We start from the raw sequence: 112137 nt of genomic DNA on the forward strand, positions 1-112137 counted from the left end.
CTACTATTATTTTTGCCTGAATTTCAATGTAATTCTATATAGCTTACTTCATGCCTTAATTATGTCTTGTGTGGGCTCCTATACTTGGTTTTGACAAATTTTCTAAATGAATATGAAAGGAAGCTTTAAAATGTGTTTTTATAGCAATCTAGTTTGAAGAAATTATTCCTTTGGGAAATGGGAGGCTTTTAAACACGCCTAAGATAAGATTCTAGTTCTTTAAATACTAAAGTTAAAATCAGCAGTTTTTAGGCCTCCAATAAGTATAATGTTTTATATAGTCATATTGAAAACACAACAATATTAGGATCCATGCAGTCTTTATTTTAAAGATTAAACAAATAAAGGGAAGATTGAAGTTATCTATCAAAACTGTTATCAAGAATTGGAAAGGTATGTAGAAAACTTATTCACATTCAATTCAAATTATGTACAAACCAGTGCTCATAAAAAAAAAAAGAGAAAAAAATAGCAACTGCTTGAGTGTAAAATAATCCAATTCTAGTTCATATTCTAGCATTCGCAATGACCAAACTTATGCTATAAACCAAGATATTACCACCATGCAGACATATTCCACAATCTTCATTATACTGGTCTCAACAGCATTGGTGTCAAAACAGCCCCTCCCCTTTTTAAAAAACAATTTTGAGAAGCTTCCTAAAACTGCATCATCTGCTCTGAAATTCTACTCAAATACATTCCAGGATAATTCTCCCTCACTATGATAAGGGCAGCACAACTGCCATGTATGGTACCAGGTCCAAACAAATGCATGGTCTGCTTTTTACTGCAAGAAAGTTAGCCATTTTCAGCAAAGTGCAGCCCTTGAGTATTTGGCTTACAAATTAGGATTTGCTCCCAGGACAGTTTGAACATGGTGCTCTATGCAAGCGCCTACACCTTCAAACTCATCCCACACATTGACTGCATTCAAATGCAGATGCACCGCTGTCAGAAGGAGCTTCCAGTTACTTAGGGTAGCAGCATTCAATATAGCCATGAAAGTAATTCCATATTTACAAAAACCTGTTATAAGTATCTGCTCTGGACTAAATACACATATGAAGAAGAAAACATATGACATAAATCCAAGCAGACATTTTGAAGCACTCCTACAACTCAATGATATTTTTATGTATGAAATTTTGCAGATGGGTAGCCATTAAAAAAGACTAATTACTTATCAAATTTTGAAAGCTCTCTAAGCTTCAAAGGGACGCTATCAAAGATGACAGAAATGTACTCTTGAAGCCACAGCAATCACTGGTTAATCAAATGTGATAGACATGTTTGGAACACTGACTAGAAAGATCCACACCTACTGAGATATCAATAAAAGCTAAGAGCTTCTGCAGTCTAATGGTGTTATCAATAGTGTTTTAATTTAGAAATCAATAATCCTCTCAATAAGCAATAACATACCAGAAATCTCTGATTATACCAAGTAGACCAGATTGAAAGAATCCATTATCATAAATGAGATTGGTATTCTGCCAGAAGGTTAGCAGAGAAATCATGACAGAACTCAACTTCATGCTTGTGCATTAAACTCCCGAGTCCCAGGAAATGCAGAATGAACACTTCTCTGATTTAACCCTTCCAGACCAAGTACTGAAGTGGTCTACCATCAAAAGGGATTATATTCTGCACAGGTACTACCATACTTCAGTGCAAAAGAGCAAATCCAGAAAAGAGTTTCAGTCTTACTTTTGCATCTGGCTAGCTTCATCAAGTGTACTCGAGGCTCAATCTTATTATAATGGTGTATATCTCCACCACACCCTTCTGTAACAAAACTAGAAATTAAAAATCCAGGAAGGGAGAATGTTAGGCAGTGGAAGACTGGCAATTTAAATGTTCTGAAGATTTTAAGTTGTTCTTCAAGGGCAACATCCAACACCCAATGAAACAAATGGAAAGGCTTATATTTTCTTCAATAGGTCCTATGTATATTAGTCCATTAGAAAGTCAGAGTTCCAGCAATGACTACTTCAAACAAAGGTGACCTCTACATTTTACTAATAACTCTTAACTGAGACTTTGCACAGATGTACAAACAGAGGACAAGTGGTACCAACCTTTGGCAATCTTTTTTATATAAAGAACAAACAATAGTTAGAATGCCCAACAAATCACACAATTGAATTTCTCAGAGATTAATGCTCATGAAAGGATCAAGTAGTAACAGGTAAGACCACTCAAACAGGAGAAAACTTTGTATTAAAAGTCCCATTTTAAATGACGTTTCATTCTAGTAATATCTGGGACAGAGAACTAGTCTTTACAATTACACAGGCAGTTCTGACCTAAACAGTCAGAATGAAGTACCAAGATATGGTTGTTTTATTAACACTATCCATAATGAATCCATCACCAGCCACTACCTAGGATGCAAATATTTTCAGATTAGTAGAATGGGTGTACCTTATTTGATGTAAGTGTCCTGATTTCCACATGGCAACATTCTGTTGCTATTAAGTTGCACTGGACAATACACAGCAGTTCCCAAAGATGCTCAAGATGAGTCACAGTAAAATAAAGGAAAGCCTTCTTGATATGCAACAAACGCAAACATCCCACAATACTCAGACAACCACTTGAGAATGTGGATGAAGTCTCAGTCCTATTACCATTCCATGTTTACTGAAGTAGAGCTCCTTCTAGAGGGGAAAAGTTTTCTTTAGGACTCTGTTTACACCAGTTTTATCCATTAGAAGCCATGTTAAATATTAAGGTTATGTAAGCTGCAATACCATCAACAGTCAAACCTTTCTACCTACTCTATACTCCAATGAAAAGCAGCACCAAAACCAGGCTCATTGCTTTCATAGAACATCCTCCTCAAAATGTCCCAATCTAAAAAATGTTCAAACACCCAAATAATTGTAGATTTAATAAACAACAACAAAACAAATTAAGGTGGGGTTATTAAGTTTAGTTTCAATTTTTCACTCACATCAGCTATTCTGGAACTCTCTTCTCCAGGTTCTCCTATCTCCTATTCCTCATATTTCACAACACCTCACTGTAACTGGGGAAAAAAAAGGACATACTTTTTATTCCCAAGCATCACTAAATGATCTCTCACTTGGCTAATGAATATTCATTTACCCAGACAAACATAAATTGCTCAGCCTTAGGCGTTAACCTGAAATAAGCTTGAGCAGTTGATACTAATGCTCAACATGGAACACAGAAGCTAACTGAACGTTTCTTAGGAAAAACATTGCCCTTCATTTTCATGTGTTATAATTCACAGCCTTTCAACGACATGTTTGTGGAGAGAAAGGTTTGAACTGCAAATTGCTACTAAAAGTATCCCTCCATTTCTCTACACCTGGCAATCTAAGGTTAAATTACACATTACACATGCCCAAAGATCTAGTGTGGGAGAACAGAAATTTAGAGCAGTGCAGTCCTGTGTGGCGCTTGGTAGCTGAAGGTGAGGTTTGAAGTCATGTTATTCTAATCAAGATTAAACCAGATGGCAAAAATAAATCCAGAAATGGTCATGTAATTTTAATGAAGAACATTTTAGAGTATTAGTCCTCCAGTCTCTTACAAGGATCCATGTTAGGCCCTCATGACTGACTTGTTCCAAGCTATTCAGTCCACACCTTGGTAGCTACATAAGAAATTGACAGGAGCAGTACATTGTGCACTCTCTGTGCTTGAGAATGCAGAGTTAATCGATTTGAGAACAGGCTCTTGTTCCAGTGTGAAAGTAAGCTTTTAGACTTATCAAAATGAAGCACACTTAGGCACAGAGGCTAATAAGGGGCGGCACTCTCTTCAGGAGAGACTAGTCTTTCTCCTTCGGTCCACTGCTGCAACATCTGGCCCTTTCCTAAGGATCCAAAGTGGGATCAGGACTCAACATTGCTTTAAAGATTTATAATGGCTCGATTCTCTTCAAATGGTTTACATGTCAAATCAGACAGAACTTTGTTAACTTTCTTTGTTTAACCTCATGGCAGTCCCGAGTGCCTTCAGAGTTGGGAAAACCTCAACCTGTACCCAGGGCTCACAATGTTGATAGAAGCATTAGCAACTTTTGCTCAAGTGGTCCTCATTACACGTTTATCATTTAGAAATTGCTTATGACATCATGGCATTCAAGTTAGTCCATCCGTTGAGAAAAAACCCTTTTTACATAGAAGAATCATATGGTGCCCAGGACAGAACTCTCAGGAAAAGAAGGGAGGAAACTGCAATGATTCAGGCCAGAAATCTTGAGCATCAAACTTCACTGTCATATGAGGACCAAGGAAAAATCTGTTTTTTCCTCCCAGATGTTCTAGTGTCCATAGAGTATCAACTTCAAGTGCGCTAAATATAAAACTGATGAAATGCTAGCTGGTCCATAAAGGGCTGCACCAAGTTATCTGTGGCAAAGTAGAAAACAAGTCCAAAGGTTATGGAGATTGGAAGAGCTGGTAAAGCCTTCTTAAAGATGGCAAGAAGCAGTAGAGTAAGGCACAGACCCTGGAAAGAAGGACAGGGAAATGTTACAAGGTTAAACTCAAGCCAGTAAAAATATCTATTACACAACACAGCAAGCTTAAGGGCTGACAAAAGGGTTGATAAATTACATTTTTTGCTTTTCCAAACTGGGTACTATTAGTATCAGGATTAATATTTGCTACACAAAGTAACTCACTAACGAGCACTGAATTGTATATTTAAAATCCCACTGAAATCAATGGGACATAAAAATGCACTTAAATACTGTACTGACTTGAAGCTTAAGTGATTGATCCTGCTCCCACTGAAATCCACAGCAAAATTATTAGTTTTAAGTGGCTGATGGCAAGATCAGGCACTCAATAGCCAGTGTGCAACATCCCAAAGGAAAATGCACAACCCGCACCCCCCTTTGTCACTGAGGAATACCCTGAAATACCACCACCACATTATGTTATACTCACAATTAGTATGGCTACAAAACAGGCTAAAGTTGTGTTCCAGTCTCCACTTGCTGTGGCTGAGGCCTTGCCAACCAGAACACTGTAGAAAATGAAATCTCCTAAACCAAGCTTTACTCCCCCTGCAATGGTAAAAATATGGAAGGATTACATGCAGGTCCAAAACAGCTCCTACCAACTCCCACAGCAAATGACCTCTGTTGCATGCATCTGACAGAATAATCCAAGGAACCAGTAAGACACCCAAAAAGCAATTAGCAATTCTTCTTGACCCTCTGAATGACATGTTGCCATTTGCTAGTACATCCTATTCTACCAAGTTATAAACAGATTAAATGTCACAAATCAAATGTTGGAGAATTTATTTTTACAAACAGACAGACAGACAGATTTAAGTTAGTAAGGAATCAAAATAGGAGGCTGCGAATCAATGAGAAGCAGAATTTTTACAGAAGCTGTTTTAAAGCAACAAGAGGAGAGGCACTTGTCTGCATGACTTTATCAGAATACTCAAAAAGTGAATGTTGAAATACAATCCATAGAATTCTACAACATAGCACGTATCTGATTTAATCTTTCATACACAGGTGTGGCTAGCAAAAATTGCAGGTCCCAACAGCATACTCTGTTTTGAGGCAAACAGTGGTTGTGGCTAATATTTCTGGAGCAGAAAGGAAGACTTGCTATTTGCTCCAATATATGCAAATTAGATGAGGTATTCAGTCTCATAATAAATTGCCAGTGTGACTTGGAACTGAGCAAGTTTGGAAGTTCCTGTTAAGTTTATTATAGATCTAAGCCACTTTTAACTGCCTTACTTTATAGCAACATTTTGCCAAAAAACTATTCCAACTGTGTGTTGCTTGTCATTTTGCAGTTTCTACTTACACATCTTCCAGTGCACAAACCAACATCCAGGAACACTCCACTGACCTCTGGTGTCTCCTGCAGAATCCTTATTATGATAACTTTGAAAGGCTCTTTGTGTAATTATGGTGCATCTTTCACATTAAATGAGTGTTTGTGGTTTTGCAGTATGTGAAACCTTCAAAACTGCATGAGCCAATGAATTTAATTTTATGGCAATTACCACCTTGGCTGGGCCTACTTCTCGAGCATAACATCCAATTAACAGCACTTCTGTAAACAGAAGTACAGATGATTTCCTGTATTTTTGTTCCACTAAATAAGTCTCAAATACTGCCATAAATTTTTCAAAGCCTCTAATTCAGTGGTGGTGGTTGGCAACCTGTGGCCCGCATACTGGTCCAACTGCAGCCCGCATACTGGTCCAACTGCAGCCCTCTCTCTCCGTCTCTGGCCCTTTCCCCATATACCTCTCATGCACTGGAGCCCTGCACTTACTTTCTCACTCTCCCACACCCAGCCCCCAGCATTTTTAGAGAGTCATGAATTGACCAATTTCGACCCCGGCCCCATACCCCTCCTTTCCAGCTTGAACGCTGCAAATAGAGCCAATTCGCAGTGCTCTGAAAGGGAGGGGGAGGCAGGGCAGAAGCAGGAATGACAAGCTCCTCCCCCTCCCTCCCAGCACTTTCTGAGCTACCTGATTTGCACCCTGTCCCCGCCCCGTCCCCTCCCTCCCAGAGGCTGAATGCTGTGAATCAGCTAACTTGCGGCATTCAGGCTCTGAGAGGAAGGGAGGGAGAGGAGTGAAGACTGAGCACAAATCAGCTGATCTGTGGGGCTCTAAAAGTGCTGGGAGGGAGGTGGTGGTGAAGGTAGGTGGGGGCTCTAGTGCCCCATTATGCAAGAAGCATGAAGGAAGAGGGCAGAGAGGAGGGTGTGCGGGCTGCAGGTAGAACTCCAATGGGCCGCATGCAGCCCACAGGTTGCCCAACACTGGATTTCGATCCTGTGGCCCACTGAGATGAAGAAGGGCCACTCATGCAGTCTACTCACTACTCTTGGTTGCTTGTTGCTGCTCTAAGTCAAGGCTGTGAAACACCTGATTGGTGGGCCAGATCAAGCCCCTTTGGTACTTGCATTTGGCCTGCAGCTCCTTTTGTCACACCAGTTCAATCCAGCTCTGAGTTTGCCCTGCAGCACTCTAGCGAGAGCTGGAGACCAAGTGGAAACCTGCTAAAGAGGAAGAGCTAAGGAGCAAGCTTATGCCCAATTGGCCATATGCAAGGAAGTCCCAGCCCCCTCCGCCTTCCCATTCCTCCTCCTGCTATGGCAACTGCCTCTCCAACTTCTGCCATAAGCCCCAATGCTTCTGAGCTCCCATTGCCCCTCAAATTGTTCTATTCATCCTGGACTAAGGGGAAGGGCCGCAGAGCTCTGCTACTTCGGGTGAGAAACAGGCTGTATTCTGCACTGAGGAGGGAAATCTAGGGTACTCCTTTGCCCCAGCAGCTGCTTTCTCCTCTCTTCTCCCACTTTTTGTCCATTTCTTCCCTCTCTCTGTCCTTCCCCATCAAGCTCCACAACACCAGATTTATGGGAGGGGTCCCTCCTCTTCCCACCATGGTTTCCTTGCCACTGCTCCCTCCGCTGACCGACCCAGCCTTCTGATACTTTTCAGACAAGGGGGCAGGAAAAATTAACTTTGCTAAACCAACACACTCAACAGTCACAGGAGACTGAAAAATATACTTCTTAGTGGTGAGTATTGTTTCTCTAACCTGTTGACCCCAAGTCAAAGTATACTTTGGCCTTAACCTCAGAATTAGTTTCACATTCCCACTCCAAGTTATAATTATTGGGTTATCTTTGAGAGATCCTCAGTGGTTCCCTTCTGAACTCAGAGGAGTCCCCGGACCTTAACCATTCCCCACAATTATATTTCAGCCCAGGTCTACACTTAATGATTCGATCAACCCAGCTAAATTGCTTAGGGTTGTGAAAGATTCTGCACTCTATCCAATGCAATTAGGTCCACCTACCCTCCCGCCCCTCATATGCAGACATGGCTAGGTCAAACTAGCTACCCCCAGAAGGACTGTCTGATGGATTATCTACACCAGTGATGGGCACCCAAAGCTAGTGAGTGGGCCACATGAGTGGCCCTCCTTCCTCTCAGTGGGATGCAAGGTTTAAATTGAGCATGTGCATTAACCATGTCCCCAAAATAAGATGAAATACATTGCACTTGAGTCTCCTCCTTTATCATGTCTTTTCAACACAAAGTGATTCATTAGTAGGGCCAAATTAAATTACTGGTGAAAGTAACAAAGAAGCAGAGGGAGTGCCAGGCTCCTGCAATGTTGTGTGCAGTCAGCAAACACCCCACTCATACCTTTGGCTTAAACGCATGTCACTTCTCATTCGTCCAGGGGCTGCTTGTCCAGACCCCACCCCCACACCACCCCTTCACAGACCCACCCCCCAACTGACCCCTTTCTTGCGTCCTCCAATTGACTGACTTGCACCTCATCCCCTATCCTTCTCCAACCTCCCAGAGTTTGAATGCCACTAATCTGCTGACTGCCCACCTCTGGTCTACACATCACTAGAAAACCACCTTCCATCAAGACAGGAAGGATCTACAATAGAATAGCACAGCTGCATCGCCATACCTGCGCTGCTGTATTGCAGACATACTTTGCTGCCATACTGCGCTGCTGTACTGCAGACATATGTTGCTGTGGCCATTAATTGGACAAAACTTTCTGCATCCCACCAGCACTGATCTTTGATGATGGCAAGGCAGCCCCCTGTTTTGCAGAGACTCAGCACGCATGCCCCAGAGCTTCTGCTCAGTTAGAAACAAGGTGTCACCATATACCTCTTAAACTTATTTCCTGTCCTGGGTCACTAGAAATTTCCTGTGAATCTGGGAAGACTGCAGCTCAGGCTGTTAACATTGTAGGAAAAAAAACCCTGGTCTGCCTTTAGGCAGTCCCACGAAAGACAGACTCCAGAAACCCCTTTCAAAAACAAAAACAACAACAACAAAAACCCTCTCTCAAAGGTCTAGGGTGGTTTCAGCTCTTTCAAGCTGAGAGAGCCTCAAAACCACAAGGTTAAAAGTAAATCAAGATTACTGGCAGACGGAGGGAAGAAGAGAATGTTCAAAACAAAAGAAATAGCATAAAATAGTTAGTCTTAAACCAGGCAAGAGCCAATTTACATCAATATAGGAAATCAGCTGTATTTTATGCCTCTCATCTCCCTGCAGTCCCTCAGCACCACCTCTCAGGTTACTCTGACCTGTTCACTGTTATCTCTCCCACAACTTAACCATTATGTGTTTCCTAAATTCATTCAGGATCACTGTTCAATGCTTTAAAGCAACTCTCTTTGTTCCTGTCTAGCCTGTGAGAACTTTGGAGCCTTTAGAATGTGTACACACACAATAGTGTCTCCCAGTCCCACTCCAACATCTCAGTTACAATTACCATTTCCCATTCTCCTAAAAGCCATCTTGATTGTCTTTACTGGAGGTGCTAATCTAAACCTAACTCTGTCTGCCTTTAGACAGGTTTTATTTTTATAAGTCACCCATCACTTTACTCTACTCTAGTAGATATGAATCACTGTCAAATTAACACAGATCTGCCACAGAAGATACCAAGCTGGATGCCAAGTGAAACACTGCATGGCAAGCACATTCCAATGCTACTAAGTTACTAGGCTGCAAGAGTATTAACAACATTTATTTTAACTCCTGGTGGCAAGGTTCATCGTTAAAACTAAAAAGTCATTTTGGAACCTCATCTCCAAATTTCTAAAATATCCAGAATTGCAGCTACTATTCAAAATTTAATTTCTCATCAGATTGCGAATGTCTGATTTAAAAGAAAACAAGGTATTTGAAAATGAAAAGCTTTATGCAGAGAGTTAGAATAAGCTGTTGTTCTGATCTCAGTTCTAAAGGGCTTTCAGGAAACAGGAAATGGATATCTTACAGTTACTTAGCATTGACTACAGTGATTAATAACCCAAGCTCCAGAGACAAACGTTAAACTATAAGGGAAAAAAATCAGTGGGAACTTAACTGGATGCATCCAGTACACAATTAGTTCACTTACCTGTATTAGCCAAGTGACATTACAAAATACTTGCATCGTCCCTACTCACTCTTAAAACACAAAACTAATAGTTTGCAGTAAAAGCTGTCACTGATTGCTCTGCAGAGATACCACTGGATGCTAGAACAGTTCCTCCTCAAGTTGCATGCAACTTTTGAAAAATAACATGATGAAATGGGGAAGTATTACTAAAAGACTAAAATACAAGCCACCGCACTCCCAAAATCCCTGTGCTTCTAAGTATCCTTTCCAAATCTCTAGAAAAAACAGAGGATTTGCATAGTAACAGAGAGGGAGCCGTGCTAGTCTATATATTATCAAAACAAAAAAGCAGTCAAGTAGCACTTTAAAGACGAGCAAAATAATTTATTAGGTGAGCTTTCGTGGGACAGACCCACTTCTTCAGACCATGTCAGAGATTTGGATTATTTGAGAAAAATAGGCAGTATACGCCCAAGATGAGACATTTTTATGAAATGCACCTTCTAGCACCCTACCACTTTTTTAAGCAATTGCCTTCACTGATTACAGCTATGGCAGAAACACATGGGGAGAGAGAGAGTCTGCCAGAGAGGCAGGTCTGAAAACGCATATGTGTTCTACAGGTCCAACACAACTCATAGATTCCACATGGATACGGAAAGCCTGTTTGTGCAGATCCCTGACTAGTGATGTTATGCGCTCACAGCGAGACACTGCACTGAATAAGCAGTGTGGTGGGTGGAGGGGACACGACAAACCAAACATGCAAGCTACAACATCCTGCATTAAATTTCCATTTTTCATTAGACTTAACATGTTGCTTTGTGTGGAGAGCACTGCAATATTCTAATTTTGAGGTGAAAAGGGCACTGTCTACAATCACAAGGTCTGCACACATGAGTGACAATCTCTGACCATAAGCAGGTAGAAAAAAGCCACTCAGGTCACTGCTGCTACATGATGGTTTTAACAGTTTGGGAACTAACATGGCTCCCAAATTGTGAGCTGTGTGATCAACAGCAACAGAAGAACAATTTTCTCAATATTCCCTTTCTGCAGCATCTGAAATGAAAATGAATATACACTTAAATGGAGCTCTATCCAGGCCTGTGAAGGTCTTCAGGTGTGTCAATATATCCTACTCACTGCGGATGTGCAGCCCGTCTTCGCAGGACAGTGTCCTTTGTAAGTAACATATGAATGAATAGGCATATTTGCTGACTGAAAATCTCATTCAGCTGTGGAAAGATACTTACTCTCTTCAGGGTCCTCACTGTCTTGGGAGTTACTAGGGAGCGCCTGAACAGCAGCCCGGGATTCAGGAGTTGATTCAAGCGGCCCTATTCTATTATCCCTTTGTTGTTCCCATTCCTGATTGAAACCTCCATCATCTGCATCAGCATCTTCATTATGAGTCTGATTTGCTGCAGCTCAAGGGAAGAAAACAATAATATAAACCCATTTCAAAGGTGCTTCTCACACATATCTAGGACAACCATATATTTCCCTATGCTATGAGATGCCTGGTAAAATTATTCATATTCAAGCGAGTTCAATGGCAATCCGAACTAAGCAGTACAAACGTCCAAATTAACATCAAGTTGGCTGAGCTCCTGTTAAAAAGAAAACCTGTGTAGCTGGAGTCTTTATTTACCTTCTTATCTTTAAGCTTTGTGCAGGGAAAGATGACACACACATTGCTGTACACCTCTCACATGGGGATGGAGGTGACAGGCCAACCTGACCTAAACCTCCCCACCCTGTGCTCCCCACCCTACATGCCTGGCTGGGCCCCCAGGATGGACCCATCTCTCCTAGTCCCTGGCATCATGTCTTTTGAAAGCAACGGGGCTAGGGGGGAGAAGCAGACTCACAGACACCCCTCCCCCCAGATTTGTCATGATTCACACCAGCATGTGGCAAGCAGGGAGGAAGAGATGGGAGCTGCTTCCAGCTGAAGGGAGGTGGCAGTGGAAGGATGACCTGGCCCATGTATGTCCAGAGATCATCTGTCTCCCACCACTCCCTTATGGCTAGAAGCAGCTTGTCCCTTCCTGACACAGGAGGGAAAAGTACCCCAAATGTTACCAAAAGTTACTTGAGTAAAAGTGCACTTTTACTCAAGGAGCTTTCCAGAGGGACACTGGCTGCCTGTACTTAAGTACAGCCCCACCAAAGCAGCAGCACTTTTACTCAAGCAACTTTTGTTTTTTTTTTTTCCCCATATCTGCTTCCTACCCACAAAGTGTAGAAAGGCAGATAACGCTTCCAAGCTGCTTCTGGCCACCAATATAATCCTGTTCCCTGGCCAATCACGGACCTGATCACAGTCTTCAAACAAATTAAGAACAGGGGTCACTTGTTCCCCATGTCCACTGAAGGCAAGTAGTAATTAATTTAATATGCATCAAGGGAGATTTTAGGTTAAGTTCTGGAATAGGCTGTTGTAGGACTCCTATCACTGGAGGATATTAGACCCATTTTTAAAGAACACCTGTCAGGGATGGTCTAGGTTTACCTGGTCCTTCCACAGAACAGGGGCCTTGATTTGATGACTTTTCAAGGTCCTTTCCAGACCTTTGCTAACAGAAGAACACAAGAACGGCTATAGTGGGACAGACCAATGTTTACTGACAGAGGACAGGTGTTCTAGAGGAAATGAACAGAATGGGCAATTTATCAAGTGATCCAGTTCCATCTTCTGCACAGAGCATTGATTGCATCCCTGACAATCTTGGCTAAAGGCCATAAATAGACCTATCCTTCATGAACTTGCTTTATTCTTTACTGTGCCCAGTTCTACTTCTAGTCTTCATAACATCCTCTAGCAACAAGTTTCAGAGGTTGACAGTATCTGATGTGATGAATACTTCCTTTTGTTAGTTTTAGAAGTGTTTCCTATTAATTTCATTGACTGGCCCCTGGCTCTTGTCCTATGCAAAGGAGTAAATAACACTCTCATTCACTTCACACCATTCATGATTTTACAGACCTCTATCATATCCATATCATATCTCTTTTCTAAATTGAAAAGTCCCAGTCTTTTTAATTTGTCCTAATATGGAAGCTAATAATTGTTGTTGCCCTTCTCTGTATTATTTCCAGTTTAATATATATACATTTTTTAAGATGGAGCGACCTGAATGACAGGCAGTATTCAATGTGTGCACATCCCATGGATTTATATAGTGGGATTATTATATTTTCTGTCTTATTAGCTATGCATATTCCGATGGTTGTAAACTTTTTATTTGCTTTTTTGACAGCTGCCACACATTGAGCTGATATTTTTAGAGAACTAGCCACAATGACTCCAATATTCATTTCCTGAGTGGTAATATTTATTTTGACTCATTTTGTACATATCGATGTTACTGCCTTCTCCAACGTGCCTTATTCTACACTTAGCAACAGCAAATTTCATCTGCTATTTTTGTTTCCCAGTCACCCAGTTTTGTGATCCCTTTGTAACTCTTCTCGGTAAGTTCTGAACTTAATATTAACTGCAAACATAGCCACCTTACAGGTTACCCCCTTTTCCAGATCACTGATGTATGTTAACAAAACTGGTCTAAGCCCAAATCCTTGGGGGACCCCTCTATGTAGTGTGAAAACTGATAGTTTATTTCTACCCTTTGTTTCCTATCTTTTAACCAATTTCAGTGAGTTGTATTGATGCAATGTGATGTTACAGTAAAAGGTCATCACATCGTATCATGATCTGACATGAGAACATGAGGAATTTTGTCAGCAGAATATCTTTAAATCTCTCTCATGAGCCAACAGCTCCACACCCCATGCTTGCTGGCTAGGAGCCCTAAGGGAAGGGAAGAAAGCAGAACTACTCAGTATCGTAGAGAAATCTCTGAACGGACTATCAGGAAATCTGATCAAATCCTGCCGCTTCAACATAGCCTTATTCTTTAAAACCTCATTTTATTAAATTTCCCTTTCCCTGCACATGTATTTTGCCTTTCTACAGCTATCCCTTGCAATAAACTGAGTTCAGTCAATAATTCTTGCTGAGACAAGTCTCTTAAATAGAAATCTGAGTTCCAGAATAATACATAGCTACAATAATATTAACTGCAAATTAAATGAACATGTCCTGCTGTCAAGACAGATTATTTCTAGTGATTCTTTCACTCTGAATGAGTGAAGGCCCATTTGCTGCCCTGTCCACACTACAATTATGCTTAAATAGCTCCATCTGAATGTAGAGACACAGTTCTTCATGAAGACTTTCTTCAAAATAAGATAATATGCATGTAAAAGAAACTCTCACCTTTTTTATCATAAGTGGAGCTTTTGGAAGCTTTCCGTTGGGCTTCTGGGTCTTCTTCAGCCATATTCACTAGCCATATCATTGTTGCTGTACAAGAAAACATGTTGGTCAACATGTGTCAGAGGAAGAAGTGTGATAATATTTGGTACCAGCAGTGGGCTATCCTTTCTCTGCTACTTTTTGCTGTGATTATCTTCTGTTATAGGCAGTTCTATTTCCTCTTCCAATAATTAAAGGCACAATAATGTTGGGATGAAATCCATTTCAGCTACAACATATTTTCTAGATCTGACTAGATAAAGACAGGTCATGATAAATGGTGCAAAAATGGTAAGTCAAGTTGCAGCTGCCTTAGAAAGAGTTTACCATTAAGAGTGCACACTGAAAAACTGACGCTTATTCTTCTGCTCTCCTTTACAGACGCAACCATATTTTCATTTGGCAGTATAATGACCAATTAGACTGGCATACAAGTGATGTCAGTTTACACAGGCAGATCTGATATCTGTATCTACAGAAGTTATTTTTTCTTTTTAAAAGACTGGTCAATTCTCCTAGTCTCTTACATGTCAATTTTATTCAATTTAAGTTTTTATTTTTAGTTCAGGTTTGCTATTTGCCTGCCCTACCTTCAACTCCTTGGACACAGAAGATAAGGCCTGAGAGCACTCTGGGTGGATGTTACCAGCACACGACAGCTAAGCTAGTGACAGGTAACCAATCCCCTATCCCCTAGTCCCTTTCTCCTAAGCAGCTAAATTAGGTTTACAACATAAGTCATTTCCACTGTGCTTGACATTTTAATACGTTTTCTGAATCAGCATGACATTTGCTAGATTTGCAGGACATCACAGTATCCCAAAGCTAGTACAAAAGGAAAATGTCAATAGTAGATATACCCTACCAAGTCAGAGCTCCAGATAACATGTCTGATGAGTTGCACATCAGCCCATTTGTCCCACACTTCTATATTTGGGACGAAAACATCCATGTAATAAAATGCATTTATCATGAACTTCTACCCAGCTTTTAAAACACTGATCTTTATAATGTTCATTTTTTAATTTTGGATACAAAACACTGCAGTTCCCCCTTAACAACCAGAGTCCTCCATTCAAGTGTCCAAGTGAATTCTGGATGTTTTATAGCTTGCCTTCTATTGATCTTTTCAGATGATCTCCAAACACTTTTCTCCAAAACGAAGCTCTCAAAACCCCTGCAAGGCAGGTATTAGCCCCATTTTATATGAGACAACTGAGGCAAAGAGAGGTTAAATACCCGTCCAAGAGCACATAGGAAGTTAATTTCAGAAGTACAAAAAGACAACTCCTGACTCCCCGTCACCCCACAAGACTACAGTTCTCTTCTCTAATATTTAGGAGTCTTAGGCATTTCAGCACAACAAGAAAGCCAACTGAGTTTGAATAGCAGTTCTGAACCTAACAAGTATGACTGAACAGTGCTTAAAAAGCTCTGTACGCTCCCTGACCTAAAGATCAATAGGCAAGATATTCCCCACTAGTGAGCTCCATGTGTGATTTCCTGGCAGAAAGTCCAGCCCCAACTGGTGGCAAAGGAAAGGAAGCTGCTATTACCACAGTGGACACCAACAGGGAATTCAAATTTGCTTTTTTTAAATTAGCTTCTTATATCTGATTAGTCTAAAATATGGTTGCTGGAAGGGAGAAATAACTCCCTTCCCATTCTCGCAGAAACTCTATGCTGTTGCAGGTGGAAGGGTGTCTCAGTACTTAACCTTCACCAAGCATTTTAGTTACAGTCCTCCTCCTCCTCTTTCAAACCAGAGTTTTCCTGAGCAGCAGCGAAGTAAAATTTGCTAATTCTTGGCAATTTCACTGCCACTCGTAGGATTCTGAACAGCAACAGTGAAAATGACCAGATATGTGCAAGTTTCACATTGCTGCTGCTTAGTAGACCTGGGCAAATAAGTGATTCTTTCGGTTCTACTAGAGGCAAATCTAAAAATTTGGAAAAAATGTTGTATTTCCAACCCCAAAAATTTTTTTCCAGGCATTTTTAAATGCCAGATATATGAAACTGCCAGAGGTGGCTGTGGTCCTAACCCTGTAATTTTAAGCTCAGTGGTTAGGACCAATGTTACCTTTATGGTGAGCAATTGGGCATCCACCCACAAGAGATTCAGGTGACTCTCAGCTTATTAGCAGAGCACCCACAGACAGTGACAGCATGTGTTTCTGTTGGTGATGAACACCCACACATGCTGGAGCGCATAACAAAATTTAATCTGCTCAGGGATCAAAAAATTAGAGGGAACACTGGTTAGGACACTCACCCCATCTGTGGGGGACCTCAATTCCCGGATTTATCTGATATGGAGCAAGGATTTGCTTTGACTCTCCTCATACTCCCAGTAAAGTGCCTGGATTATAGCATATCCTGGGACAAGCTTATCTCCTGTTGAAGCTTTGTACAAAATACCTGAATGGCTATTACAACAAAGTAAAGTGAGAATTGCAGGACATGAGAAATCCAAGTTCAAATTAGTGCGCCAATGCGTAATTAGTTATACATGTTGGAATAGTTTCAACAGCTGAGACTGAGAAAGACTATATGTCATAATATCCCAAAATGTATCAGCATGATGGTTAGATGGGGGAGGAGGACAGACCCGAGTTCGAATCCCCTTTCCCTATCAGCTGGGGGAGAGACTGAATCCAGGTCTTCCATGTACTGGGTAAGTGCTCTAAGCTCTGAGTTAAAAATTACAAGGTGGGCAGATGCTCTGTCCCCTGCCCCCACTTTGTGAATCTCACATAAAGAGGTTTTTTGGTTAAAATGAGTCTGATAAAGTGTGTCAAAATCATAAATAAATTCAGGCCAACAAACTGAGCAGCACCAGTAGCCAAGCACATTTAATAGGTTGTTCCTTGCAACCATAAGCTAGAAATGTACTTTTTAAAAAATGTCTCATGAAAAAATCTCTTTCTTGCAAGAGTTCATGGCATAAGGTCCCCACACTCACCAGCACGAGCTTCCCCATCCCCTGTGGTGAGTCAAGCCCTGCAAATGGACAAATATTTGTAAAAATACCCTATCCTAAACATGGTAGAGTCGCATTCTACAGACCAAGATCCTTTATCAGTTTTTCCCATTTTCATTTAAAAAAAAAAGTGTGCTGTTTTTATTTTGGAGTATCTGATAAAGAACATGTTCTAGGGTTCTGAGTCAACACCATGCCAAGAACTGAGGCCCAAGGAAGTGAACAGTGATCTCCAGCTGCACATGCAACAGAACATATTAAAGGAAAGGAAGCCCATGGGATGATTACATCTCCTTTAATCAAAGTCAGGCAGGAGATTACAAACCTAAAAGTCTTAGTGAAAAATACTTACAGGAGTAAACAAGTGCAGGGAAGAGTGTTTCATTTCTCTCTTGAGCTGTTTCAACCAACATACGAAGAGGACCTTTAGGACACAGGACAGCAACCAGATCTGCAAGAGAGAGCACACAGAAAAGATCCTGCACTGCAGTATTACATAGACTTGACTTTTAAAAAGAGATTTTATGTGAGAGTGGCTGCAGGGTTTGGTAACAGGATACCCTCCAGGGGACTGCCTGAAATCTAAACCTGGTTAATGAGTTTGCCCCACTCCAGTTCTCAGTGTTAAAATATATGTCCTGCGGATGTAGAGAGCAGATGCAAATATAGCTGATAATTTATTACATCTAAATTATGTGGCAGGGAGCCACTCCTCTTCAAGCCTTCTCCTCCCCTCCACAATATCCCTCAAGTCTACTGCCACTTTCAGTACTTGAAGACCAGGTATACAGAGTTGCCCGGGCAGAAGATGCAAGAGAGAGAAAGTGGTCAGAAGTCTGGGCCTTTGGCCTTTAACTTCTATAGTGTGTGAATGCCTTGTTCTCTTTGGTCCTTCTATGTTCCCTAGGGTCTGTTGCTCTCTATTCCTTTTAGGCATTTACATAACCCCATCACAGAAATGAGTAAGTGCTTTTAAATATGTTTTCCCCACAACACCCCTATGAAGCAGGGCAGGACAATTATCCCTGTCTCACAAACTAAGAGCTTAGAAACACAGATACTGAACAACATGCCTATGCTCTGTGGTCAAGCAGGGAACTGAACCCAGGTGGCCTGAGTACCAGAACAGTATCATAACCACTGGGCCATCCCTGTCGGCGCTAGTCATCAGGGCACATCTCTGAGGTCCACAGGGAGAAGAACCCTATTCCCACCTAAAGGATTTTTGTGTAAGGACATTTGTATCCTGTAGGAAGCTAGACAAATTCTGCAACAAGGCTCACTGGTGTGGCTAATTCAGATAAATTCAAATACTGGGGATTTCAATAAATTAAGAAAGAATGGCAGTACACTAATATGTATCTGGAGCTATTCTGATATTACTTTTAATGTTGCTCATGATGTCTCCACACTGTTGTTTTTCAGCACTCTGTATACTTTTAAACTGAGCCCCTCTAGTTTCATTTACATAGGGGGTTTTGATGACTGGGTAGTAAACAGTGCAGCATCTAACATCTGGGAAGACATTAAGAGGTGATTTTGGCAACAGGGAGGCAGCTGCAGCTTTGTGTAATGGGGAGAGCGTGAATTCCTCTTCTCTTGTAGGCAGGGATGTGTATAACTTCAAATTTGAAACAGGTTTTCATTCCAAGTTCCTCCTTTCACACCCTTACTGCCCCTTGGCATTCCCTCACAATACCGATGCACTGACCACCTCAGCACAGGGAGATAAGCACTCAGCCTTTAGGTTTTTGCTAAAATTATAATAAACTGACAACTCTGAAGCCTAATCATAACACTGTTGATGTTACATTATTAATAGTCCATTGCACACATATTCTAAAACATCTGGTAGATCAAAGGAAGTTTGGTTACTTTATGATAATTAGAGTTCTTTGAGATGCATGTTCCCTCTGGCTATTCACTGCTCCCTCAATCAGAAGTTCTTCAATAGTAGTCTCTGTCATCCCTGCTAATGCAAGGCGTCTGATGAAGGGTGCCAGACTGGGATACCTGGTGTTACCCCCCTGTTCTGTGATTCTAGATCTGGAAATAGGTGCAGGTGAGTTTACAGATATGAGACCACTTGTAGGGCCATGGTGTATCAGAACAGCTGTGGCTGGTCTTTTGGAGGACACACGGTAGGAAGAGAGTGGGAGGGAAGTTGTTAACATCTGCAGGTCTGACTAGTTCACTAGGAATGCATCCTCTCTGGAGCAACCCTCTAGGGCATACCAAGAGCAATAAGTAGGGCACCTTCTGTTGTCCTAAATTGCAAAGTTTGAAGATGGCGGTCGCCCCGGTCAAAAGATCAGGAGACAGATGGGTGGAGCATCCACTTGTGAAAATGCTGCTACGGCTATCTGCAACCAAATGCATTATCCCAAGCAGATGAAAAGCAGAGAGGATGTTGTGGCACTGGATGCACCTCTGCAGAGTGATGCAAACCTTGATCCCCTCTGCTTGTTTATGTACTAAGCACTGGTCACACTGTCTGACTGTATCTGGACTGAGTGAAGGAGAAGTGTTTTTTGCATGTTCCATGTTCAGATGGCTGAAGTTTCAAGCAGTCATGATGACTGCACCTTTAAGAAGTCCAGAAACCATGAGCTATATGGTCACCCAGGTGTGCCACCCCAGCCCCAGTGCTAAACATGTTTCACGAGCATCTGCACAGATGGGGCAGAAGCAAAGGGAACCCCCACTGCACACACTAACATGCTCTCTTTTCCCATCAGTTGAGAGATGTCCAGACACTGGGAGGAAGTGCAACTCTTTAGTCCCAGGAATCTCTTTGGGACAGACCTTGCTCAGCTCAGCTTCCTGTTCCCTATTCCTTACTGTTTGTTGCCATCACCTGCCATGTCTACAGTTACAAGTTCTTTGGGACATGGAAGATGCACATATTATTGTTTTTTAAAAATTACACTTCTCTATAAAATGGCTGCCTACAAAAATTAGTTAAGAATCTGCCTTGGTTCTGTTTAGTTCTCTTCTGAGTGGCCGCACAAATGTACAGCTTACGGAGAACGCTGTGGAAGATTATTATTATTAGATAACTGCCTTTTTTATCTTGAGCAGGAAATACTGCCATTTGTTATTGTTATGGAGTGTATTCTACATGGATGGAACAGTCCTGTCTACACAACTTATGTTGTTTAAAGTGAAATAAATAAACTCTTGTGGCTAGTAGAACTTGGGTTCATGCCACCTGTGATAAGAGGACTTAATAAGCAGTTGACCTCTGAAGGCCAAAGAAGACTCTTCCTTTCTTATTCATAAACTGGATCAACCAGCTAACTTTGTGTATGTAAGAGTGTTTTCACCTTCCTCTGAGGCATAAGGTACCAAAGGACTGGTCTAACAAGGACAAAGGGCTGATCAACTCCAATTAATCCTGCATTTCTACAAATATGGAGGAAAAATACAGACCTTCAGAAAAAATCCCACTGATTCCATTATTAGGAAATTTCAGATTATAAATCCATCTGCAGTTAAAATTCACTTCTGCATTTCTAAATTAATTCAAATTCTTTATGAATAACTTCATATTGAGCCTATTCTTTGGTGTAAGAAATGTCAATTACATGCTATAAACAATGGGTGAGAGTCTCCTGATCACTTACATATGCTTATGCTATTGCTTGTCTTGCTAGTGTGTGTACAAAGAACAGTTTGCATGGCTAGAGGAGGTATGGGTGTGACAGGCTAAGTACAAATCCACCTGAAACCCTGTTTTTTTTTTCTTTTTGTTTTGACAGTCTTTAATGTGCTACTTGACTGCTTTTTGTTTTGATAGTGTATAGACTAGCACGGCTTTCTCTCTGTTACTGAAACCCTGGGTTATACACACTTGAGGGAGTGGGAAACACAATAGTTATCTTCAAAGAAACCAGAAAGAAGACAACAATATGAGCCTTACATCTATCCTCTCCGCCCTGGTACTACCCCAGTTCTGCTACCATTTACGCTTCCTGAAGACTCCCAGAGTCCTCCATAAGTTCAATAGTATGAGGAACAAGACAGCACTGCAAAGACAATCAGCTACAACAGCCATTTGAGGGGATTTACCCATGGGTTAAAAGATATAAAGGAACCCATTCTGGTCCCTGGAATTTGAATAAGACATTGCAGTAAAACTCCTGTCCTAATTCTGTTTGGACCTTGGGTTTTATTTCTGACCGCCTGGATAAAAGAAGCAAAAGCAAGAACAGGGAGTACCATCATCACTGCTACTATCATGCTTTTTTCATGGTCTTACCATACACTGAAATCACCGCAAGGATAAGCCATGCAGTCCATTCAGGAAGGTATTTAATGAACACCAGGGCCATGAGAGCACTGATCATAATGAGGTATGCTTGCTGGAGCCGGAGTGGGCCTTTCCAGTGAATGCAGATCATTCCCACCACGCCGAAGTTCCAGATCATGAGCGCAAGGGTAATGTAGTCCATGGCAACGTTATAAGTTTTAAAAACCTCACTAAAACACACAAGAAAAAGAGATTAGATTAAGAAAACAAGCATCTGTTTCTCTAAAGCAATGGCAAAAAAAGGAAGCAAACTTTAGAGGCAGATTTTACAACTCTATGCTCCATGTGTTGTGACAAACAAAGCTGCTTTTTTAATAGATCTCAATTAGATCTGACTATTACCCCAAGAAACATTTTGCTTTTTGAGGAAGAGCTACTTTTACATGGGGTTGTTTCTGTCAAACTATTTGTGATTTACAAGTCAGTTTTCTGCAGTACAGTCTTTTACAGACTGTCTTGTTTCCTTCTGAGTCACAGATCAAAAAGCTGCCAAGCCCCTGGCATGCATGTGAAGTAAACATCTTGATTAACCTTTGTCATCTATTTAGCAAGTAAAATTACACACACACACACACACACACACACACACACACACACACACACACACAAAAGTGGCTTTGTGGGCTACCTGGAATTTCAACTAGGCACATAGCGCTGCTGTGTCAAGCAGGCAAAGGAAACATGCTGTAGTGTGCATGATTCAGCTGATCAGAAGTAATGAACTGGGTTTTGTTTTTTTTTTAAATTATGAGAACAAAATATTCTGTGAAATAATTGTATGTAGGAAATGTAAACTTACGATGGCTCTCCAGGAATATAAGTCTGGGGTGCTTGTTTCATCTTTGTGCTATTGGATGATACCATAGTCCTATGTAAAGCATGGTGACTGAGATAGTGTTTGGAGTTTGTATCAGTGTTATTGCTGCCCACCATTTACCAAAAAGTAAAAATCTCCTTTTGAGAATGGAGCCATGTTCTTCAATCAGATATGAGAGACTGCTGAATACGATGATTATCAAAAAAAAACCACCTTGCAGGGAACAAGAACCCTGCCCCCAAGTCAATGGGAACTTTCACTGTGAAAAACCAGTGCTTGAGCTTGCTGATGGCACAGAATGAAACTAAATGGCTGTTCCTCATGAAATAAAACAGCAGTCACATAGCACTTTAAAGACTAACAAAATAATTTATTAGGTGATGAGCTTTCGTGGGACAGACCCACTTCTTTGGATCTGGAGATAGTGCAGTACTGGAAATAGTCCTGATAAGGCCCTGATGTGCCGCTTCAGGATTAGGCTTATAGGATAACCATGAAGATTTGAAACATGGACCTATTCTGCTGTACATGCAAGTATATCATTTCCATTAGATATAACAGAAATGTGTCTTGTTGGCAGAGCAGAATCTTTTCAGTGGCTTAAGTTTTTAGATTGTTCCCAGATTAACACCCTTTGCATGGCTGACCTGTACCAATTACCATAATGGCACAAGGGCAATTGTTTACATATGTTTATGGTGAAGAGACAAGACTAGCTACAAGGCAAATTTTGAAACTGAAACTCTTGTAGACTTACCCCAAGTAGATGAATGAGAAAAAGAAAAGCAGCAATAGAGAAGAAATTATAAGCCACCCATGGATAACCTGAAAGAGAAAGATACATCAATAAAGATCTCCATTTCAAACTGCACATTTTAAAATTAATTAGAGATTTATCACAAATACTTCTTTAAAAAAAAAGGAAAAAAGTTTCAGTTTCATAGGCAGAAGATATAGCAATATCTGAGCCATTTTCAGATACCACTTACATCCCCTTGCCTCCTCCAAGCAGCAAATATTAATGCTGGTAGTTAGAGCAGCAGAATGAGATTCAGAAGGTTTTGGCTCCACACCTTACTCTGTATTGATACACTGATTTTTGGCTAGTCCCGTGACCTCTGTTCCTGAATTTACCCATTTTTAAAATGGACACACTATATTTTCACTCACTGTAAATTGCTTTGGAATCTTTGACTAAAAGGTGCTGTAGAAGTGCAAATTATTTGGTGTCTTTTATTCCATATGAAGGACAAATAATAAAGTTGTTTTCATTCCAGTCATTTGTTACTTATTTACATGATGCCAAATGCTAATTCTAGTTTATTTTAATATGCTACAGTTCAGAAATAAAACTCTTTAAAATGCTTTAAAACACTGCACTTCATCCATAAGGTATCTCTCAGATTCTGCTTATTATTTGGAATCTGGCCTGTTCATTTCTTTAAGTAACAGAAAAATCATTAGACTTTTCAGTGTATGCTACAATGCAGGATGTTTTTGCTTTGACACCAAATAGAAGTACAGTGATTTAGTCACATCACACAATTTGATAACAAAATAGGTCAACACGTATATCAATAAGAAAACAATGTTTTGAGACTGAAGTCTAGGCAAGGTATACCTGATTTTTTTTAAAAGTTACATTAGAAAAAAATAATCAAATAATCAAAGTTTGTTTTAAGGAGTGAACATACTCCAGGACGACTCCTTCACATTGATGCCCCAGATTAGAAACGAAGATTGAAGAGAATTTGGAGAGCCATACACCTATGATCACCTCTGAGCTGACAGGCAGCAAAAAATGTTTGATTACCTAAGGACCCGCTTACAAAAAAATAAAGCTCTGAAATGCCAAATAGAACAGGTAGGAAATCATCCAAAACGTAGGGGGAAATAAAGAAAAAGAAGAGATCTTTTAAAAATAATAAAGGAGGGGTACGTACAGTCTCTTGAGAAAATGATATTCCTAGAACTATAAAAACACCTAAAACTTCAATGTGTTAAAGACTCTGGGCAAGTTTTGCCTCAAGGGAACCTCTCAGATGCAATGGAATATGAAATAAGTAAAATACAAAGAAATATTTTCTTCTCTAGACAAGGAGCCTCACACACAACCTAAGACATGACCCCACATGTCGTTTAAAAAGTTTCGTAGATAAAGAAGTCAGAAGAAGTAATTTAGTACTTGTTTGAACTGGATAAACTGGCACAGGGAATCCTACCTGTGTGATTCAGAGAAGACTTTACTGCTAAAAACATCTATACATCAATCTTTCTGATCTGAAACTTTGGTTTTCTTTTTTTTTTTTTTTTTCTTTTGGGGGGCGGGGGTGGCTTTTTTTTGTATTTATCTCCTTGGGCTTGTCTACACTACCACCCTCCTTCGAAGGAAGGATGGTTATTAGGGTGTTGGGAGTTTAGTAGTAGTAGCATCTTTCAGTCTACGTAGACTATGGATCGCGCCCTTCGTAGTTCCATTTGGGATCATTTGCAGCGTCAACTGTGACTGTGAAGACCCACACGAGAGTGACAGTCCTTGCTGCATCTGTTGCATGTGTAATGGGTGTCTGGCAGGTCCTTACTGTGCTTTCTGTGCGCTCACTTCTCCTCTGCTAGCTGTTTGATCCTCATCTCACCCTTCTGAAGGCCCTTGTGTAGTTCCTGCCTCCATCTGCTGCGATCATCTGCCAGCTCCTCCCAGCAGTCCAGCTCGATGTCTACCTCCCTGAGGTCCCTCTTGCAAACATCTTTGTAGCGCTACTGGGGATGTCTGGGAGGTCTTTCGCCAGAGGCTAGCTCACCACACAGGATGCCTTTTGGGATCCTTCCATCATTCATCCTATGGACATGGCCAAGACAGTGGAGCCGCCGCTGCCTGAGGAGGGTGTGTATGGCTGGGATTCCAGCTTGCTCAAGGATAGCTGTGTTGGGTACTCTGTCCGTCCATGATATTCCAAGGATACGCCTGAGGCAGTGCAAGTGGAAGATGTTCAGCCTCTTTTCCTGGTGGGCGTACAGATTCCAAGACTCGCTGCCGTAAAGGAGGGTGCCGAGGATGCAGGCTCTGTAGACTTGCATTTTGGTGTGGGTGTACAACTTGATGTTATTCCACACTCTCTCGCTGAGTCTGGACAGAGTTGTGGCTGCTTTTCCGATCCTCCTATTTAGCTGAGACTCCAATGACAGGGTGTCAGTGATGGTGGACCTGAGGTAAACGAACTCCTGGACGACCTCTAACATATAGTTGTCAGTGCTGATTGATGGAGGTTCAGCAACGTCCTGAGCAAGTACATTTGTCTCCTTTAGGCTGATGGACAGCCCGAAGTCCTTGCATGCTTTGGAGAACCGATCCAGCAATTTCTGAAGCTGGTCTTCTGTGTGTGACACTGCAGTAGCGTCATCTGCAAACAGCATATCTCTGAGGAGGACTTCCCGCACCTTAGATTTAGCTTTCAGCCTTGCAAGATTAAACAGTTTCCTGTCAGATCTTGTGTGCAAAAAGATGCCCTCTGTTGAAGATCCAAAGGCATGCTTCAGGAGGAGTGTGAAGAAGATCCCGAACAATGTCGGAGCAAGGATGCATCCTTGTTTGACGCCGCTCCTGATGCTGAAAACATCCGATAATGTGCCATCATATTGGATGGTTCCTCTCATGTCTTCGTGGAAAGACTGGATCATCTTGAGTAACTGTGGCGGACAGCCTATCTTGTGGAGCAGTTTGAACAGTCCATCCCTGCTGACCAAGTAGAAGGCCTTGGTCAGGTTGATGAAGGCAATACAGAGTGGCTTCCTCTGCTCCCTGCATTTCTCCTGCAGCTGCCTCAGAGAGAAGACCATGTCAACGGTAGATCTCTCTGCGCGGAATCCGCACTGTGATTCGGGATACACCCTCTCAGCAATCTTCTGGAGTCTGCCAAGGATGACGCGAGCGAACAGTTTACCAGTGATGCTTAGGAGGGAGATTCCACAGTAATTGTTGCAGTCGCTTCTGTCTCCTTTGTTCTTATACAAGGTTACGATGTTAGCGTCGCACATATCCTGTGGAACCTCTCCCTCTCTCCAGCACAGGCACAGTAGCTCATGTAGGGGTTCCAGGAGAGTGTCTATGGCACATTTGATTACCTCTGGTGGTATACCATCCTGGCCCGGGGCCTTTCCTACTGCAATGCTGTCGATGGCTTTCTTCAGTTCATCCACACTTGGTTCCTGGTCCAGTTTGTCCATTACGGGTAGGAGCTCGACGGCATCGAGGGCTGTATCAACCACAGTGTTTTCGCCTGAGTACAGCTTGGAGTAGTGCTCGACCCAGCGCTCCATCTGTTTGGTTTTGTCAGCGATGACTTCACCAGGTTTGGATTTCAGAGGTGCCATCTTGTTCTGGGTGAGTCCTAATGCCTTCTTGATGTCCTTGTACATTCCCCAGAGATTACCAAAGTCAGCACTGGTCTGGATGCTGCTGCATAGCTCGAGCCAGTAGTTGTTGACACAGCGCCTGGCCATCTGCTGTACTATTTTTCTGACTGCTCTGAGTGCTTGCAGGGTACTCTGGCTCGGCAAGCGTTTGTACTCCAGGAGTGCAGCGCGCTTCTTTTCGATGGCTGGAATCATCTCATCGGAGTTAGCTTCAAACCAGTCATTTGTGTTTCTAGCTCTTCTTCCAAACACCTACAAGGCCGTGTTGTAAATTGTATCCCTCAGACACTGCCATCTGGATGTCACATCGGTACCCCCAGGCCTGCTGCGCAGATTCTCCTCGAGGGTCTGTCTGAACTTTTCGGCTCTCTCTGAGTTTGCTGTCTTTCTGGTATCAATGCAGGGCCTTCCAGTTGGTTTAGAGTGGTACAACTTCTTGGGAATCTCCTTGAGTTTGGAGCAAACTAGCGAGTGATCTGTATCGCAGTCGGCACTATGATAGCTGCACATCAGAAGGACGTTTTTGAGGTTATCACGTCTAGCAATGACCACGTCTAGTTGATGCTAGTGTTTCGAGCATGGGTGTCTCCATGACACTCTGTGCTGTGGCTTGGTTTGGAAAAATGTGTTTGTGATGCACAGATTGTGGTACGTGCAAAGTTTGAGAAGACGCTGTCCGTTTTCATTCATTTTTCCCACACCGAAGTGGCCTAAGCAGGAAGGCCATGAGTCACGATCGGCTCCAACTCTCACACTGAAGTCACCCAAAACGTGCAGTTGTTCGCAAGCAGGTATGTGCGCTATGGCAGCACGAAGCACGTCATAGAACTTGCCTCTTACTTCCAGTGCGGTGTACAGGGTTGGAGCATAAGCACTGATCAGGTGGACAGGACCGGCGCAAGTTTGAAGTATGACCTGAAGGAGTCTTTCTGATCCGCCCATGACTAATTCCACCATTTGTAGAAGGTTGTTTCTGATGGTGAAGCCAACACCATGCTCCCTGGGTTCTTCTTGGGCTTTACCCTGTCAGAAAAAGGTGTAGTCCTTTTTCTTTAGAGATCTCGAATCTGCGAGTCGCATCTCTTGCAGAGCAGCAATGTCAACTTGGAGCCTCTTCAGTTCCTCACTGATGACAGTGGTCTTTCAGGTGTCGCTGATGTCCTGAACATCTTCAGTCAAATTGGTCAGCATGGTCCGCACATTCCAGCAAGCAAGCTTAAAACTTTGATGGTTTCCTTTTCTTGTTGATTTTCTTATTAGTTTGCCTGGTGCTCAAATTTCAGTCACTTGTCAGGTTTGGGAACCTTAAGCCTCACGCACCCAGTGAGGCAGGTGAAGTGTAGCGGGACAGTACCCTACTGGCTGGGGGCTGCCCAGCTTGAGGCGGGTGGTGACTGTTCAGTGAGATGCGATGATCTCTCCCACCGTCGAAGGCAACCCCTGGCACTCGTTCTCTATGCCAATCGATCAAGAGCTTATAACCGGTATCTGTTACCTCCCGTGTTGGTTCAACGCTGTTAAACGATGCTGGAGTAACTCTCCAGGAGCGAGCCTGAGCAATTTTTTGGGACCGTGGGCTGCCCAGATGCCAGTGTTCCCCTCTCGGCTTTACTGATATAGTCCAAAGGAGAGGATAACCTCTACGTCTGGTACCAGCTCAGCTGCAGGAGTTGCCGGGTCAATGCCAAAGTTGGCACAGAACCGCCTTAGGACTCCCCTCCGGATTTTCTGTCAGGGTTTACTCCCTTAGCCTTGCTCCTTCCCAGGATAACCCACAAGGCAGTGGGGCATGGAGAATGTGGGTAACAATCCCACTACCTCTTGAACCTCCCTGGCACCACGTGTTCTCAAAGCTCCCTGTGGTTGGGAGTTTACTAATGAAGCATTAAGTTTACTTAATTAAGTTTAATTAAACATTAAGTTTACTTAACTCCCCATGGTTTGGGAGTTTACTAACGAAGCATTAAGCAAATTCCCCCCCACAGCAACTTCAAAGTTTTAAACTTCACAGTACCAGCTTGTCTCTAGCCATAGCTCACCCACCGGTACTTCGAAGTGCTGGGGCAACTTCAAAGTCCCTTTACTTCTCAAAATTTTGTAAGGTTTTGACTAAAAGACAGTATACTATTTTGTTATTCCATAGCTTGTTTTATTGATGATTAAAGAAAAAAGCACTGGGCCAAAAATAGCCCACATCCACAACACAACATGGAGCTTTGACATATGGACATATCACTGTAGGTTCTAGCACAATGATGAGACTCTCCCCCATCAACGATACTGTTATGTATGTTTAAGTCCTGATTGCAGGGGAAATACTGTCACCAAAAAACTGCTCTTGCAGTGCATTTTATAATTGGCAATGCCTTGTGTACTTTTACTCTATGAAAGACTACATACTACACGATAAAATAAATTGTCCTTTCTCCTCACAATATGGGGACCAAAGCTCCAGAAATTAAAGCAGCGAAGGTCTGCCACTGGTAATGCCAGTTTAGTTGACCATGACTGCTCTTTTCCTAACGATACATTTCAGTAGGAAAAGAAGATTAGCATGATTAACTACCACCGATAACTTCATTTGTACTCATCTTATAGCACCAGTATTTGTAAAACTCACCTTATAGCACCGGTATTTGTAAAGCACAACCAGAAGTATGGTCATGACAATGATGACACTGATCATGATGGCAGCGTTGAGAATAGAGTTCAGGGCTCTCTGTCCCACGGTCTCTGTATCTTCAGTGAACGGAGTATAGATACTATAATAAAGACCAAAAAAAAAAGTGGAATTCCAATACACAGTCCTCATAAGTATTTTCTAGATAAAAGCCCAGGATCACTATTGTACATATTTAAAGCCAATATCCCTTTTGAAATCTCACCACTTATCTTTCAAATCAACGTTACAAAAGGGACAGTTATTTTCTGCTTAGCAAGAGACCAACAAAAAATTTAAAACTATTTTCTTTATAGCATGCAAGTAAATGTAAAGTAGGTCACACTAAGTAACGTTGGGTCTTGGTATACATGCCATCTAGTGGACAGTCAACAAAATGCAACCCAAAAATAATAGAATAGGGCAGGAATTGTATTTTCTGTTCTGTGGGAAATTCCATGAGGGTTTTTTTTTTTTAAAATAATTATTTTTTCCAAAAACAAAACCATACACAAAATTTCAAGACTTTGTAATTCAATGAAATTCAAAACCAGTGTTTTCAGATCACATAATGTTTTGTTCTGATTTTAACATATAAAAACTGAATTTTTATAATGCCTGTTGTGAAGCTCAAACCAAATGTTTTGACATTATCAGAAAAGTTGTACCAGTCTTTTCCACAAAGTTATTTTTTGTTAAATTCAACATGTTCCTACAAAATGCTTTCCAATGGAAAGTGCAGAACTGTTGAAAGTGAAACATTCTGCTGGAAAATTTCTGCACGACTCCTACTAACATACTTCTTTGTCAACAAGAACATTAGAAAACCCAAATCCTGCATACATATGGATTTTCATAAACTTCTCATTTCTCCTCCAAAGCTTTAATTCCTAATGGAGTGCAACTTTTATGGCAGGTGTTCAGAATTAAAGCCATATCATGTAAACATTGCAGAAGAGGCACAAACTATTAATTCAAAGGCCAGGATTCAAATGAAAGTAATGGTGAACATTTATGTGCTATTCACAAAGACAAAAAGTGAGGACTGGCATAAAAAGTTTGCTTACCCCTGTTTTAACTTACACAGGCACAAGAAAAACTGGTCTGACCTGGTAGGGGAAATCAGTCTGGACTGGTCTCCAGGCTCACAAGAGCTGGGAACAATGCTAAAAGTAAAGCTGCTGGACTCTGTAAGGACCAGGACTTGGGCCAGAGGAAAGACCATTCTAAAACACAAGCATCTGAAAGTGTGTGGACATACAGAGTAAAGGAAAGGATCCTCAGAAGACCCAAATCAACAAAGACAATAAAATAATAAAAGATTTGATACATACAGCTGTCCATCCTTGCGTGTATAAAAGCTCACAGACTTGATGGTTGCAACAACAACCACCATGCAAAGCGTGACAGGTACAAAAAGCATAATCACATGCTTTGCTCCATATTTTAAAGTCAACTCCTCATCATCTTCGTCCTGTTCCACCACGTGCTGTGTGCTATTCTGGGGCTGCCCATTAGTCTCTGATTCAGGGTTGTCATTGTGCCTTCGTTCACAATTATCATGGCGCCGCCTTTCACTGTTGTCATTCTGCAAGACAAGAAATTCCATTTCTGTAAGCATCTATCTGCCGCATATGTTCTGTATACTAAGCCAAGGAGGCTATGGAGTAGAGAACGCACACTGTACTATTTATCGTCATATCACTTCAACAGCAAAGACCTAAATTACTGCATTTACAATATACCGCATAAGAACTATGGCTAGAATTGAAGCATATAAAGCTGCATTAAAAACATTTAATTCCAAAATGGGACAAGTCCTTAAAACTAATGTTGCTTTTGTCCAGTAGCATGGATAAAATTAATTAAACAATGGATTAAATTAAATTAAATATATCAAACAAATTAAAGAGTCAATTTTTGGCCTTGGATTGAGATACTAAGAATGTAAAATCCCATTTAATTGGTTAACTGGTTAAACGCTTGTTAACTGATTGCATGGGTTTGGACAGGTGGAAGGCTGGGGAGGCTGCTCCGGCCCAGCTTGCAGCACGCCAGGGACTGGGGCTACTCTAGCCCGACTGAAGCATCCCCTATCTGCAGAGGACTGGCCTTGGAGTGACGCAGGGTGGGCCTGCTCCTGCTGGGTCAAAGCAGTCCTCATGCATGGCGGACCCAGGTACTCCACAGGCATTCCACCTGGGCCGAAAGAGTCCCAGTGTGCCATGTGAAAGTGCCCCAGCCCTGTGAGGGCATCCCCTGTCCATGGCAGGGGGCCCACTCCAGCCTGGCTGGAGCAGCTTTCTGAGTTGCCCCTCTTCTCCAGGGCAACTCTGGCCCAGCTGGAGTGCACCTGCTCCACGATGGTCCTGCAGGGTTAGAGCAACCCCTTGCCTGCAGCAGGTGGAGGGCTGCTCTAGCCCATACCTGTTAACCGTAACCTTTATCCTTTATCCCTAGGAGAGACTGTCAAGGTGTGATCTGAAAGCAGACATTAGCCCACAGTTTGCATCAATTGAAATTTCTTACACTATTACGAAAAAGGTGACAATGTGACTTTTACAACACTAGCTGCATGAAAGCCACATAAAAATTATTCTGAAACAGGTCTCTATGCTGTGTGCATTCAAAACAGTACATAATACCATTATTAAAGGTGGAAAGAAACTCTACAAATCAGTCTAGCATGGTGTTCCCACAGTTTTACAGTATTTTCAAGCCAGAAAATTGGTATATGAATAGTAATTAAAAATCTCAGCTACTTGTCACATTTTTAAAATTAAAAAGACAATTCTTACAATGAACAAACAAACAAACATGGATTATTTTAACCCTTCATTAAAGGGATTTAGTTTAGATTAGTAGTCTCCAAATTTAATAACATCTTTTCCCTAATATTGGGGAAAAATATTAAAATGTCCTTTGGCAAAACAGGAATTCTTTTCCTGGACCTGATTTTTAATATTTATAATGATACATTTTGGAAGAATGTTTCAAATATGAAAACAGAGACAGCTTATTCTCTTCTCTTTCTCATTGGTTTTTTTTAGAATTCTGAAAAATATCAGGCTGGTTTATCAGTAGATTGATCTATACATCAAACGAAGTCATGGATGTCACTTTTTTGCTTGAACCTTTATTCAAAGGTAGCCCAAACATTTCGTTCTCTTTTGTCCGTCAGTTTTACCAACATGCCTGATTTTTACTTCTATAATTACGGTCATTCGAGATAAGTCTTCGATATAACACAAATGTACTTTTATTACTCATCCAATGTTCATTCTATACTACTTTTCTGAACCTAAATATCAACAACATGAGTTAGCCATTATCTTCTGAATTCAGAGGGTATATCCCCACTAAGAAGTAAAAGATGGACCTTTTATTTACAGAGAAACAATTATCTGACTTCACAATGATCTTAATTACAGAATATTTCAATTGTTAATTATATCACCTGAATACTGTGCTAGCTGCTCTATAGACAAGAAAGATGTCCTCTGCCTGAAAGAATTTACTGCCTGAACAATCAACTGACAAGTGAGGGAGCAGGAAGGAATGCAGCAAAAGAGAAAGGTTACTCACCGTAGTAACGGTGGTTCTTCGAGGTGGGTCCCCGTGGGTGCTCCACAGCAGGTGTCGGGCTCGCCCGGCGCCGCAGATCGGATCTTCCAAGCAGTTTCTGCCGGACCGTGCATGCGCCGGTGCACGCCGCTTCCTTGCGCGCTCCTGGCCACATGTGCGATCTGGTCCCCGCCAGTTCCTTGACCAACCGCCTCGGATGCTCCTGCAAAACACTAAACAGAGATCTGAAGCGGGGAGGATGGGCGGGTAGTGGAGCACCCACGGGGACACATCTCGAAGAACCACCATTACTACGGTGAGTAACCTTTCTTTCTTCTTCGAGTGTCCCCGTGGGTGCTCCACATTAGGTGACTACCCAGCAGTAACCCAAGATAGGAGGTGGGTAATCGGATCATGTACAGCTTGTCCCCGAGAGGACCGCTGTCGAGAGCTGGGTATCCTCTTGGAATACCCTGTGAAGGGCATAGTGCTTGGCGAAGGTGTCATAGGATGACCAGGTCGCTGCTCTGCAAATGTCCTTTAGCGCAACGCCCTTGAAAAAGGCTGTTGATGCCGCTACCGCCCGAGTGGAGTGAGCCCTGGGCGGGGCCAGTAAAGGAGTCTTCTTGAGTTTGTAGCACATTTTTATGCAGGATACGATGTGCTTCAAGATTCTCTGTGAAGAGAGACCTCCTTTCGATTTGGGAGCGAGAGAGACCAGGAGTCTATCCGTTTTCCGGATGGGCTTGGTCCTGTCTATATAGAAGGCCAGCGCCCTCCTCACGTCCAGGAGGTGTAGGCGTGCCTCTTTGTTAGAGTTATGAGGCTTTGGGTAAAACGACAGTAAAACAATAGGTTCGTTAATATGAAACTCTGAAGAAACCTTAGGAACAAAGGCTGGATGCAGCCGCAGAGTCACCACCTCCTTGGAAAAAACAGTGCAGGGTACCGTTGCCATAACTGCCGCAAGCTTGCTCACCCTGTGAGCTGACGTGATTGCGAGAAGGAAAGTCGTCTTTATCGTAAGGAGGAGGAGGGAAACCGTGGCCAAGGGCTCGAACGGTGGTCCCGTTGGCGCATTAAGCACCAGGTCCAAGTTCCACGAAGGTGGAAGCGGTTTCCGAGGGGGGTATAGGTTTACCAAACCTTTGAGGAACCTGGTAACCATGGGATGGGCGAACACCGTGTGCCCTTCCTCTTCGTGTCTGAACGCTGAAATGGCGGCAAGGTGGACCTTTAACGACGATAGTGAGAGTCCTCCTCTCTTGAGGTCCAGTAAATACTCTAATATTACAGGTATAGGCACCGAAAGGGGGGCTAGCTGTTTGGTAGAACACCATGCCGTGAAGCGAGTCCATTTCTGCCTGTAGGTCTTCCTGGTGGAAGTCCTCCTGCTACTTTCTAGGACTTGTTGCACTTTCTCCGTACATGTGCTCTCTAGGGAGCTGAGCCATGGATTAACCACGCTTGTAGTCGCAGGCCTTGGGGGTGCAGATGCACTATGGACCCCTGGGCTTGTGAGAGCAGATCCGGCGCCACCGGAAGGGGCATCGGTGGATGGTCCGACACGCGCAGGAGTAGGGGGAACCATTGCTGTCGATCCCACATTGGGACTATCAGCATCATTCGGACTCCTTCCCTCCTGGCTTTCTGCAAGACTTTGTGGATCAGCACTGTGGGAGGAAAAGCGTAAAGCAGGGGGCCCCTCCAGGAGATCGCGAATGCATCCCCCAGGGACCCCCGTCGCAGTCCTGCCCTGGAGCAGAATCATGGGCACTTCTTGTTGTGTTGAGTGGCAAACAGGTCTATCTGGGGAAAGCCCCATGCGTGAAAAATCGGTCGTAGCAGATCGGGACGGATCTGCCACTCGTGCGTGAGTGCGAAACGCCTGCTCAGCTGGTCTGCCTTCACATTGTGAGCACCTGGTAAGTACGAGGCTTTCAAGGTTATATTGTTGGCGATACACCAGTTCCACAACCGGACTGCTTCCTCACATAAGGCACGGGACCGAGCTCCTCCTTGCCGATTTATATAAAACACGGTGGAGGTATTGTCTGTACTGATCCCGACTACTTTGCCTTGTATATGGTCTCGAAAGTGTCTGCAGGCGTTGAACACTGCTCTGAGCTCCAGTATATTTATGTGCAGTGACTGTTCCGTGGAGGACCACAGTCCTTGCGTCACCTCTTTGCCCATGTGTGCTCCTCACCATATGAGGGAGGCATCTGTAGTAAGAAAAACCGATATTTGTGGTTGGTGGAAGGGTACCCCTGTTAGCATGTTCTTGGGGTTTACCCACCATTGCAGGGATTTGCGCACCTCTGTTGTGGGCGACACCACCCTGTGAACGGTGTGTGCTGCCGGTTTGTATACGCTCGCCAGCCAGTGCTGCATGCTGCGCATGTGTAACCTGGCGTTCTGTACTACGAACGTCGCTGCTGCCATGTGGCCCAGCAGCTGTAAGCACGTCAGAACCGGCACCGTAGGGCTGAAGGTGATGACTTGCACGAGGGAGCTGATGGCCCGAAAGCGTGTCTCTGGTAGATACACTCTCGCTGTAATAGAATTTATGCGTGCCCCTATGAACTCTATGTCCTGTGTGGGGTCTATCTTTGATTTTGCCAGATTGATAATCAGGCCGAGCGAAGAGAATGTGCCTGCTGTGACGCGTATCATGCGTAGAACCTCTTCCTTCGAGGCCCCTTTGAGTAGGCAGTCGTCCAGATACGGGAATATAAATACCCCCCGTCTGTGCAGGTAGGCTGACACCACTGCCAAGGTCTTGGTGAAGACTCTGGGGGCCGAGGAGAGGCCAAACGGTAGGACCTTGTATTGAAAATGTTCTTTGCCTACCATGAACCGGAGGAATCGTCGGTGAGCCGGATGGATAGTTATGTGAAAATATGCGTCTTGTAAGTCGAGGGCTGCGAACCAATCTCCATCGTCCAGTGCCGTAAGGATGGAGGCGACTGTGATCATCCGAAAGCGTTGCTTGCGCAGGTACCGGTTGAGGCCTCGAAGATCTAAGATGGGCCTCCAGCCTCCTCTCTTTTTCTCCGTGAGGAAGTACCAAGAGTACAACCCTTTCCCTTGCAGTTGCTCCGGCACTCTTTCCACTGCCCCTAAGAGCATGAGATGGTCTACCTCCTGCTTGAGCCTCGCTACGTGGGAGGCCTCCTGGAGGTGGGGCCTGGGTGGAGGTCGTGGCGGTGGGAGCAACTGGAAGGGGATGGCGTACCCCATGGCTATGATCTCCAGCACCCATTTGTCTGTGGTGATCCTTTGCCACTGGTCGTAAATGGTCGGAGGCGATGGTGGAATAACAGCTTCGGATGACCTTGTGCGATGGTAGTGATGGCGCAGCCCTGGATCTGTGTGTCAAACTTGTGGCCTTTGGCCCTGCCCCGAGGACGCACGGCTCTGTTGGGAACGTTGCCTGGGAGTTCTGTTCTGCTGGTGCTGTTGATGTCGCCCTTGCTCGTAACCCCTGTGGTACTGGGGATGCTGTGGCTGGTACTGGTACCGTCTTTGTTGAGGGTAGTACTTTTTCTTTCTGTATGGAGGGGTGTAAATCCCCAGGGTCCTAAGTGTGGCTGTTGAATCTTTACTGGAATGAAGGACCGGGTCAGTTGATTCAGCAAACAGCTTCTGCGTGTCGAAGGGAAGATCGACGATCTTTGCCTGCAGATCCCTCGGTATACCCGAAGTCTGGAGCCAGGACTCCCTTCGCATCACCACTGCCGTAGCTGTGGAGCGTGCTGCTGTGTCCGCAACATCCAGGGCGATCTGAACTCCCGTCCTCGAGGCCGCGTAGCCTTCTTGCACGATGGCCTTGAGCACCGGTTTCTTGTCCTCTGGAAGCGAGTCCATGAGGGAGGTTAACCTAGCGTAGTTGTTGAAATTGTGGTTCGCTAGATGCGCTGCGTAATTTGCCATTTGCAACAGTAGTGTGGAGGAGGAGTAGACCTTTCTGCTGAACAGCTCTAGTTTCTTGGCATCTTTGTCTGTTCCCCCTGTCTTGAATTGAGATGTCTTTGATCTTTGTTGCGACAACTCTACCACCAAGGAATTTGGTTGTGGGTGGCTGAACAGCAACTCCATGCCCTTTGCCGGCATGAAGTATTTCTTGTCCGCTCTCTTGTGGACAGGCGGAATAGTCGCAGGGGTCTGCCATATCGTAGTGGCGGACTCCAAGATTGCTTCGTCAAGCGGTATTGCTATTTTGGAGGAGGCTGGAGGTCTCAGATTTTTGAGGAGCTTATGGTGTTTCGCTTGCACCTCTGCTGTCTGGATGCCTTGCATGAAGGCCACCCTTTTAAACAGCTCTTGAAACTGTTTGAGATCGTCCGGAGGATGGACGTCCCCCGGGGCCGTAGCCTCGTCCGGGGAGGAGAGCGAGGAACCACTAGGATACGCCTCTCTGGACCCTTCCGGTTCCTGTTGGCGATGGTACATCCGCTCGCTGGAAGCTTGCGAGGGAAAATCTCGGGGTTCCATAACCAGTTCCCCCTGAGATACTTGAGTCTCTGTCCCCGTTCGCAATTGCCCTCGGGGATACGGGACCGTCTGTGGGGATCTTTCCCTGGTAGAATGCCGGTGGTGTCTGTGCCCCGCGTGATAGGGACGACCATGGCAGCATGGGCACTGTTCTTGGGAAGGTGACCTGGACCACTCCCTTGGTGCATACCCCGAGTCTGGGGGAGCGAGATCGTCGAGAGACATGGGACACTGGAGAGAGCGATTTGTGATAGTAATCCAGCGGCTCAAACCCCAAGAAGGGTGAAGGTGGTCCCAGCCAGCGCGAGGCTGGTTGTAAAAATGGAGACGGGGGCTCTGGGTAGGCTAGGGGGGACCCCTGCCTTCTAGTTGGAGTCCGCAGCACGAGCGGAGGGCTGAGAGAAAGCAACTCTGCAGCCCTGTCTGGAGAGGGGCTGCGGTGCCTTCTTTTCTGTGCAGCCTTCCCCCTCCCTTGAGGGGGTGGCTCTGCCCCTTGGTGTGCAGGGGATCTCGGCCCCCTCCGCGCCGCGCTCGGCACGCTCTTGGGCGGTGCCGCACGGGCGGTGTCCTCCGGTGCCTGCAGGCTGCGTGCCTGCACGCTCTGCACCGCCGGTTCCCTGGGGGTCGGTGCCGCTGCCTGCGGTGCCGCCGGTACCGGCGCTTGTTTAGCCGCCGCCCTGCCTGCGGTGCGGGGAGGCTGTTTGATCATCGGAGGCTGAGCCGCCTCCATGTGGCTCTCCGTGCCGCCGCCGATCAGCTGTTGCTGCGGCTGGGGGCTGTGCGCTCCTCCCGTCCCGCTCGCTGTTGCTGCCGGCAGGGATTGGGTTGGGGAGACTTTCCTCCGTTTTTGTGCTGATGGGGTGAGGGAGGCAGCTTTCCTTTTATGGGCCCCGGAGGGTCCCTCCTGCTGTGGCCGCTCCGGCACGTCTGGCTGGAGGGCCTTGTCGAATAGCAGCATTTTAAGCCGTATCTCCCTGTCCTTCCTTGCTCTGGCTGTCAATTTTGCACAGAAGGAGCATTTCTGCGTGACATGGGACTCCCCAAGGCACCTTATGCAGTGACTGTGCCCATCAGACACTGGCATTGCCTCTTGGCAAGACTCACATTTCTTGAATCCTGAAGAGGACATTGTTGGTGAGTCTTTTAGTTGTTAATGGGGTACTTAGCACCTTCTCTGTGCTGTTTTCCCCCTCTCGGATAGCCTGCCGCGGCAGGAGGGCTAATGGCCCTAGGCTCCTGGCCTCCGGTGCTCTGCTTGTTACTAGGACTGGACTGAATTCCGTCCCGCTTGTTGTTTTTTGGTTTTTGGTTTTTTTTGAAAATAACAACTGGCTAACCTAACAATAGACTAAGAACTTGAAAACTTTAAAGAAAACAGCTAAAAACCATTGAATACGCTAACTTGGCCGTAGCCTAGTCGGATTCCGTCTGCAGCCGATGGCGGTTAAGAGGAACTGGTGGGGACCGGATCGCGCACGTGGCCATGAGCGCACAAGGGAGTGGCGCGCACCGGCGCATGCGCGGTCCGGCAGAAACTGCTTGGAAGATCCGATCTGCGGCACCAGGCGAGCCTGACACCTACTGTGGAGCACCCACGGGGACACTCGAAGAAGAACCAGTACTTCAGTGGTGAAGTATGGCATGTGTCATTTTATTTCCATGATTTTTTCTTTATACTTTTTCCAAAATTCCTCCCCTCAAAGTGTATTTAAATTTGTATTCATAGACAGAAAGCCCCCATATAGCCAAAACAGAGAGGACTCTTCAGCTTCTTGCCAGCCCAGCACTAGCTTGAAGAGCAGCCTGCTGAGGTAGGTAGGAGGCTGGAACTGAAAAAACTGACACCTGTTCGATATGATATAGCAGTTACACATCATTTTGTGAAACTGAAAATTTATGATCCCCTGGGTCTTCTCCAAACACCGCAAAAACAAATTATTTAAGTCATTCCTTTTATAGCCATCCCTTTTAGATAATGTTTTCTAGACCTTTATTTTCCTGTCTCCTCTGGGCATTCTCCATTTTATTCCTGTCCTTCCTGAAATGTTCCTGATCACCCAGCACTGGACACAATATGCCAGAGCTGAGGCCTTATTAGCATGGTGTAGAACAGAAGAATTACTTATCATATCTTGCCTTACAACACTCTTACTATGTCCCAGAATGTTTTTCTTCTTCTTCTTTTGACACCAGCGTTACACTGTTCACTCATATTTAGCTTGTGATCCACTATACAGTAAACCCTCTAAATGTGTGATTGCGAGTTAAGTGCAACTAAAAATCCCACTCCCCTTGGCCCTGGCTCAACCACCTCCCCGCCTCCCGCCCCAGCCCCACCGGGCCAAGTTCAACCCCTGGCTCCTGCAGCCTGGCTCTGGCTCTGGCTCGGATCCACCCCCTCCTACCTGCCTGTCCCCCTGCAGCCCTAACCCACCCCAGGCTTGACAATCCTGCCCACTCCCACAGCCCCAACCCACTGCTAGGCTTCCCAGCCTCCACCACCCTCTCCTGCTGCCCTCCCCCGCCAACCCCAGGACTTACCTTTCAAAAGGAGCTCCAGGTGCTCCTGCTGCTTCCCCGGCTACAGAATGTGCGTTTCACCAGGGAAAAAAGCTGCCCCCAATGTACGCGAAATTCAAGTTATGCGAGGGACTACTGTAAATTTGAGATCTCTCCCCACAAAAAAACCAGTCCTGTAGCACCTTAAAGGCTAACAATACTATTTATTAGGTGATGAGCTTTCATGGGACAGACCCACTTCTTCAGATCTGAAGCTCATCACCTAATAAAAAATACTGTTAGACTTCAAGGTGCTACAGGACTGCTTTTTTGTTTTGTGAAGATACAGACTAACACAGCTACCCCTCTGAGACTTTCCACAGTACTCCTTCCTAGGCAGGCATTTCTCATTTTGTATGTGTGCACCTGATGCTCCTTTATACATGGAGCACTTTGCATTTGTACTTACTGTATTTCATCCAGTTTACTTTGGAGCATTTCTCCAGTTTCTCTAGGTCAGTGGTTCCCAATTTTTTCACTAGTGCAGCGCCGCCCCCTCCCGCGAGATCTGTTTTCAGCTTCCCTATCAAAGCAAATTCTAGTGCTACGTACACTTCACTAAATGAAAAAGGAAACCACAGCATAGATTTTCAGACAGCAATTAATAACATTATTGGAAGATATTTAACTTAAAAACAATTGATTTGTAACTTTGCAACTTATTTAAAACTTATTGTCTATGATCATTTTTATCTTTTTTTTTTTTTTTCCCCCACAGATCCCTTGCACTACCCTCACGGACCCCAGGTTAGGAACCACTGGTCTAGCTCAGAGTTTCTAAAACTGTGTTCCTTGGAAAACTGCTGTTCCATAAACAACTCACAGGTGTACCATGAGTTTTTGTAAAAATACACTGATGGTACATATTTTGTTATTAAAACCAGATACAATGTTACTACTTCATTGCTATGATACCTGATTACTTTATTTTGTTTTTGCTGTATATGCTGCTGTTCGTTTTTGGTTTTTTTGGTCTGACAGCAATGTTTTAAAGAAAATTTTCATAGGTGTCCCACATAAAAAAAAATACTATTGTCTGGTGTTCCGTGGCCTCAAAAAGTTTAAGGAACACTGGTCTAGATCATTTTGAATTTTAATCCCATCCTTCAAAGCTCTTGCAATGTATTTTCCCTTCCTCTTCCCCGCAATATTATCCGCAAACATTTAAAGAGTACTCTCTGTGAGCATTATCCAAATCACTGATGAAGATATTGAACAGAACCAGAACCTGTGGGATCCCACTCAAGATGCCCTTTCAGCTTCACTGGGAACCACTATAACTATTCTCAGGGCTCAATTTTCCAATCAGTTATGTTCCCAATTTATAGTACCTCCATCTACATTCTAGTTCCCTAGCTTGTTTGTGCGGGTTATGTGAGACAGTATCAAAAGGCTTACTAAAGTCAAGATATACCACATCTATTGCTTCTTGTGTAGCAACTGTAAATAGCTAGGTATATTTTAATAGAACTTTATCTTACTATGTATCTTGGTAACGCCCTGTATTACCCTGTATCTTTTTAATAGGCCACAAACTTTTGCATTACTCTTTAGATTGGTTATTTTATATATTATTTTCTACCTTTGTATTATCCTTTATATTGGTTATCTTCTATTCATAAGACACTTTGTACCAGATTCCATATTGTACCTAAAACTCCATTTTACTCTTTTATGAGCCTGTAAACCTTCTAGTCTCTGTGAGAATGGGAGTGTGTGAGAGCCACCTGGAAGTGTGAATCTGGATGCTTAAAGATTTACCCTCTGGAGCCAGCCTGTCTGGACAACAAAGGCTTGAAGGCTGAAGAACATTAAGAACTGGACTCTACAGCAGTGACCCACCCAGAGAGGAAGATTAAGTCCCATCTGTCGGTGATGAGTCACACAAAAACCAGGGGCGGGGGGGGGGGGGGGCAGTGGGAAAGAATCAAACCCATCTGCCATTGACTGGTGACTCATTGTGCCTGGGGCAGTGGGACAGAACCAGAACTATGGACTAAAAGCTATAAAAGATGTGTGCACCACGACAGAGTTGGGTTCCTCTTCGCGTCTTGTCAACATTGGAGCATTGATGCAGATCAACAGAACCTGGCTGCACACTCACATCTAATCCATCTGGCAATGGATTAGAGTGAGCGACCTTTGGTAACTATAAGCAACCACAAGACGATGTGTGCGTGTGTGTGTATATTCCTCTGAGTAAATTATATATATTATATGCATATAATATAATGGCACTGTATTCTCAATAAACACGGTGTTCTTGCCTTGTCCCTCTGAAAAGGTCCTGTGTGCTTCTTACAAGCATAACACTCTCCTTACCAAGGTTTGTTAGCATGTCAAAAGAAAGCTAGTAGGCTGGTTAGACATGATCTGCTCAACAAATCCAAATTAACTGTTACTCCTCACCTTATCTTCTACATATTTGCAAACTGACTGCCCAAAGAAGTAGTTTGCTACTTACAGTATTGCTCAGGTGGCTGTCAGGAAAGTTTTCTGTCAGCTGCCCATGCTGGAACTGAGGTAGGTGTGCAGATAGCTCTGTCATTGGGACAGCTCTGTGGAAACCAATTATTGCTACACAAAACTGATCTTTCTTCTTGGTACACTGCAAGGAAAATCATGTGTGTTATAATTCCATATTCACAAACACATTCTTTTAAAAGCTCTTGGTAACTTATGTAGATCAAGGATAATGATTTTCCCTTCTTCTCTTTAGATGTACAACCATGTTACATTTTCACAAAATTCTGCTCAACAGGTATTTTCCAGCACAAAAATAAAAAAATGTATCAGGGACTTAGTGAGCCATGATGGTAAATACAAAGAAGAAGCCAAGTCTAGGATTCAGTAAGACATTGAGAAAGAAAATAAATTATTTATTCTACCTGGGGCAATTATTCAAACACTTGTTGCACATTTGAACACAACGTAAATGATACACTCCTGTTTTTATTAGACTGTAGAACATTCTCGTACAACTATCTTAGCCTCTTTACCACACACCATAACCCACAGTCAAGTAATGGTAAGCCAGAAATAAGATTTCTTCACTCTTGGCTCACTCATGCTCAGGCTAGAAATCTCGCAGCTTCTTAACGCAAGTTTACAGTTTTTCAAATATCAGGATTTAAAACTAACATTTGACTTACAGCATTTAGTATCTGTAATGCTCAGTCAGTTGTCTGGAGTTACACAGAACAATACTCCCATTCAATTACTAAGCACAAAAGTCTTCAGCAAACCTTCAAGTATTAAAGCATATTCATACGCCTCTAATACATAGCACTTTGACAAATTTATTCAAATGTGCCATGAAAAATATACATGCAACAGCTCATGATTATTTAAAGCCTTTGTTAGTGCTAATAAAGAAATACTAAGATACATATGAATTAATCTGACCCCCCTTGACACCCTTAACTGCGCTTATCCCCACACAACCACTAAGTATGAGAGGCAGGAAACAGTGATCTAAGGCTGTGGTGTCCAATATGCTCACCACACGTTGCAAAAAGAACACTGCATTGTGGTGAATACAGGGGTGGCCAACCTGCAGCTCTTGAGCTGCATGCGGCTCCTTGAGCCCTTAAATGTGGCTCCTCCTGAGAGGCACACACAAGGAGTGCTGTCCACCCACTCTGTGCATGTGCCCCCTGCTTAGCAGAAGCAGCAAGTGGTAGTACCAGTGGCAGCCCCAGCAGCTTTGGTGAGTTGCCAACATTGAAGTTGAACAGTGGGGCTGGGAGTTCCTGGGGGGAGAGCATTCAGTTACAGTGGGGTGGGGAAGGGTTGAGAGGGAGAGGGCTGGGGTGCCTGGCTCTGGGGGAGCGGCAGGGCATTATTTAAAGTGGGGGGGAGGGGAGGCTAGGAGTGCCTAGCTCTGGGGGACGGCATTAGATAATGTGGCAAATATGGAAAGATGACAACCACAAGCATGGTGACCTTTTAATTCCTATTGGACACCGCTGCTCTCAAGCCATAACACAGGAAAATAATCAGTACAAGTTTTCTGAAGAAAAACAAGTGCCCAATGGGGGAGGTACTATCTAATAAATATTGTAACATCTGGATCTCTCGCTAAGTGAGCATTTCCATACCATACATGGAAAATGACATTTCTCCCTAGAGATCCATTTGGGAAGCAGGGCCTATACATCTCAGGAAAAAAAGGAAGCCCTTTTCAGCAATGACTTCCACTTAATAGTCATTAAGAGACAATGCCACTGTGATTAGCTTTAATGGCCCCAGCCTGCTCTACTAAGGCTAGATCTACAATAGGGAAGAAAGTTGATTTCAGATGTACAATTCTAGCTATGCCATTAGTGTAGCTAGAATCGACATATCTGATGAAGTGGATCTTTGCCCAAAAAAGCTTATACGCCAAAAATATCTGTTAGTCTATAAGGTGCCACAAGACTTCTTATTGTTTTTCATATAAGAATCGACTATCTTACCTATTGTAGTCCAGGGCTTGAAAGTCACGCATCTACGTCCTTTACTCCATGCAATTGCGTGGAGTACAGTGGTCAATGGCCCAGCCCAGAGAAGTTGATTTTGCCACAAAAATTGAACTCTGGAAGATCAATCTTCCCGCAGTCAATCTTTGTGTGAGTATAAATTAGCCCTAACAGAAGAGATATGTTTATCTGTGTCTAACCTAGCGCTTTAATTGGTAAAAATTTTATCAACCAGGTTATAAAAAACCCACACACCCAAGTGAGATACCTTTCACCAACAGACGCTCTGGTGTGGACAGCATCATGCTGGAGGAGATGATCTCCTGCTGACATTGCTACTGCTGCTCATTACTGCAGTTTAATTATGCTGAAAGGAGAGCTCTTGCCAGCTACCAGAGATCAGCTATGCAGGAGACCTTAAAGCAGTGAAGTTACAGTGGTACAGCTGTCACTGTAATATCTGCTGTGTAGACATAGCCTAACTGAGGGTTGGTTTATAATGGGAATTTACATTAACAGAGCTCCATATCTCAAGTGCTCCACACTTCTGAGAGGTACAGCTGTGCTGGGCATCAGGTTAATGGAAGAATTCTTCCATCGATCTAACAACCACCACTTGGTAAGGTGGATTAACTATAATGAGAGAAGAATCTCTCCCATCAGTGAACCTAGTGTCTAGTTGTGCCAATGCAGCTTTTTAAATGGAGGAAAATCATGCTGTGCACCTAGACTCTTGATTTTAAAATCCTTTCCTTTAGGGTCAATCTCTTCAGTACAAAATTATGCTGACCTTATTACATTGCTTTTGCGCAGCCACCCTACACTCCTTGGCTGTGACTACAATAGTCCCCGCCTTTTGGAAGGGGCATGCTGATGAGCCACTTCTGCAGATGCTAATGAGGTGCTGCCAAGAGTATGCAGTGCCTCATCAGCATAATGGCAGCTGCACACATTTCAAAAGTGCTGCTTTTGAAACACATGCTGCCCATGTAGCAGGGGCCTTTCAGAAGGACCCCTCAAACTTTGAAAGCATCTTCCTCCCAAAACCAAATGGGAAGAAGGGACTTTCAAAGCCAAGTGGTCCTTTCAAAAGGCCCCTGTCTACATGGGTGGCATGTCTTTTGAAAGGGGCACTTTCAAAATGCACGTGGGTGCCACTATGCTAATGAGGTACTGCCTATTCATGGCAGCACCTCATTAGCATTTGCCAAAGTGGCACATTAGTATGCCCCTTCCGAAACGCAGAGGCTAGTGTAGCCACAGCCCATGTGTCAGAGATGTAGACCTAAGCTCCAGGGCTTGTTTTTATGAGGAGTGCAATGCATCCGGCAGGGAAAATGCCCTTTCCTTGAAGGATAGGTTGTAAAGGACATAGAAAGAAACAGTTCAAGATTGTTGCTAGAATTCGTGGAGCAGTTGCAGATGGTGGAGTGCTAGAATTCTGACCCTCAGAAACAAGCACTGATTGGTGGAATCCCACTGACATGAGGAGGACAAGGAGAGACTGCAGAACGCTTGGATATGCAAGGCCACATTCCTGAATTTGTATGCCAAACTTGCCCCAGCCTTTCCGCACAGGGAGGCCAAAATGAGCAAGACACTAATAGCTAAGAACCAAATGGCGACCGCACTGTGGAAACCTGCAATGCCAAATTACTTCTGGTCAGTTGGGACACCCACCATGGGGGCTGTTATGATTCAACTGTGCAGGGCCAATAAGCACTTGCTACAGAGGACAGTGACTGGGCAATATACAGGACATACACAATGGTTTTGCAGCAATGGGTTTCCCAAATTGTGATGGAGTGACTGATGGCACACACATCCCTATTTTAGCAACAGAACACTTTAGCACAGAGTACATCGATAGAAAGGACTACTATTCTAGTATTTTGCCAGTACTGATGGACCATCATAGACATTTTATCAATATCAAGGTGGCTGGTCAGGGAAGGTGCACGTCATGTGCATCTTTAAGAACGTAGGTAGTCCGTCATGTCCGACGATGATGTCTTGAGCTTGCACAGGCTCATTGGTTGTGAACTCGCATGTGGCTGAGGAGTCCAAGCTTTGAACAGCATGGACGTTCACAGTGGGGGCAAGGGAACTGTCCTGGCTCTGTTGATGCAGCTGCTGCTGTTGCTTTCTTCCTCTCATGAACATCAATGAGGTGTACGTGTCGCTGCTCTTCAAAGTTGTCATATGCGTGTCGTAGGAGAGCACAGCAGCCTGTTCGGTCTTTTGCACGGTGCTCTAGCTGATCTGGGTTTAAAACAGCATGAGCAATGTTGGCCTTCACACAGTCTTTATACCTCTTGCAAGGCCTAACTTGATTCCTTTTGCCCTGGGAGAATTCACCATAGAGGACTTGCTAAGGGATTCCTGACTCCTCCAGTCATATGACGTGCCCTGTCCAGCAAAGCTGGGCTTTCAGAATCATGGCTTCAATGCTCGTAGCTCTTGCTCTGTCCAGGCCTTCCAGGTTTGTAACTCTGTCCTGCCATCGAAGGTGCAGTATTGACCTCAGGCTGCGTGTGTGGAAGTGCTCCAGCAGTTTTTTATGTTTTCTGTACAAGGTCCCCGTTTCACAGCCATACAGGAGACTGATCAGGACTACAGCCTTGTACACTTTCAGTTTAATGGACTGTTGGATATTATGCTGATTCAATATTTGTGTTCTCAGATGTCCTAGTGCCCAGCTGGCCTGGCAGATTCTGGCATTGATTTCTTTGTCAAGGGAGCCATCGCTGGCTATCACACTGCCAAGGTACTTGAACTCCTCTACTGTTTTTAACTCTGTTCCTTCAATAAAGATTGAAGTGGGGAAAGCAGCAGATCCTGGAGCAGGTTGAAGCAGTACCTTGGTCATTCCTAGGCTGATGGTCAAACCAAAGAGGCGAGTGGCATCAGCAAACTTGTTGACGGTGAGCTGGAGATCAGATTCCTTGTGTGCCATAAGTGCACAGTCGTCAGCAAAAAGGGCTTCAAGGATGAGCCTCTCAAGTGTCTTGGTTTTAGCATTCAGAGACGAGGTCAAAAAGTGACCCATCAAGTCTGTATTTTATGTAGACTCCATGGTCCACGTCCCTAACTGAGTGGCTGAGAACACACGTGAAAAAGAGGTTGAATAAAACTGGGGCCAGCACACACCCTTGCTTCACACCACTGGATATTTCAAATGGATCTGAGGACTTGCCATTTGAAAGAACAAAGCCATCTTTAAAAACACAGAGCTGTAAACACAGCTGCAAGCAAGGACTTTCTTTCCAACTGGAAGAACATCATTGGAGAAGTTGAAATGCCAGTAGTGATCCTGGAAGGCTCAGCTACCCCTTTTCTTCAATGGCTCATGAGGCTGTACACAAGGCAACTTGACAAAACCAATGAGTACTTCAACTACAGGCTCAGTAAGTGTGGGATGACAGTTCAATGTGCCTTGAGCCATTTGATGGGTCACTGGCATTATTCACTTATGAGGTTTGACCTCACTGAAAAAGTATCCCTACGGCAATAGCTGCCTGCTGCATCCTGCATAACATCTATGAAATAAAGACCAAGAAAGGTGGGGAGGGGTTTCCTGATGAGGCAGAGGGCGGACATGGAATGGCTGTTTGCTGAATCTGAATAGCCAGATATAAGGGCTATAAGAAGAGCTCAATGCAGAGTTGTATGGCACAGTGAGACTTTCAAGGATTATTTTAATAGCAAGCTAGAGTGGTGTGTGTTTCCCATAAAGTAATCGCTGAGTGGCATGGGAAAACATCCTACTGCAGTGGAATAAATAAGACAGCCCTCCCCAGAAGCCTTTTGCAAAGAATTACAGACTACCCCAATGAGAGTTTAATCAAGATCTTTATATAGCATTCACAGGACATCTGGGTGTACGCAAAATGCTCCCTGCAGCCCTCTGCATCTATCTTTAGATGGAAACGAAATACAGATAACTCTGTTCCTCTTGGTTGTTTCTCTGCTTCCAGCACAGGTGAAATGAGTAGATCAACAGATGGTCCTGCTACCTTCAAAGCAATTCACATATGTATCAGAGGTCCTTTCATTTGCATCAAGATAACCAGTGCTCGATTATTGGGACTTGCTCAACTATGGTGAAGTCAGAAACATGTCCTAGCTCGCACACCTGCATCCTCTAGTTGTTCTTCCTCTTTCTTGCTGTTCATGGCAGGGACCTGTGACTCAGGCTCTTCCCAAGTATCTACAGAGCTCTTTGAGGTGGTGGTGTGGTGTCTGTTGAGGATAGCATGAAGCTCTTTGTAAAAGCAGCAGGTTTGTGGCTCTATACCAGAACCATTGTTGGCCTCCCTTGCCTTGTGGTGCAGGTCTTTGGCTTTCACGTGTTAATGTCACTGGTCCCTCTTCTAGCCCTTCCCCTTTATTGCCGCAGCAATTTTCTCACATACGTTGATATTTCTACAGCTGGTTCAGAGCTGCGTTTGCAAAGCCTCTTCTCTTCCATACACCCAGATCCATTACCTCCTGTGTACTCCACTCATGAGCATATCTGTAGTGCATAGCTAGCAACGTCAGCTGGGTAGTTGCATGCAAAACCAGAGAGCTACTGGGTGTGCTTGCCAAACTGGGCAACCAGGAAAAGTGATTTCAAAAATCTGCAGATCTTTAAAAGGGAAAGGCAGCTGCTTCCACCAGGCCCCAGGACAGCGGAGTTCACAGCTGTGACCAGAGCAGTCAGGGTGAGAAATGTTTTGGAGGCCAGTAACTGTCTTTTTCAGCAGCAGGCAGTCATACCAGTGTCAAAGAGAGGTAAAATTCTTTCTATTCCTACCCAAAATTTCCCTATTTTCTATTGTGTTAGCCTTCACCTCCCCACTGCCTCCAGCGCTGTGCTCATATTCAGCTCATCATCTACAATAATTACCAGATCTTTAGAGACACTGCTTCCTAGGATGGAATACCCCTGTCCAGAACCTTCCTGGAGCTGTACGCATGGCACTTCCTGTTCTGTCTAGTGGTGAACAAGTCCATCCAGGGAGTTCCACACTTCTTCAAGAGAGCAGAGGCTACCTCCAGAGAGCCCACTTGTGGTGAGAAAAAAACTGCTTGATCAGAAAAATTGGCCATGGTATTTCTGACATCAATAACGAGCCACTTGCATGGAAATAATGTGGAGTATGGAGAATTCCCAAAAATGGATCGGACCTTGGCAAAAGGGCATGTGAACGTGCTGCACCTTGCCTGCTGATGTAATACATTGTGGTAGTGTTGTCTGTGAAAACTCTGGCTCCCCTCATGGAGAGGTGGGAGAGGAAAATTTTGCACATCTTGGATCTCCTTGTTATTGCTTCCTCTGGGGACCGGGAGCCCTGAGTTTAGAGGTTGTAGAGATACATTCCACTGAGTGTGTGGCTGTGTGAAAAGTGACTCCTTCCACAATGTTTACACTGTCTGTCCATCAGGAAAGTGCTGCTAAGACTGGGAAAGGGATGGTCATAACCTGATCTAGGGGGTGCCCAGAAGGGGAGTAGATCAAATCCAGACAGTCCTGGGAAGGACTCAACATGAGCCTGGCCTGCAGGACCTTGTACACACATGCTACCATCTGGCCAAGGAGATAGATGCAAGCCTTACCTTAGTGAGACGAGTCGCAGAGTCAGTCAATGAGATCAACCAGCAAGTGGATTCTTGTGAGGGTATCCCTAAAGAGGGATGTGGATATGGGAAGGACAGAAGACAGCTGAAAGATGTATCACTGCTGGAGTACTCTGAGGACCCAAAAGTAAGAAATTACAGTGTTGTGCAGGGAGGAGAGAGAGTGAGGGGGAGGAGCGGGAATCTGGGACACAGACAGGTTGTCATCCTTGGATACACCGTAAAAGGGGCCTTTGGCTAAAAACCTGGACGTGGTAGAGGCCGACTAAGGTTGAAAGTGTGGATGTTTGCTCAGCCTCCTCTTATAGCCCCAAAATTTAGTTTGAACCTACTTCTGACAGGATTGGGGAGGGTTCAGACTGAGTTTGATGTGGCTTAAAATTTCTTGCAGGCGGGCCCTGGCACACAGAGACTTATTGTTTGCAGCGTGGTACACAAATTGTTAAGGTTGTGCAGTTTAATATTTGCTTGTTCTGGGAACAAGGCAGTACCGTCATAGAGCAGGTCCTGAAGGGATCCGTGTTCCCTGACAGAGACACCCAAGTGTAGCAGCCAGGATGCCCTTCTCAGAGAGGCTGCAGTCACCAGGTAGTAGGCCACAGAGTCTGCTGCATTGGTGGCCACTTAGATCAGTGCTCTGGCTGTCACAGCACCCTGGTCAGCCGGTACCCAGAACTCCTTCCTCAAGGCCTCAGGAAGGGAAGACTTGAACTTGATGGCCTCCCACAGATTCAGGTTGTAGCAAATCATGAGAGCTTAGTGATTTGCCACCCAGTCTAGCCTCTTGGAGTCTTTGCTTTTGGGGGGGTAGCCCCAGGCTGTCCTTGACATTCTTCCTGATTAACCTCCTCCACTACAAGGGAGCTGGTTGCTGGGTGTGAGAAGAAGTAGTCATAACCTTTGACAGGGACAAAGTATTTCCACTCCACTGCTCAGAGATGGGAGCCAAAGAAGAAAGAGTTTGCCACAAGGGCCATGTCTACATTAGCCCCAAACTTCGAAATGGCCATGCAAATGGCCATTTCGAAGTTTACTAATGAAACACTGAAATACATATTCAGCGCTTCATTAGCATGCGGGCGGCCGCGGCACTTCGAAATTGACGCACCTCGCCGCTGTGCGGCTCGTCCCGACAGGGCTCCTTTTCCCTGCTCCATCTGCTCATGGGAATAAGGGGACTTCGAAGTAGGCGGGGTCCTTTCAAAAAGGAGCCCCCTTGGGACGAGCCGCGCGGCGGCGAGGCGCGTCAATTTCGAAGTGTTGCGGCCGCCCACATGCTAATGAAGCGCTGAATATGTATTTCAGTGTTTCATTAGTAAACTTCGAAATGGCCATTTGCATGGCCATTTCGAAGTTTGGGGCTAGTGTAGACATGGCCAAGGTCTGACAAATTTTTGCTACTCCATCATGCAAGTGTAAAGCCACCCCGGCAGGAGCTATTTGTCCCAGTAACCCAAAAAGGGCACCTGAAGGCTATTGCAGCTCCTCAGCCTGAAGGCAAGTCCTGGTAAGCTCTCGGGTCATCCTGTGAGACTAGGGCCATGTCTACACTGGCAGAAGACTTCGAAATGCCCATGCAAATAGCCCTTTCGAAGATTACTAATGTGGCGCTGCTAATAGGAATAAGGGAATTTTGAAGTTGGCAGGGTCCTTTCAAAAAGGACCCCCTGTATGGACAAGCCGCATGGGAGCGGAATGTGACAACTTTGAAGAGCCGCGGCCAGCAGCATGCTAATGAGGCGCTGAATCTCCATGTCAGCGCCTCATTGATAATCTTCAAAATGGCCATTTGTATGGGTATTTTGAAGATTTCTCTTAGTATAGATGTAGCCTAGTAGCGAAGGCCCCAATATGGCCTCATCAGGTGAGGATGCGTGGCTGGAGCCTTGCCTGGAGTTAAAAGTAACTGATAAGCATCATCCATTTACACTTTAAGATCTCTGCTACACAATGAACTGCTTTTTCTCTGTGCTGAGTCAGAACAATGGTATTGAGCTGGAGCTAGAACCAACTCCATGAGGAGACCTTTTAACCAAATGTCCCTCTACTTTTTCATCCACAGCCTAAAAGACTTGCAGATACAGCACTTGTCTATAAAATGTCCCTGCTACCAGCAAAAGCCCCTGATGCCAATTACACCATTTCATCATGTGGCACTGCAAATCAGCCCATAGCAATTTGTGTGGCCTCAGACTCCCTGAAGCCTAATGGGGTCTGTGGAAACCATGAGCATACCCCATGCCTCCATAGGTGCCGTGCTCCATCAATGGCGTGTTGAACAGAGGACAAGCCTCCCCTCCCCAACAGTCATCGATGCTGGAGGTTCTTGTCCTTTCCCAACAGCAGCCAGTGTTGGAGGTCCTTTGTTCTACAATATCTCCTAAGCACCAAAGACACTCGTGTGGGTCACTAGCAGACATAGGACTGCTGCAAATAATATGACAAAGCCAGGGGAGTGGGGCATGGTCCCAGGCTAACCATGAAAGCTCATCACCTAATAAATCATGTTGTTAGTCTTTAGAGTGCTACAAGACTGCTTTTTGGTTTTGTGAAGACACAGACTAAAATGGCTACCTCTCTGTAAAGAGGGGCGGGGGACTATTTACAAGCAATTAAGATAAGAAAATGAAACAGCATCAAGGGCTGTAGCAGTAAAATTCCAAGCACCTTCACTGGTGGCAAGAAAGAAACTCCCTATATAGCACACTGTGTACTCACTAAGCTGGCCCCTACATGTATTGATAAGGGAAAATCTTCCAGCACGAGTGGCCCCACGCACCTATGTTGAATAAACATGAGCAAGCACTTGAAGAATACCATGTTCAATTTTCTGGTGCCCAAAATTCATGAAGAACGTTGATGAACTGGAGAAGATACAGAAAAGAGCCATGAGAAGAACTCAATGATCAGAAAACGTGACATGCAGGATAACCTCAAGGAGCTCAATCTAATAAAGAGAAAGATTAAGGGCAATCTGGTCATAGCTCATAAGTACTTATGTGGGGAAAAAATATTTAATAATGGATTCTTTCATCGAGGAGAGAATGGTGTAATACGACTGAATGGCTGGAAGTTGAAACTAGCCAAATTCAGACAGAAAATAAGAGAGTACCAAATTCACAATGTTTTGGTCAATCCACCTGTCATAGGATTTTAAAAATTATCAGTTTCATGGTTTCAGATGTTTACATGCGAAATTTCACAGAGTTTAATTCTACATAAAAGAATAAACGCACACAAATCAGATATCAGAAATGGCAATATACAAAAACCCGTAGGAGAGCACTTCAATCTCCCAGGCCACACAGTAGCAGACTTAAAAGGAGCTATCCTACAGCAAACAAATTTCAGGACCAGACTCCAAAGAGAAATTTCTGAGCTACAATTCATCTGCAAATTCGACGCCCTCAGCTCAGGCTTAAACAAAGACTGCGAATGGCTGGCTAAATACAAAAGCAGCTTCCCCTCCCTTGGTGTTCACACCTCCAGATCAACTGCTGGTAGTAAGCCTCACCCTTGCTGACTGAGCTAACCTTGTTATCCCCACCCTTGTTCTGGCTTATTTATACCTTGCCCTGCAGATTTCCAAGACCAGCATCTGATGAAGTGAGTCTGTGCTCACGACAGCTCATGCTCAAAACTTTTCTGTTAGTCTATAAGGTGCCACAGGACCCTTTGTTGCTGTTACAGATCCAGACTAACACAGCTACCCCTCCAATACTTCACAGAGTTGTAACTGTCGGGCCTCCAACCCAAAAGAATACTGTGAAACTATTCTGGGGATATGTGGGGGGTATTCCAAGGTATGGCGTAACCCCACTGCCACCACCAGAGGCTTGGAGTGCAATCTCACAGCTGCAGGGCTGTCCCACCAGGCAGGGGTCTGTGTTCCTGGTCCATGGGGCTCTACAGCTGCCCTGCCTTTTCCCAAGTGCCCCACCCACACCTTCTCCATCAGTACTGGCCCTTTACTGCCATCAGAGCAGAATGCTGGAGCTAGCAACAGCAGAGAGGATGATCTTGTGCAGGTACAGCAAACTCCCTAGTTCACGCTTAGTCAGGTCCCAAACCAGCAATGTTCAACCTGCACTTTTAACAATTTGCCAAGGATCGTGGTAGATTCTCCACAGCTCTCAAGTTTTAATCCATTTTACTTTCTAAAAGAGATGCTCTGTGAATTATTTTGGTGAAGTTTCATGGCCCCTCTGGTATATAAAATACCAAATAAGATAACAAAAACCAGCGGTCCCTTTTGGCCTTGGAATCTATAAACCTAAGCTAGGTGCATAGATGGCTGGATAACGGTTCTCAGAGGGTAGTTATTAATGATTTGCAATCATGTTGGAAGGGCATAACAAGTGGGGTTCCACAGGGGGTCTGTTCTGGGACCGGTTCTGTTCAATATCTTAGTCAGTGATATCGATATTGGTATAGAGAGTATACTTAAGTTTGCTGATGATATCAAGCTGGGAGGGATTGCAACTGCTTTGGAAGACAGGCTCATAAATCAAAATGATCTGGACAAACTGGAGAAATGATCTGAAGTAAACAGGATGAAGTTTAATAAGAACAAACGCAAAGTACTCCACTTAGGAAGAAATAACCAGTTTCACGCATACAGAATGTGAAGCGACTGTCTAAGAAGGAGTACTGCAGAGAGGTATCTAGGGGTCATAGTGGACCACAAGGTAAATATGAGTCAACAGTCTGACGCTGTTTCAAAAAAACAAAAACAAAAACAAAAAAAAAGCAAACATGATTCTGGGATGCATTAAGAGGAGTATAGTGAGCAAGACACAAGAGGTCATTCTGCTCCTCTCCTGTGTGCTGATTAGGCCTCAACTGGAGTATTGTGTCCAGTTCTGGGCATCACATTTCAAGAAAGATGTGGAGAAATTGGAGAAGGTCCAGAGAAGAGCAATAAGAATGATTAAAAGTCTAGAGAACATGAATGGGGGATAGATAGCTCCGAGTGAGAAGGACAGCTCAGCTGTTTGAGCATTGACCTGCTAAACTCAGGGTTGTCAGCTCAATCCTTGAGGAGGCCATTTAACAGTCTGGGGCAAATAGATTTAAAAAAAAAAAAAAAAAAGTCAGGGATGGTGCTTGGTCCCGCCAAGAGGGCAGGGGACTGGACTCAATGAACTCCTGAGGTCCCTTCCAGTTCTATGAGACGTGTATCTCCATAAATTACATTATTATTATTTAGCGATGAGGGAATACTAAATGAATTAGTCTCGAGTCCCTCCCACTTCTAGAGTTCTACAAAGCCAAAATATTACAGTATTGAGAACCTAGAAGTGAATGATTATGACCAAAACAAAACTATTTTCATATTAAAAATGCAAACAGAGCAGTGAGTTACAGTTACGGTATATTTAATTTTTAAAACTTTTTAAATTTCATCATCTAAGTTGTTAGTACAGGTTGAACCTCTCTAGTCTGGCACTCTTTCATCCAGCAAAATCAGTCATCTGGCATGATTTTTAGTTAGCTTGATGTAGAACATAAGAACATAAGAATGGCCATATTGGGTCAGACCAAAGGTCCATCCAGCCCAGTATCCCGTCTGCCGACAGTGGCCAATGCCAGGTGCCCCAGAGAAGGAGAACAGAAGACAATGATCAAGTGATTTATCTCCTGCCATCCATCTCCTGCCCTTGTACTGAAGGCTAGGGCACCATACTTTACCCCTGGCTAATAGCCATTTATGGACCTAACCTGCAAAAATTTATCGAGCTCTTTTTTAAACCCTAATAGAGTCCTGGCCTTCACAGCCTCCTCCAGCAAGGAGTTCCACAGGTTGACTGTGCGCTGTGTGAAGAAAAATTTCCTTTTATTAGTTTTGAACCTACTACCCATCAATTTCACTTGGTGTCCCCTAGTTCTTGTATTATGGGAAAAGGTAAATAATTTTTCTATATTCACCTTCTCCACACCATTCATGATTTTATATACCTCTATCATATCGCCCCTCAATCGCTTCTTTTCCAGACTGAAAAGTCCCAGTCTCTCTAGCCTCTCTCCATATGGGACCCGTTCCAAACCCCTAATCATCTTAGTCGCCCTTTTCTGATCCTTTTCTAATGCCAATATATCTTTTTTGAGGTGAGGAGACCACATCTGCACTCAGTACTCAAGATGTGGGCGTACCATAGTTTTATATAGGGGAAGTATGATATCTTTTGTCTTATTATCTATCCCTTTTTTAATAATTCCTAACATCCTATTTGCTTTACTAACTGCCGCTGCACACTGCGTGGATGTCTTCAGAGAACTATACACTATAACTCCAAGATCCCTTTCCTGATCTGTCGTAGCTAAATTTGACCCCATCATGTTGTACGTGTAATTTGGGTTATTTTTTCCAATGGGCGTTACCTTACACTTACCCACATTAAATTTCATTTGCCATTTTGCTGCCCAATCACTCAGTTTGCTGAGATCTTTTTGTAGTTCTTCACAATCCCTTTTGGTTTTGACTGTCCTGAACAACTTGGTGTCATCTGCAAACTTTGCCACCTCACTGCTTACCTTATTTCTAGATCATTGATGAACAAGTTGAACAGGATCGGTCCCAGGACTTACCCCTGGGGAACACCACTAGTTACCCCCCTCCATTGTGAAAATTAATCATTTATTCCAACCCTTTGTTTTCTGTCTTTTAACCAATTCCTGATCCATGAAAGGATCTTTCCTCCTATCCCGTGACCACCTAATTTACATAAAAGCCTTTGGTGTGGGACCGTGTCAAAGGCTTTCTGGAAATCTAGGTATATTATGTCCACTGGGTGCCCCTTGACCGCATGTTTATTAACCCCTTCAAAGAATTCTAATAGATTAGTTAGACACAACTTCCCTCTGCAGAAACCATGCTGACTTTTGCCCAACAATTTGTGCTCTTCTACGTGCCTTGCAATTTTATTCTTTACTATTGTTTCTACTAATTTTCCTGGTACTAATGTTAGACTTATCGGTCTATAATTGCCAGGGTCTCCTCTAGAGCCTTTTTTAAATATTGGCGTTATATTGGCCGTCTTCCAGTCATTGGGTACCGAAGCGGATTTAAAGGATAGGTTACAAACCACTGTTAATAACTCCGCAATTTCACATTTGAGTTCTTTCAGAACCCTTGGGTGAATACCGTCTGGTCCTGGAGACTTGTTACTATTCAGCTTACCAATTAACTCCAAAACCTCCTCTAATGTCACTTCAATCTGGGAGAGTTCCTCAGATTTGTCACCTAAAAAGGCTGGCTCAGATTTAGGAACCTCTGTAACATCCTCAGCCGTGAAGACTGAAGCAAAGAAATCATTTAATCGCTCCGCAATGGCACTGTCTTCCTTGATCGCTCCTTTTATATCTTTATCGTCCAAGGGCCCCACTGCTTTTTTAGCGGGCTTCCTGCTTCTAATGTATTTAAAAAACATTTTACAATCATTTTTTGAATTTTTGGCTAGCTGTTCCTCAAAATCTTTTTCGGCTTTTCTTACATTATGACACTTAATTTGGGAGTGTTTGTGTTCCTTTCTATTTTCCTCCCTAGGATTTGACTTCCACTTTTTAAAAGCTGCCCTTTTCTCTCTCACTGCCTTTTTAACATGGCTGTTAAGCAATGGTGGTTCTTTGTTAGGTCTCTCACTGTGTTTTTTTTATTTGGGGTATACACTCATCATGGATGCAGCCAAGTCTCTTGTGGTCTCATAAGGTATATTTGCAGCCACCAGCCCTTGCACTTAGTGTTCTGTGCTGTTATTTAGCTGTAATGTACCTCTACATGCTGTTTAAGAGCCCAGAAAGCCCTGGAAGTGTTGGTAATGCTGCCAGATGATACTGATCTCCCGTGATTTGGCACCACTCAGATCCCGAGGGTGCCAGACTGGAGAGGTTCAGCTGGTAATGTGCAGACAAATGTGGGTTCTTCTGTAACACTAATAAGTCAAGTGTCTCTTTAAATGAAGAACAGAAAGGGAAGTATTCTTCAGCCAACCAGAAGGTTACTATTCTAACTACCACACATTCTAGAATATATTACAAGCTTCTTAACAGGATATCATCTGTTTTAGGAGTAGAGTAGACCCCTAATTTATGCATAGATTTTGTTCCTGGGCAACCACATGGAAGTCAAATTTAACATAAGTTGGGACCAGGTGAGGGAGGGGGCCTGCCGTCTTCAGGTCCCCTGGTCCTGGCTGCGCCTGGCTCCCTGCTCCTGTGAGTGTAGGGGCGCCCAGAGCCAGGCGCAGCGGAACTGGTCAATTTCGTGGCTCCAGTGAGTGGCGGGGAGCTGGGAGCCAGACGGCCGCCTGGTTCCCAGCTCCCCACCACTCATGATTTTGACTTGTGTTATTGAAAGAAACACATAAGTTGAAATCATGTAAGTTGAGGTCTGTTGGACTACATGTTCCTTGTAAATGTGACGAAGCAATTTTGCTACAATTTAGGCATTATGAACTTTGCTTAAAGCAGTCAAACTTACTTTGTAAAAATATTCTCAATCTAAAAGCCACAGAAAGATATATCTTGCATTATCTAACAAATTATTCGAACTGGGATTTTTATTTAATTGCTAGTATAACATTCCAGTTCTGTGAGATATGTATATGTATATCAGTGTTGCTTTAGAAAAGGGGGTGGGGGGGCAAAAAAGGCAGAATCCAGCCCACGACATTCCTGCAGCCCAGCAGGAGCCTCACACAGGCTCTCTGCCTGCTGGGCTCCCACATGCCACTAAAATTAGCCCACTGCAGTGGTTCTGTGCTGCCCATGTGCTGCAAAACACTACCAGGGTATGGAGGGAAGTGTTTGGTGCACTGCCCTGCCCCCAGCACAATCTTACAGCTTCCACTGGCCAGAAACTGGCCACTTGGAACTGCCTGGGCTGTACTTCTGGTGCAGGCAGCGCACGAACTACCACCTCCCCACCAGGGGGACAATGCATGCAAACCCTGAAAAACCAACCTCTGCAACACTCCTCAGAATCAGAGACAAGAATTCAATGTGGATAATTCAACCCAGATCTTCTCTTCACTTTGAGAGCAAATGAAGTGTTGACCAACAGACAATTACAGTTAATAAAGCAGCTATAAGGTAAAGCTAAATTATAAGAAATACGTATCCTAGATGTGTCAGTAACTAGTGGAATGCAAAGCTATACATTAAGAGAGTCCAGGAATTCCTGCTACACTCTTCTTCAGGACAAATTATGTTTCATGCAATGGCTATTGCTTACTGGTCAGCCACTTCACAAGAAGTTTGATAGAAAGGAACCGCCTTTCCCCATTTGATCATTTTAAATTTATCAGAATTGACTACTACTGGGGTCCTGGGAAGCTTCACAATCCACAAACATCTTCCGTTCTTACCAGATAATTCTAAATTTTATTTCAAGAGTAAGCATAAACTGAAACTTTCTGTCAACCACATTGCTACAGCAGCTTCTACACAGTGAAGCCCATAAAACGATACAATAAGTACTAAATGCTTGTCTTTCTCATTGATGAGCTAAAAGCCTCCCTCCAGTCAGATATTTAAAAGGTTGGAGCATCTCACAGCAGGTGTGTTGCAACTCATAGCAGCTGCTGAAGTCTAAAGAAGTTAAAAGTAGATACAGGTGATTCTACACTTAAAGCGTGGCCCTTCCTGTACGTGTCCTCCTCACCAGGGCTGGTATGTGTGGGGGACATATATACATAGAGAGATTCAGGTGAAATCCTTTACTCCAACAAACCAAAGCAGCAGAAATGTAGCACTTTAAAAACTACCAAAACGATTTATTTGGTGACGAGCTTTCATGGGACAGACCCAGATGACGGAGCCTGGCACGGGGAGCGCTGGATCAGGCCTGGCGCTCGGGGAACACAATTACGAACGCAGGCGTGGCGGGAGGAGGAGAAGCCCCTGTCCGCGGGCCTCTTCTCGGCCCTGCTACCCCGAGACACAAGCAGGGACCTGCCCCGCCCTAGGCCCTGTGGGCTCAGCAGCAACCAGAGCCGAGGAGCTCAGCGGGCGGGGATCGGGCCCGTACAAGGCGCTCACAGTCTGGACTCCGGGAGAAGACAGCGCGCGGGCACAGGGGCTGGCACCTCCCCAGGACCGCCCCAGCAGCCCCACCACTCACCGCCTCCGGTTACTTGCTCCCCCGTCCGTGTCCGGTCCCAACTGCTTCCGGCTCAGGCCCCGCCCCGCAACCCGACTTCCGCTTCCCGTGTTGTTGCTCTGGTAACCCGCCCTCCCGTGCCGGCCGCCAGGGAGCAGCTGGAGTGCAGGGCAGCAGCCAGCAGTCCGCCGCGCGGCTCGGGGGCTGGTCTAGAGCCAGGGGAAGGTCTCAGCCAGCAGCCCCAGCCCCCGCCATTCCTCTCGAGTGCCGCCCTGCAACCCCCCACCACCGGGGGAGCCTCTCGAGAACAGGGGCAGGAAAAAGGGAAGGGCTGAGAAATTGACCAGTCCAATTGGCACCGCACCAACAGGAGCCGGCGAAGGCTGAGCACTAGGCCCTTAGAAAAGGGGGTCGTGCTAGAGGCGGCATAGGCTGTGCGCGCCGCGGTAGGTGAGTAAATCTTTGCCTCAAAAGAGGCACCTCTGAGTACAGTGACTGTTACCCACCAAACCCCCTTAGCTATTACTAAAAACACCAGGAACGACTGAGACTGCAAAAGGTTGTGTTAGATTAAAATTGTTGGGTAGGAACCTCCTTACAAGGAAAACAATTGTCACTTCTCCTTTGAAGGAGAATGGCTTCTTCACCCCCCAACCCAGCCTTTGTTGTAGGGGGGTTCAGGCTGTTACAGGCTGCACAATAAAAGTACTACTGCGTAGAGCAGCAGTTTCCAACCTTTTCAAGACGGGGACCTATTTTGACAATTCAGGACCCAAGGGCTACGTCTACACATGAACGCTACATCGAAATAGGCTATTTCGATGTATAACGTCTACACATCCTCCAGGGCTGGCAACATCGATGTTCAACTTCGCTGACTATAGAGCCCCACAGGGGCTGGAGAGAGAGCGTCTCTCAACCCCTCAGCTAATGGCTGCCATGGAGGACCCCGCAATTTTGATGTTGCGGGACGCACAACGACTACACGGTCCCTACTTCCACGTTGAACGTCGAAGTAGGGCGCTACTCCTATCCCCTCATGGGGTTAGCGACTTTGACGTCTCGCCACCTAACATCGATTTCAACTTCAAAATAGTGCCCAACACGTGTAGCCGTGACGGGCGCTATTTTGAAGTTAGTGCCACTACTTCGAAGTAGCGTGCACGTGTAGACATGGCTAAGGTAATTCAAAACCAGGGAAGGGGAGAGACCATGTGGAGGTTCTCCCCCGAGAAAAACACACCCCTCCACCCACCGAGAGAGAGAGAGGTTTAAGCCCCTCTCGGATAGGGTTGCCAGATTTTCGGAACTTACAGGCGAGGTAGCCCCACCTGCAGGATCCCCAGCCAAGGCTGCCTGTCCCCCATGAGATTTCCAAAAACTGGGGTGAGGACTGGGAGTGGTGGGGTGGAGCCCCTGGCAGCCCTGCAGGTGAAAGCCAGCTGGGATTGGAGAGATCTGGCTGGCAACACTAGCCACGAGATCTCTGGCTGGGGTGAGGGGGAGCCCCTACAGCCCTGCACCTTGAAGCCAGATGGGGTGCTGAGCCCTCACCAGCAGTGCTATCTGAGGGACCCCAGGGGTACTGAGCCCTGGCTGGCAGTGCCAGCAGCAGGATTCCTTGCCAGGGTTTGCAGGGGGAACCCCTGCTGCCCTGTGGCTTGAAGCTGGCAGGTGTGCTAGCAGCTTGCTAGCAGCTCCAGCTGTGGGATGGCAGCAAGGGAGGGTGGGGGACCGCACCACAGTGTGGGGGGAGCTGGCTGGGGCACAGAGCCATGACTGTCTCTCAGCACCTTCTGTTCCCTCCATCCACAGGCTTAACCCTGTCTTAGCCACCCAGGCCCACCACCTAGCTCACAGGGGAGATCCAAGCTGCCACTGCTAAACCTGGCTGTTCCTTTGTCAGGCCTGCTCCTTCTCTGCCCAGCTACCCCCAGCCCTCCTACTACCTTCCCCCACCCTGCTGAAATGGGACTCAATGTAATTGGTTTCAGGGCAGGATTCCTCCTGCCAGCTGTTAAACCAATTAAATTGAGTTCCATTTCAGCACCACAGGTCAGGAACTGGGAGCCAAGCAAGAGTCAAGTGGCTGATGGTTCCTTAAGAGCCCAGCTGTCAACCTATGTTTGGGTCCCAACACACACATTGGGAATCCCTGGTGTACAGTATAGATGATCTTGGCTTTAAATCTCTTCCTAGTAATTTCTTTGCAGTCTAAAAACCAAGGCTAGATGCATTCTAAAAACAAGGTCTTGTAGCAAGATGAAAAGGTAAGATGAAAAAGCTCACTGTGAAATCATTCAGGTTGATCGTGGACAGTAAGCAGTGTAAAGCAGTATAGTAAAAGAAAAAACAGGAAGTAAATTAAGATTTTATGCATGATTTTTTTTCCTTAGCAAATCCAAGTTTAGCAGAAAATCAGAGAGGCTTCTGCAGTCTCAGCTAATAGACTATGTCCCAGTGTTACATGTGTCATGATTTGTCTACTTACCCTAACCATGGACTCACTACAAGTCTTCCCACCCAACCCCGTCCTAAGAAAGGCCCAAGTCACTCAAATGTTAGCACCCAGCCCTAGTTCCTGGCAGGACCTGTCAAGACAAAAGGCATTAAGGCAATTTTTGTGGTGTTGCAGTTTTAGTGAGCTAATATAATTTTCACCTCCAATTAGTTGCTTTTGGCCCTTGAGCACTGAGTTTATATGGGCCTGACATTTGGCTGCTTCTGTGTAACTGGGGTAGCTGAATCTGTTCACAATGTTCAAGATAGTAGCTATCTGAAGGGTTTTCTTTGGATTGCTAAAAGCTACTTGTCACAGTGTCTGTTTTTTCACTGAGGTAGATTCATTCAGTGGGGTACTCTGAATTAAGGGGGGGAAAAAAGTGTTTTGCACTCGGGATGCAGTCTTCCTGCTGCCTTTAAATAACCCATTAAAAAAAGAGAGACTGCACAGGTGGGTTCTACATCTTCCTGATAACAACTGAGCTTGTCCCATTTGATCAGTTATCAGGTGGCATGACAAACTAGGGGAAGGGGATGCTTCAAAAACAGGGAAAACACTGTCCTACATTTCCCAAATTTAGCGGTATGAGAAGTAACAAATCTTGAAAAATAAAATGTAAAAAACACATCTGCTTCATATAAAGTCAGGAAGCCCTCCTTTGTGAGGATGGAAGCAAATTCAGGTTTGAAATGGAAAAAAAAACTTACCTTGTCTATTATAGTTGATGGATGATCCTGAGGTCTATTTTCAAAATGCCAAACAACCCTATTTGAGATGGCTATATAGCCTATAAAAATAAATGGGATTTTTTAAAATCTTGAATTGACATTTTAGATTATCTTGAATTTTACACTGGGAAGAATTCTTTATTTCATTATTTAACACTGGGGGAAGAATTCTGTATTTCACTATTTAATTGCCTAACACTGGGGAATGTTTACAAAGGGTAACCTAAATGAGAGAATTCAAAATCAGACCACCACAAATTCCTTCAAACATATTTTCAGACTGAAGCTACATGAACAAGACTTAGTAGCCACTCTAAATCAGGTAAAATTAAATCTGATTTATAATTTGGTTCACGTGTCAGCCTTCTATGGGTTGTGTGGAAGTGTGGAGTGTTTTAATGTACAGTAGTCCATCATCGGTTGTAAGACAAATTGAGTTAAACTGGTATCTCTAAAAATAAAGCAAGTTAGTCAGGTTATCAAACATGAAGACACCCTGTTGGATATTTCTGCTGCTCATAAAATCATGGGGAGGCTCTGCTCGCTGTTCCCCTACTTAGGGAGATAAACAGAGAGAAAAGCCATGCTAGTCTATATACTATCAAAACAAAAAAGCGGTCGTTAAGTAGCACTTTAAAGACTAACAAAATAATTTATTAGGTGAGCTTTTGTGGGACAGACCCACTTCTTCAGACCATAGCCATACCAGAACAGACTCAATATTTAAGGCATAGAGAGCCAAAAATAGTAATCAAGGCGGACAAATCAGAAAAAAAATTATCAAGGTGAGCAAATCAGAGAGTAGAGGGGCAATTAGGTAACATCCATTGTGCCCAATGCGAAACAGGTTAGCAGAACAGATGATCTTGGAAAGGAAGCCAGCACCTCCTTAGAGAGGAGATGAGCTAATCTGACTGAAATGAGGCAACTCCCTGAAAATATCTAAAATGCTGATGACCAGATGATGAGGAAAACAAATCTAAAGATAAAACATTACATAGTAACTGATTACAACATGACTATGCAAAACCCTGAATGGGGACAAACTACTACAAAAATGAGTTGCTCTGCCACAGTTCTCTGGGTTTGCCTTGCAAGCAGACTCCTAACATTGAATAACTGACAGTACTTGACTCCCATCCACTAGCATCCAGCCCAACTGGCCACTTGGTTGGTCCAAGCCTTGGACTGGTACCTCTAACACTGTTAGTGAGAGCAAGAATCTCTATTCATATGCTGGTTCTTACCTTGTACTCTCAATAAATATGATGTATTGCGTTACACCCTGAAAAAGATCCTGTGTGATTCTTATAAGCATAACATATTGCCTGAAGGAAGATAAATGTTGGAAGTCAAAGTTTACAAACTAATTATCTAACAATGGTAGAAAGTGTGATCTAGCATCAGCCAAAATATCATAAGCTGAAAAAGCTTCCAGGTAAACTTTTGAAGCATTAGATGGCTTTTCAGAATAAGTACATTTCATATTTCAAAATACAGAGTATAAAAGTTGAAACTGGAGAATGAGATTTTGCCTGCATCTAAACATATGTAGACTTTTTAAATTGTAACACTTTCTAGTAGACAATTTTTAGAAGCAAGAAATATATTCTGTACTAACATGTATCAAGCTATTCAAGATGCTTCCCACCGCCTTGCCAGCTGGTAAACAAATTAAATTTAGTTCCATTATTTCAGCTGCAGCAGGGCAGGAAGCTGCTGTGCTGCAGGTGGGTAAGTGAGCAGGAGAACTAGAGGGAGGGGTGACTGAGCTCTGCTGAAGAGGTGGTGGGGAGCAGTGGCAGTGCGTGCGCAGCTAGCTGGTGTAACTTGCCGGTTGAGGCAGGTTAATCCTGGGAACTGGGGAGGCAAGTTTGGAGCAGAGAGAGGATCAGCCCAGGGACAGGCAGGGGCAGGTTTGAGGTGGAAAGAGGTTAAGCCTTGGGATAGGGAAGGGTGGGGGAGTAAACTTTCTAACTGGTACAAATCATTGTGTACACACTGTTCTTAAAACAGGGGCAACAAAATGTATGGTTTTAAGTTATTTCTTAAGGACAGTCTTGTATTCACATGCAATGCTCTTGAAGGGACCTCTTCCCTAGCAGAAAAGGCAGGCATCTAAGAACATAAGAATGGCCATACTGGATCAGATCAAAGGTCCGTCTAGCCTGTATTTGGTCTTCTGACAATGGCCAATGCCAGATACCCTAGAGGGAATAAGCAGAACAGGTAATGATTAAGTGATTCCTCCCCTCTCATGCATTGCTTCTGATAAACAGATGCAAGGGGCACTATTCCAACCCATCCTGGCTCATAAGTCTTGATGGCTTGAATTCGTCTAGGGTTGTTTTTGTTTTTGTTTTTTAAATAAAAATCCCTGTTAAAGTGCTGGTTTTCATAACATCCTCTGGCAAGGAGTTCCACAGGTTGACTGTGCACTACTTGAAGAAAAACTTTTGTTTTAAGTCTTCTATTAATTTCATTTGGTGACCCCCTACTTCACATATTATGGGAACAAGTAACTAAATCTGAGTTAATCTGAGATGGACTGTCTCTTGCCTTTCTCGAACAGAAAAGAGGACACTTTTTTGTTGATTCTTGTAGCAAACAGATCTACATCAAGCCAGCCCCAACAGAAGAATTTGTCTTGTGGTACTTGATCTTTCAAGGACAACCTGTGAATCTAAAAACTGTTCCTGCTGAGACTACCTGCAAAGCACATTGCTCATGAGACCATTAAGAATGAACATACTGGATCAAACCAAAGGTCAATCTAGACCAACATCCTGTTGTCAGTGGATAATGCCAGGTGCCACAGAGGAAATAAGAACAGGTAATCATCAAGCAATCCATCCCGTTTCCCATTCCCAGTTTTTGGTAAACAGAGGTTAGGAACACCATCCTTGTCCATCTCAGGTAATAGCTGTATATGGACTTATCCTCCATGAACTTATCTAGATTTTAACCCTGTTGTAGTTTTGACCTTCATAACATCTTCTAGCAGAGTTTCACAGGTTGATTGTGCCTTATGAGAAGAAACACTTTGTTTTAAGCCTACTGACTACTAATTTCATTTGTGACTTGTGTTGAGTGAATACTGTCTCTATTTTCTGCGTAGTTGTCTTGATTTTATAGACCACTATCATAATCCCCTCCAAGTGTTCTCTTTTCCAAGCTGCAAGGTCCATCTTTTAAATCTCTCCTCAATTAAAATGTTGAGTTTTTCCAGTTCTAACATTGTTTTTGAGATGAAATTACCACAGCTATACACGGTCTTCAAAATGTGGGTATACCATTGATTTACAAAGAGGCAACATGATATTTTTTCTTTTATTGATCCTTCTCTTAATGATTCCCAACATTTTATGCCACCTGCACAATGAGTGGATGTTTTCGAGGAACTAATGACAATGGCTCCACGGTCTCTTGTGAAGAAACAACTAATGTATACTCCTTCATTTTATATGCACAGGTGGGATTATGTTTTCCAATGTGTATTACTTCACATCTTCAACACTGAATTCCATCTGCCTTTTTGTTTTCCAGTCACCCAGAGCTGAGAGATCCTTTTGAAGCACTTTGCAGTGTGCTTGGGCTTTGACTAACTTGAGCAATTTTGTATCATCTGCAACCTTTGCCACCACTTTTAACTCCTTTTTCCAGATCATGCTAAATGCATGGCTACTACATAAGACAAGGAATGTACCTGTTCCATACTCTGACCACTTTGGCATGTAACTTGGAAAATGAGACTCCTCCTTTGTTCATATAAAACACACCAACTGAACTGTCAGACATTAAATGAATGATCTTTCCTCTTTTATACAAAAAAGGAAACGTACTGGGGCAAATGAATGGCTTTTAGTTTCAAATACAGCTATTACAACGTCTGTGCTTGAGAAACAGTGATCTCAGACTGTAAATGGATATCAACAGGCTCTCGTATGAGAGTGTATCTGATGTGATAATGACCAATGGTGAAGTGGGATTGAACAGGTTGCCTCTGGGAACATCTGGCATTTATAACATCCTGAACCATGGTGACAGTACACGTTTAAGACTATCCAACTAACGTGTGTAGATGCAAGACATTCAAGGCTGCCTCATTTTGCTTCTGAGATGAAAAATGTTACTTTGTTGTAGATACCATTAAACCCAAGAGATCCAGAAAGAGAATCAATCACTTCCTGGGATTGGCAGGCTCCAATTAGCAAAACCACTTTCTCTACTTTTTGAAAACTGTACTCAAAGAAAAAAGTCTTCCCTGCTATCAAGAACCACTTGATAGAATCTATAAAAAGAATTCTCTGAATTTGACAGAGATCATTTATGACATTTAGAAACAGGCCTGGAGCTGAAAAGAGGGACAATGTAAATGTGATGAAGTGACTGATCCTTTTAACAAGCAATAACATGGGTAAACAAAAATATATCATTTTCTCATGTGTACTGTTACCACAGAAAGGCACTTTTAAAAGACAACTGGGACCTATGGTCCCAGTGGGCTGCCCAAACAAGCACCTTGTACTGGAAACTGCATCTCATCACCACGAAACAGGTATCTTCAATGACCATCTCAGGTAGACATAGGAAAGTAAGCACCCTCTAAAATGGAGAGTGGCTAAGCAATCCATAGATGCAAATGACAATTATGGAGGTCAGGGTTAACATACCTCTAAGTTCTAGTTTTGAACTTGTCCAATTTTAGTTTTAAGAAAACACCTATTTTTTTCCCCCCTATATCAGGATGTTTCTGGAATAGAACTCCTGATCCCACAGATATTTGGAACTACTTCTACTGCTCCTATGTGGAGCAGCTCATGGAACTCTGAGTAGAATAGCTTCATGAGAGGGTTCCCTGAAAAGAGGATAGTGGGAGAACAGGAAGAGAACACACAGTCTTTTGAAGTGAATGATATGGACACTAGAAATTACTAATGGAGGCTATAAGTTGGTTGTAATCAGCATCCATTTGTGGATGAACTGGGCTAGCCTGACACCAGATGAAGAGAGAGAGCTGCTCACAGACTGATGCGTGATTCTCACATCAAATTTGAGGCCTGGTGTTCAAAGAAAAAGAAAAGGAAGCAGGTGTTTCGTCTTAGGTCTAGATCTGAAATACTTCATTTTATGCTGGATTTGAAATGAGGCTAGGGGTTGCTGTTGCTGACATCTCAGATTTGAAGAAAAACAGGCAGACACTTGAGGGTGACATTGTTCCAATATCAAAAAGAGTAAACAGTCCCTTCCTGAGGCAGGGTTGAAAACCCATGCAAAGAGCAGTGGATTTGACTGCTTTTAAATTTTGCCAACAATTTGTCAGTCTTTTTGCTGAAAATATCTGCCTTTCAAAGAGGATGATCTTCTGTCTTAATTCAGCCAGAAAAGACAAAGGGACATAAGCATGACTCCTCAACTTAACTGTGGATGCAAGAGCACTGGAGGAAGAGTCAAACTTCAGAAGATATTCTGTCTTACCAGAAGAGCACCACACCACTGTTTTATCATATAGCAAATGCTGGACAAAGAAAGCCAAGCTTTCCCACAAGTGGAATTGTTAATTGGTCCTCACTGGCTGGTAATTAACCATAAGAAAAATCTTAACTGTATTTTTTTTTCTCCCCTATAAATCAGTGGGGGCAGAGTAAGCTCTGCTACACCTAAACCGTTATTGGCAGCAGCACACAACCAGGAAATTTGGCATACGATATGTATGGAGGGAAGAAAATCCTTCAGATGGAATAGGATACAGCATCTGCTTTCCTGAAAATAGGCTGAGAGGAAGCAGGATTTAATCAGTCTTAGCAGGCTGCAAAATACCTAAGAAAAAGACTGGCTGCTCCAATAACTGGAGGTAATGGGTTTTATCCATAAAAACTCAATTCTTAAGGAATTTGTTAGTCTCTTAGGTGCTACAGGACTACTTATTTGTGAAGCTACAGACTAACATGGCTACCCCTCTGAGACTATCCAAGGATAGTAGAAGTCAGTGCTCCCTGTAACCTGTGCATTTGTGCCACCACTCAAGAGAGATTCAGATACCACCTGAATGGTTAGCAGAGTGCCCACAACTAGGTATTTTATTTCTACTGGTACTGCACGTTTGCATATGCCTCAGATGAAAAAGAGTAGAGGAAACATTAGTAACACATCACCCTATTTGTGGGAATAGCACCAAAAATGTCAAATACTCAATGGAAGATTTGTTTCACAACAGGTAGGTTCAATGTGGAATTTTTGCACATCCTCAGAAAGGGAGAAAGCAGTGCTATACCCATGTGCTCATGAGGTGTCAAATCAGGTCAAAAGTAGATATCCATGTGTTCCTGCTTAAAGAGGCACTATCAGATACAACTGTCTGAGCTGTCAGTGGCCCAGAGCAGCTGGATCGGAGGACAGGTAACTGGATCCTTAATGGATGAAACACCATCATCTCTCCATCCATAAAGTTGAGGCAAAAATTCTTGTGATTGGGCCAAACAGAGAGACCACATCTCTCCAATAGCTGGGATCCCAAAATACAAACACAGAAGAAATAAAAGGATTGAGAGGCATACCTCAGGATGAACTGGCTTTAATTATTCCCATCCTCTAAGTTGGAGCCAACCCTCAATCCTTTATAGACAGCACCAGAGACAGCAATTGAACGGCAGGGTAAAGAGAAATAAAAGGCAAGAAAAATCTCTAGGGAGATCTCTTAAGAGTGTTAAGAGATAGTCGCACAGACAGATTTGGAGAAAGGAGAAAAGCAGAGGAAATTTAGTCTCTTCAATTGAAGATTGCAGACCTGAACAACACTTTTTTCCTCATCAGCTTATCAGTCAGATCTAAGGAACACTAAGACACAAGAAGGTGCACATCAGTCCCCACTGTTTAACACACTCTTTGGATGTGAGGATGGTGCTAGAACAAGAAAGGATGGAGGCATTGGTATCATAAGCCTGGAGAGAACCAGACCAGAAAAATACTCAGCTAGACAACTCTGGACTTTGAAGTGGAACCCAAAAACAATTTGGATTTGAAAGTCAGAAGCACAGAGGCTACGTCTGAATTGGGTGGATCGGATTAGTCTATCGTATACGATCTGGAATAGCTAACACTGGCCACCTTCACCCTCAGCTTTTTTCAGAATCAGTACAGTTGGAACTCAAACAACTCTTAGTTCCTCAGCAGGCACTCAGCTCTTTTCTACCAATGGTGCCTTCGAACCCTTGACATTTTAATTAACTGAATGGAAGCCAGCAAAGATCCCAACAATTTGGGACTGCTACGTAAGTTAGTCTTGCTATAAGCAAGACAGCAGGGCTGAAATAGGGCTCTTGGTCTTTGGATCCCATGAACCTTCAAAATAAAACAGAATAGCAGCAAGAGTTTCTTAAAGAAGCAGAAGTGGTAGTAGTCTGTTCTGCCAGTTCTTGCATGCTCTGGGCATGAAAATCTGCTAAGCTGACCACCCAAAAGGAAAGTTGCCTTCTCCTAGACACCTAGTGAGATAATCTACTGACAGGAAGACAGCTGCGAATGAAACATCTTGGAAAATCCAGAAGCTGTGACTTCTGACTGCTATTCCACTATCTCAGAACCAACCTTCTGAACCAGCTTTCCTTAAATCAACCTAAATACTAAAAGCTATACACAGAACTTCTGTTTAGTGCAGCAGTTGGAAGGAACTGAGGTGGTAGAGGGCGCAGTGTCCTCTTTTATAGCCTCCTCCCTTGGAACATTCAGAAATGCTGACAGACGGTCTAGGGGCCACATGGGTGCTACACCTGAAGAAGATTCTCCTTACTACTAGGCACCATAATTCTCATAAAAGGGCACAGATCCCTGATCATTTCAAGGATGATTGTGGTATATTTTACATTGGAATTAATGCTGCTGGGTTTATCATCAGAATACTCAGAACATCTGTATGCCTTTTTTTTTTTTTAAAAGCACAGAAGTTAAAAAATTGTAATGCCCTAATCCATGACCAAGGACCCCTACTGCTTCTAAAAACACAAAAATATTTTTTTCTTGAAGTTTTACCACAGTGAGATGTATCCCATTACAAGAACAAGTACTTGAGGTGTTGCTATGCATGCCACACTGAATTTCCATAACAATTTATCGGGCAGTTAAATCAAAACATCTTGTGACAAATGTATAGTTAATAATCTTCACTGTACTGACATATCAGCACTGTAATGTTCAACAAGCCCAAGTTTCCAATGTTCAGAGAATAAAAATTGAGAACGGTCAGTGAATGTCAAATGTCCACCAAAATAGCTTGTGCACTGTTATTGTAGCTCTGTTGATCTTGAGAGAAAGAGAAACTGGGCAAAATGAACTCTGAATAAAGAGGAGTCAGTCCAATAAAAAAATATTACTTCCCCCACCTTGTTTCTCAATAGGTTACACAATCAACTGTAGAAACTCTTTTGTAACTGCATTTTGAAACAATCCTGTCTCTACATGTTCAAAGAACATTGAAGAGACATTCTATATTAAGAATTGTGCACTGCTATTAATAATTATTTTATTCTGAAAGCCATTCTAGCAAATAGTATTTCATCTATTTCTGTATCTAAGGTCAATTCCATTTAGTGTTTTGAGTTTTTAAAACCCATGGAACATCATAAATATGTTTTCAAACACTAACTGATCATTTTCATAAATATGTTTACATAAATCCAATAAGACTGAAGTCCACAAACACAACCATAACCAGAGTATTGATCTTTGTATGTTCATAACTGGAATGTTACTCCTTTATATAAGTGAAAAACAGCTTAGTAAAACTCTAGTTTCAATGGTAAACCACATTTCTGTTACATTACATACTCAACAAGAAACATGCAACACTAGTATAAAAGCTTTAGAGTCAGTGTTGCATTCTGAAAGGAGGAAAAAATCAGTTGTGAACCTGCACATATCTGATCTTGTGCACTCCCTACCACCAAATACAAATAGAGCTATAAATTCTCAACTTCCTTAAAACCAATTTCCAAATAAACCACTAATGCAATAATTTGCACACTTCTAAATACTATTTACCCAACTAATCCATATTTGCTTAACATTCCAATTTAAATTTTACTTAAGTCTTGTCCAGACCTCCATTCCATTCAATTTCTCTAGGAAGCATGTACACAAGCATTCACCAAATTCATAAGCATAATTTAATAGGCAGGTAAGCAGAGCAACCCTACTGGATGATTGAGTTCTGTGAAGCAGAGATCTACCTTCAAGATTCATAATTTGCTAGAATGTTTGAATAAAATACTTGTCTCATAGTGATGTTTGCCTGGCATTAAAGCTCTATTCAACTTGCCCTGCTATAGTACTGTGAGGGTAGAGATGTGAAGACTGTGTTCGAGGGAACAAAGGTCTTGAATTTTTAGGTTCAACAAGCTCTCCTCCCCCTCTTCTCTTTTCACTCCCACCTTGAATTCATACCTTCAGCTTTCATCAGCATCTGGAAGAGCCCCAGAAGAAGGTGGATGAGGAGAGAGAAACAGTGTCACTGCAGTAGTATCAAGTGGTGGTCATATAGGCTGAGCAAAAGTTCATGTGGAGTAGGTTGGAATGTGTGTGGGTATGTGGTTAAAAAATCCAAGAACAAACTAAACCACAACATAAAACAATATTAGATTACAACCTAAATAAAGAAGAGTACGCTTTAAGTATACAAATTCAAAGGGATACAAAAGGGGAACTTAGGACACATGTGCAGGCGTACACTTCTATTATGCCCATACAGAAAAGGGGAAAAAAAAACTTCTGCGGATATTTGTTCTGGTTCCTGCCCTTGAACAGATTTGATAAATAAAATGTCATGCTGCATGACACTCCAAAATAATCGGAGCCCCCAAATCAAATATATACATTTTTAATATTTGAAATATTTACATGGTGGAACCTTTACACGATCCCGTTTGTTAAGAACAGTGTTTTCAAATGTCCTCTTAAGATGAAAGAATCTAGTAACTCAAGGTCACAGTTATGCTTTCTAAACAGGTAAACCTGTATCCTTCAGTTAAATACAATTACAGAGATACTTGAACAACTGTACTTAATTTGTCTGATGTTAAGAATTGCATTAAAAATTAAAATTGTTTGAGTTTTGCTCCCTGGAAAACATTCATCCTGCAATCAATACAGCTCATAGCATACCAGTGCCTTTTTACCTGGGCATGAGATAAAAAAATGCCGTGTACAGTACATCTCATCATTTATACTGCATCTGTTTGTTTATAAAAATCCCATACAGACAAGGCAGGAAAATATCACCCTCTTTCATTGATACAGACTGCTCACCATACAAAAAATGACGGGAAAGAAAACAAGGGCTGGTTTAACAGTACAGAAAAACAGACTTCAATGCTGTTGGAAAAATGTAATTTAGTTTTATAAACTGCTATGGTTAATTATATTCTTCAAGCTTTTGTTTCCCAGAATGTCCTAAACTGGCATTATTAATTTCTCTTCTAAATTTTAAAAAAAGTATTTTAAAAGTAATTTCTTAAAAATCCAGACTATTTTTGGAGGTAGGCAGGGCCATCAAGGAAGGGCTAAAATGAAATAACGATGTATAAGAAATCCTAGGTAAAAAAAAAAGTATTAAACAAACAGTTCTCACTGAAGTCCTGTCCTCAAAACTAACAATGAACAAGAAGCATCCTGTAACCTGCACTTCCTTGAGGGGAAAAATGGAGCATCTGTAGAAGGGACTCAGGCCAGTTTCTGTGTTGGCAAAACATTTTCCTGACCCTCCACACACACGCACGCACACACCCCCACCCCCCCAAAAAAAAGCTTGAGGCCACTCCTCTCCCTAAAACAGATGAGGGGGACAAAACAGTTGCAAGCATGCACACAGACATACAGTAAAATGGCTTCATCTACTTACTCAATTTTTACAATTCTAATTTCAATTCTATTCTGATCACTCTTTAAATAAAAAAAGTGAAGGGAGAGAGGATGAAACACTTTCAGTAAAATCAGTTCTCTTAGTCTGTATGCTGTAGTTCCACATTAAGTGCAAATGTTTTGCAAAACCAGGGAGTCTTTTTAATATTTACAAGGAACAGATCTGCAGAACAAGATCACCAGAGACTTGTACAGTAGCTGCATCTTATAAAACATACCAGTAATTGTACCTGGTGAATTATAAAGAGAACCAATGCAGGATTCATGTAACTGCACCCCAATAACCACAGGGGGCAGAGTGGCCTCAACAGATTGGAGGACAAAATTTGTTTCACATTTTCTATATTAAAAAAATACAGGTCTCACAAGGGTCTCCGAGGACAGAGAAAAATCAAAGTTCTTGAATGATGGAAAAAGGGAAGGGGAAAAAAAAAGGAACCCTAAAAGCAAGGAGAGTGCTTTACTTCACTAGACCGATTTTCTTGGCTTCTGTTTCATATATCAATAGCCTCCACATTTTGACTATAAAAACTTCAGCTTCTTCATCTAGTACCTACAGGTGGAGGGAAAAAATATATTAGGTTACAGTGAGTTTCCAATTAGTGGTATTACAGTAAAACTTAGCAGAAAGACATCTCTTTCCTGTGTACATTACCACAGTAACATCTGGAGAGCAAAATAAATTGAGTTGTGAAATTACTGTCCATCATTAAGCAACAATATTCAGTTACTACTATAAAGTTATGTCCATTATTGTTCAGTGTTGGGTGATAAGATCCCAGTAACATGTGAGACTAAACAGCTTCTAAATTTTTCAGAAAGACATATGTTTAATGAGATGGGTAGGGTCCTCTTATTTGTGGGGCAGATTGCAATCACTTCATGTATTTCAGTTTGAAAGTGAAATGAACAAAGTTATCTTATTTCATGAAACTGATTTCTGGTTCACATCATATGTATTTACCTTTTATTGTACTTCCAAATAATCAATGCTACATTTAGTCTTTTAGGGAAGACCATATTTTATTCATAAATTAGGGAGAAGGCTAACAAACTCTGAATCAGAACCCTGAAGTCTGGGACAATTAGAGTCAAAGGGCGAGTACCGATTCAGATCTAAACTTTGTGGCTGACTTACTGTATCTTTAGGCTGGAACCAACCAAGATTTTTTTCTCCCTGAGCTTCCTCCTGAAATTTGGGAGTGTTGTAATCTGGATCCAAGTTTTGTACCTACGCATCATCTCTGCAACGTAAATGAGCAGTGGCACATATTTTTTGCCTTGCTACCTTTCTTTCATACTTATCCACAGTGTGTGTCCTAGGACTAATAAATATTCATACTTCTTGGTCCCCAAATTCTCCTTTCACCATCAACACAGGTGTTGTGCAGAATTTTAAAGTTTCAAAAATGACTGCACGATTATGATTCAGTCTCAGAGGGGAAGCTCTGAGTAGCTGTGAAGCTACACCTAACTGGTCTGCAGCTTCACGAACAACAAGCAGTCCTGTAGTACTTTAAACCTAATGAAGTTATTAGGCCATGAGCACTCAGGGGTAAGAACCAATTCTTCCAATTATCCAGGAAAGCTCGTTATTGAATAAATGTGTTCATCTTTAAGGTTCTACTGGATTGCTCACTATTTATGGCTCAACAAGTTTTCTACAAAGCAGTGTTATTCTCTTCTCCCCATCTCCACAACAAGTGACCATGCCAATATCGCCCCTAACAGAGAACTGCCATCTGGAGGGTCACTGCTAAACTGTCCTCCTTCTCACACATTATATCCAAACCTCAATCTTTCTTCTATTCATAAGCGATTAATCCCAACCTAAACACTACTGATGCCTGTGTTCTGGAGTTGCCCACATCCAATCCGCTCCCTTTCACTGAACAAAACATGGCCAGTAAAGCCAGAATCTGATCTCCCTATTGCTTTTCTGGAGTCTTCCACTGGATCTGTTTCACCACATCAAAATTCAAGTTTCTCTAAATCGACCCCATGTGACTTTGCATCTGCCCACTAACTCTCTCATGAATTTGTTGGCTCATTGTCCCACCTTGATGCTGTGTTTGTCTGCTCCTCCAACTATCTCATGATTTCTTCCATGCAGCTCCTGATCCTTCCATAAGATGCCCTTTTTGAGCTGACCCACATCTAGTTTTTGTTCCCCTTCACCTATATCATGAATAAATTCTCATTTGTGAGTAGGAAGACTGACAGTTGGGACCAGGGGTCCCTGTGAGCTGTGCTGCCATACAGATGTGTAATAATCCCATAGCAAGGCCATTCCTCTCCCCAGCAGCTCCCTGTGTGGGGCGGGAGGAGAGAAGAAGAGGAGTGTGCTTCGTGCCATGGCTACAGTAGGGGAATGCTCCTCTGGCCCCAGAAGGAAGCTGCCACAGCCGGGGAGAGGCACCTTCTCAAAGTTCTCCCCACCATCTCCAGCAGCATATACCTGTCCTAACCAGGAGAGATGTGCCCCTGGTTCTAGCCCAGCCCAGCCTCGCTGGAGCTGCCAAAAGTTGGCAGAGAGGCACCTCTCACCTGACCAGGAGCTGCTGCTGTGAAAGAACCCCGAAACCCTCTCTCTCAGCCCATCCCAGATCCTGAACCCTCACCCACACTCTTCAACTCTACACGACAACTGTCTGCCCCAGACATGAGGCCACTTCACCTCAAACCCCTCACCCCCAGCCCCCTCATTCCCCCCCCACCCTGAGCTCCCTCCCATACTCCTCAGCCTCAGTCTCCCCACTAAGTGTCCATGTGCAGACTGACTTTTGCTATGTGCACCAATATGAACATGATGCATTGAACATCATCTTCACATTCGTGCACATAACATCAATTCCACCCATGGACATAAAAATTAGAGGGAATGCTAGTTTGGAGATAACAGTAATGACACAAAGTGAAACTTGCAACAGTATTTGCCTCTCCCATCTCTGCAATGGAAATGTACTATAGGAGGGAATTAAGGATGGGGAATTTCATGAGACTTAAAGAGTGTCACCCGCATCTTAGAATTGTAAAATCCTGTTTAATGAGTTAACTGGTTAAACACCAGGCTTAACCTGTTAACCATTAAATGGGAAGGGGAGAGAGGCTGGGGAAGCCACTCCAGCCCAGCTGGTATACAGTGCCCCCCCGCCCCCTGCACACAGGAGCTGCTCCAGCTGGGCTGCAGTGTTCCTGCCAACAGCACAGCTGCTGATGGGGGTGGCTCCAGCCCCGCTGGACAGCCCTGGTTCTCAGCAACTTGCACACACTGCGGGCAGGGCCACTCCAGCTGGATCAGAGCAGCCCCCATCCATGGCAGGGGGGAGCGCTGCAGTCTGGCTGGGCTGGAGCAGCCTCCCCAACAGTCCTGGCCCCACCTCCAGGCCACTGCATATGGGGGCTGCCCTGACTGCTCTGGAGCACTCCTCCTCCCCTCCCTCTGCTCCCCAGCACCCCACTGCCCATGCTGGGCAAGGGCTGCTGCAGCCCTAACAATTCACTGGTTAATCATTAACATACCTACTTCATTTCCCAATGATCACTTCGCTTGTATACCATTTCCATTTCTTAACAGTTTGCCCATCAAGAATCTACAGAGGTAAAAAGTATGTATTTTCCACAAAGAAACAAAACCCTTCTTTTCAATTTTACTGAAGAAATTTGCAGTTTTATAACTTTTAAATATGTCAATCACACAGGCAAGGATGTGGAGCCAGTCCACTTGCACTGATCCGACACGTGAAATATAGAAGGGGAGTATTTTGGAAATGTACACCCATTTCCAGTTTTCTTCCGAACATTAAACACCCTGCACTGCTCCAAGTAAGAAAATCTGTCACAGTCATAGAACACACACTGTATAATGCTACCATATTGTATGTGCCTCTGCTTCACCCTAAGTTTGCAGCCAACTGCTATACCCAAAATGCTGCAGAGAGAGAGGCCGTAACTGATGAACATTGGCAGAGATGCAACAGAACTCAAAGTCAGAAATCCTGAATTTGTAATTATTAGCTTCCACATAATGTATAGGCGGCAACAAAACACATCAGAACTGACAGGTATGAGTGAGCAGAGGGAAGCATGAAGAGGAAAAAAATATAGAAGATAACTGATATTCAATTTCAACTTACCATGGCAACATCGTCCAATATACTCTGGGGCGAACTATGAGCCATAACCTGAAACAAACAAATGGTTTTCAGTCTACATACTGAGAACTAAAGAACTATACTCATTAAAGAGCTCCAAAACAAACAAACAGAAAAAAAGCCCTAGACTAAATATGCAACCTGTTACAAGTGCAACTGCCACATTCATTTAATGAGCTATGAACTTTGAAATCTAATGAGGCAGATATCAGTATCACCATGGTTAAGTACCTCCAGTACATTTACTTAACTTGCTTATTCCTCACTCCCAAATACCTCCCGCATTTTTTTCAGGTGCCAAAAGTAACTCTTCTGAACTCAAAGCAAAAACCTCCCACTTCCCTCCAAGAGTATCTAACACTGATGGATCTTCAATACAAACTGAAAATTAAGACCTATGGGAGAATATAAAATAAACTAAATTAACTATAAAAGTGAACAGGTGTAATGTATTGATTAATCTTCACCTTCTATTGAAACTGCATAAAAACTGCTTTGTAATTTGCCTGCAAAATCTTATCTGCTGCCTTGGAGGATCTTAACAGACATCCATTTAAGTGTGCAGCAGACTGCAAAGCACCTTGGGTATATGCATACCCTTCAGTACTAACAGAGCTAGCTTGTAAACAAGTATGTACACTAATGCTCTGTTGGCTGCTTACTGCTGGTCAACATTACAAAACGATAGCCTCTTCAGATGTTTCTTCTCCAGCCACCGTCTCCTCAAACTGTAAACAAAGCCCAGATGTTTAGACAGTTATTCAGAGGAAAATTATATTAACCTTTGAACAAACAAAATCAACTAGCGTGGCTTCTTCTTCACCAATATACTCTATTATTTTCTTATTGATCCATGGTCTAATTCGACGTTCCATTAATGTCTGGGGGTGGGGAAAAAAAGAAAATACCAATTATGTCAGATTTATCACCATTCTAACTGCCTATCAGGACTACCCAGAAGACAATTACTAATAATGATGCAGAGGACCTAACACAAGTCGCCAGTGAAAGATTTAACAACCTTATATAATATCAAATCAATATTTTAAAATTAATACCTGCCCAACACTGAAATGCAGAAAAATTTTCTGCTAAGTTTGTACCTTTCAAATCTGGGATGCTTTCATTTGGCAACATTGCATGTTCCAGCAGGACCATGGATGTTCCAAGACCGGAGAGTCCAAGGGCTGGCATCTGTAGGGCTGGTGGCCAGAAGCCTGACCAGAATCGGCATCTGTGGTGCCCAGGCCATGGCTAGAGCTGGAGCCAGTGTCTGTGTGGCTCAGGCCAGAACCCTGTGGCAACTGCAAGGGGCATGGGGAAGAGGCCAGAATCTTTAGGGAGCATGAGGATGGGGCAAGCCTCTGGGAGTGCAGGCTGCCTGGAAGAAGCAGCCCAGGACCTCCCCTGGTCCAGCAAATTCTCTTGTTTGGGACCTATCAGGTCCTGACCATGCTGGATCAGGGACATGCAACCTGTATTACCTAAATGAACTTGCTAGGAATCAAAAGCTATTTCTCAGGAACCTGATAACATAGTTAATATCCCTACTTCTCACTTCTGAGAAAGTCAAAAGCCTCACTGTCCACCATGTCAAGTATCAGAAGGGTAGCCGTGTTAGTCTGGATCTGTAACAGCAACGAAGGGTCCTGTGGCACCTTACAGACTAACAGAAAAGTTTTGAGCATGAGCTTTCGTGAGCACAGACTCACTTCATCAGATGCTGGTCTTGGAAATCTGCAGGGCCAGGTATAAATAAGCCAGAGCAAGGCTGGGGATAACAAGGTTAGCTCAGTCAGGAAGGGTGAGGCTTACTACCAGCAGTTGATCTGGAGGTGTGAACGTTCACACCTCCAGATCAACTGCTGGTAGTAAGCCTCACCCTTCCTGACTGAGCTAACCTTGTTATCCCCAGCCTTGCTCTGGCTTATTCATACCTGGCCCTGCAGATGTCCATGGCCAGCATCTGATGAAGTGAGTCTGTGCTCACGAAAGCTCATGCTCAAAACTTTTCTGTTAGTCTACCATCTACTATAAGTTCCTATAGCAGACTTTTGTTTCTATCACAAAACAATTATATACTTTCCATAATCAGCAAGTGAGCGGCTCAGGAACAAAAATAAGACAGTGAGGCATGCTGCACAGTAGATACTATTTGGGGACAGGAAGTTGAACCTCAGCTTTCATGCTTGATTCAAGATAGCACTACTGATCTGACTCATGGGTGACAAATGATTTGTCTTTTTAGTGAATCCTATGGTGCATCACTGGGCAGATTATGTTTTCTAATAAAAATTAGCTCTCTTTTAAAATTGAAGAAACAGACACTCACTGAATCCACAATAGACCAATCAAGAGGATAAGCAAAGAGCTCTGGTTTGGCTGTGGGGATTTTCTCAATAAGACTCTTAATATGTTTGCGTTTTTCCTCTGTATTGACACTGCCCTTGGAGGAGCCTTTATCTTCTTCACCATAATCCAAGGGGACCAATTTCCTTTTTCGTGGCACATCATCACTATCTTCATCCTCAAATTTATTGAAAACGCTGTCCACAGGGAGCTTCTTCCTTTTCACTGCATTGGGCTGGCTTGGACTATTGCAGGCACCTGCAAAGAGAGGCAGGAAAGAATAATAAAATACTTGTAATTTGCAACTGAAGGTTGTTTTGTCTGTTTTCTCAGTAAACTTCACACTCAAATAAGGAATAATGCTATCAAAATTATTCTCTCATGCTCTGAGCAGAGGAAATAGGAGTCAAGACTCTTGTTCTAGTCTGGATTGTGTCATCAGATTACTGTGCTTCTCTGAGAAAGCCAGACTCTCGCAATCCCTTATTTTGCTGGTCTTTAAAAAGGGTGTTATGAATAGTGTTTGTAAAGCACCCTGGGCCAGATCCTCCTAAAGTCAATGGACAGATTTCAATTAGTTTTCAGTCTGTTGTTTACAAGTCATCGGAAAAAAGATGTTTTAAGTACGAAATATTAAATCACAGCTCACTAGTAGAGCACTCTTTAGGAAACTGCTCACTTAGCATGCTAAATGCGTTTTCTTCTTCTCAGATGTTGGATGAAGCAGCTAATATATTAAGAAAACTGTCTGTGAGCAGGAAGAGCATCCTAGGTACTGGCAAACTGGTACATGAAGCTGTACAATTTTGCTCCCAAATATATAATATAATCTGGAAAACTGTTTGCTTCTCAACCTTATGATTTCTTCTCTCTTGAACCCCTCAAGAAAAAATGAAATGAAATGCCAACTTGCCCAATTTGAGGCTAAGGCCTATTTTAGGCCTATGTTCCTCTGGCTGTTGCTGATCAGGTGAGTTTTCATGAGGGATGATAATGCCGCAGGGAGATTCATCGCCGGGGGTGTTCGGGGTCGCGTTGCCACTAGCAGATGAAACAGAGGGGGCAGAGCTGATAGGTCGCAGAGTAGGTTTAAGGCAAGGCTTTTGTTCCGGTTCCTCCTCCTCTTCCTCAGGTTCTTCCCTTTTTTCCTCTTTTTCTGGCTTTTCCTCCTCTTCTTCCTCAGACTCTGGCTCCTGTTTGATTTGTGGCTGTCGGCGCCTTTCAGCCTCTTGTTCCATCTAAAATAAAAAACTCCAATTAGCTAAGGAAAAAACCTCTCAAAACCAAGTTGTACTATTTGGGAAGACTGATAAAGGGCATACTTGAATGTCCTGTCTTCTACCACATGAAGCATCCACTACATAATCTGTTATTTACAACTAAAATATACACAACCCACACTAATGTTTTCATAATCAGATAATCCTCATAAAGCCGAATAACCTTTCAAACTCCATTATATCTGGAGGATTTTTTTTTTTAAAATTCAGATTAACAATTTTATGATCCTTACATGAAGACTGGAAACTAAAAAAAGCTTTCCTTATCTACATTTGGATGAATAAAGCATACATTACCACCAGATCAGTCAAACCTCTAAGTTACTAAATATGTACTAATTTAACTTTAGCTAATACTACAAAGATATGTATGCAATTTTTTTTTTTGGTCAGAGAAGTTGTTGCTTACTCTCTGCAGTTCTGCATCTGGATCTGGATGGCCTTCTGCCAGAAGGCGCTGCCTGATTTCTTCCAACTCTTCTTTCTCCCTCTTCCTGTCTCTTTCATCTCCTTCCATTTCTTTCTCCCGATCTCGCAATCTCTTCTGAAGTGCACTGCCCCTGAAGAAAACACAAATTTTGTTCTTAAACTTTTAAGCATACGCTAACGAAAACCTTCTTAGCCATGTAAATCGCTTGCATTCATTTTTCCACTAAGTAAAACCACAAGGTGTGTAAATGCATCCTGAGCCCACTATTTTCACGATGACGCATGCTAAAATGTCAACTCTCATTCTCTACTGCACAACTCCAAAGAATCAGTCTTATGCTCAGCAGATGAGACATGCAGAGACAAATGCTCTTTCAGAAATTTTGAATGAAAAAAAAAACAAACCCTACAGTTTCAGTGAGATCATTTATTAAGTAGGAAAAGAATAAATATTCTATACACTTTAGTAAAGCCATACTTAATAATCCCCACCCCCCATTTTAATCAATCAATTTAAATTTTTTAGGTAGTCTCACCACCTTGACTTAAAATTACTCCGAATATAATTCACAGCCCCAGCATAAAAATCAGAGAATTAACTTTTGGTTCACTTTTCCCTCCTTTATCCCCAGTTCTGGGATTACTTTAATTTCTTTTTCTGTCTCACCCTAATGCAATATTCTCATCTCCGCTGAAGGTGTGGGAAGAAAAGGATTCTCCATGAATCAATGAGATGCAGTGAAGTGTTGCCCAGTTCCCTCAAATCATGCATGTATTAACTCCAGGAGGTAATCAAAATACTTATGATCCCTTCACCACAGTATGTGAATGCCAAGTTGCCAGCACTCTCATGCCTCTTATCTTCTACCAGTCACCATAAGATAATTTTATTAAACCACTAGATGGATTGGATTATCCTGCTTGGTTCCTTAGTCAAACATACCTATAATATTTTGGATCATCTCGGTCATCATCATAATCTTCTAAAAACTCCTTTAGCCGTTTAGCTTCTTTTGCCTGTAGCAGATAGAGACATCAGCATTACTATAAAAGGTCTCTACTCCTTCCTCCCAGACAAAATATAGGCATCCAATTCCATTTTATCTCTGACTGAGCTTTCAGACACTGATTCACCCTGCCAGCAGATGGAGAGCTTTTGGAGTGGTATCATCCCCCTACTCCCATGTAAGAATTTGACAACTCACTAATGTTTGTCCATCTCTGACTGGTAGGATAAATGTCCTTCACTGGCAAGCACTGAAGTTCTCATTATCTAACATCTTGAAGCTTTCATGTGGTCAATATTCTTGTATCCGAAGTAAGAAAACCACAATAAGGTTCTTCAAATAAAGTCAGGGTTTTTTTTATGGATTTGAGAGTGTCAATTTAAAAATGGGCGTTTAGTTCCATTTAATCTAGACATTTTATGATACCAGAAAGTTTAAACAACAGAAGTAAATCTAATGACTACTTCTAAGTATACATACTCCTTTTGAGTGTTTTGTAGCATGTGCTCATGCACGAGCCAAAATGCAGCAGAGGACAAAAACCTTTTTTTTTTAGGAAAAACTCAAATTCTGCAGAACCAGAACATGCCAGGCATACCACGAGGAATCCAGCAGACTAGATCTGACTTATGTTCTATATCTCATAAAACAGATTAAGTTTATGCTGAAACTTGATGGGTATGGTGGCCACAGTTGTAATATTTCATAGAGAAGGTGCAATGCTCTGTAAGACAACTAGGGTATTTTGCACCTCTCTCCCTGTTTTGCTTCTTTTACACCTGGGCAACCAAGCTTTATTTTTCTAGGCTCTCTTATCTAACACACTGCTTTTAAAAGCCATCCACCACAATTATGCGGCTAGTTAACTTGAAGCGACTGTACATAAAAATCCATGCATTCTGTTGATGGAAGCGGGACAATACATTACAGAAGATTTCATAGTATCCCTTTATATGAAGATGATTTCAGAACCCTGCCTCAAGTTTTAATTCAACCACGGAACAAAATATTTTAAACCAATTGCAATTAGTGAAGCTTACCATTTCCCTTCGTCTTTCTTCTTCCCTCTCAGATTCTTTTTCATATTCTCTAGTTTTCTTCCGTTCTCTAATCTCCCAGTTTTTAAGACGCTGGAAAAAAAAAAATTATATTATATATATATATATATATATAAATATATAAAATACTTTTCATTCTCAAGAACATTTAAAACAGAGAAAACCAGTTTCCAAAACTACTAAGAAATAAGATCTAGATATACAAATTTACTGCTTATCATTTAAGCCCTTGGAATAAATGAGCCAGAAACCCCTTCCAGGCTGATTTAATTTTGTATAACTTTGTGTTCTGAATCCTGTCATCAAGCACCAAATGAATAGATATGGGTTGGGAAAAAAGTGGACTATTCTAAGACAACCACCAACCTCCAAGAAACAAGTTGATTGAAAAGTCACTGACATCAGAAGTGACTGTCCCAAGTAACTTGAATGGTTTGAAAAGCGTCTATCAAAATACCTCTTGGTACGCAGCTTCCTTCTCACGCAGTTTCCTTTCCAGCTTTCTGCGTTCATAAGCATCTTCTTCATCCTCTTCTCTGTCTCTTTTCTTGTCTTTTTCTCGTTCCCGCTCTCGTTCCCTCTCCCTTTCCCTTTCCCGCTCTCGTTCTCTCTCCCGCTCCCGTTCACGTTCTCTTTCACGTTCCCGCTCTCGTTCACGTTCTCGGTCTCTGCTTTTCTCTCTAAGGACAAAAACCAAAACAATTAAGCCTACAATCAGCTAGCTTATCTCCTCTTTCAAAAAGCACAAACAAGTACTGGATGCAATTTAACAATGCTTGGCTGCTGCTACACTACCATTTTCCCCTTGGAAGTGCCATGGTAATGGGGCAATTTGAAGCAGGCTAATGAGGTGCTAATATGCATATTTAGCATCTTATTAGCATAACAGTGGCCACATGAACAGACTTTGAATAGCAGACTGACAGGGAACATGGGGGCAGCTTCAAAATAAGTGCCCCACTTCGACATTCCCTTACTCCCAGAGATCTAGATCAGAGTAAGGGAATGTCAAAGTGAGGTGCTTATTTCAAAGCTGCCCCCATCTTCACTGTCAATCTGCAATTTGAAGTCTGTTCACATGGCCGCCATTATGCTAATGAGGTGCTGAATATGCACATTAGCAACTCATTAGCCTGCTTTGAATCGCGTCATTTCCATGGCACCTCCGACGGAAGAATAGTAATGCAGCCTTAGTACTGTACTGGTACCTTCTGTGGCGTTAATTCTCACTAATGTACAAAATAACCAGACAGAGGTTTTTGTTGGAATTCTGTTGATTATGTAAATTTTTGCTGTTTCTTAAAACCCTGTTAGTCCAAATATAAACTTGGAGTCATTAAGCACATATGGCAGCATTTAAAATTCAAGGATCAATGTTCTCTACTAGTTTGCCACATACATGGCCCAATCTATTACTCCCCTTTATTTTTCAGGCCACTGTTTTACAGTTTAAGTAACTCCTAAAGTTTGTGCTACTTGCAGGGACCCCAGTTTGAAACAAGCTCACTCCATTATCCCAGCTACCCAGAACAGAGATATGTTAGGTTAATCCTGGTGAAAAGCAGGAGCAGGCCTTGCTGGGCAGAAGTTACTATCTTTCATTTATACAGTAGTGCCTCGATTTATATGAGGGTTGTGTTCCCAGGCATTCTTATGTAACCTGAATTTCACGTACGTCGGGGTAAGTCGTGTAAGTTGGGGGGTGGCTTTTTTCCCCAGTGGAATGCATGTTCTGCAGCCAAGGAAGAAGTAGGAGCACCTGGAGCTCCTTTTGCAAGGTAAGTCCTGGGGGTGCAGGAGGGCAGTTGGGGAGGGTTAAGCCTGGCTTGCAGGGGGTGGGGGTGGGGGCGCCACAGGGAGGATAAGCCTGGGGTAGGCTAGGGCCATGGGGCGGGGCAGGGCAGGGGAGAGGTGGAGTTGAGCTGGAGCCGCACAGGGTGGGGAGCGGTTGACCTAGAGCCATGTGTGGGGGTGGTGAGCTGGGCCGCAGGGTGTTTGAACTGGGGCCACGCATGGGGTGGGGTGAGGGTTTGAGCCAGAACCATGCGCAGGTGGCGAGCCAGCTGGATGAGTTGAGCTGGGACCAGGGGGTTGAGCTGGATCCACGCGTGAGGGGTAGCGAGCTGAAACCAGAACTGGGTGCAGGGTGAGCCGGAGCCATGCATGGGTGGTGAGTGGGGGGTTTGAAATAGGGCCACACAGGGCTGGGGAGTTGAGCCTGAGCTGGTTTGAGGGGGGTCTGAAGCAGATGTGGGGGGAGCACGATTTTGAGTTGAGCTTAACTCGTATTAATGCGAGTTCAGTACAACTCAAAATCATGCATTTTGAGACTTTACTGTATATATAATTCAGAAGTTAGCATTTTATATAAAAAAAATTCTTCCCTTACCCTCTTAAGAGGATATCATCAGGATGCTGGATTATTTCAGAAGGAGAAATGGGACAGGGAAAGGGATATCATGATGGAGGACAGATTCTGTCCCAAGAGGCATACAGGTTCTTCTGGTAGGGATATAGTGGGTGAAATACAACTGGTTAGGAAAAAGTAACCCTCAAGTCATGTCTGTATGGAAAAACTCACATCTAGCTGCCTCACCCAGCCCTACAAGGACTTTTAAGTTCCTCTTAAGCTGCACAACAGCCTATTAAGCGCCGCACAGGTGCTAGAGTTGCAGAGTGGACAGCTGCCTTTCCACCAACGTCAGACTGCCATGGGAGGGAAAGATGCCTCTACCAACCAGTCCCAAGGCTGCTGCAGGGACAGAGAGCTGGAGCAAGTCCTTTCTCTCCACTATAGCCCCGGGGCAGTCTGCATCCCAAACCTCTCATCCCTGGCCCCACTCCAGAGCCTGCACCTCCAGCTGGAACCTCAAACCATTCCCTTCTCCCCCAGCACTCCAATTTGCTTTTCCAAGCCTGAACCCCTCCTCACCCTCCAAACCCTCCCCCACAACATGAATGTTACAATGCACACCCATATGGAGGTGATGTGTTTACACATAACAAAATTCATTCTGAACATATGTAGGAAAAAATTAGAGGGAAAACTGACAAGGAATCTTCTGCTGTTACGGTAGGTATGGCGAATACGAAAACATTAAAGAAGGCCAGAGCACATGCATGGTATGAAAAGACCATCTTTCCATAACCATACATATATAAAACAAATTTTAAAAAAAATCGTGGAGAGAGAGGTATTGGACAACTGCATTAGGTTAAGAGTAGTGCCCCTGCTCCATTTTTACACAACACAAAAATATGTTCATAGCTGGCCTAAAATGCCTCATGTATAGTAAACTCTGTTTTAACTTGCATTCAATCAACCAGTACTCTCAAATAACTGGCATTAACACTAACTGCCATCAGATGCTATCCTGGCACCGAGGCTTCTTCTGGTGGGGCTGTGCTGCTCACAGGCAGTGAAAGGATCACATCCCGCCCTGAGCCATTGATGTCACTTCCACTTCTTAAGAAGGGGCTGGTGCTGGGTGGGAAGCCAAGACAAGGCTGCTGCATTCACTGCTCCTTATCCCTCCCTGGGCCTGGGCTGCAGAGGCTCCAGGGCTGCTCAGGAACCACTGCCATTGGAGGAGTGGGAGGGAGAAAGAAAGGGAGAGTGCCGCTCTGTGTGGCAGCATGGGCTGGGGCTGCTGAACTCCTGCAAGAGGGTGGTGGGACACCTAGCCAGAGCATGGGGAGCCAACGTCCCATGCAGCAACACAGACCAGGGCCTAATCCGCTGGGAGCTGCTGAACCCTGGCGGGGAGTGTGAAGCAGGCTACACAGATGGAGGCAGCGCTCCAGGGTCCAGGCTACAGGCTTCAGGAAGGGAAGTGCTGATGTAGTGCAGCCCCGCTGTCAGAGAACTGGTGGTGAACGGAACCCTCTCTATTTTCCATAATATTTTAACATCCAGCAACATCCCGGGCCCGGGACAGCAGGATGTAAAACAGTTTACTGTACAAATCTTCAAATCTCAAAAGAATGTAAGAGAACGTTATCACTGAATTCTGAAAGAGGTTTATATTTATCATCTTTTACATTATATTAAAATCTCTAATGCCCTGTGAGCGCACCACTTCTGACACTCCATGACATCTCCATCTGGCTCTACTGCCAGAAGACTGGGCCTCAGAAGTATTCAGCCAAATTCTTAAATGTACGGTTGAGATACTGATTGCCATGGCTAATATATGTACACTTTCTTGAACAGTCTTCTTCGTCTTCTTCATTTGGCTCACAATCTGCATGCAGACTTTTGCACCACCATGTTTAGCCACTAGTTTCTTTGCAATTTAAGTCTGTTCATATTGCTAGCTAGCTAGGATGGCAGGTTGAACAATAAGGCTTCACCTTTTGTGGTAATTTCATATGCTTGGTGTACTTCGGATGTGCAAAATTCAAGTTTTCTAAAGTCATATTTCCCATGTTACACGGGCCTTTTAAAGTTATCAGTTTTAGCCAAGTGGAGGAAAAAAATAAAAAGACCAATATATAGAGGTATAGTCACGTGTAAGTAGCCTTAGCAAGAACCAGAGTTCTATTCTAGCAACTCAAACTTTTATTACCTTGACCGGCTTCGATCCTTGTTGCGGTCTGAACTCCTTTCACGGTCTCTGTCACGATCTCGATCCCGGTCTCTGTCTTTAGTTCGGTCACGATCCCTATCTCGCTCTCGTTCACGCTCTCGTTCCTTTTCCTTCTCTCGTTCACGCTCCCGTTCCCTCTCTCTTTCGCGCTCCCTCCTCTCTCGTTCACGCTCCCGTTCCCTCTCTCTTTCTCTCCGTTCTTTTTCAATTTCCTGTCTCTCTTTCTCTTTTTTGCCTTTTTCCTCCTCCAGTTTCTAGAAACCAACAAGAGAACTTTCACAGTTAATTCCATAGTTTAGGAATGGAATAGTCCCGGCGCAACACGCAAGGCTGGTAATGGACATACCAAAACCGCCAGGGATTTCACATTTAATATATTAAATAGTTTGTTTTGAGCTCAGAGTACGAAATCAAAAAGCACCCATCACAAGACTAGATTTCGTGCAAAAGCAAAGATCTACACAGACCAGCAATCTCCAACCTTGGGTAGCAGGGTAGGGCTGGCCTTGGATTGTTGCATAATGACTGAGCTGCACATATGTGGTGCACTCCCAATTATGGTTCACAGAAGAACCAGAGACTCAATAGGTTCAATGAACCACTTGGGCAGAAACAAAGTGAACTTTTAGGTGACAACATCTGTTCTGCTCAGATGGGCAAAGAGAATTCAACTGATGCTCAGTGGGATGGAGTTGTTCCCCCCCCGCCCCAGGTCTTGGCAGACCAAAATCAACCCTATCTGAGAACTTAGGGTAAAGAAATTCTTCCATTTACACACTGGAATACATGGTTCTACAGTGAGCAGGGAACTGCACCCCTTCCCCTTAGCCCTCCCTAAAAGAGTTCCAATGGTTCAATGGTAAAAAGTGAATTCTGATTAATGGAATCCTCAACTTCCACCCCTACAAGATGGAAAGATTAAAAAAGGTTGAAAATTGCTCATTTGAAATATAGAAATTAAAGGGTTATCTGCTAGTTTTACTAAAATTTTATATAGTTGAAAATTTTCCATTTAAGAACAACAGTATCTATGACCCAAACTCCTATAAGACAATAGAAAAATACATCAAATAGAATGATAGATAAATCCATCCTCGGAAGCAATTGTTGTGTGTTAACTTACAGATGCTGTGCTAGGACATGGACCGCCAACACTGGATTAACTTTGCCTATAAGCTATGTTTCTGGGAGGAAGAGCAAGTACACGGTTCACAAAAATACCAAACAATAAAGACAGACCAAGTTTGTCAGCCTGACAGATGCCAGAACCCCATTTAAACATAATGAGCAGGAAAAAAAAACAAAAACAAAAAAACAAAACAGGTTTTATCCCATTTGGATCCAGGTTTACCACTGAAATGAAATTAAAAACTGAAACAATAAAATGTGCATTCTTTTCTTTTTTTTCTCTCTTTAAACAAAGCATTTAAGACAACTTTAAAAAGCAATCTTACCTGGTAAATATTCTTCTGGCATATGCCCATGGTCCAGAGAACTGACAAAGGGTTACAGAAATAAAGCTAATTCACAAGAGATCAATATATCCAGCCACTATACTACACTGCATTGATAGTAAAATACAGGCAAGCTAGTGTTGGATATATTGAAGTCACAAAAGGAAAAAGGGATTAAAAATGGCAGGAAACTAATATTATGGGGTGAAAAATTAAAGTTCTACAAAATATAGAGATGAAAAACTTAGTTTCTAGGTGAAATTATTTTATACAAGGCTTCGAATGTAAAAATAAATATGGTAAGATGTTCAACTATACTATGTTGACTTTCAAAATCAAACTTACCTCAATTTCATATACTTTAAGAAAAGTTTATATACTGAATGGCTGATACTTACAGATTATTTTAGATGTTCCAATAGAAATTTCTTTGGCTGATTTTCTGGATTTTTCTCTCAAATGTTTTATTAATAGCAAAAATTTTGTCTGAGTGATAATCTTTTGCATGTACACGTTTTGGTCTCTTATGACCCATTTTAAAAATTTTGTTCTTAAAAATCCAATAAAAGAATGAATTGGCCTATCTAGTTCATATCAAAACCTCATCTATCCAACTGCTACAAGTGTGAACAAGTCTGAAGGGGTAATGGGATGAAAAAAGCATCACAGATATACTGAAGTCATGAACAGAAAAGGACAGGTAAAAGAATCATAAATCTTACCTTGAGTTCTCTTCAGACTCGTCCGTGCTGTAAATGGACGCCCCCTGCAATGCTGATACCCTGACAGTCTCTGGTTATTGTTTTATAAACTCATATCAAAAACATGCAAAGGTTCACTGTGCTCACTAGCTGGCTGCTACAGATTCAACAGCCCTTTTATATCATTCCACCCAATATATGTAATGGCCACTTTATTATAATTAAACTTGATTTTAAAATTAAGAAATCCAAAGTAACCCCCCCAATAAAATAGATCAAAGGCAGTAAAATGCCTGACAGCTTCTGAAACAATGAAGCATATTTTAATTTTTTAAACCACATGATTTGTTTGTATTTTATACCAGTGACTTCATAGGGGCAGGAATTAAATACAAGTTTGTGATGTCTCACCATTGACCAGCTTCACATTTAATGATGGAAATTCACCAGATACTCTCGTCTGGATTTCTTTTCCTTAGGCTTTCGTTCCCAAATTGAGTGGAGAGGAAAATGCAAAGTATTTACATTGCCAGCAATGTTCCTTTTGTTTTATGTTGATAAAGCTGTACGAAAAAGTACCACCCAACAACTGCACGAGGTAAAGCTGAATAACAGGACTACACTTCACCTTATTGCACCTTCAACCTCTTCATCAATATGAACTTCAGGTATTTAAAAAAAAAAGTTTGCTCAGAACATGAACATTTGTTAAACTTGAGTCATGGACCATCTCCACTCTTGCTGGGGAAAATTAATACCGCCACATAAGTTAAACATTGAAATATATTACATGCATAGTTTGCATTTCACTATCCATTAGTACCACTTGTCAAACCAGAACATTCATAGATGTGTGGACATTAGCAGAAACGTCTGTAGGAGGGAACCCTAACATGGGGATTTGCTGTACACAAACACTTTCAAGCCAGTTACCCCTTTGCATATTTTTCTGAGGGGGCATCCATAAATATAATAATAAACAGAAGCTCATACTTACATCCTATTCCATGTTACTTTCCAAGCTGAGAGTTTCATCTTGCATTAGTCACCATATGATCTCTATCATAATGGTGGGGGTCAATGAATAGATTAGCTTTATGGGAATTTACAAGTCTTCCATGCATCTAAATTTTGGTAATTCTGGTAACCACTGACCTATTTTTAATTTTCCCCCACTCAACTTAGAACTATTAAAATAAAGCCTTAAATTTAAAATTAAGTTTCAGCTCTCCATTAAACGTTTCCTTGGATTACGTAAGAACTGTCTAAAGAAACACACTCAAGTGTATGTCTTACACTGTAACCTGTTTAGTCTTTATTACAACTATATCTAACCCAAGTTATGTGTAGAAACTTAAGTTGTACCTCTTCATGTTAAAGTGAGACTACAAAGCAATCAATGCAACTAAAAGTCTTACAAATGACAAGGGCCACTTAATATGGTATGTGTCTTTTGCTGTTTTTAAATAGCTGTATATCTATATTACAGCTCATTACAAACAGTATTAAGTGGTATTGTAATGTATTGGTAAATTTTATAAAAAGTGTGGGGGTGTTGGATTCTGTAAAAGCCTAACTTTTTTATGAAGTGCAAAAACAAGAATACTACCTTGTGTGTATCTCTGAATTTACTGATCTCTCTTGATATCAGGTCTCTTTTGTCGTCCTCCATTTCTATAGCATTTATATCCTCCTAAAAAACAAGTGGGACAGGAGGAAAAGCGTTAAGAGCCATCTGCACATACACAGAAGAACAAGAGAAAAGTTCAAGGTTAGAAGTTTTGTACCAGTCTCGTAAGAGATAAATATATCCCTTCTGCAGTACCAAACCTGACAGTCTGATGTTAATGAGTGAAAAATCAGATGGACAAGAGTCACAAATCTGGCAACTAGCAGTAAACATAGTCATTGTCAAAGCCTACAATGTAAACGAACCTTGGTGATGAGTGGATAAGGTATCAGTGGGGCCACTGGAAATCTGCGGAAAATCTGCGGAAAAATCCACGGAGATTTTTTTTTTTAAAAATAGATTGCACACTACTCTGAAAAACAATGTTTTGTATGTTTGTACTATAAGCAATTTGTATTGCTGTGATCTTATTCTTTGATTCAACAAAATTACAGGAGAACCTCGCTAATTCTCCCTTCACTGATCTATTTCTCAGTTAAGATTTAATAGATGTTATAGTGAGATCTCATATTAAGACATCACAGAATTACAAAGTGTACTACAGGACATTAGTACACTATAATAAGGTCATCATAAATAGACTAAACTACACTTGTCAAAATAAATATCAATATTTTGTGGTGCGTAAGTCTTCATGTTTATTTACTCGCTAATTCGCAAAATTTAGCCATCTGCATTGGGTCTCCTGGTAAGCAGCGCGAATTAGCGAGGTTCCCCAGTGCTTGAAATTCAAAACCAGATTTCACTCATTTGCCATTCCTCCCACACAACCCTCATATCCCACATATCATCCATCATTCTGTCATCCAGTGGAACTAGCAAAGCACTCAACTGCTAGCATCAGCAGTTTTCTTCCCATCCCCTTTGGGGGGACAGAAACCCCAGAACAAGTCTCTTCACATGGCATCTGCCCCCACCTCCCCTTCCTTCCATACCCAACCCACAGGTCCTTCTCTCTTCCTTCTTAAAAAGTCAAAGGAGTTACGAGCTAGAATCATCTGCCTGCTCCCATCTGCACACCCAAAGGCCAAAGATTGCAGCCTCAAAGATTGTCTCAGAGAGAGTAGGCAAAGTGCAATTCCAACAAAACAACTGCTTTGTCTTTGGCAGAACACATTAATCTGTTTTGCTAGGTCAGACTGGTCTAAAACAAGATCATGCCAAGTTAATAGAATCCCAAAAAAGTACACTTAGAACTCAGTTCTTGCAAGATTATGGTGGCATTTCAATGTGACAGTGCAGTCCCCTGTCATAACCCATACCATAAATAGCACAACAAACATTTCACAGTCCTTTTTGTTTGTATAAAATACAGCCCACAGCATTAGACAATGACTTCATTAGATTCTCATGCAAAAAGTCTTGCCCAAAGAAAAGTTGAGGAAAGAAAATTAAATTCTCAACTCAGGACTCCTATTCCCCAGGTTGGCTTAGACTAAACATGCGGGTGATATATTCATCACATTGCCCTTTCACATCCCATCAGCAGCTGAAGCTGCATTATTGCCCTGGAATGGGAATTATATAGCAGATTTAAGTGGGGAGGAAAAAAAAAAAAATCTAAGTCCAACTAGATTTGAATTCTTGCAAAATTGGGTGGCAGTTGAGAGGTGTTGAGCCCATTTTCACATGTCTAGAGGCTCAGCTGCAAAAACAAAGTCTTAGTTTTTCTATAGTCATTTCTTGGTTTTCCCTCTTCTCCAGTTTCTAATAAACTGAAAGGCTCACCCACAGAGGAGTTCTGCACCAAGACATTTCTGCCAAACACTAGATTTTTTCTTGTGTCACAAAATATAGGAAAGCCAGCTGGTCAAATACATTCACACAAACACATTTTTATAATAGCAATTGTATAGTAAAAATAATAAAATTACAGAACATGCCTTTCATCCCTGAAGGATTCCAAGGTATTTCAAAACTATGCACACATACCACCACTGAAATGCAGCCACCTCTAGGCAACAACCAGCTGACTCATGGCATGCTATCAAATAGTAGTGAGGAGAGGGAATTTTTGGCAAAGGATACCATAGCAAACGACTACACTTAAAAAAGTGTTCTGGGATCTGTAAGCGTCAACACAGAACAGGCAGGACCTTGATTTTTAAAAGATCTCATCTGAAAGACCGTTAGATACACAAACTGCACTGAGTTCAATATATCTACCTCAGAGGGATGAAAGGCTGCATCAAACCTGCCAAAAGTCAAACCTGTAGTTCCAAGAAGTCTAGGTGCTCAGAACCCCTAAGCCATCCAGAGAGGACAGCATCTAAAACTGACTAGATTTCAATTTAATACATGAAACTGTAGCTGACATCAATGCTTGCTGATTTGTTTTTTCATCAGAAGTTTTGGGTTAAAGTATCTGCACAGGGTTTGGCCATTATATAAGGTGAGTTGAAGAAAAATCTGTTTTGTCCAAAATCAAAACACATACGTCCTCCTTCTTTTCCTTTTTCTTCTTCCTGGGGTGAGAGTCAGATTCCTGGGAAGGGGCATTGAGCTCGCTGGAATATTCTCGTATTAATACATCAATGGCCCCTTTAATTAACTGATCTCTTCGTTTTGTTTCCTCATCCAGTGCTTCGTCATCATCATTTGTAGACTCTGGTCTGGAGTTCTAGGGAAAGTGGCAAATTTAGAGAAATCAGCAAATTGTCACACTAAGTTCCATTCACTTGAGAGGAAGAATTTTGTCCCAAATGTTCATTTTTTATAATCCTGATAATGCCTCTACTGCATCTACCAAAGTTTCAGAGCAGCTCTCAACTGCAACCTATTGCACAGACCACCTCATACTAGGCATGCCAAAGAAGGACTATTTTCCAGGATTTCACAAATGGAATGGCTGTAGACTGCAACGGAAAGATCGTGATAAGATTAATTGTACAGAACAAGGTCAACAGGGAGGAGGTGGCAGAGGAAGAAAATAGAGTCTCAACAGCTGTGGCCCTAATGTTGATTTACCATAGTTTCTGATATCTCCATCAGGAACTGCAGATCACTTCAACAGCTGACTTCCAACCTATTTTTTTTCTTGGAAGCACACTAGACCAGTGTTTCTCAACCAGGGGTGCATGTACCCTTTGGGGTACACTGACGTCTTCCAGAGGGTACATCAGCTCAGATGTTTACTAGTATTTTAATGTAGCCCGTTGTAAAACTAGGCAAAGTCAATACAATGCAACAGTTCGTTCAGACAATGACTTTTTCCTACTGCTTTATATGCCTTGCGCCAAAATGTAAGTGCAATATTTCTATTCCAATTCTTTTATTTGATAATAAGATGGTAGAAAGTCAGCAAGCTTTCAGGAGTAGTTTGTGATTTTTGTGTTGTTTTTGTAAGTAAGTAATTTTTAAGTGAGGTATAACTTGGTGGAATGCAAAACAAATCTGAATCCTGAAAAGGGTGGAGTAATCTGGAAAGGTTGAATGACATTTGTTTCAAGACTTCCAATTACCTTAGGACAGGGTGGCTAACACGTGGCCCATGGAGCCAGCAGCAGAGCCATTTTGAAAGCCAGCTGGGTGGCTTTAAGGAGCCATTTGCAGCTCTGGACGCTGTCACCACTCACTCCACCTCCAGCTCCCTGACCTGCCATGCTGAAAGAGTAAAACTCAAATTTAACTGATTTAACAGCCAGCAAGAGGGATCTGGCCATTAAACCAATAAAACTGAGTCCCATTAATTCAGTGTGGCAAGGCAGAGAGCTGTATGTGGGGGAAGGGAGGGCTGGAGGAACCACGCAGATGCAGTGAGGAAACGGTGAGCCAGGAAGATGCAGTGAGGAGGGCAGCAGCATGTAGAGCTCCTGTTTGAGGTAAGTTAATCCTGGGTTTGCGAGGAAGTTAAACCTGGGGGGTTGCGGGGGCGGTTTGGGGATGAGAGGTGTTAAGCCTGGGGGTGGGATTGGGGCTGCATGGGTTAAGCCGTGTGTGTGTGTGTATATAGGTTAGGGTCTATTTTGTGTTTGGCCCCCAGAACATGTAAAAAATGTCCATGTGGCCCCTGATGAAAAAATGTTGGCCATCCCTGCCTTAGGACCACGTTTCTCAACCGGTGGTACACATACCCTTAAGTCAGGGGATACTTAACTTTTTTTGAAAATGGGGTACTTTATAAAAAAAAAGGTTGAGAAACACTGCACTGGACTATCACACACTAAAAATGCTATCCTTTTCTAATTAATTTTAAGCAGTAAGCTGTATGGAAAGAGCTACTTTAAAGCAACAGGTTGAGGAAAAAAATACTCCTGCCATACAAGATCGCCCAGTGGGGAAACAGGAAGAAAGATAAATTCTAGGAAAGACTCTCTTTGCACCAAAGTTCTATAAAAGTGTATGAAAAATGCTTTGGATAAAGACTATTTTGCCCATTTACTGGCCCCCCTCCCCACTCCATCCATTTGTAAAAAAATGGAATCTCACCTGAGAATCCAGCTGGGTGTCCCATCAAGCGACAGGTGGTGGGTGAAAGGGGAGTGGGAGGAGGGAGGGAAGGGTCTGATGGAGCAGCAGCTAAGAATGGTAGGAAGGAGGAGTGGAAGGGTTCAGCTGGAGCTGAAGAGGCTGCCAGGCCAAGGAGGAGCAGACTGAAAAGAGCTAGAAAGCAGCGACAGGGGGTGGGAGCTGAACAAGTCCAGGGAGAAAAGGTGATCACGAAGAGGAGCTAATCAGATAAAAGTGTTGCTTGGTTTCTCCTTATATATTAGAAATTAAGTGTTGTAATGTATAAATAAAAAAAAAATAATGAAAACGAGTTCTGACAACAGCACTGCAACTTTCTGATCCAGGAGTGGCCCTTGGTTGCTGTATTAAAGGCTTAATAAAAAGTGCAAGCACGTTGATTAACTTTTAATCAATTTACTATAATTCCTATTAGTATTTCAGTGGAGATCCCCAGAGGCCAGAGTCCTCTATTTGCCATAGGGCAATATGGTCAACCCTAGCACTTCACTTGCATTTCCACATTTGCATTCCCCTTCTGAAAGGGAATGTAGTGTAGAGACAGCCTAGGTGATCAAGTCACACTCTTCTCCCTTAATCTAGGCTAGCAATTAGAGTACTTGTGCCATGTAGCTTTCACATGATTAGTACATTGTTGTTCTGAGCAATGGTTTTGTAACCCCATACGCCTGGCAGACAATTGAACAGTGTTAAAAATGCGAACTTATCTTTACGCCATGATTATAACTAGACAAAAAGTATTCAAAGTTCCAATATACGCCATGTAGCTTTGTGAACCACTATAAAGTGCTGATTGTAAAAGTTTACCACCTTTGGGTTTATTACCTATAAAATGAAAGAGGAAATTTATTTTGGCCAGCTAGAATTATGAATAAATGTGGTCTCAGAAAGCAAGAACCCATTGGTACACGATTTTCCCAGGGGCAATTACAGGAAAAAGTGCAGGCATTTTAAATGAATATGTCCTCTATTTCCCTGGCTAAAGAGAAGCATCTAGCAAAAATGGGCTGCGCTAATTTTTGGTACAACTAATTTCAAGCAAATTACACCCAGACTGAAATTGACCTAGTAAATCCAGCATATATCTAACTAACTACACCAGAAAAACAAATAACTAATCCAAAAAATTCACAATGAATTAGATGGACAGTGACGCTGGCCTGTGCCCCCTCCACACAAACAGATGTTTCCTCAAGTTAAGGATGAAAAAATACCCCACAAACTTGATTTTACATCTGCTTATGATCTGTTCACTGCCTCAAAACAGCACAGAAATAAGTTTACATTTCCACCTTGTATGAGTGTTAAGCCATCTTTAATGCCGCAAAAAACTTTTCAGCTCTCAAATATCTGATCAAACATTTAGCTTCAGAACAGCAAGACAGTATTCTATGTACTACTCCTCTTTAGAATGGATATAAACTGAAAAGAGATTCAGGCCTGGCTGATACATAGAGATGTCTCATTTTAAACCTGTAATTGTGAATAGATTTCTTAAATTGGTGCTACTTTGCATCCAGATTCCTTAAGTCAATTTAAACCTAGCTGATATTGTCTCAGCATGCTTCAGTAAATGTAGAAAGGCAAGCTAAACTGAAAGACAGTTTTAAATAAATTTTAAGTGCATCAACGCAGGTGTTTTCATTGGCAATTTTGTATGCAGACAAGCCCTAGGTAAAATACTCAAAAATTCTTACATAAATTAGGGTCCTGAGCCCTACCTACTTTCAGATGAGAGTTAGGAGCCACAATCTAGTCGAAGTCATGGAGTGAGTTAAGAGCTGAGACAGGAATAAAAGCAAGAGCAGTGGCTTCTAGACCTATTATTAAATGGCTTTGTCCCCTCCCCTTCTTACATAGTGCAGGTCACACATTGCATACCTACCCCATTGGAAGCCCTTTTCTTTGCTTTCCATTCATCTAGCTGAGCTTTCGTCTTGGCATCGACTTTGACTAGCAGCTTCTTCTCTCCAATCTGGAGGTCATGTAGCAATCTTAGGGCTCGTAGAGTGGATTCTGGTTCTTTGTACTCACAAAACCCAAAAGCTAGAAGTTGACGATTGAAATGAAAAACAAGAAAACCCAATGTCTTCAGGTAAATATTTAGCAGCTTTCTCCTTCTGAATCAGGGTGACTGCTGAGAAAGGACATGGAAGGGCACCAGCCGTGTGACCACCCCTCCCCACATGACTCCTTGTTGCACCACCCTCAGCTGGACGGAGGGCCAGGACAACACCCCATCTGTCCAAGACCCCATTCCTATCCCACCGCTTCCCACCCCACCCCTGCTTCATCCCTCTCCTGCCTCCCAAGCTTTAACCCCCGAGTGATACAGCCTGGGAGACTAGCGAAGGCCTAAAGCCAGCAGCAGGGATTGTGCTCCCCCCTGCACTGGTTGCGGGAGGCAGGAGAGTGGAATGACACAGACCTAGCTCTCTCTGCTCCTCTGGCTCCTGCTGGACACTGTGCTTCCTGCTGGTGCATGTGGGAAGGCAGTCCCACCCCTTCCCCAAGTGACGCGGCCCAGAGCTGGGGAGCAGAGACACTTTGCTCTGCTACTCCCAGTACTTCCAGTGAGTAGGGGAAAAGGGGTGCCACCTCTGCTGTGGACACTTGGCCTTCACCTAGTCCCCTTGGCTGCTCAGAAGTTCTGGGCCCTTACCCCTCCCTGACCCATGATATTTTAGGGATCATGCGCCCCCCTCAGCCTCCCTCCGCCCAGTTATGGACCATTAAAAGAACTTCCATATTGGGAAGTCTGAATTAATAGGTTCTCAAGATTTAAAAAAAAATTCCAAAAGAAATATGCACCATAAAAGGGAAAATACATACTCTGCAAATTTACAATAAAAAAAACTCACTGCATGATTCTGAAATAATTACAAAATTTAAGATTAGGATCTGTTTACACCCTCCCTTTTATTTTCCTGATTGTTCTCTGTTCCTTTTAATTTCTATTATTGAACACAGTGATTCCATCGGTATAAAGATATCACAGGAAAAATTGCAATACATAACTATTTAAACACAAAATATTAAAGTTATAGTTGTCCGTATGCGATATAAAAATCTGCCTGATAATCAACATAAATCGGATCATATGCACCAAAAGCCAACACTTACCTTGAAGTTTTCCAGATGCCCCCTGTACTCGCTTCCAACTCAAAACCAAGCCACATTTCTTTAAGGCAGAGTTAAGAAAGAAACATTACCATTTAAAAACTTGTAAATGGTTGCTCACATAATACATGCACAAAATGTACTATTCTGTGACAAAACAGAAAGGGTTACCTTTGCTAAAAATCTTCGATATTCCTATTTAGTACTAGCTGCAAAAAAGCGATTCTAGTCAAACTGATTATTTGTGTTTCAGACAAGTCTAATGAACATGTCACTCATGCACTATCACTTCCCAACTTCACTACTTATGAATTAATCCCACTAAGTTTACTAGAATCATTTAAGTGATGTCAAAATATTCACATTCGCCTCAGCTTGGGGTTTAAAGTCTAACAGACCAACCAATGCACTTACAGCTAGGAGCTGTCGTATAAGCATGTCTGATGCCTTCTCGGAAATGTTGCCCACAAAGACAGTGGTGGTAGGACCACTATTTTCATCATTTTCTTTGTTCTTTAGACCTGGGTGATCTTTTCTGGCTCCCAAGTGCTTTCCAACCATAGACACTGTCGTAGGAACTAAGACCTATGGAGGAAAGAGAAGATGTGTCTAACTATTTTATACCTTACCAGAAAAAAAAAATGTATAGCCCTAAAACAAGGAGGAGTTGGAGATGCAGAGGTGTTTCACTGCTAAATTTACAGCATAGCAAGGTAATTGCAAGCCAATAGAGCAGGACAATAGTTTTAAGATTTTACACAGACTATAACAGATATTTGCCTGTAAGTTTCAAAGGAATGAAATTGTTACTTTAAAATCTTTGCTGGAAATGCAAGGCAAAAAGAGGCACATTCGTGCAAGGAGGTAACTTAGAAAACATGTTATGAGTCATCTTTAACTCAGTACTTACTCCAGAAACGAACAACGGGCCTGCCATCTTTTGACATACTGGAATATCTTAACATCTTAAACAGATTCTTTACAGTTATGAACAGTATACAGGAAATGTGTTTTAGACAATTACATTCGTGACACCAAAAACAATACTTCCAGACTGTATAAGGATGCTAATGTTTTACTTTATCAAGACACCCTTCTATTATAGCCTCTTTACTTGAATGTGAAGCAGTGATTTGGGAACTGATGCTTATGTAGGTGGGTAAAGTACATTCATGCGTGTGCACATCTTCCAACCATGTTAAAAAAAAGGATTTTAAAAAAAAAAAAAAAGTGCATGTGTTTCTATCTTCCTCTTAAAGATTTTATAAAATAAAAAATCAATTTTTTTTTAAAGCCAGGTGCCAAACCTTATTTCTTACAAGATAGTGAATATTGAAATATGTAATTTAGCACGTGCATATTCATTCCTCTGTAAGAGAGTAGGTTTTTGACTGATTTCATCAGTAGATTCCATTTTTGCAAGCTTTTAGTAAGAGCAGCCACATTATTTTAGATGCAAAACCAACCAGAAAATGCCTTTAATGGCTTTAATACCTAGAATGAACTTGGATAGTCAGAAAACAACCCTATGTGCCAATAAGAAGCCACACGTACACATAAAAAAAAACACTAAAATAAATTTGTCCCTCAATGTGCCAAAGAGGACATGTTCGAACTCGGTCAGAAGCTTTCAGCACTGACTCTTCTGGCCAATTTAGAAACAGTGTTGGGGTGATGAATATATCAGCAGGGGCTACAGAATAGCCTCAGGGCATCATACGGGCCTACTGATCTGGTAAGCAAGAGATCAGTCAATCCTAGTGTTTTGCACAGCAGTGCAGAGTATTATCACAGGGCCATTTCTAAATTATTTTATTTGAGATATAAATAAAAGCGGAACTTTATTTACAAACAGTAACTATTTCAACCCCTTGCAGTTAGCAATTCCAGATACATCCTTTTTAAAAATTGCCCAAGTCAGAGTTTAATACATCGGTCTCACATAGGAATCAGTAACTTGTGGCACACGTGCCAATTTTCACTGGCACGTAAGATGGGAGCTCAGCCCTGCCTCTCCTCCCCCCATGCAGCCAGGACCTTGCTCAATGCCATGCTGCCTGTGGATTAACAAAAGACCAGCTAATGCTACCAATCACCCCCTAAACAGGAAATCTCTCCATCTTAATTTATTAAGGAAACTGTTGTAAGTAGGACTACTGGTGATTTAAAAAAGTATCACTGGCATTCTGAAGATAGATAGATGTCAAAAGGTCAAATTTCAGCACTCCGCCTCAGAAAGGTTGCTGACCCCTGGACATTTAACACAAAGCTCTTACTTTCATGGTTGTGCACGTTGCTAACGAATGGGTAGCAAATTACATAGAGTACTTTCAATCTATAAAGCAAGTTTTGTGTACATTACACTACCACTACTCTAAGCATGATACTTACAGTTGGAGCAGGAGCCATAATGCCCATTGGTACAGGAATCATGGGTGTCCCTGAGGGAGACAGAGAGAACAGATCAATGTAACCCCCTCACACAGCAGAATAACAAAAACAGAATATCTGAGCCAATCACATATGATTGTATGCCAGGAAAATGTAGTAAACACTGGCAAGGTGTTATACAGACATGTCTGTAAATCAGAACAAATATGAAGCTCACAATGCATAGCAAGAAAGTTGTGAGCAAGACACGAGAAGTCATTCTTCCACTCTACTCTGCGCTGGTTAGGCCTCAGTTGGAGTATTGTGTCCCGTTCTGGGCACCGCAGTTCAAGAAAGATGTGGAAAAATTGGAAAGGGTCCAGAAAAGAGCAACAAGAACAATCAAAGCTCTAGAGAACATGACCTACGAAGAAAGGCTGAAAGAATTGGGCTTGTTTAGTTTGGAAAAAAAGAAGATTAAGGGGGGACATGATAGTAGTTTTCAAGTATCTAAAAGGGTGTAATAAGGAAGAGGGAGAAAACTACTTGCTAACATGACTTACCAGGAGGTACAGGTGGAGGAAAGCCAGGAAATTGTGGAGGTGGAATCCCAGGTGGAAGTGTCGGGATTCCCATAGGAGGGCGATTCAAGTGAGGTGGAAAAGACATTCTTGCAGTAGGAATCTAGAGAGGGAAAAAAAAATGTAGCCTCAAAACAAGATTTATTCAAAGGTGAGTGACTAACTGTGATTCCCATCCTTTTAGGGCAGGGACAGGGAACATTTTTTGGGTCAGGGCCACTGGCCCACTGAAAAGAATCAGTTGAAGGCCACAAAAAAAAGTGAGATGCAGAACTAAAACAAAACAAAACCCTTGACTGATGTGGCTACTGACTGAGACACCTCGTTTCCCTCACGCTCCAGTGGGTTGGCAGAACGACACCAGAATGGGCTGGCACTGGGGGATCTGGATGGGAGGTAACATGCATAAATTTCTGGGGCAGCAGTGGCGAGGTTCAGGAGTAGGCTGGAGGTGACGGGTCTGGGCAGGAGGAAGTGTGAAGGAATAGGCTGAGGGTGAGGCACTTACCTCTGCGCACCACTGCCGCCCCTCCCCTGGTGGGGGAATGGTAACAGAGAAAAGCTTCCTGGGAAGACTTTTTCCCCCACTACCAGGCACAAAGAAATGTCCCCACTGCTCCAACTGGCTGGAATTCCAGCCAACCAGAGAGACAGGAAAGCTTCTCTCCAGGCAGTGCCACGCTGCTGTTCCCACAGCCGGAGGAGAAGTGGCTGCAGCACCGCTTCCTGCCCACATCAGGCAGAGCCCGTGGGCCAGATCTGTCCCCGGCTTGCCTTATTCTGGCCCATGAGACTCAGGGCTTGACACCTGCCGCAAGCCGCGATCCGGATCCAGACCGCAGTCATGGGGTTCCCCACCCCTGTTTTAGGGACTGCCTGTTGAAAATGCAAACTTCAGTTTTCTGTTTCCTTTACCCAACTGAGCAATAACGCAACAGTAATATAAGACTTCTTTTCTAATAGCGCTATTATTGGACACAAAAGTCTTGCCTTACAGGATGGACTGATGGCAGGAGATTTAACTGATTCTTTACACCAACAGTTCACACAGAACCCAAATTAAACAGAGGAGATATTAAATGGTTTGCAGACGAATTCAGAGAAAATACAATATGCCAAGAGTTACTTTTCCAATATCTAAAAATCAAATATTATTTCTGAAAAGAAGTAGTTTTGCAGTAAGCCAACTAGTTCTCCTCAATAGATGAAGTGGCAATGTATCCGTTGTGAGTTAAGCTACCAACGGTCAGAATTACAATTTTCAGACAAACGCTTTGCTAAAAGCAATTTCCGATAGTGAAACAGACACCAGAAAATTCCTTTCTGTGAACAGAGCTGATAGACTGGAGAACCCGCTCTATGCCTATTTTTAACTTGCCAGTTCCTATGTCTCCAGGTTAAACTTGGCTGGTAGCTGATGAGCTGAAGTCACCATGGTATCTACTCATAATAAAGAACACTCTAAAATGCATTCACTATGCAGAAAGTAATCTACACATGCACTTACAAGAAACCACTTACAGTCTGAAAAGTGTACAAATCTATGAAAACAGAAGGGAAGCATATACTCAGTTTCAAAATTATCTTAGTTTAGTAATTATATTCATGCTATTATTATCTAAAAAGGACATCTAGATAGTTATTCAAATATTTCTTTACAGACCAAACTGGTTTTTTTTATTTTTATTTTTAAAAAAAAGCTCATCAGAATTACTCAAGGAGGTAATATGTAAATGTCTCATACATGAATGCATCAGTAACTTATTACTATGCAAATATACTACCATGAGCCAATTCTTATGCGGTATTCTGCTAAGTTGGAATGCCAAGCTCCGTCACTATCACTGAGTCAGGGTATGTTTTTTGTCCAGCTTGAAAAAAATGCATTTCATTTAGCAAGAGTTGATTATAGAGAAGATTTGGGGTGCCAAGTGCCACTGCATGTGCAGGAGACAGATGAGCAGGAAATAGGTCCGTGGCTATGTCCAGATTCCCAAGGCATTCTGTCGACAGTAAATCAACAGTCTTATCCCACTCCCCACAAGGTAAAACACCTCTGTCAACAGAAAGCCAGTCTGGACATTCTGGGGGGCCCTCTGTTGACAGACAGGGCTTCTGGAACACCGGGCAACCCTGTCTGTTGTGCTTCCAGTTGGCTGTTTTGTTAAGAGCACAGACGGGCAGTCCAGCTACTCTGTAGACAGAGCAGATCAAAAGAGCGATCCACTTTGCAATCTGGACGCAATCTGTTGACGGAAGTTTTGTCGGAAGATCTCTTCTGACAAAAACTTCTGTCTACAAATCGTAATGTAGACATAGCCTCTATGTGGATGGTGCAACACAAAACACTATCTATGCCCCACTCATATTGGAGCGGGAAACAAGCCACTAGGCCTAGGAGTATCCCTCATACACAGAAGCAAGAAAAAAAACATGCTAATGCTTTGATGTTAGCACTGAAAGCTAACAACACTATCCTACCCACATAATAGATGTATAGAGGAAGAGTTACATGTAGTACCAGAATTCAGGACCAAGATTATTTTCATAGTCTGGAAGAACTATGGAAATAAACAAGTGCATACACCCACAGGAGCAAGGCCAAGCATACTCAGTGATGTTACTCTTGAGCTCATATCAAGCATTCCCACATTTATGAAATTTAAGCTATATGTACACAGCACAAAAACAGATACACTTTTCTACTGTTCTAATTTCCTTAAGCATACTTCTCCTTTCTATGGTTCTCATTTCCCTTTCGCCATTAAGCTCTGAGAATAAAAGAATCTACTGTCACCTACATTTAATTTAGACCACCACAATTTAAAATTCTGTGTGTCAGCTGAAATATTACTAAAATCTAAGACTTCTTGGGTGGAAGAGAACAAGGAAATTTCCTTGTCCACTTAGGTATTCTGGTTGCGAACTTTCCTAATCACAAGACAAATGCACCTTTCCAACAACCACTTCAACAAGGTTCCAGGAATGGGGAGAGCTGAGCAAAAGGACTCTTTGATGGGTGAATACACAAAGACAGATTTTGGGAAGGATGGTAGAAAAGAACTATTGTTCCATATAAACTAGAGGCTCACAGTCTTGAGGGTAATTTGTTCCTGAAAAATTCCTCTTAAGGCAAATTCTTTTAAGTCAAAAATGTAATTACCATTAATTTCAATGGGAAAAAAATTGTATGCGTTCCTGAGCCCCAAAATTTACACCCACTTACGCTTACCTGGCAAAGGGCACACCTGCGCAGAGCAGGTGGCGGTGGCCCCCTAGCTGCCCAGGGAGTGAGTGGCAGGGGCGGGGCCAGGATGGACTGTGAGCCCAGCAGCCACATCTCCCAGGAGTGCCTGGGAGCAGCCACTGGCTGCTGCAGTGCCGAGGTGGACACCAGACCAGCCCCAGGTAGAGGCTGGGCTGGGGGCTCCAGGAAACTGCTGCCAGGCAGCAAGCGGCGCCCAAGGCACAGCTGTGCAGGGCGGGCGGAGGCGGCCCCCAAGTTGCCCGAGGAGCAAGTGGCAGGGGAGGGGCCAGGATGGGCTGACTTTCTGCAGCTGCAGGGTGTCCGTGTCCCGCTGAGGCACTCGTAAACTTGAGTAAATGCCTCGTAAGGCGAAGTAGTGGTCCTTAATCAAGCTGCTCGTCAACTTGAATTCTCGTAGCCCGAACGGGTGTATCTCAGGGTATGACTGTATAGGTTTAGTTTTGCTTTTTGTCAAAATCAAAGCAAAACCTAGCATTCAATGGAATAATCTTTAGCCCACAAGTTGAATTGGTAAGGAAGAGATAGGGCTTTCAACCTTTCCTTTCTAGATCTACAGTGAATGTGTTCTGTCTACAAGGTTTGAAAAATTCACCAACACAAACTTTTGTTTAAAAAAGGAACGTTTCTAGCCTCTGAAAAGACCTAACTAATGGGAATCAATTTAACAACGCAGTCCTGAACCTATAAAGAGAGCCCCAGTACCTTTGCGATCCAAAGTTTTCATGTGCCTCAGCAAAATGAAATTAAAGGGAACAGGACTCTCTTCCCCCGCCCCCCGCTGTGTAAAACTCTCTTGGAAATGTAAAACTAAAAAAGGTGTCAATTTTATTTTTTGGCTATTAGGGAAAACCTGAAGGGCAGCACTAGAGGCAGATACTGAAGCTATTCTCTGCAAAGCAAAGGTAGTAAGTAGAGAGAAGCACCTTCTACAAGCTAGGAGGTTGCTGAGTGTTTTTATCTCCTGCTTTAGGTTTCTGGGGTGGGGAGTAGGTGGGAGGGATAACCAGGGAGAAGGAATTGAGTAGTAGGATTTCTCCAACAACAACTAAAACTCTCAGATGGGAGGGAGAAGATAGCATTTGCTCCCTCTCCCTTCCAGTAGTTGGAAGGGCTTTGGTGGTTCAAGTTTAATGGATCACACATAAATCAGATGCCAGTTCGGAACAGTATGAGCATCCAAGCACAGTTCAGAGAGATCACCTTATAGGCAGCCAGGATACTGAGTGTCTCACTAGGGGCTGCCCTTTCATACTGGCCTACAAGCAGTAGGGTTAGCAATCTTGATCTGAATTTTTTCAAGCTTGTCCACTCAATAGGTATACGGTAAACATCAGCTTTCTCCTTTGTTATGTAAATGTTTGAAATAAGCACTTAAATTATCTTAGTGTATTTTCACAAGTAGAGCTTACACGCATATATGATAGCTTGTGATTTTATACTACCTTCTGCAAAGACAGAGGTGTGTAGTTTCCTCCACAAGGCAACTGAAAGATGGCTGATTTTAAAACCCTACAAAAAACAGCATTCAGAAGTCTGCTTTGCCCATGCAACGATTAAAACACTGAATATTAAACTGGGACTACACTACACAAGATGTCAGTACAGCAACATCAATTACAGCATGGGAATTACAGAATCCTCAGCTCCTGTCAGCTCCTTGAATGAGTGACTAAGTTTTTAAAATACAGTAAACCCTTGATTTTTACAGACCCCGATTTAGCAGACTTCCAGAACAATGGACGTCTGCTGGCCCCCCATTGTTCCCAAGTTTGCTTAATTGGGGTCCGTAAAATCCTAAATCCCAGCCCCCACCCCCCAAAAAAGCAAAGCGACTTACCTGAGCTGCCACTGCTGAACCCTCCATTGTGGCCTGGACAGCCGCCACCACATGCTTCTCCCATTTTTTTTTAAAGGGGGTGGGGGGTAAAGGCTGGGGGAGCCTGGTAGTGGTGGGTAGGCCATAAACCCTCATTTAATGGACTTTTGGGTTTAACAGACATCCCTTCCCTGCATTAGTCTGTTAAATCAAGGGTTTACTGTATGTTATTGTATGAAGACAAAGCTACATATTACATCATAATAGCAATACTACAGTCAAGGCTGCTGTATCTGTATTTTCATTTTAAGCCTGATTTGTATCCCATCTCCAGAATTCTTCTAATAAGGCCCTTTTTCATGTTATAGTCCATATATTTAGTGTACAGCAAGGAGATAATGTATCTGGCAAACCATAAGACAAATAAAGCAGTTTCTGAAATATGGGAATCCTGTTTATGCGAGTCACTTTTGCTTAACCTAAAAATAACAGAATTCTCCTACCTTAAAAAACAGCTGTCTAAAAATTTAAGTTTGGTTTGTTCAGGAGTCTTGGGCAAAATGCAGTGCACATGCAGATAAAGTCAAATACTTTATAGAAAATCTAATTTTTACATAATTATGCTGAAGAGGCTTATGAATTATACCTCAGAATTGCTCAGGTTAAAAGGACTTACAAATATTCTGTTGATTTGAATACTAGGCAAGCTTGTGTTTTGTTAAAAATATGCAGTCTTTTCTTTTAAATATGCTCTACAGCAAACAAAAGTCCTAGGGAATAACCTTTACACAGTTTTGGCAGTATGAGAGTCTTCAAAGTCTAGTACTAGTTAGCCACACCAAATAATAAATAAATGCATTTATAAATGGTCTTCAAACTACCTGCACATTTTTCATTTCACTTAACAGCACAGGTTATAAGACAATAGTTCTATCTGCATTGTTACTGAGTTCAATGTATGAAGTGGTTAGGCCTAAATAAGATCAATATAACACTCCTTATAGAATTTTAAGCGCTTTTGAAATAGAAAACTGCTAAAACTACAGTTTGCCATTATTCTGAGGTTCTGTTATCATGATTTCTATGAAATATTTCTACTACTTCAAAACCTGCATCTTCACCAAGGTTTGTATGGTCTCAATCTGCGTACATCTCAACTGTACAGCAACATACACAATAACCACATACGAATATGAAAAGATAAAACAGAAACTGTATAAATTCATAATTGAAATTAAATCTCTTTCTGAACTACCAAAAAGTCTGCTTAACCAAGCATCAGAGATGATCTAGAAATAGCAGTCATACACTGCCACAAATGGAGGGCTTGTCTAACCTTGCAGATGCACCGCTGTAGTGCTCAGTGAAGACACTACCCACAAAAGGAGAACTTCAGCTGTCAGCATAGGTGCTCTGCCTCTTTGAGAAGTGGTAACTATGTCCACAAGAGAAATCCTTTCCATTAACACAGAGATTTCTACATTGGGATTGTTCTGAATACTACTGCATAACTCAGAGGCTTGGATATTCCATGCAGATTTCTACCTTTGTATGCAAAATCTGCTCAAAGGCAGCACACTTAGCTGAAATAGCAGAGAGCCATTTTCCTTCCCATCACATTTCCATGCCCCACCCCACACTGCAAGACTGTCACCACAGGTTACTGTTTAGCACCTAATTCTTCAACCTGTTGTGCTCATACAAAGGTCCATTGACAATGAGGGGGCTGCCTACCTGCCAATCTCCAGAATGAGAGGAAGAGGTTGATTCCTCAGGAACATGGTATTTCCTTTGTGTGGCTGGAGTTACAGCATCCCATATGCAAAGCAACTGATGGGGTGGAAAGAGAGGGGTCTGGCCTCCATTAAAAGAGCAAGAGACTACAATTTAGGCTTCTCTCCCTCTCAGGGACTGAGCGAGCTTAGAACCTCAGCTTCCATGGTTACTGCACTGGTGTTGGTGGTTTACCTTTACCTCACAAAGTGATACAAGCAGACAGTGTGCATGCTTGGAAAAAACTGTTAGGAGAGACCCCACTTTTAACTAAAAAAGGAAAACTATGCCCCTCTAACAAAGGCGCCTTCTCATTCTCAGCACTTGTCTAGCCAAATCTGTGAAAATAAGTGCCACTTAAAAATAACACTAGCACTTAAAAAATACTCATATGCCTCTAACGTCAGGCTGAAAACACTGTTTATTAAACCAGAACATGACAGTCTTTGCCCAGGCTAATGGCAAAAAAAAAAAAAAAATCAAATTTCATATCAGGTCAGTTAAAGTATTTTCTAATAGGATATATTTACTCTGTGTAGACATGGCCAAAACCAACAAAGCTTATGAGCAAATTAGCTACTCTTGGTCAACCTAGCACTATCCAGGGCCAGTTAAGTGCCATGGGTTTGGGCAAAGTGGACGCTAAGTAGACTTAACTAACACATTTCCAGTATGGCACAATTTTCAGATCTGAAGAAGTGGGTCTGCCCCACGAAAGCTCATCAACTAATAAATCATTTTGTTAGACTTTAAAGTGGTACAGGACTGCTGGTTTGTTTCGCTAACACGTATTAGCTAACACCACTCTAACCACTTGGTCTACACACAGGCCAGGACGGGTCGCCAACTTTCCCGACCGGACGGACCGGGCGCTACGGGGCGAGGCGCGGAAATACCCACCCCTTCTTCACAAGGAGCGGGAGAGAGCTGCGCTCCGCGTTTCCGAGCGAAAGGACGGCAAGTGGCCCCCACCCCTCAGTAAGGGGGTGTCTCCTCCCCCCTTCTCCCTCTGGCAGAGACTCGTCCCCACCGGCGCTGGGCAACCCCTCGTTCTCCTGAGCGGAGGCAGCATCTCCCTTGCGTGGGGACCGGGGGATCCCCGCGCACACCGGGGGGAAGACGGGAACACCCCCCCCCCCCGCCCAAGGCCGGGGATTGCGCCTCCTCTCCTCGGCCGGGCGGGCGGGCGCCGATGGCGACTGCTCTCCCTCGCTGCCCCCGGGACTCACCTGCGTGCCGTGAGTGGCGGGAGCCGCGTCCGGGGCGCCGCCGCCGCCTCTCCTGCACACGCCTGCCGGGGATGGGGAAGGCCCGTACCGCTCGCCGCCTGCGCCGGGCTTGGAGGCCTGTAGGCCGCGAACACACCGCACGCAGCCAGGCGCGCCGCCGTGCTGTGCTGGGGGTCACGTGAGCCGCCCCTTCCGCCAAAGGCCCAGCCTGCACCGCGCCGCCAGATCAGCGAGAGGGAGCCTCTACGCACGACGCACATTGACACGAAGCGCGCGTTACCATAGAGTGGTGAGGGCTAGAAGGGAGAAGAGGGGCGTGTCTCCATGTGGCGCCATGTTTGCTGGGGGCATTCAGGAGGGGTAATTACTTACTTTACCCTTACTAGCGTCTCCATCTTGAGGTCAAGTGGTTGCGGGGGCTCACTGGCGTCTCACCAGCCTAAC

General features: G+C 43.1%; 2 protein-coding genes across 9 annotated transcripts; both read right to left on the reverse strand.

The window, feature by feature from the left end:
* Positions 1 to 303: 303 nt before the first annotated feature.
* On the reverse strand, positions 304 to 60286 carry PSEN1 (presenilin 1). 4 transcript variants are annotated; one of them, XM_074997117.1, is made up of 12 exons: positions 60238 to 60255; positions 50097 to 50230; positions 42500 to 42643; positions 30750 to 31003; positions 29377 to 29518; positions 23101 to 23168; positions 21476 to 21696; positions 17567 to 17665; positions 14193 to 14279; positions 11164 to 11337; positions 4932 to 5050; positions 304 to 4488 (listed from the first exon to the last, which is right to left on the reverse strand). In XM_074997117.1, the coding sequence occupies exons 3-12, from the start codon at positions 42581 to 42583 to the stop codon at positions 4333 to 4335; spliced, it is 1404 nt and encodes a 467-aa protein (XP_074853218.1). In that variant the 5' UTR covers positions 42584 to 42643; positions 50097 to 50230; positions 60238 to 60255; the 3' UTR covers positions 304 to 4332. The 4 variants fall into 4 exon arrangements, with proteins under 4 accessions (XP_074853218.1, XP_074853216.1, XP_074853217.1 ...); XM_074997115.1 differs by lacking the exon at positions 50097 to 50230 and having other exon boundaries at positions 60238 to 60286; XM_074997116.1 differs by lacking the exon at positions 60238 to 60255 and having other exon boundaries at positions 11164 to 11331; positions 50097 to 50214.
* Positions 60287 to 72032: 11746 nt separating this feature from the next.
* Positions 72033 to 111870, reverse strand: RBM25 (RNA binding motif protein 25). Of its 5 annotated transcripts, none has more exons than XM_074997122.1 (20): positions 111694 to 111870; positions 104382 to 104483; positions 103590 to 103710; positions 103048 to 103097; positions 101071 to 101241; positions 100660 to 100717; positions 99422 to 99582; positions 95507 to 95689; positions 93315 to 93368; positions 92989 to 93072; positions 89204 to 89478; positions 85093 to 85315; positions 84618 to 84707; positions 83514 to 83587; positions 82551 to 82701; positions 81775 to 82099; positions 80845 to 81119; positions 79295 to 79393; positions 78495 to 78542; positions 72033 to 74911 (listed from the first exon to the last, which is right to left on the reverse strand). In XM_074997122.1, the coding sequence occupies exons 2-20, from the start codon at positions 104451 to 104453 to the stop codon at positions 74819 to 74821; spliced, it is 2607 nt and encodes an 868-aa protein (XP_074853223.1). In that variant the 5' UTR covers positions 104454 to 104483; positions 111694 to 111870; the 3' UTR covers positions 72033 to 74818. The 5 variants fall into 5 exon arrangements, with proteins under 5 accessions (XP_074853223.1, XP_074853224.1, XP_074853221.1 ...); XM_074997123.1 differs by lacking the exon at positions 111694 to 111870 and adding an exon at positions 110426 to 110491; XM_074997120.1 differs by lacking the exons at positions 104382 to 104483; positions 111694 to 111870 and adding an exon at positions 104116 to 104334.
* Positions 111871 to 112137: the final 267 nt, after the last annotated feature.

The sequence above is a fragment of the Carettochelys insculpta genome, chromosome 6, assembly GCF_033958435.1.
Source record: "Carettochelys insculpta isolate YL-2023 chromosome 6, ASM3395843v1, whole genome shotgun sequence".
NCBI classification, from domain to species: Eukaryota; Metazoa; Chordata; order Testudines; family Carettochelyidae; genus Carettochelys; species Carettochelys insculpta.

Bases quoted from the DNA above. Each gene is read 5' to 3' on its own strand.
- PSEN1 (XM_074997115.1), bottom strand. From the start codon at position 42,583: ATGACAGAGCTATCTGCACACCTACCTCAGTTCCAGCATGGGCAGCTG. The intron at 31,004-42,499 runs GTAAGTAGCAAA...CTTGTCTTGCAG, and splicing joins ACAGCCACCTGAGCAATACT to AATGACAACAGTGAAAGGCG. The intron at 23,169-29,376 runs GTGAGTTTTACA...TTTCTCTTTCAG, and splicing joins ACAAATACCGGTGCTATAAG to GTTATCCATGGGTGGCTTAT.
- RBM25 (XM_074997122.1), bottom strand. From the start codon at position 104,453: ATGACTGCGGTCTGGATCCGGATCGCGGCTTGCGGCAGGTGTCAAGCC. The intron at 82,100-82,550 runs GTAAGCAACAAC...TTTTTATTTTAG, and splicing joins CAGATGCAGAACTGCAGAGA to ATGGAACAAGAGGCTGAAAG. The intron at 74,912-78,494 runs GTAAGTTGAAAT...CTCCACCTGTAG, and splicing joins TATTGGACGATGTTGCCATG to GTACTAGATGAAGAAGCTGA.